We start from the raw sequence: 133,642 nt of genomic DNA, 5'->3' as shown, positions 1-133,642 counted from the left end.
GACTGCCTTAGTTCAAGCAGAGTCGAAAAATGGTACTTACCGCGGCATGCGAGCCTTGCTAGATCAGGGTTCGCAAGGATCTTTTATAACGAAAGAGATGGTTCAGCGCTTAGGGCTGAAAGAGAACCCTAACGAACACGCCGTGACAGGTGTAGGCGGGGATAATAGTTTATCCACAAAGTCCACTGTGACTTTAAACATAAAGTCAAGGTTGGACGCAAGTTTCAGTATGCAGGTAAACGCGTTCGTCTTGAAATCGATAACATCTATCCTTCCATCAGTATTGGCACGTCCAGTAGATACTATCTACTTGTTACCGGAGGACCTTGCCGATCCTGAGTATCACAAACCTCACAAGATTGACGTCTTGTTAGGCGCTGAGGTATACAGCCAGGTCACACGAGCAGGTATAAAACATAGTGCAGATAGGCGTGTATTAGCTCAGGATACGACGTTAGGTTGGATATTTTCAGGCGTCGTAGATACAAACTGTCCACCTAAAACAGCGTCATTTTCAAACATTGCGGTAATGCATTTGCATGCAAGGAGTAAAACACTTACCTCAATGTGTAAGCGGCAATACTGTTTTTGTAAACCTTGTAAATAATTTTAAAAATGTATTCGGTTAACCTATTGTGTTTGTTAAAATTGATAACTTTTTCTATGTGTTATAAAGTATGTATGTAAATATTTGTAGTATACTTACTACAATGCCTCGCAGTAGGCAAGGATGGTTCTTTTCTGTTAAACTTTATAATGTATAGTTTAATGTGTTACCTCTAAGGAAGAGATTTTTTGTTGTTTCTTGTTTTCTAAAATAACTAAAGGACATTCTGCTATAATGTCCTTTGGCGGGCGGAATGTACAGGTCTGTCTAATGACGGCCTAGGAAAAAATGGTAGAGGTCGCAAATGTGTGACCAAACTCCTTGGCCGCGCGCCTGGCCGGCGAGAAACTTCTTTTTACTATTTATGTTTTTTATCGATTGTCACTTTTTTCTCTTCTCTTGACTTTTCTACTCTGAACTAAAACATGTAACTTGATATTTTATTTTACAATATAATTTTATTTTACACCAAAAAGCCTTTCAATTAATCTCTCGTAGTGTCGGTGACGTATTTCGTTCATATAGATTTTTTTTTCTTCCAATTACTTATTGTAAAGAAAACGTAATAACTTTTAAACTAAGCGGTATATCCTGATAAAATCAAAACAGTTATAATTCTAAATAACAGGCAATACTAAAAAAATACATTAAATACACAAAAAAGGCCAACAAATAACAAAAAATGATAATTTTTGAAAAAAATCTGCTTAAAAATTCGTGTTTTTTTGGTTATTTGATAAATTTCTCCAAAAAATGCCTCTATAACTGGTGGTTTTTATTACTTTGTATTATTCTCTATCGTATTACCTTCGTAAAACCAAAAATCGCATGTCTCTATCCCTATCACAACGTTTGCAATGATCGTTTGAACAACGAACGTGACTCACACTGTATATAAAATACCCCTGCCATATTGATATACCCAAATCCTAATATCAATAATCACCCAGTGCAATAGCACACTTACATAAACGATTATTTCACATAAATCAGCCTGAAACTTGCGGAAAAGTTAACATAACTGTGCCGGAGGGACTTTAAGATAAATTCTACTATCAGACTTCGTCTAGAATTTCAGTCCCTCAGGGCTCTTTTATTGATTGCTGTAATCTGAACCCCATCCCAACTAATATTATAAATGCGAAAGTAACTCTGTCTGTCTGTCTGTCTGTCTGTCTGTCTGTTACGCTTTCCCGCTTAAACCTCGCAACCGATTTTGATGAAATTTGGCATAGAGATAGTTTGAGTCCCGGGAAAGAACATAGGATAGTTTTTATCCCGGTTTTTGAAACAGGGACGCGCGCGATAAAGTTTTTCTGTGACAGACAAAATTCCACGCGGGCGAAGCCGCGGGCGGAAAGCTAGTTATATATAACGAGGTTGAAGTTTCTAGGCTTTACTCTGCAAAACTTACATATTTTCTTATCGATCTGTCTCTTTCATTTGTTACACGAGTGAAAGAGACATAAAAGCCTAAAATCTGAAATCGTTCCGAAGAATAGGGCCTCTACTCACATGTTACCTAGTAGCAAAGTTACGTAACAGGCGTTTAGGCGTTTTGCCAAACGTAATGGGTAACGCCATGGGAGTTGTTACGTTAAAAGGTTCCGGCCACTCGCTTTAATAAAATAAACGGATTAAAACTCTCACGTAGATTTTATTATCGCAAGAGCAAAGTTTCAGTGCAATTAGTTGATGACATCTAATTGTTGGTTGTAAAAACTGGGTTTGATCGTGAAAATTGAACACATTTAATACGACGTTCATTACAAACACTCAATGCACTAACTTTGTTTATAGTATAGTGTAGTTTTATTATATACTTTTTTCATTTCAACTGCAAGAACATGACTCTATAATTTACCAAAGTCAAAATGGAAAATTTTGCCAGCACTCCCTACGCTCATTCACAAGTTTATTTTCAATTTTAAATCTCAGCAACGTAAACTTCAATGAAGCCTCACCCTCTGACTCAAATTAATACATTTTCCGATTCAATTAGTCGGTCTTTTCAAGTGTATATTTTCGGCGAATAGAACTAGAAGCCTTCCAAAGTTTTCCAATTAAACCCGGGAAAGCAAATATTTGTGAATTTGATACAACCAGTGCAAACCAGCCGTATTTAGGGTTAAATAACATCTTGATTACTTTCGTCCTACGCCGGCTAAGTAAATAAAATTAAGTTGATGGAGTAATAGTAAGTAAAGGCAACGTTCTAAGCCAGAATAAACTAAGGACACTGATAAATGTACTCTATTTTAATTGAAAAACACTAACCTTTTCGTCTGTAGAAATGTTTTTCATTTCGTACGAAATAAAAAGAAAAGTTAAGTTATTTTTGTACCATTTATTATCTAACGAAACCTACGAAACGAAAGCATCGTTTTCATCGAAAATGTTCTTAACACTAATGGGCTAATGTCAAATCGTACTTAGAATGAGCTACATACACTGTTAATGGACATCTATCAGCAATGGAACCTAAGTGCTGATCTGTGTTAGCCGATACACACTTAGGCCTTGGGACAAACCGCCCTATTAAGTTAAGTATACCTAACATAAAGTTTGTGATGACGGGCGGATGGATGTCTGTCTCTATTACACGTAAAAACGATTTTTATGGATGTTTTCTTTGAGTTTATGTAGGACCTATATCACAAAAACGTTTATGAGTTCATCTGACAACATTGTCCTGAAACAACCGTGAAGTTAAATTATTAAAATTTTATTGAGACGTAAAAAAGCCAACTTTGAGAATACACTATTTTTATGTTTAGTTCAAGTTAAAAAGAGAAAACTATCGGCGAGCGAGGGCGGAATGCAGAATCTAATCTTTCCACGAGTTAAGAAAGTAGTTGAATAGCTTCCTAACCTAACTTTATCTTTAAGAATAAATAAAATTGAAGTGTCTGTTTGTAATGTCAAAACATTATCTTTTTGAACTTATTTAACAACTTACATTTTTTGTCTGTTTATCGCAACTAATGTCTGAAACGGTTTAGATTTTTAATACTAATATAGTAATTACGGTTACTCTCTATAAGAAAAAGGAAAATAGAGTTTGGCGCAAAAAAATAAGACACATGACATTTTGGACATACTCTGAGACAGGCTGAAATTCACACAAGCGAGACCGCGGTACAGAAGCTAGTAAGTAATATAAATCATCTCGACTCTTGGGGGGTTTCGACACTTCGCTCTGCAAACAGCCGGGAAGAGCTAGGAACTAGTTAGCTTCACTGGAGCTAGACGGGGAAACTTGATACCAACGCAATAAAATTTCTATACGGCGATATTAAAATTTAACATAAAGCTTTAAAATTAATGGAACAGTAGTAGAACACCGCGGTGACTTGGAAAAATAATAAATAAGTTTTAAATAATAAGTACCTAAGTTTTTAAATATTAAGTTCAGTAGCACATTCAATTAAAAATATTTCAATTGAAATATGCGTTGTCAAAGCGTGTAGTGTAGAGTTGCCTTGTTTTTCGCGCTTTTCGTTTGTTTTCAGGTTTATAAACGTCACGATATGATTGTATCAAATACAATATTTGTCTCGTCTTCTTTTGTTTTTATATTAAATCATGCGAAACGAACTGGCTGAAAGTTCAACGACCTCTCGGTATGCCCCGAAAAAACAAAAAGGGGGACAAAATACGACGGAATGATCGTTACGATTTGATTCGATGCCAAAAATCACGGCCTTAATATTGTAAGAATGAGATTTTATTGATACGATCGAATAAAGAACACCTATTTTTACCCGACTACGGCAAAGCAAAAGGAGGGTTATGATTTTGATTACCCGACTACGGCAAAGCAAAAGGAGGGTTATGATTTTGACAGGCTATGTATGTATGTATGTATGTATGTATGTATGTATGTTCATCTGTTCTCTCGTAACTTCTAAACTACTTATCAGAATTCGACAAATGACATATCATTAGAAGCGTCTTAATTGTCCGCTGGTTATAGGCTATATGGGGTTTCACAAAATCTAATATGGTGCCCTCTAGCGGACAAAACATACAGAGTAAAAAAATAAAGTTAAGATAAATATGCCGTGTTTGGTATCATTTGAAAGCGCTTTACTTGTACATTTTGAATATATTTATATTACTAGCATTTGCTTGTGACTTTACCTGTATTCATGAGCTGATTGCATAATATGATTCACATCTTTTCGTTCATAGCTTCTTTACTACTTATTAGTTCATCAATTTAATTTTTGTTAATATTATGCGCCACAAATACACTTTAAAACACCAAAATAGTACAAATAATAAATAAAAAGTAAAAAAACTAAAACCCAACTACGACAAAAAACGACGCTGAAAAAGTATAAAACAAAATTTTCAGAATACTGAACTGATAAAGTTGCTAATGTAGTTGCATAGTAATTTTCATGTTTGGAAAGGCGTAGTCACACGCTACATATACCTTACCCTACCGTAGCACTTTGACAACGTGTGACTGCGGTTTTCCAAACATGAAAATTACTATGCAACTACATTAGCAACTTTATCAGTTCAGTATTCTGAAAATCTTGTTTTATACTTTTTCAGCGTCGTTTTTTGTCGTAGTTGGGTTTTTGAAACACGAGTTCGGCTGAGGAATGCCCCTCTGAAACGACAACTAAATCAGCAATAAAGTTGATTAAATTCTTCCCTTTTCCCAACATCAAAGTGAGGCGAGTTCTGTCTGTGTGAGATAGCATGCATAAGTATGTAATTAAAAACGTATTATATCACATGGAAATTTTCTCCCTGAACTTAAGACTGACTGATTCTAATAAATCTCATCAGCCCTCTGAAAAGAAGATGTAAGATTCTTTGTTTACTTCCAATAATATCGACTGCTTCCAATCTTGTTTATCTTAAATGGATCTGAATAGCGCCCACAGAATCAATCAAAAAACAATTTGTTACGTGCAGCGAGCTCTAGTATGTTTGACAGCGCATCCTTGTTATAATGAGCACTCAAATGGAGCTAATTGGCAGTATTCAGCAGTTGACCTTTGTCACGACACTACACCCACATTGTGAAAGCGAATGACAGAGATACATTAAAAATAAAAGCTCACAGTGACGTCATTTATATTTTATACAGTCCTTGATGACTAAAACAGAATTAGTGGTTCTTATCGCAAATAATTGGACAACGGTCGAACTTAATTTTGTTATAAGCTGAGACTAAATCAATATCCATGGAATTATTTCTCTTAAATAGAATTACGTAGGTTGCATTCGGAGAACATAGAGCGCTGGTTTGTTTTCTTTCAATAGACGTGATTACAGAAAAGTGCTATTAGACTAGGAGTAAGAAATACCACTAAGTTCGTAAACATTCAGCTGTTTTTAATGCTTATTAAAGGTTGATTTGTTCTGAAAAAAAGGGAAGGGTCTGCATAAGTGAAGGTAACTTTTGCAAACCTCTCGTTCTAAACACTGTCTCTCATGAATTAAAAGAAAGAAACAGACATTTATTATAATAGACGTCCCACGAAGACAGATTGGTAACATAATACCTACATAACAGTAGCACATAGACAATAAAAATAAAAAATAAAAACCAAGAGTGAACTGAGAAGTGTCACCTTCTCGCAATAACGATGCCCAATTGGTGGTGGCTCTAACGAACAGTCGACTATGAATCACCACGTAGGGACACTACTGTATAAACAGCTCCATTATGCTAGTGCTTCTGAATGACCTTTGAACCTAACACCCACATACGAGTGACGCATGGTCCGAAACCACGCAATTTCGTGTGATTGTCCTATCCAGCGCTAACTTAGCTGCACTGTGACGTCATCTGCGGTAATTTCGCCTCATTGAAATGATAGAGGTTTCCGATTTTTTAATTTGAGTCATTAACTTTGTCAGCGGCCGACTAATTTGCAAACGGGACTATTACGCAAGTTCTAACTGCGGGTGAAACAATTAGAATCCCGCGAGGCACAAACCATGGATATTTTTATGTGTCTTAAAAAACGTTCATGAATTCATTGTAGTATGCCTCCATTTGGAATGAGTACAATCGAAAGCACGTCTATTACACATTTTTATGACCTGCATGTTACACGAGCTGTCCCGGCGAACTTCAACCGCCACTAAAAAAATGACATATTAGATAAGTTTTGCTCATTTCTGCTTTTAGAATGTAGAGCATTATTATCTCAGACATTTTCCTAGTGCCGGTCCTATTTTCACAATAATCTCTGTTCACTTTAAAAATGTATTCAATCTGTCGCTTTCTTCTTAGAGCTCTTACTAAAATAGCCTACCTGTGTAGGCCTCATATTATTTCGAGCTTTCGTAGAATCAACAAGTTGCTTGTTGTGTTGAGACGATATTTTCTCTTTCAATCAGCATCATGTCACGTGGGTAGAATAAAGGGATTCTAGAGCTTTTCCGAAAATTTAATCATAGATTCTATATTATCTACTATCTACTTATACATTTAATCGTTCAACAAACACATGAAAATATTTTTTTCATCTAAACTGAATTAACAAAATGGCAAGTGGGTAGGATATTTTTTACAAAAACATAACATTATGTTGATTTGTGCTTTCCACAGTGCCTATAGAAAGTTTTAATGAATGCAGAATTAATTTACCAAATGGGAAAATTAATTTTAATACGTATCATTTCGTTCTGACAGATAGTTAAGTAATAAAGACCTGAAATGGCTTTAGAATTATCTATTGTTGGCAAAGGCTTTTAACTCGAAGCAATTTGAATAAATGTCGCTTAAAGCTGTGGCCAATAAAGCACTTTCCATGATTGTGCGCGATAATTTCATAAAGTGAGCTTAAAACAGAACTTTTGATTACGATTTTGATAAGATAGGTAGGTATATCAAGTAAAAATATCTATCTGAAATTCTTATCAAGGCGATTAAGCTTAAATCTCTGCTGAAGATTATAAGCCGAGATGATCCTCTGAAATTATAATCTGAAGTATTTTTTTATAATTATGTACGACGTATTAATTATGTGGACGTATGATCAAATGCAGGAGATTCCTTGAGGTGGCATGTGAATTCTTAATTTATTATGTACAAAATTAGATCAGTACCTACCTATAGGTATTTTATTCGTTGTTATTTCTATAGCCGGTGGCCAGTGGCCAGAGAGTATTTCAATGAAACCCGTCGGAAACCATTTGTATAACAGAAATAAATACAGCGTTCTCTCTACGCTAAATCTATTTAAATTACTTACATAAGTATAATTCTTCAGATTGTATTTTTTCACAATGAAATTTTATAGATGAGTTCATCATCTACTACCGTACCGGCTTCATTAGTTATGTTAAAATTGGTTGCCACAAGCACTGACTATCGCCCGTATTCACAAACATTACTATGAGTTCTCACAGTGCGCGTGGACGCACAGGGTGACACACGAAGCTATCATAGAGCTCTTTTCAACGCTGTGCGTTCGATTTGCTGCTTCATTTAAGCAAGCATCGTTTGTGAATAGGGTATGTATAGTACTAATTTAAGCGCTTCTGATATATCATTAATATGTAGCATAATCATTTTTGATATAGCAATGCTTGCTTTTCATAGTGTTTTCGTCTACTAATAGTACTACTTACTGCTTCTACCTTTCCTATGTTACTCGGATGTGGCTGATTGCCAATTAATATTACGCTACTTCCCACCGCGTATTTTTGGAAGCGTTTCAAACTGCACTATAGTGCTAACACACTTGTGATTTGAACTTTACGACAGGAATTACGTGTAAGTTCACTAATTAATGGCGTAAGCTCTCCACCGGGAGTCATTTACTTTCAAAACATGATTGTGAAAAGTATACAGGGTGGTGATGGATGATCAAACAAAAAGGATTAATTCTATTGGAGCAAATTCAAAAAATGTGATGTCCCCAATTGGGAATATAAAAAAGTTATTTAATATCAATTTGTATGTTGTTTCTTTAAGACTTTTGTTGCATTTGAGCTGTAGAATCATTCCGTTTTGTTTGATCTGATGACTAGCTTTCTTAGGTAGTACGAGTAATTATACGAGTAATTTTACAAGCAGTTTCAGTAGGTATATGTACTATAAGAGTTTCAGCGATAAATAAAAAGGTATCATACTTTTTGAACGTGTTTTCTCTAAAAACTTTGTAACGTCACGCCTCTTTCGAAGCTTCAAGGTTAATTACTCATATTTCAAAGCTAACGAACTTTACAAATAATGGAAACGAGCCAGTTTTGATGTCATTATTTTGTGCCATTGCCTTTTTAATAATACTTGTTAGAATCGTGTCGCGTACCCAATCTCAAGACGATCTGTTGAAAAAACAATGTAAGCACCTCTTGTTTGGCTTTATTTGTATTGTATAGACCCGGACAGGAAATTTTCCACTCAGTTACAGCAATGAAACCACTAAAAGGTTTTTCCTCAGATGAAAAAAAGATCCCGACCTTTTTGCGGGCCAGGGAAGGTTTACAGAGGAAAATGTACTTGTATAAGTACAAAGCAAATAACACGAACACAGAACAACAGTCTCGAAATTATGTTATTATTCGTAGAAGCTTTTGTATGTTATATTACAGCTTTCTCTGAATTCGCTATAACTCGTAAAAACACTATTACAAGTAGACGTTAAGACTTGGAAACTACTAAATGTATCCTAGATCGACTAAAAGTAATTACAGTAGTAGTATACAGGGTGTTAGGTAAATGGGTATATGAGCCGACACTAGCCATTGTTAACATGGTCATATAAATGGTATGGTGAAGTCAGGAAATTGATATCTCCAGTTTAATTATTTTTATTTTTCATACAAATCGGATTTTATAACATTTATTTTGTATGAAAATTTAAAAAAATAAAATGATGATATCAATTTTCTGACTTCACCATACCATTTATATGCCCATGTTAACATGGGCTAGTGTCGGCTCATATACCCATTTACCTAACACCCTGTATATTTCAGGATAGGTATGCTTTGTTATAAGGATACTTCCAAATTATTGATTAAATTATTGGAAGACCGTTTTTGTCTGGAATTCGCGAATAATAGAGTTATATTACGTTGATAAAGAATATTGAATTATAGAAGGACGATCTTTTTATAAAGGAGTAACTTTTCCACGTAAAAATGTAACATCATGCTCGATAATCACTGAAGCGGCAAGAAGCGTCTCCTTTCATGGCCCAGGTACACTCAGACCCGAACGTGTTCACTTGGAATCCTTTGATGTGTGTGCATTCCCCAATAAATATGTAGAGTACCTACAGATATGTATAAAAAGCAAATTTTAGTACAATTTAGAATCAATTGGTATGTCCTTCTGCAAGACGTTTACACTTTACAATTAGGTAATTGAAAGGTCATTATCAAAGGACAATTATTTTTGTTACATTGTTGGTCTAAGAATCAACAGTGTTGAAAAATTAAGTCTAGATTTGAAATGATACGACAGAGTTGAAAGAACAATGACTCCTCCTGACGGACACTTCCTAAGAACTTATTGATTTGCATTTTGCAATATTATATCATGTTTTGGGTTTCATAAACAACCTCTAAATCACTATGATTGTATGAATAGGTATGCTATTGAAAATACTTGAAATTAATCTTAGATAGCAAGCAAAAAATTATACATAATATATTAGGATGAACCGAAACTGTTAAAATGCATAACCAAAGTACGAGTAATGAGTATCCAAAATAATGAAGGTTCAATCATTAACTACAAGCTAACTCATTATAGGAAACAATTAACGTATAATGACTAACTAGTTTTGAACAACAATAGTGTTGCTGACGCAGGTTAAACATAGATAGCAGAATACAGTAATTATTTAATACAAATTACAAACATAACAAAATCCAAATAGGTACAATTACTCAATGCTTTTGATAAATTCATTAACCACAGGAATATTAGCGTGCGTAATTAGAAACATCCTTGTGTAAAATAATATTTAATTGAAGTTGATTGGTATTGGTACTTTGGCTTTGCTTTACATAGCAATATTTCTGCGAACAGTAGCTCTATGTATCCAAGCATACTGAAATGCGTCCATAGTATTTTTACCTAGGCCAAAACTTATGACCTTTTCAAATATTAGAGAAGTTTTTTAATGTTCTGTGAGAGCAATAAAACCCTAAATGCGCTCTCTTTAATCAATTTCTCCAGTTAATACATAGTTAATACGAAAACTGAAAATCGCAGACTTCTATAGGGCTATTTTTTTCAATCGTCAGATATCTTTTTCTAGGTTGTCAAAACCATTTCATTTTGATGTACGAGTCTGTATATCAAATACCTATAAATAATTTCATTTTAATGTGAGTCTGTAATCAAACTCATAAATAATATCTCAGTTTTTCCAATATTTGTTGTTTGGGGTGAGTAAGTTATCTTTTGTTATTACAGACAGATTTCCAATAAGCATCTGGTAACGAGTTCGCGAACCGAAAACAACATCGGCGATTCGGGAAAAACCACCTGTCGACAGCACGAAATCCGTTTATTTCGATATATCGGTGCACCATTACCAATGTCTGCAATGACGTTGCAGGTAATAAATATGTTGCTNTTAAGCTTAAATGACTGGACTACTACTAGAGGTACTGGTTACAACTAAATTATTACAAAAATGCTTTTAATTTTATGAAATTATTTTTTCTAATAGACAAATCTCGTAATTAATGTGAATAATAGAGAAAATGAACACAAAAATTGCAATATTTTGTTTCGAGTTAGGTAGGCGTGCCACCTAGTGGCGATATTTGGAACTATCGATAACCTTGGTTGCACAGCTATGGTACGTTTTAGTAACGGAAAATGCTGCTAGATGGCGCTTAGACAGATTGAAAATGCGTTTCAGTGCAAATGAAAATACTTACAAAATTATTTATTACCACGATTCGTAGTTTGGTCGATAGGCCTAATAGGTAGGTATATTTTAGCTACGAGGACAAATAATTAACATTGCTGTTTAAGGTGGCCTTATAGGCTTTTCCGCCTCAGGTAGAGACAATTTAATTTTAATTGAAATGCTTATTTTACTTCGAAATCTTTTATTTTTATTTGAAATCTAACTTGTTCTTATCAAAATTACAAATCCAGAGCGATTATTATAATGGTGCAGGCATTTTATTCTGATGTGCGATCTAATTAAAATATTTTTCTAATCTCGGACATTATTTTTAGTTATAAGTAATAATTATTAATTAGACTGTCTTAGATTTAAGATTTTTGAATATTATTATATAGTAGGTTGCTTATTCACTAACAACTTCAATATTAAAGTGAGTAAATTGACTTTTTTCATTCCCAATCACCGCTGGACTTTTTGGCAAAAAAAACCTCGTCATATTTATTACTATTAGGATTAATCATGCGTTTTTATGAAGGTAAAATATAATAATGTTAACCGTAAATTGACATAGCAAACGTGATTTCAAGCTATTAGATTACACATTAAGCAGTAATTGGCTAGCTAATTGCTTTAACTACAATTAAAACCTTCGAGCGTTATCGGTGGCGCCCTCTGGTAAAGGTCGCGGCACGCAAGACGGTAGCGCCACCTACAAGTTGGGGTAGGGATACCATATTTATTATTGTGTTAGCGGGATTTTATATTTGAATAAAGGATCTCATTTTTATTCATCAGGGCTTCCTCCTATTTTTTTAAAATATTAAGTTCAAACCCTTAAATTTTTTTGCTTATTAAATTTTTTTTAGGGAACGAGATTTTTTTAAATCCTACCGCTTCGGACAATACAGTATAGGTCAGTGCTAAGAAGAAGTGAATGAAAGAGTTAGTCACTTTCTTGTCGCCTTAATAAAATATCATGGGGGTTAGTCAGTCACCCTCACCACCACTCACCCTACAATGTTGACAGTTGAAAGTCATTGACAGTTTTTATTGAGCGAGAGAATACTTGACTTTGACTGTTCTACGGGACTACTTATTCCCACCTCTCACCTCATGCGTTCCCATTAGCAACTTCCTGCATACAGTTTTTTGCAAACACCCGTACCGCAAAAATTAAAATGTCGTAGTTACTTATCTGCAAAAAACTGGATTACCCTGAAAAAGGCCTTTTTCGTTGGCGAGACCAATTAAATTAAAAAAGTACGAAAAGTGCCTGAGGTATGGAATCAAGCGCGTTGCTTTGCTACCAGCGTATCAGCCATTTAAATGTTACGGAGCCCCTCCGGCTACAATGCTAGTGCCTAACGGAATTCTGCAAAAAAACGCCATTTCTCCGTGGGAAAGAGCCCATAAAACCATGGGGTTTGGTCACCCTACCATCTTGATAAGTCATTGACCCTCGTGCTGCGGCGTCGTAACTCACGGCACAATCATGACGGAGGCCTACTAGTACCACTGGGGGCATGTATTGATCAGCGTGACTGCCCGAATTATAGAGAAATATACTTAGGGTTACGACCTAGGATTCTTCACCTTAAAAGCAGAAAGAACCCTTAGAATTAGACTTCATAGTTTGGTCGGCTTCTGATTTGTATGAGGAATCGGCCGATACCAAATCGATGTATTGTGCGCACTTCCATACTCATGTTCGTAAGAGGTGTTTGAATAACCAATCCGATTTCATTATTTCGACATCATCTCTCCGCTCAGCTTCGATTATTCAAACACATCTCCTCTCTTCTCCGCTTTGGTGGAAACCAGGCTTTTATAAAAGAGTTTTTCTGCCAGTCAGTCAAGCAAGAACGACTCTTTTTTGAGGTTGAGTAGACATAACGGATACTCATCATCATCATTCTTAAGGCAGATCACAGAAGGGATCTCTTCTCTCCCTTCTATGATCTGAAGTTGGAAGTAACCAAAGAGCGTAATAATGCACGATCTTCCACTTTGTTCATCTACAGCCATTTATTTTATTTCTTAATAGGTATGTAAGTAGGCCCCTTTTCAGAGCATGATTGTTTGATTTTGTCTCAAATACTTAGCTTACCCTACACCGCCAGCAGGGCAACATATCGGCTGGTGCTCGAAGTGGCTGAAGAAACTCAGTCGCCTTTGGTATGGTTGCATGCTTTAGCATGTTACTGTTTTGTCACCCCATAAGGATCAAAAGCAATTAAAAATCAAATTCATTTAACTATTTTTTATTGGCGGTCAAGCTGTAGATTCTGCAGGCTAATTCTGGCTACACAGGGGTTGCAGCGGTGGGAACGAGAGGTGGGAATAGTCCCGTAACTATTTTTTGCAAGTAGTCTCCTAAAGAACACTTTTACACGTCCCAACCCTGCCACTGCTTCGGGACAATAATAATTATGGGCCAATGTTGAGAAGAAGCAGCGCAAGAAACTCGTCACTCGAAGTATAATTTTAATTAAGTTCAAATCTAGATTTCAATCAATACGATAGCAAAGATTTGTATCAAGTTTCACGGAATAGACCGTAGATTTTATTTATAGAATGATGAATCTATATGCAAATTTCTAAATGCGTACGCGTCGCAATATATCGCAAATAAGTAACGTCGCTTCTGTCCTGGTGGAACGTGGTCGAACCAAGCAAACTTGGCGGCGCACTGCAGACGAGGCGAAGAAGATCGGCAAGACTTGAAGCGAGATCAAACGCGAAGCTCAAGACCGAACGCGATGGAGGACTGTTGTGGACGCCCTCTGCCCCATCTAGGGGACATAGGACCTTAAGTCAAGCTTCTGTCCTGCCTTCATACTGCATACTAATCTACGGATAAATAAAGCTAGTCTACGGATAAATAAAGGACGTAACACGTAAGCACACTTAACAACCTGGAAAGGGATCGTAACCGTATCAACTTGAGGCTGTCAGTATTCTTTGTATGAAACTCCATACTGCAACGCACACTCCATGGCGGCGCAACCAGTCGCCGGCTACCAACAACGACTCTATAGAGAGTTACTCACCTGGTGTCCGTTTGGTTGCGCCTGCATACATTTTGTTGGTAGCGGCGACTGGTTGCGCAGCCATGTTGTCCCGGTGAAATATAGCCCTAATGGTGCTCGCGCGGCAAACTCAACATCCTGCTCACTCAAGAGCAGAGCGAGCAGGATGACCAGCGTGCCGCGCGAGCAAATTCGCCCAGTCTGGACGCACCATAATGTAAACGCCTCGCCTCGCGGTTGACAGCGCGCAAAAGGCGAGACGGTGTTGATCCCTTTCCGAGTTGATAAATCTGCTATGATCTTTATTCCTTCTTCATTCTTTAGCTAGGAGACACGTCCACTGCTGGACAAAGGCCTCCCCAAGGATTTCCATAACGAGCGGTCCTGCGCTGCTCGCATTTAACGCTTCCCGCAATGAGGGCTATCGTTTTAGCGCTCACCAGTTAGCGCCACTGTAGAGTAAGGTCCTGTCACTTGCTCGTAGCGAAGACAGTGGCACCAACTGGTGAGCGCGAAAGTGGTAGGAGGACTATCGCATTTGCACTCAACAAGATGGCGCCACTGTAGAGTAAGGTCCTGTCAATCGCCAGGGGTGCCAACTGTTAAGTATAAAAACGATAGCCCTCATTGCCACAAAAGCCACGATAGCCGAACGGTGAAGGGGTCGGACTGGCCGACTCGTGATCCGGAGAACGCGGGTTCGGTCCCCGCCGCCGCTCGGCGGCTATTGTGGTGAGCTCACTCGTGATACAGGGTGGCCCAGAAGAAAGTTCACTTTTGAAAATTCAAGGAAACGAAAACTGTACGTTTTTATAGAACTTTAACTATTGCAATTCAAAGGAAATTTAATGCAATTTATTTTTAAATTTACCTTTATTAAATTACATCGCCCAGAAGATTTCCTTGACGCTTACAACATTCGATCAACATACATCAAAATCTTGAAATGCGTTCGTTAGAATTACCTCGAAACCTATTTTCATTTTTTTGCCGAATGCTCAGCTTTAGTTGCTGCATGGTTGTTCGATTATAAAAGTATACTCTATTCTTAATATATCACCACAAAAAAGAATTTTCTGGAGTGAGATCAGGGCTTCCTGGTGGCCAGAAGATGTCACCTCTGCCTGAAAAAATTTTTTTGTGGGAACATGTCTCTGACCTTCTAAATGCTCTCATTTGAAGTGTGACACGTAGCCCCATCTTGATGAAACCAAGTGCTCCGGCATAGCCTTGCGAATCTTGCAGCTTTGATATCATAAAGCTTTTCAGCCTACCAGTATAGCGCTCTCAAAAATTAATCATCCTTTCAATGCAACAAACCAAAATCTCACTGCCTCTAAGAAGCGCTAATCTCATTCCAGCAGACTTCTCTTTGTGGGGTTACCTTATGAGCAGAGTGTACTCTCATAATCCAAAAACTCTGCAGCATTCATTCATCTTGAATCCATTTCGAGGCAACTCTAACGAAAGTTTTCCAAAATTTTTATGTATGTTGACCGAACGTTGTAAACGTCAAGGGAATCACATGTACAATAAAATTTATAAAAGAAAGTAAATTAAAAAAAAATTGCACAAAATTTCCTTTAAATTGCAATAGTTAAAGTTCTACAAAAATTTACAGTTTTCGTTTCCTTGAATTTTCAAAAGTGAATTTTCTTCTGGGCCACCCTGTACAAGCATATTAAGCTTAGTACGAGGGGCTAACGGGAGTATTAGTAATTTGTGTAATGACAAATTACTAATAAATCTTTAAAACAAAAAAAATCTATCAGTTGAATCATTTATTTATTCTCCACTGCAGGAGCATGACCCTCTCTAATATACCAGAGGCAAATGGACTTGGCCTACACTACACTCCCCACGCTGGCCAGACGGGTTGGGGAGGCCTGATGTTAACAGTGTGGTTCTGGCAGACTTTACGAGCCTTCTACATGTGCTTTCATTACTCACGTGATAAGTGTTCTTTCTAGCCGCGACACGCACCTTTGACGTACGTTTGTGACGTCACCGTTGCCTAGCAACTGTGACGATACTTTAGATTCTTCGAACGGTAAATAAAGGGTGGTTGGTTGCATTTTCAAGCAAATTGTAAAAGTTCATTCCTGTCTATGGACTGACAACCACATAAAAGTAGCAGGAAGGCGCTGGATGCAGGCCGCTACCAACCGGGTGATGTGGAAATCATTGGGGGATGCCTATGTTCAGCAGTGGACATCCCATCCTATCTACGAGACAGATTGTAAAAATCCGTTCCTATCTATGAGGACTGACGACCTCATAAAGATAGCAGAAAGGCGCGGTAAGCGAACTAAAATCGCTGATATAGCCCGACGGATTAGCAAGCTGAAGTGGCAATAGGCAGGGCACATAGTACGCAGAACTGACGGCCGATGGGGCAGCAAGGTTCTGGAGTGGAGGCCGCGTACCGGAAAGCTGATGATATATCATTATGTTCTGCGTAAAAAGACCTCATAAAGGTAGCAGGAAGGCGCTGGATGCAGGCCGCTACCAACCGGGCGATGTGGAAACCATTGGAGGAGGCCTATGTTCAGCAGTGGATATCCTACTATCCTCTCTATGAGTTCAACGCTTGATGATGGATGATGATATAGTTAAGTATCTTCAGCGTAAAAAAACCTCATAAAGGTAGCAGGAAGGCGCTGGATGCAGGCCGCTACTAACCGGGCGATATGGAAATCATTGGGGTAGGCCTATGTTCAGCAGTGGACGTCCTGTGGCTGAAATGATGATGATGAAACAGTCGCTACAACGTAAAGGCTTGACCCTTTACATTGTTTTCGTGTCATGTAACGACGTAGCTATAGAAATGTATTTGTCCTTGCCCTGGTTCCTTTAAGGTCGTTGGAAGGATATTTACGAGGTAAAACTTACGATGTAAAACTGAATAAACTAATTCACTTATTTTGTAAATAAAAACAAATTGATACCAAAAAACGATTTTAATTTTAACTTACATTAAAAATAACATTAAAAATAAATTAGATCTAACGTTAATGGTAAACCATTTGAATATTAAATTATTTATAAGGCACACGAATCTAATTTCTAGTCAGATATTTACCTACATCATTGAAAATCTCTGTGTAATTTAATTTTGTGCAACTCCATCACGCAAAAAATTTTCTGGACGAGTTTTGATGAAACTTTAACACACTAGCATTTTATATAGAGTTGCACAAAGTTGCTTATTATGCAACTTTTTATTGAAATTTATACGATAAGCTCGCGTCTCGCAGGCAAAAAGTAATTTATTATTCACGTTGGTTACGGAACCCTTTTTTCTATCAATTATGGTATAAAAAAAGTATCAATTGATTGGTACCCTACTTTTCTCTCCTGCCCTTTACATAAAAGAAACAAATTCATCATCTAACTAACGTTTATATCACAATTATAATTTCAAATTATTAAAAAATTCAACTGAAAATCATATAGGCTAAAGCTGTGACCAAAACGATGGAGCTTCCAAAGATAGAAGATGCTGATGATCCTGAAAATAAAAAAGAATATTAAAAAAGTGAATAAGAACTAAAGTCGCTGACATAGCCCGCCGGATTAGCAAGCTGAAGTGGCAATGGGCAGGGCACATAGTACGCAGAACTGACGGCCGATGGGGCAGCAAGGTTCTGGAGTGGAGGCCGCGTACCGGAAAACGCAACGTGGGACGTCCACCCACAAGGTGGACCGACGACATCATAAAGGTAGCAGGAAAGCGCTGGACGCAGGCCGCTACCAACCGAGTAACACGGAAAACATTGGGGGAGGCCTATGTTCAGCAGTGGACGTCCTATGGCTGAGATGTGATGATGATGATGAATAAGATCTAACTACTTTCACTATTCCTATCTCTTGTTTCCACCGCTGCAACTCCTGAGGAGCCAGGATCTACAGCTTGACCGCCAATAACCCAACCAGTGAAGGTCAAGTTTATCCCAGGGAAAGTTAAACTGTGATTGGTCCCGCAATGAAATTAATCAGAAGAACTAAAGGAGGACTTGAATGAGAGTCAGTTACGTCTATATTTATACGTGCTGGAAGACAGTGTGGGCAGGCCTCCTACTAGGTGGACGGACGATCGCGGGAAGCGCCTGGATGCGGGCAGCGCAGGACCGGTCTTTATGGAAATCCTTGACGGTTTTTTCTCAGTAGTGGACGTCATTTGGCTGAAATGAACGAACGCAAAAAATACTGTTTTACTTACTGCAAGTGCCCAGTTCTTCAGAGTAAGGGTAGTCGAAGGAACATTGGCAGAGACTGTTCCTGCACTGCACACGGTCTATTAGGTCTTCTAAAAAGCATTCGCTGCTTCGGGAACATGATTGGAAGAGACCTGGAAAGATAGATAGATAAGATAGATCATTATTATTAATAAGATATAGTAAAAGGCCTAATATTGATCCTTGAGGCACGCCCATAGTTAGAGGCGCTCCAGAAAACCTAGTTCAATTAACACAAACTTTTGGTTTTCTGGCTGTTTTTCCAAGATTCTTGAGTTCACGGGTTTTGATTTAGGTTTTCATTCCCTTACGAGTGTCCAAAATTTGTGGCTTAGTTCATCATCATCATCATTTTAGCCACAGGACGTCCACTAAAGAACTGCCGCCAATGATTTCCTCAATGGCCGGTTGATGGCGGTCTGCATCCAGCGCCTTCCCGCTACCTTTATGAGGTCGTCAATCCACCTTGTGGGTGACTTAGTTAGATTGTTTTTTTCCCAGCTCCATGGGACAGTAGACCCGAGTATTTGATATTCAAATTTCAGCTTTACACCTCCACGCGTTCATAAGGAAAAGGTAAGATTGATACAAAGTGATCCTGTAAGGCGAGGCTGCTCAACCTTTTGATAAGACGGGCCAAACGGTGGATTCAGTCGTGATTCACACCCGTATTCACAAACATTACTATGAGTTCTTCCAGTGCGCGCGGACGCACAGGGTGACACAGGAACCAAACACAGAGCTCTATTCAATGCTGTGCGTTCGATTTGCTGCTTCACTTAAGCAAGCATGGTTTATGAATACGGGCGTAAGAACTTGAAAAAATCGAGTTGACTAAGGTTTCCACCGAACCCAGCTAAGTAACTTAGAGATCAGAGCAGTGACCTGGCAAGTGAAGGGTCGTGGGTTCGAGTCCCACCTGAAGAAATTCGATTTTTTCAAGTTAATAGAATGTAATTTGAGATGTTACTAAAAATGTTTAAGAATCTTACCAGTCCTTGGCCAGCAGCCGCCGTCCCTAAAGTGGTGAGTGTCAGCGCACTGACAAGTGCCGTCCATGCAGGCTGAGCCCACCATCACGGCAGCGCACTGGGCTGACACGTTGCAAGGCGCGTCGAACCCCATGCCAGATGCTGAGAAAAAGATATTTTTAGAGTTGAAAGCTACGGGACTGAGAGAGAATTAGTGTGACATCAAATACCTATCGCAAAAGATAAAAGAATGCTAAAATTTTCGCAGTTTCTCGGACAGCATAGAGTTGTTGTTTAGTTGCAATCGCAAACTTTAAGGGGCTTAACATCATAGTCCAGTCATTTGGTAGTTTCACCTGGAAAGTTTTCCGAGACTTGGTATTTGTGTAGATTGTCAACTAATAATGGGTTATGTTAGAATAGATTCCACTGTGGGAGAAAAGGCTTTTGTGGCTCTACCACTTGCTTTGTCTGGAAACCCACAGTTTCCTCCCACTTATGGCGAGTGACAGAGCACCGGGGTCTTTTTAGTGGGTATGCCACGACTGGGTGAGCCCACATAACCTACCCTGTCCCCGTAGGGTAGGCATGCGATTCAACACATTTTCACCCCATAAAAAAGGTTAGTTTCACAATATTATGGTGACATGCTTCACTCGATTCACCACAGAACAATAGCCATTTCACCTCCAGCTGCCGTAACACAACAATTTTTCATGGCGACAGACGTAGGTATGAAAGATGGTGGTGCTACCACTAAGCAAGCTTTCTCCTAACCCGGGACTTATACAGGGTGTCCCGTAATGTAACGTCAAGCCGGAACTGGGTGTTGAGGCAAGTTGTGCTGGTTATCAGAAAAATATAAAAAAAAATCTATGTGGCATATTTTAAAAATAATAGGCATTTAAAAAAAATCCAAAAATTCTACTCCAGATGACGGTCCTTTTGCTCGTGTTGCCACAAATCTTCACTTTTTCCAAATTTTTTTTTTGTTATGTAACCCTGAATAATGCTTCTCTAAATTGTTATCAAAATTACAAAACCAGCTGCTCCAGCTTGGATGAAAAAAATACATTATTCCCAAAAAAATTTTCAAAATAAAAATTTTGCCTAGTTTAAACTGACTGTACTGAAAAAAAAATGTACTACGCGAGTGTGGCAAGTGACGTCATAATTTGGCGCATTTAGTAAGGATTCCAAAATGGTACAACACTTGGTAAATTTTTTCTGTAATTGTCGACAATTTTTGTTTTTTTTGGAAATAGTCCCGTTTTTAACTTTATCTACCTTGGTTAAAAATTATTATTCTAATGTGCCCAAAATTCAAGTTTCTGTGACTGACTACCGTACAGTCAGTCACAGAAACTTTTGTCACCATGACAGTAATTAGTAGTTGACATACTGTGACAAAAGTCACCCGTGCGCGCGCGCCTTTACTACCTGCTCTGCCTGCACTTGTACTTGGTAACAGGGATAATAAGGATATGAAGTTTCGGTTATGGATACGGTTACGGATATTAGAATAATATTATACCGGTTTCGGTTACGGTCACGGATATGAAATCATTTCAGATTATCCGAAAGTCTCGGATAATTTCGGTTACGGAATTATTAGAATTTCAAAAATGTAGGTATAATACAAATAGCAAGATGCTGCGTGAGCGTGACCCACATAGCTACTTTATGTACCAACTAAGACGACACCTATGTATGATAAAGGTAAAACAGGCTGGCATATTAGATGGTGCCAGCGAATGCCAGACAAGTTGGTAACAAATATTAAGATTTAAGGTACAATTCCAAGACGGGCCGCAGACCGCAAACTGCAACCGCAAACTGCAAAACTATGAAATCGGCAGCGCGGCATTGCAGCTGCGGCGTGTATACTGCAGATTTCATAGAGTTTTGCAGTTTGGCCTTTATCCGAAACTATCCGTAACTTTTGAATCAGTTTCGGTTACGGTTATGGACATTTTTTTATTTCGGATATCCGATAGTTTCGGTTACGGTTACGGATATCCATAACATCCCTGCTTGGTAAGATGGCCCTCTCCGTCCCGCTCATACCTTTTAAAATGGCTTCTCCACCTCACTTAAGGCAGAAACTTGAATTTTGGGCACATTAGAATAATATTTTTAACCAAGGTAGATAAAGTTAAAAACGGGACTATTTCCAAAAAAAAACAAAAATTGTCGACAATCACAGCAAAAATTTACCAAGTGTTGTACCATTTTGGAATCCTTACTAAATGCGCCAAATTATGACGTCACTTGCCACACTCGCGTAGTACAATTTTTTTTCAGTACAGTCAGTTTAAACTAGGCAAAATTTTTATTTTGATATTTTTTTTGGGAATAATGTATTTTTTTCATCCAAGTTTTAGCAGCTGGTTTTGTAATTTTAATAACAATTTAGAGAAGCATTATTCAGGGTTACATAACAAAAAAAAATTTTGGAAAAAGTGAAGATTTGTGGCAACACGAGTAAAAGGACCGTCACCTGGAGTAGATTTTTTTGATTTTTTTTAAATGCCTATTATTTTTAAAATATGTCACATATTTTTTTTTTATATTTTTCTGATAACCAGCACAACTTGCCTCAACACCCAGTTCCGGCTTGACGTTACATTACGGGACACCCTGTATAATGGTCTTATCACTAAACCAATAATTGAAAATAATAGGTACTTACTTGTCCAGCAAATGTCGTTGTATTCGACGAAGCCAGTGATGCATTGACAGGTGAAACTCGTGCATACTGTGTTATCAATAACGCAGTCTGAGTCCGAAGCACAGGTCCCACCGATAACTGTAGATAAATTTAATCTTCATTAGATCAGGCTGGTTGGGTTTTTATTGGCGGTCACGCTACTGATCCTGGCTACACAGGAGTTGTAGCGGTGGGAACGAGAGATGGAAATAGTCCCGTTTATTGATCCGACCGATTTTGGTGCTGAAAGAAGTTTCCCTCCCTTCATGACTTATCATCAGGTCATTTTAGTCTTCCGCAGGAGCACGACAGAGGGCCTCCTTTGCTCCTTTACAGAGGTAAAGGAGGAAAAGTAGGTTTCTCTTTCCTACTGGACACTGGGCACTTATCACTTGCCCAGGGCCTCTTTAAAAGATGTTAAACGTAATCTGTGATTTTGCAAACACCGTATTTCAAACTCCATACATCAAGAATCGGTTATCGTTATAGTTACGGTTAGAGTTAGGTGGTGCAAATTTTATTAGGCTTAAGGTGTGATTGTCCTTGTTCTGCATGTAAGAGAATAACGCCCGTATTCAGAAACGGTGAATCAGCAAATCGAACGGACAGCGTTGAATAGGGCTCTGTGATTGGTTCGTGTGTCACCCTGTGCGTCTAAATGCACTGTGAGACCTCACAGTAATGTTTGAGAATACGGGCGTAAGTGTAAAATGAAAAAAGGTGTTAAACTAACTTACCAGGAGCACAAATATCGCCAAACTGCTCGTATCCCACATCGCACGAGCACACACTGTTGGCACATATCGTGTTGGGGGTGCCGGTACACTCTGCAGTGATTTGGCAAGTCTGTCCGAGCTCTGTTGGAATAAATAACAATATTAATGTTATTGGCTGCATTTTTACTGGCGATATGAAGAATTGAAGATTACCGGATCAGTTACAAAAAAATACTGAAGTCCATTCATTAAACGCTGTGTTAAGCGCGCTCTACACTCGCGCGCGATTCTTGCTGTGAATTCACGCCGCGATTCGCGCCGTACACTTCGCGTTTATATGTGTCTCTCCACACTCGCGAAACCTCGTTACGGCCCGATCGCGAACCTTACGGCCCGATCGCGAACGTTTACGGCCCGATCGCGAACGTCGGTCTGCGACCGACGCGGACGAGCCTGGGCTTCGCGCGAAGCCCACACTCGGCCTCGTCGGCACGCGCACCGACGATCGCCAAACGGCTAGAGTACCTTCTGTACTCGCCACTCTGCCCGGTGAAGCTGGAAAAGCTCCTCAAGCTACCAGCGCGCGTCCCTTCAAAAAGCGCGCTCTACACTCGCGCGCGATTCTTGCTGTGAATTCACGCCGCGATTCGCGCCGTGCACTTCGCGTTTATATGTGTCTCTCCACACTCGCGAAACCTCGCAGTCTCGTTCGCGGCCTCAATGGATGACGACGTGATTGTTGCTGCGTTGACGCTCTGTGCTATATCGTATTACAATTACCTATGTATTAAAAATAAGACACAAATAAAAAATGTTTAATGGGTTTATACATATATTTCACTTGAGCTTGCTCCACTATGAGTGGAATCCTTAACTTTCTTTCTATAGGTTCTATAACTGGACTGGAATATTCAAAATGTCACTTATCCGCGTCCAGGCATAGTGGGTCTTATTTTTATGGTCCTTGTGTTTGGACTGTCAAAGTATTGGTTCGGATTGAAAACACTCGATAAATTTCAACTTAAGTTCATTATTCCATGCCTAGTACCTACTCATTTAAAAAAAAAGAACGTTAGTAAGTACGCAATAATGCACAACCATTTGCGACGGCGTCTTCTCAGCTATTGCGAAAAACTGCGAGTGTAGTTGCGTTCGCGATCGCGCGCCGTGAACCAAGCGCGAACCTTTGTCGCGGGACAAAAAACCGACAACGAACGGGGAACGGCGCGAAGCGTGAACGTGAACGCGCGAAAGTCCGCGAAACCATCTACACACGCGTTTCGCGGCTTTCGCGGCCTTTCGCGCCGCGAGTGTAGAGCGCGCTTTAAACGTGCCATCGACAATGTACAATGAACAAAAAAAAATTAATTACTTTGTTGTTTGGAAGCAAACTTGTTTTGACTGGAGTCAATACTTAGTCTTTTATTATCATTAACATCGGTCTAGCTACATATCTGGTACTGATAGATTAAAAGTAATTTCACTATCAAAAGAAGTAGTTTTCAATGCAAGAAACCATAACACAATTCTTTGTTGACTAACACAATAGCCTATTGAAAACCTGAAAAAAGCATTAGAAATTATTGAAACCTAATGTAAAACGCCTGAAAAACGCTGTGTAACATAGGTAAACCAATTTTGACCAAATTGGAATCTTAACGTTATTTATATGAATTTAAAAAAATCCATGAAAATGGTTTTCAGTCACCACTTTCCTATAAAATAACAATCCATTAAATGTAGTACGAATTTATTAACGATGACGAGTTGATATTACACTGTTGTTATCAATACTATCTTTTAATACTTTCGGTCTCGGATATGATTCAACAGTCATTGACGCAATTTTTTATGATAGTAAAGTCTTTTCATTATAGCCTAATATAGATCGTTTCATCCACGAAGACGCGCCCCACCATTCTTCCGCTAATGTTTGAGTATTATCGGTATACGCTAAGAATTTAGGCGCACACCGTTGATTTTTAGTTGTCCGATAGTTGTGCCCGATTTTAATTGGTATGAAGAATCGGCCAAATCGAATCGGCGTAGTGTGCGCACTCCCATACATGCCCATACTGATCAACTGATAGGGGGAGAATTGACTATGAGAAGGGACATGGATCAGATAAATTTGTAGGGAGTCAAGCAAAGCGCCCGGGGAAAAAAGCCCAGAGCAAGTACCCGCGCGCTCTCCCGAGATTCGGTTCGTACGCCGTGAGGCAGGAAGAACCATGGGTGGTGGTGATCAACTGCCCGACTAAACTATCGGCCGACGAATAATCAACGGTGTGTGCCCCATGACGCTCGGATTGCTCGGATCATACTCCCCGCGCCCGCAATTCCCTCGACCAAAAATTGGTGGGGCGCGTCTTCGTGGGTGAAAATTAAATAAACGATCTAACAAACAATGCTTTTTTGAAAGAATCGCTCGTTTCTTCTGCGGACAACGGATTTTTTTTGTCCTTTCCGGACAATCGGGTGCCACCTTTCAAAATTCATCACTTTCATCAGGTATTAGGTAAGATGGTGGTAGCTAGCCAGGCGGACTTAGAACAAGCCCTACCACCAACCAAACCGAACAGAAAAATCTGCCCCCACTGGGAATCGAACCCGAGACCTCTGCGTCTGAAGCAGGTGGTCTTACCACTAGACCACAGAGGCGGTTAAGACGACTGGTAGTGTCTGGCAGCAAGACTCTTTTCCTATGTCTGTTATGCATAAAAAAGTAGTAAAATAGGTCCACTCACCAAGTCCCAAAGTAAGGCAGAGTCCATCCTGGGCCACGAAACCTTCGGGGCAGTTGCAGAACCCTTCACCTTGTTCGTTCTTAACGCACTGGATCTCCAGCTCACCGGCCAGACAGTCGCTGTCTACCTCGCACAGTTCGCCGATACCTGGTGGGGGAAAGGGATGGACGATTAGCTCAGATTGTAAGTTAAGCTGGCGCTGTCTAGCTCGCACAGTCTCCGATACCTGGTGGAGGAAAGAGATGGACGGTTAGGTTCAGAGCGAAGCAGGAATCTAGCTAGGTAACCAAAGAACCTGGTATAATCTAGGACCCTGTCTAAGCTGCTTAGGTTAAATTGGTGGAGAATTTTTAGCCAGATACGAGGCTTACTGGTCAGAGAACGACGGCACCCTAAGCTTACAGGTACACTTAGCCCATTTTGGTAGCTAGTACGCCACTGTACCAAACTTTGCACTCTGTACAAATGGGGCTATTCTCTGATGTAGACATTTCCATTTGAGCGAAATGTTTAAGTGTATAGTCTAATTTTTTAGAAATCAGCAGAAATGTCATCAAATATGGCCAACTGACATAAAAATATTTTTAGTCTGTGAACTAGTGATGCGACAAAACCTCTCGTTAATCGCGAAGTGAAATGTTGTAGTACTTGCGTATCATCGCCGGGTGATCGTCAAAATACTAAAAATATGCAACAAAGTCGCAACATTGAATGTGAACTGATTATGAAATTTTCGAGAACAGGAAACAAACTGTATGCACAGATGTAATCAAAAAGCACACTGGACAGTAAAACAATCAATGATATCCGTAAAGTTATTAAACTTCTGTTGCCTGCTGTTGCTTGCTGCGTGATTGGTGGATTTTGACATATCTGTCAATGTCATGTCAAAAATAACCAATCATGCAGCATTTGGACCTCGCGTCTACGTATTGCCATCTGGCGGATTTTTCAATCGCGAAAACCCTCATTGAAAGAAGTTTTTTATTTTCTTAAAAATAAACAATGGAACAATACGTAAGCATATAATTGCATAAAAAAGTAAAATAATTTCGTTTAAATAAAACCGACTAAAAATTAAACTGACTCCGAAAAAGTAAACACTAAAAGTAGAAAAATAAATTTACGTTATCTCCAATATTGTCGAAGTTATCGCTGGAAAACTAAGCAAAGTATCGTATATTTTTTATTTAAAATTAATCAGTAATCGGAATAAGTGAATACTTAAAATAATATCGATTAAATTTACAGATTATTGTCTATGACTCACAGGTTACGGCACTGATGTGTCAGAGACAAGTCATAGACAATATGGAGATAACACATGATTTTAAACGTCAAGTCAATTTGACAATGTCACAAATTTTCATCGTCCACGTATTTTGCTAAAATAATTTGTTTCAAAGATTGATTTGAAACTTGTATAAACGTGAAAATAAAGTTGGTTTCATGGGCTTGTTAAATAGTGTGTATGATATTATGAACACGTAGTGATTATGGTGTAATTGTGTATGAAAGTGTTTGTTTACATCTCTGCTGGATTCTAAAAAATCAAGGGAGTTGGTAGGTACAGTCACGGAATGAAAAGGTTCGTCAGTTTTCAAATTGATTCCTTCAACGAATCGCGAGCACATATTACCTTTTGAAACTATGTTACAGAATAATCTCGAGTTAGAGAAAATAATCTTTAACTGTTCGTTAGTAAAGTTCAAAATTATTCAGATCAAAGTTGTTTGACGATTATCTTGTCAAGAAGATTATTATGATTGATAAACTAAAACCTTCTTGTTGGTTCAACCTGCCATTATTATTTCTATTAAATAAAAAAAACTATTGTCAATTGGTCAATGTCATCATTGCATTGCACTGATGAGATAGAAAAATAAACAAGCAAAACCTTATTCGTTAGCAAACGTCATATTTATTTAAATGTTAGCAGCACTGTTTCTTTTACTGTTATGTTGGCAGGTTTGATTCTTACCTAGTGCAAGCGAAAACCGACACTAAGGTGACGAACCTTTTCATTCCGCGACTGTACATAGTTAAGTTGAGATTACGATCCTCAATAATTTATTGCAAAACCTTGGTACTTCTGGATCCTATTGACTGTAGAATGATAGACATCAGAGGAGAAGAATTTTCAAATTATAGAGAAGTTAGTGAATCAAGTTACCTATATCTTATCAGCTTTGATGTGCTAGTAAAAATCGAGAATAACTTAGCTATTAGATAAATGAAATTCATAATGAGAACAGCCAGGGACTGAAATTCGCTGCCTGCTGTCTTTCCCTAACACTTAACTCGTGCCTTTTTAAGGCGAGAGTGAATAGGCACTTATTTAACACCACTTATTTAATTGGGGTCATAAAAAATGAAATTAGAATTGTTTCTTACCAGCGAACAATCTGCACATGCTTCTGCTAGCATCCCACACTGCATCCTCAGGTATGCACTCGCAGCTTCTCAAGCCCCACTGCTGAGGCGGCCCGCAGCGGGAGGCGGCGCCGAAGGTGTGGCAGGTGGCGTCGGTCATGCAGCCGTCCGTTATCATGCGGGCAGCTGGAGATAGACAGAATAACATCATTGCAGCTCCGAAAGGATGCCGATCACATCTCCAAGCAGGCTCTGGATTGGCCCAAGGAAAACGCAAACGTGGTCGCCCCAAGCAAACTTGGCGGCGCATTGTAGCAGAGATAGATAAAATAACATCATCATTATTGCAGCCACAGGACGTCCACTGCTGAACGTAAATTAGAGACGTGAAGAAGCGCTGTAATGGTGCCACTGTGGAGCTTGCCAAAGCGCTGTCGAAGTTACTGTATAACAGAGTTTAGCTTGATTATCGCTGACCATCAGGTGAGATGCAGGATTCAGCTTCTCTCTAGTGGAGCCCAGTATACCTACCATACAGAGATCCTAAAGGCGCCTTCAAATTAGAGGCGTGAGGAAGCGCTGCAGGTGCCACTGAGACGCTTGCCAAAGCGCAGTCGAAGCGACACTACCGTGAGCGTTTATCAGAGTTTGGCCTGATCATCGCTGACTATCAGGTGAGATGCAGGATTCAGCTTCTCTCTAGTGGAGCCCAGTATACCTACTATACAGAGATCCTAAAGGCGCCTCCAAGGCGCTTGAGGAAGTGCTGCAGTGGCGCCACTGGATTAGTCTACTAGAGAGAGGCTGAAAACTGCATCTGACCTATGATAAAATAATGCTGATAAGAAAGAATCGAGCTTTACTCGGAATCCTCAGTCACAGAGGATCTTGCTATCTAAACAAACTGCCGAAATACAACAATGCTGCTAACATTGTAGTGTTATTTTAACTAAAACAGTGCATCACAGTTTTTTCCAGTTTACTTTGATCCACAGGTCTATCTTGACAGTGACGGCATTATCTTTTCTCACAGGGCTTGAAGCGTGGCAGCCGCTGAAAATCGACGTCGAGACATTTGAACTGAACTGTCACCTTTTTTGGGACATGCTCACGACTTAGAAACAAATACTCTCTCAAGGAAAAACCCAAGGAGATTTTCAGATCTAGATCATAATTCCTAAAGGTCTGTAGTAAGTTTACCTTTAACGCAGGTCCTCATATCGTCATCGAAGTAGAAGTTGGCTTGACAGGAGCACACTCCATCCCGGATCTCGGTGAACACACCAACGCACTGCTCTGGTGTTGATGGTGACCCCAATTCTAAGGAATTACAGAGATTTTTGATGTAGGACCTCAGTGTACCTACCATGAGTTTACGTTAGGTGTGCTCGCTAGCGAAAACGTCAAAAATCTCTATGGAGATTTTGTTTCTTGAAAGTAGCCGCTAGGGGCGCTGCACAATATGTCATACAATTAATGTCATTTTTTTACGCAGTCGCTAGCGAGCACACGTAACGTAAACTCATGGTAAGCACACTGTACTTAGCGTAATCAAAGCAAGTGTCATTTCTTTAAATATTACTATAGTAACTTGTTCTTCATCATCATTATCAGATAAGTCATTATCAACATCGGGTCATTCAGTCTTCACTGCAGGAGCTCGACCCTCTCTAATACCAGAGGCAAATGGAGGATTTGTCCTACACTCCCCACGCTGGCCAGACGGGTTGGGGAGGCCTGATGTTTGCATATTTAATTTTCTCCCTTAGTCGCCTCTTACGATATCTATGAGAAAAGATCTGACCCAGTGGGGAGCTATCTTCCAACAGTGGAGACTCATTGACCTGATGATGATGAATTATGGATAAAATATAGGATCACAGATGATGTAGGGGGTCGTCCTCCCGAAGAAAATACTAAAATGATGACCAGCGCCTCGATTGCGCTAATTTGTAATGTCTCCAATTCACTCACGTTTCATCTCTAGTCCACACTCCAGTCACACTCCATTATCATTTCAGCCGAGGGGCAATTCGGTAGCGCGGTAAAGTTCACGCGCAAACAAAGACGAAACACAGGATTTATGCACTTTTCATTAAAGTTAATTTCTAAACTAAAATTACTAAAACACAGTAAATACTCGCGTTTGACAAAAAGTCGCTTTCTGTCAGCTTTTACTCAAAGGCGCAGTTGCATTCCGTTTACGTTACAGATTCATTTGCAGTAGCTGTCAAAATGACACTGCGATACGGATTTGTCAAAACAGCAGATGTTTGTTCGTAGGCCAGTCGCGTTGCAGTTGCAATTTTTTAGCGCAATCGGGGCCCGGATGATGATGAAATAAGGATAAAGTATTGAATAGTAACTCACCAGCCAAGCATAAGCTCTCGTCAGCATTAGGATAGTACCCCAAAGGGCACACACAGAAACCATATTGGGAGCACACCAATGGCGCATTACAGGGATCTGCAGCGTCACACGTCTGTCCATACAGGGTAATTGCTTCAGATGAAAAGGACCGGGTGTCTTCAGATGGATCGGTGTCGGTGCTATTTGTGGCTTTTGTCTCTGTTGGGAATGTTAGAATTTTTTTTTATTAAAATAAAATGGTTTATTTTCTCTCCACAACCACTATTACATGATACTACTAATACATCGGCATGGGGCACACTGAAAACCATCTTCGTGGCATTCCTCACCGGGGGTCACGACATATACATATATGCTGAGTGGGGTCCCATTGCGATGGGCATCGCTGCGCGACAGGGTGGCACTGCTCAATTTACTTTCTCTTCCATTGTATGTTTTATGTCTGTCTTATTTGATTTTTTTTTATTAACATCTTTTGTCTTTTGTGATGTCCATGGCAATAAATGTTTCTTTCTTTCTATTACATATTAGTTCAAAGATCTAGCGTCTGGTAAAAATAGATTATTGTGGGAGACTGATGCCTAAACTAAGCTAAAAGAAGCTTGTATTTCATAAGTAACACAAAGTAAAGTTTACATAAGAATTACATGTCTTGAATTATTCATTTGAAGCCACGATAGCCGAACGGTGAATGGCTTGCACTGCAGCACTGGCCGACTCGCGACCCGGGGAACGCGGGTTCGGTCCCCGCCGCCGCTCGACTATTGTGGTGAGCACACTCGTGACACCAGCATTTTAGTTTAGTACGAGGGGCTAACGGGACTTTTACTAATTTGTGCAATAGCGAATTACTAATAATCTTAAAAAATCCTGTATCCTATTAATTCACTACGAGGCTGACAAAGGTGACTGAATTTCTTCCGCCACTTCTTCTCACGCTAGTCCATATTATGTTGTTCCGAAGTGGTGATAGGACAAGCTATCCAGGGTGGAATTTTGTAATGCCACCTGGAGGGAAAATACTTTTAATACTGTAGATAGAAAATTTTACTCAAAGGAAACATTCCTTAATTTAGGATTTTAGGAAAAGAAAAAGAACTGCATTCAAAGGTTTCTAAAAAATTGCTTGCCACACCCGGGAATCAAACCAACTAAAATCTGTTAAAAATTACACCCTGTATTTTTATTGCATCGATCGTTAGGGTTAAGTATAAGGATGAAATCTCTCTTACAAACTTGATAAATCAAGTGAAAGGAAAACCATGAAATCTTAAATTATTTTAATTTTGTACAGGAAATTGTATGGTAAATGGTATTGGTATGGTAGAGAATTTTCGATTTTTTTTTGAAAATCTTTGAATACAGTTTTTTTACTTTTCAAAAATAAAGTAATGTTTTCTTTTAGTAGAATTTTCTATCTACAGTATTAAGAGTACTTTCCCTCCAGGTGGCATTACAAAATTCCACCCTGTATTTGGGACGTATACAAGTACCCTGGAAAGAGCCTAATGCCCGTTTTCACCTTCAATCCCTAATTTTTAAGTGATAACAGGAATTTTGTTTTCATAAGGGTCACTTAAAAATTAGGGATCAATGGTGAAAACGGGCATGACCCTACTATTTGGTTGAAAGAACACTATTTTTTTATCAAAATTATGGTTTCCAAAAGTAATATTATCAGCACTTACCAGCGTTTGTATCGAAGCACTCCAAGTTAGTCAGATGGCAGGCTCCACCTTCAAAGTGACAGTCTTGGTCTATCACACATCTGTCTCCAACCTCTGCAAAATTTAAATGTAACTTAGGCACAATAGTCCCAAAGTTTTCGGAAATATTGCAAGTTTATTGCATCTGTTCGGGATTCGTCTAGCATCATATAGCTTAAAATTGCTTTAATAGCCATTTATCCGGCTCGAAGGACCAATAAAATGTAAGACTCCAAATCAGTTTTTAATTAGTGAAACTTAAAGTGCAAAATAGCTTACCCAGTCCCATCCTTCTGCACTCCCCCCTCTGCCTAAAGTAGTACCCCTCAGCACATTCGCAGGTTCCACTGCAGGTCATGCTGAAGGGATCTCTGAGCACTCCCTGGCACTCCTCATCGCGGGTGCACTCTTCTCCTAGCCCAGAGGAGGGCCAACACCGCCCTCTGAAGTAGTGAAAGCCTTCTTGGCAGAAGCAGTTGCCTACTGGAAGGAGAAAATAATTTATTTGTAGGGTAGACCGGGGACAATAGTACCATTTTTTGGAAATTGTTCAATATTGAGAAATCTAATGAAATGTAACTTATTCTGTTAGGATGCTGTAAAAACTAGACTCTTAAGCTACAAATTTAAGCATGCAGAGTTGAACTATTATTTCGAATACTTAATGAAAAACGAATTTGAACTGTACGATGTCTCATGTTACAATTGACCCCTACAACGGGTCAATTGTACCAATAATATATGAGGCAGTAAAAGTAGTTATGTTTATCTAATCATCACCTTTATTGGTATTCTGTTCTCTTAATCTCCTACAATCATCAGTCTTTATTAATTGAGATCGAAAATATTTAGGAACAAGTATGAAAAATCAACACTTAAGTTTAAAAACTACACAATAACTTTTCTTCCATAAAAACGAAAAAACTAACTGTTTCTACATTATATGCCATCTATTTGGCTCGGATATTGCTTCTGAAACAACAATAAGCATAATAACAATGATAGAAATATCAAAACTGAAAAATCTATTTTTGTATGAGGGTACAATTGACCCCTGGTACAATTGACCCTGATTATTTATACCTACTACTGCTTCGACCTTTTAAGATTTTTTCATAAGCCTGTTCATAAAGGAATAGATCCGTTGATCCGCGATCCGTACTTTTGACTCTACGCCGAGGCATCTAAAACAAAATGTTCAAATACTTAGTTACTTACTGAATTAAGCTAAAATGTACATATTCAGAAGGGTTTTAGAAACCTATATTAAAACATTTTAAGTAGGCATTTAGGTACTTATATCACCTTTTTATCTACTTATTTAATAAAACACATTAAGTATGTATCTAATTAATGCTTAATGCATGCAACTATGAATGAGCCTAGACTATATTTTCAGTAGGTAGGTATGCCTGTAATTGTAAAAATATAATTGTAAAAATGTAAAATAACCACGTGAATGTTTTATAATAACTTATCTTATTATAAGTATAGGTACTTTAAAACCAATTTAAAATATTATGTAGTAAGTATAAAATAAGGTTCCGGGGGTTAATTGTACCACGGGGTTGATTGTACCGCTACAATTGACCCCATGGAGACTGGTACAATTGTTCCAAGTAGGTAGTCAAGAGAACTCACCTAAAATTCAGTCATTTTCACAGTGAATGCCAATAATTCGCTGTCGATACAAAGTTTAGAGCCTGGATAAACTATTGACAACAATACTTTGGTAACAAATAGCATATTAGGCAACTTATGGGCTCATATATTTGACATAAAAACTTACTGCGGCTGGGCAAAAAACAAAAATCCTTCCTGTACACCTTCGTTTCTCAGCACAAGCGCCGCCGACTGGTGAGCGGATGGAAACACAAAAAACGCATATTCTGACGCTATGCACACAATCTAACGTCGCTTGTATGAAGAAATATCGCCGATGGTACTATTGACCCGTGGTACTATTGTACCCGGTCTCCCCTACGTAACATCAGAATCTACCATATGGCTTTTTGGGCTTCAGCCCAGGGCCTCGTGGATTCGAGGGGCCCCCAGCTAAGTCAAGTCAAAGTCAAAAATAGACGATAGTGCCAAAGAGTATAATAGGTGGGCCCCTAAGTAGAATTTGGCCCCTAAACTCACGGTCCGGCCCTGCATACATGCCTGTTACAACACATACTTTAATAGAAGCTCTTGGGCGCGAGCTTCACCCGGAATCCTCAACCACGAAGGAACTGTTGTTATTGTTACTGAACATTGTTATTATGCTAGTATGCCACCCACAAGCTGGACCGACGACCTCATAAAAGTGGCATGAAGGCGCTGAATGCAGGTCGCTCGCTACCAATCGGTGAATATGGAAATCATTTCGGGATGCCTATGTTCAGCAGTGGACGTCCTGTGGCTGAAATGATGATGATGATAACGAAGGAAGGAATGACAGTAATATTAATGTCATTACTAATGACAGTGTCTGGAGGTTTTGGACATACCTTGTGAAGTAGAATTTGCAGGTCTTCGACACTGGAAGCCTGTGAACAGCCTGGAACACTGGAAGTCGTCCATGCAGGGAGACCAGTAGTATGGGGCCACTGGAAAGAGAAATAACAACTTACAAATTGATAAAAAACATTAACAAAACTGAAGACGAAAAAAATGGTGATTTCTCTATGCAGTACTGCTTAGTACTCATCTCACTTAACATATTATTGCAGTCAAATACCTGCTTAGGTATTTGACTGCAATAATAAATATGTTAAGTGAGATGCAGTCTAGGATGGTACGTACGTGCTTTGAATACACCCAGATTAAAATCTCGGGAAAGAAAATAAATATAGCAAAATTAATAGACAGATGAATTCAAGTTTAGCTTACAACTAGGCGGGGCTAACGGGACTATTAAAAAAAGTACCTATTACAAAATAGCAATTAGTAGTTATTCTCGAACGAAATCTGATTAGTTATTCAAAACACGTTCAAAACAGAGGGCTTAGTGTGAGTTTAGTGAACGTTTAAAAAATATATGAAAACTTTAGTTCTTAAAAGTTTCCGCTAGGGGCGCTGTACAATCCGTCATACATTTAATGTCATTTTTACGCGCTCACTAGTGAACGGTTTGATGTAAACTCACACTCATGGAAACCGGATCTAAGAGGTGTGAAATGCAATAAAGATTTGAGTATTGAGTATTGAGTCTGGATGTGGCACAGGTACTTATCAGCATAATCAGGTATGGTACTGGTACTTACGATCAGCACAGGCTGTGCCTCCCAGCACTGCCTGCTTTCCTGATGGACAGATGCACGCGCCGCTCACGCAAACGCTGTCAACCATGCTGGAACAGTCTGTGTCTTGGGAACACGACCAGATGGCCAGCACTGAGTGGCTGTGGAGGATGCATCCTGTAAAAACACCATGCTAGTTGTGAAAATGTAGGATACAGCACTTTTTATAATGGCTTCCCGCATACAAGTTAGTTCTACTTTTCGCTCATAGATGGCGTTATCCTTAATGGTATCGGATAAATGGTAAATTTTGTAGTCATCTATTTATGCTGGCGTCGCGTCTAAGGAAGTTAGTTCTACTTTTCGCTCATAGATAGCGTTATCCAGTATCCTGCATTGCAGTGACGATGTCGTCAGATTTGTTGTGGCTAAGTTAGTTGACATAAGTTTCTTATTGATAAGCATGTGAAAGGGATTCTATGTGAGTGTTACTTTTCTAGCCTAATTCATTGAATCAATTTCAAGCCAATATTTTTTCGTTTTAGTGGCTAATTTAATAAATTAGAAGAAGTGCAAAGGCTACATTAGTTGTGAAAAATGAAACTTGAAGGGTGGCCCTCTTAAAACAGACCAGAAAATAGTAAAAGGGCATCTTAAGGTTGTGCCATTAGCCTTGCAGGTCAAATCTCTCTACAGCAGGGGTCTCCAAACTACGGCCCGCGGGCGATATCCGGCCCGCCACTGCTACCAATCCGGCCCGCGACCGCTTTTAAGATTAAGCCTATGTCTATGACCTATGGCCCTTGCGACATACCGAATAAAATATATGGCCCCAAGGCTTCAAAGTTTGGAGACCCCTGCTCTACAGAATGAAATTTATTGGCATCCTTTAAAAAATATGACTCTACATTCCCCAAATAAGAGACAAATCCAATGAAGTCAAAGGATGGTTGTTTTAATTTTTATCCTGTACTAGCTTTTCGCCCGCGCGGCTTCGTGCGTGGTCTACATTTCTTTGCTATAAACCTCACGGAGCCCGAGACCTTTCCAACGAATGCAAAACCGTGGAAATCGGTTCGTGCGTTATTATGGAGTTATAGCGTCAGGGAGGAAAACCCGACTTATTTTTTATATAGTAGATATATGGCGTAAAAATAAACATAACACTCTATTACTTACCTAAAACCAGATGAATTAAAAATATGCCAATGATTTAAACATCCTGTATGACGTGGCTTAAAAATAAACAAAAAACAATAACTTACCTAAAACCAGTAATATTTTCTCGCCAACCATTTTTCTGAAGGACCACAGACCACCACCACAATCGGCCACACGTGTGATACAATAATCGAAAGAACGAAGGAATAATTATTGATAAGAGATAATTCCGTGATAAACTAATATAGCGGTATTATGAAGTTTTAGACTCGAATTGATAGGCTAAAAAGAAACCGATTCCGAAAAAATTCTGTTCGAAACTCATGCTCATAAAATAAAAACGACTAAGTTAAACTAAATGAAATTGTTTATGGGACCAAATGGCAAGTATCTACTATTGAACAAAAAAGAATCACTCAAATTGGACGAGAAATCTATAAGTAATCGGTGAACATCGATTACATAAATATACCTAGACGACGTAATTGTCACGAACAAAGTTTTCACGCGAGCGTGCTAAAAACTAAAAATGCTCATAAAATAAAAACTACTCAACCATATCAAATAAAATTTTTATGGGACCAAATGGCAACTATTTCGCATCAATGAAAACAAGAATCACGTAAATCGGCTCAGAAATCTCGGCGTAATCGTACATACATACATAGAAAAAAAATACCAATCGAATTGAGAACCTCCTTTTGTTGAAGTCGGTTAAAAATGGCGTACGAAGCCAAGAAGATGAAGATATTTGCATCTCTCGTTCATCATCATCATCATCATCATGATCATTTCAGCCATATGACGTCCACTGCTGAACATAGGCCTCCGCAATGATTTCCACAATGACCGGTTGGTGGCGGCCTGCATCCAGCGCCTTCCCTTCCTTTATGAGGTCGTCGGTCCACTTGGTGGGTGATGTAGACTAGAGGTTAGTCTAAATATGTACTATTATTTTTAATGTCAGCTCTATCCAATCATTCGCTCTACGCTATCATAATTTATCGGACAATATGCAGGTGTTCAGCAGACGATAAATGTTATATTATCACTATACTTAGTTGTGATCAGTATGATTTTAATAAATTTAATGACTTGTGTACTTTCAGATTCTCACGTCTAGAGAAGCTTAAAAAAAACTTCTACATTGGACCGCAAACTACTTAACTTCTGATTAATTTCGATGCGGGTCCAATGAATGACAGTTTAATTTTCCCCGGGAAAAACTTGACTTTCACTGGTTGGGTTATTGGCGGTCAAGCTGTAGATCCTGGCTACACAGGAGTTGCAGCGGTGGGAACGAGAGGTGGGAATAGTCCCGTTTGGACCGCAAAGAAAAAGGGCCGGTTAGAAAATTGTCTATACCAAACATAGCTTTTTATGGAGGTAAATTTGTTTAGGAAATGTCATAGGATAATTGACAAGCCGGATCATTGCGGTAAAAATCAAAATATTTATAAGTCGGCCCTTTTCAGGGCACTTATACACGTCCCTAATATAGCTTGCCCTACCACCACTTCGGGACAACATCGGCTGGTGCGGAGAAGAAGTGGCGGAAGAAACTCAGTCACCTTTGCCAGGCTCTTTTTGAATCAATAGATAATTTTAATCATAGGTCAAAGAAATTAGACTATCTAAAATAGATTTTTGCAATCGTCGGAGCAATTTTTAAGCCTTATGCAAGTACAAATGCCTCAGACTGATAACTCTCTGATATTATGCGAATGCAGTGCGTAATTATTATTAACGATAAATCCGAGATAATTAATTATGATTATTTGGGTAATTGCCTCAGTAACTACACTAATTGGCGTCAAAGAAATCGCTCCTCCCGCGACAATATAAATAAAGATTTTCTTCTGATACAATCTTGGTGGTACCAATTAAATATTGGTGGGAAGTGAGGATGCACTTTCAAAGTGCTGATCGCGGGACGTGCGATTTTTTGACGCCGAGTGTAGTTACCCATTTTTTCTAAAAACTCAATTATATTTGGGAGACTAGACTAATTTTTATTGATTTTTAGAGTCCATAGAAACAACGGCCAAAATTACGAAATGGTCATCAGGCATGCAGGTGTTGTGTTATCACTGATAATGTTATCAGTGTTACGAATCCGATTTATAAGAATTATGACTATAGACTGCGTGGATAATTAATTATGCTCATGTTTTTCAATTCTTGTCTCCAAAAAGGCTGAAAGGACTCTGTTGGCAACCATGATTTTATAACTTACTAGCTGACCCGGCGAACTTTGTTCCGCCTTAATGGCAATAAATAAGCAGACTTTTTTTTTAATTTCGAACGGGATAAAAAGTATCCTATGTCCTTCTCCTGGCTCTAAACTACCTCCCTGACAATTTTCAACTAAATCGGTTCAGCCGTTCTTGAGTTATAAGTGGAGTAACTAACACGACTTTCTTTTATATATATAGACTAGCTTTCCGCCCGCGGCTTCGCCCGCGTGGTTTGTTATTCCAAGTCTGATTCTTTTTTGTTATACCACGTTTTATAGTGACTGACGTTTCATGTCAAGTCACACGGGAATGCTGTCGAACGGGATAAAAAGTATCCTATGTCCTTCTCCTGGCTCTAAACTACCTCCCTGACAATTTTCAGCTAAATCGGTTCAGCAGTTCTTGAGTTATAAGTGGAGTAACTAACACGACTTTCTTTTATACAGGGTGTTTCTTGTAAGGTGTCAAGCCGAAGGCAGGTGATAGGTGAGGACTAGACCTATCGATTTCACCCCCATGTATGTTCTACGATTTTTCGTAGTTTAGAAGTTATCGTTAATTTTGTGATTTTTTCAAATTTCAGGACCTAGTGGCTTAATTTTTTTTAAATCTTTTTTTTGGGTTGACTTTTCTCAGATTTCTTTTTTTTGACAGATTGCCTATTAAGTGCAGATATTTGAAAAAAATAATCACCTTCCTATCTTTGATGCAAGATACAAATTTTTTGCTAGAAACATAAAAAATATGCTTTTAGCAGAACATTCTAAAATTTTCAATTGAAATGTATGAGAAAAAAAAAGAATTTCCATAGGTCCAAAATAATTTTAAAAACTGGGCAGTTTTCTAAACTTTCATAATAACACAAAAAAACATGTACTTAATAGGCCATTATTTTCTGTAATCGCTCCACTAAAGTGGAAAGTCGGAGATTCCGTTACATGTTTTTGACTTTCTTAGGACTAAGTAATATTTGCAATCCCCTAAGTTTACGTTATGTAGAACACATTTAGAGACAGTAACTGAAAAGATTTTTTTTATCCACAACGTGGAAGCTTTTGCTCTTCATGTGGTATACAAAAGGGAATATGAAAATTTTGATGATAAACCACATTAGAATGCAAGAAGCTTTTGTAAATTTACGAATGATTGTTTTGCGTCGTTGTCGAATGTGCATTCAGGTCAGCGACGGACATTTTGAACATTTACTTTAAATTAAATCATTACACCCTTTTTTGCTCTCTCTCTCTCTCTCTCGAGCGATTACAGAAAATAATGGCCTATTAAGTACATGTTTTTTTGTGTTATTATGAAAGTTTAGAAAACTGCGCAGTTTTTAAAATTATTTTGGACCTATGGAAATTCTTTTTTTTTCTCATACATTTCAGTTGAAAATTTTAGAATGTTCTGCTAAAAGCATATTTTTTATGTTTCTAGCAAAAATTTTGTATCTTGCATCAAAGATAGGAAGGTGATTATTTTTTTCAAATATCTGCAACTAATAGGGAATCTGGAAAAAAAAAGAAATCTGAGAAAAGTCAACCCAAAAAAAAGATAAAAAAAAATTAAGCCACTAGGTCATGAAATTTGAAAAAATCACAAAATTAACGATAACTTCTAAACTACGAAAAATCGTAGAACATACATGGGGGTGAAATCGATAGGTCTAGTCCTCACCTATCACCTGCCTTCGGCTTGACACCTTACAAGAAACACCCTGTATATATAGATATAGATATAGATATAGATTAGCTATGCCCGCGGCTTCGTACGCGTGAAAATAGTTTGAATATATTTCCCGTTTTTGCAACATTTTTCTTTACTGCTCCGCCCCTATTGGCTGTAGGGTGATGTAGCCTAAAGCCTTCCTCGATAAATGACCATACAAAAATATTTTTTTCAGATCGGACCAGTAGTTCCTGAGATTAGCGCATTCAAACAAACTTAAACTCTTCAGCGAAAAAGCGAAATCTCAGAAACTACAAGTGCTAGGAGTCTCAAATTTTGCATGGGGTTCCTTTTAGAACGTAGGTGCTCACTAAGACGGGATTTTGAAAAATTCAATCCTTGGGGGTAAAACGGGATCCACGCGTACGAAGTCGCGGGCGGCCGCTAGTATACGTAGATGTGCTGTATAATACAGATTATGAACCCTCGCGAGCAGTCTTACAGAAGGCATAGACAGTTTTTGTTGGAAAACCAACCCTATTACGACTACATAGGAGTTGCGTTTTACAGTTACATTTTAAATCCGCTCCCACTTTGAGTTTTTTACCAATAAAAAATATCATTTGAGAAATAAAAATAAATTAAAAATACCAACCATCCGCCTAAAATCTTCTTCAAGCACCTACAATATGGCCATAAAAATATAACAAATTGCCCGATCATTTATTAAAAGAAAATAATAATAGTATATTCATAACAGGACTAAAAGAGCGAAATGCTATTACACCATAAAAGAATATCTAGACGATAAAATTCATTAGCGATGTACCTAACTAAACTATAACTTTATCTATAAAAAAGAAGCCTACTCTCCTATAGATTTTAAGTTTGCAGCGCCCAACAGTCCTTTTAATGATCTCCAAATACATATAAAATATGTAACAAATAAATGTACTATAAAGGAAGCAATAAACATAATTATTGAGTATTGAGTATTGCTGCTATGGTTAGCATATCATGCTGTCCTGTAACCAAATTCTAACGAAATTTAACTAACCCTGGCTACAGCATTCTTGGGCATGTTCCTCAACCCTCACGCACGCTGAACGGTCTCCGATCCATATCGGTAGCACGCGATAGAGAACAAAAGGTTCTAGTGAAGGGACGATGTCGATAACATTTGTTATCGAGGTTCAGTCATCTTTGAATTTCAGGGTAACTTTGAACAGTAAACAATTCATGCACAAGGTACAGTTTCAGCCAAATGACGTCCACTGCTAGACAAAGGCCTCCCTCAAGGATTTCATTACAGTATGTACATTGTACAGTAAATTACCTACAGAAATTCTTACTTAACAGATGACTCAACAACTTTGAACCGTAAAAAAACAATGCACGCAGCTATAATGCGCTGATCATCCTGCTCACCCTGCTCTTGAGTGAGCAGGATGTCGAGTTTGCCGCGCGAGCCCGTTCGCACAGTGTGGACGCACCATATTAATAAGAAGAATCCTGAATCCAGTCAATTGATTGGTGGTGTCATCAACATGCGATGACATGCGAGTAAATCGAAGCATGAAACAAAAGAAAACATTAAACGACGCTTTATCGATAAGAAATCGTTTATGTGTCCCATCCCTACCGTATTGAAGATTAATAAATAGCTCTTTACATGAGCGGACGACCTTCAGAAGCGTGCGTGCTCGGGTTATAGCTTATAATACAAGTTAACCTACGAATACCAATTAAAGTGCTAGCTAGGAACGCGGGTTCGGCTGTAGGTACCACAGAACATAAAAAATATAGGTACGATGTAAATAACATAAAAAATACAGGCATGAAATCGATACTATTAGCTTACTTAGGCCCAGAACACACGGTGAAACGCAAATGCAACGAACGTCATATTGTGTGGTCTCTCAACGGACGCTATGGCAGAAACTTAGATGCAACTCAAAAGTAACTAGAAGTTGTAGTTTCGTTGCAATTGCGTTTCACCGTGTGTTCTGGGCCTTAGTAAGCAAGAGTATCATAGAATAAATCGTCAGTTTTGACATATTGTATATACTGAAACTGTCTATGTGTCAGTTATACCAGGAAAGATTGGTCGAATCGGGCCTAAACAAGATAACTACTTACAAAGTATAGAATAAGTACATACTGCTTTCTCTTCAGTATAAAGTAGTCTTAGATGCACTTATTCTTTATCAACAACGAGGCCGAGGGTAGAAGCGAGCTTCACCCGGAATCCTCAACGACAGAGGAACTGGCGTCTCACCTCCAAATGGCGACAGACTTAGGTAAGGTGGTGGTAGCTAGCTAGCCTGGTGGTGGATATAGAACGGGCCCTACCACCAACCAAATTGAACAGGAAAATCTGCCCCCACTGGGAATCGAACCCGGTACTTCTGGGTCTGAGTTTTAATATCATCATCAGGTCATTTAGTCTCCAATGCAGGAGCACGACCCCCTAACACCAGAGGCAAATGGAGGATTTGGCCTACACTCCCCACGATCCAGACGGGTTGGGGAGGCCTGATGTTCGTATTTTGTCCCTTAGTTGTAAAATGCTTGGTAAATTCCTGATGAAGTCATAATGAATACAGTCTATCTAGTTACTTATTCAAAAATATAAAAAATGGTTCTTTAATTTCGCAACAAAAAAAAAATGGTATCCAAGTGTCAGTTTCACTAATTTGGCGGGAAAAAAGCGCCTCGTTGCACAACAGATTAAAAAACTAAGTAACAAAATAGTTTTAATTCTGTTGTTCGTGTACTGGCCAGTGTTACTTTAGATTTACTCCCGAATTCTAATTTAACGAGAAAGGGTAAGCACGCACATGCCTGAAAACAAGGACGAAGATTAAAAAAACAAAACGCTTCCCCATGCTGATTTCCACCTTATGTATTTTAGAATAAGGTGGAAGTTGATTTGTTTAGCATTAACACTGGTTAAGGCGGAGCGAAACTTTCGACAGTGAAAAGTGGACTTTAATTGTTAGTAAATATGGTTGGGGATGGAAAATAGGTTGTAGGAAGAGTTTTATTTTTTTAAAAGGCGAAGGAAATGCTTTTCCGTGATAAGTCAAAGGTCAAAAACTTGAGTATGTATGCGGTTAGAATTTATGGACTGACGTATTGTAATGTAGTTACGAACAATAATTTGAATACAGGAGTTTTCTTTTCAAGCCAAATCTGTGATTGAAGACAGCTGTGCCATCTTTCTGTAAAATGAAGGGTATTAGAATCACAGCCACAGATATTTTTTTTTTTTGCAACGCACACGCAACGACAACGCGCCGAAAGGCGATACGGTGTTGTTCTCTTTCCGGGTTGATAACTGTGCTATGACCTTTATTGGCCTCATTCCTTTAATCCACGATCGTCCTTGACAGAACTCAATAAACTAAAAGTTCCCGCCGTTTGTTTATTTACTGACATCCGCCATTTTGCTTTCAACGCGATTGGAAGTTATTCTTGCACTTGTAGCTTGCAAATAAATGAATGAGACTTCGACATTGAAGGGTAGTTAGACATTTTGCCCGCGGTTTTGCTTGCAGATAGCCTGTTATTTAGCTCATTTTACTTCTAAATTAAAATAATTTTATTGCATTTCATAATTGTTATGAGAAATAGTTATTACTAGCTTTCCGCCCGCGGCTTCGCCCGCGTGGAATTTTGTCTGTCACAGAAAAACTTTATCGCGCGCGTCCCTGTTTCAAAAACCGGGATAAAAACTATCCTATGTTCTTTCCCGGGACTCAAACTATCTCTACTCAAACTATCTCTATGCCAAATTTCATCAAAATCGGTTGCGAGGTTTAAGCGGGAAAGCGTAACAGACAGACAGACAGACAGACAGAGTTACTTTCGCATTTATAATATTAGTTGGGACTAGTTGGGATTACCAACCGTGCGATGTGTAAGTCATTGGGGGAGGCCTATGTCCAGCAGTGGACGTCCTGTGGCTGAAATGATGATGATGAATTATTGAGTACTAGCGGCCGCCCGCGACTTCGTATGCGTTGATCCCGTTTGACTTTAACCCCCTTAGATGTGGAGTATCATAAAATCCATTTTTAATGAGCACTTACGTTCTAAAAGGAACCCCCATGCAAAATTTAAGACTCCTAGCACTTGTAGTTTAAATTTCGTGATAAGTGAGTGAGTCAGTCAATTATTCCACCTTCAGCCTGATCACTTTCCATGGTGAAATGCAGGACAAGATCTTCAGGGCACTCATACATGTCCGAAATATAGCTTGCGCTACCACCACTACGGGACAACACTATCGGATGGTGCTGAGAAGAAGTGGCGGAAGAAACTCAGTCACCTTTTAAAGATCTTTAAACTATTAAAGCTATGGACTCTAGGTATATGCCCCCGGGACAAAGTTGACCTTCACTGGTTGAGTTATTGGCGGTCAAGCTGTAGATCCTGGCTACACAGGAGTTGCAGCGGTGGGAACGAGAGGTGAGAATAGTCTTGTATTAAAGCTCTATTCTATACAAAACCTTGTAGTTAGCAACACGAATTTTTAAAGAAGCGCCCCACTGACCTTTACTGCCTCTGTCTTCGTCCACTGATAGGGTAATTACCCTTCCAATGTTGCATGCCGATAATGGCAACACTGGAGTGTGGGGGCGCAGAAATAGCGGATAGGTAGACGCTCTATTCATGGAATAAATCTGTATTTTGACAGACTTAACATTTCTGGTTTCAGGAGGTTCTAATTTAATTCGTAGGTTGTTCTATCGCTCAAAATCCGTTAGAGACAGATTTTTAAATATTTTTTTAATGAAAGAAAGAAAGAAAAGTATTGATTCGATGCAAGTACAAAATAAAATGATAAATGATATGGATAATTATTATGATCTTGGGTTGTTTCTTGATTCCATAAGATATGTAATATCGAAATTGGTTCTGTCATCATCATTTCAGCCACAGGACGTCCACTGCTGAATATAGGCCTCCCCCAATGATTTCCATATTGTCCGATAAGTAGCGGCATGCATCCAGCGCCTTCCTGCTACTTTTATGAGCTTGTCGGTGCACTAAAAATAGAAAAATATTGAGGCATTGATTTATTAGGATAAAAACCTTGGGACTTGGCAGTTTTTTTAATATTCCTGTGCCATTTTATAGAACTTTTGTCTACAAAAGACGTAGAGCCGTAAATGGACACTTTTCTACATTTCAGTTTGAAGTCCTCAGTGATTGAGGATTCCGGGTGAAGCTCGCTTCCTCCTTCGGCCTGATCGTCACTTTCCATCACGTGAGATGCAGTCCAAGAGCTTAACCAAAACAAAAACATAACCCTCCTGGCGCAGTAGGGTAAAAAATAGAATTTAAAGTCCCGCGTTCACTCAGGCCATACCACCTCGTAATAATATGCCTTATTACCTACATCAGAAGCACCTACTACATGCACCCAACACCTCCATGTTTGAGCCCGCGGAATTAGCATTTGTGAGTGCATACAAAAATGTTTATTAGGCCATTTGTACGCTGCGACTTGCAGCGCTTCTGAAATAATTCAATCAAGATCATCTAAATTACCTACTTATAGTAATTTTGTAGTTTTCCCTGGAAAGTTTTCCGGGAGTAATGAAATTGGTATTTATAATTTTGATGTGCTCTTTACGAATTTCAACTTTGCGACCTCCTATCGTCGCCGCGGGCTCCACCATATTGGAAATATGCTGCATAATAGCAGTTTCTTTTTTCAAATAATTCCTTTTCAACCGACTTCAAAAAAAGGAGGAGGTTCTCAATTCGACCCGTATGTTTTTTACTTATTAATGTCATAAATAAATTAGTATATGGGCCGAACGTATGCCAGTTTCTGCCAGTTAAACTTCGGGCTAAATAGAAAAAAAAAACATATTTGCTCACAGTTTTTATTATTAACTAGCCTTCCGCCTGCGGCTTCGCCCGTGGTTTTCCCGGAAATTAATCGAATTTTTCTCGCCGTAAAAACCATTCTTGGACTACAACGAACATTTAAAAAAAAAGAATTGGTAAAATTGATCCAGTCGTTGCGCTTACCAACACATTTTGCGATTCATTTTTTATTAATCACAGTTTTATAACCGGCCTTATTTTGTTTGCGGAATATGAATAAAATAAACATTATTGCTATTTGTTTCATGGAGTTTGGATTTTAAACCTGTCACAATTAAATTTTGAAGTGAAAATTGTGACAAGTTATCATTTGCAAGTGGAAATATTGCAGTACTTTTCAGGTATTTTTATTTGCTTAGCTAGTCGTAAATAATAGGTGTTTTATGTTTTAGATTTTCTAGACAAGTTTAGTGTTTTTTATTGTTAATTTGAAGTTAATTTTATGCAGTCACGTGTTTTTATTTAATTAATTGGTGTAGGCCTCTAATAGTTAAAAGTATTTAATTAAATTGCCTGGGATTTTCACTAGCCAATAAAACCCCAAGCTATTTTTATTGGCGGTCAAGCTGTAGATCCTGGCTACACAGGAGTTGCAGCGGTGGGAACGAGAGGTGGGAATAGTCCCGTTAATAAAAATTTGCTGGAGGAGTTAACGGGGTTATTATTTATTGTGGAATTTTTACAAATTACTAAATCATTTTATTACAATTACTAAATAGTGACAGAGTTTCTTGCGCTGCTTCTTCTCAGCACTGGCCCATTTATTGTCCCGAAGCAGTGGTAGGGTTAATACTGGGACGTGCAAAAGTGCTTTTTAAAAGCCTACTTGCAAAAATAAATGAGTTTTATTTAAAAAATGACGATTCTTTAAGACTTCTTCGCTGTATTCAACCTTAGTACATGTAAAACAAAAGTTATTGTACATACGAGCTATAAATAGTGACCCACCACCTTGCTTTGGGTATTATATGGGGGTGGTTCCCCCCTAATATTATACAGTCGTACAGGGTGTTCGAATAATTTATGTTTAGTACTGGACTATTTCCACCTCTCGTTTTCACCACTGCAACTCCTGTGTAGCCAGGATCTACAGCTTGACCGCCATAAAAACCCAACCAATAAAGGTCAAGTTTGTCCCGGGGGAAAGTTAAACTGTCATTGGACCCGCAACGAAATTAATCAGAAGAACATAGGAGGACTTTGAAATTTAGGTTTGACTTCCCTCCTCATTTATGTTTAGTAATATGCACCGTGTGACGTCCACCCACAGGTGGACCGATGACCTCATAAAGGTAGCAGGAAGGCGCTGGATGCAGGCCTACCAACCGGGCGATGTGGAAGTCATTGGGGGAGGCCTATGTTCAGCAGTGGACGTCCTATGGCTGAGATGATGATGATGATGATGAAATCCTCCATTTGCCTCTGGTAAATATAATTAGAGAGGCTCGTGCTTCTGCATGAGGAGTTTTCAGCTTAGTTTAGTAACTTAGGTACGCCCGTATTCACAAACGATGCTTGCTTAAGTGAAGCAGCAAATCGAACGCACAGCGTTGAATAGAGCTCTGTGATTGGTTCGTGTGTGACCCTGTGCCTCCACGCGCACTGCGAGACCTCATAGTAATGTTTGTGAATACGGACGTAAGGGTCCCATAATACCTGTATTCGAACCTGAGACTGCTGGAGGTGTCTGTTTACATAGCCACGAGGCTGAAACTAAAGTAGTCGAAAAAAGTTCAACAGTAAGGCCTGGAACGCACTATGCCAGCCGGAATGCGATCAGCCGTCCGGTTAAAAATGTGTGTTGAAGCAGCCGCAAGACAGTGCGCATAAAAACTAATTTTCAATAATATTTCACTGTGGTAACCAGACGGCTGACCGCACCCCGGCCAACCGTATAGTGCGGTCCTGGCCTAACACGTTTTGCATTAATTTCCATTATCTCTCTAAAAACTTACTGCATTACAAAGCTCTAACATAAAACGCCTTGGCCACATTTCACGCAGAAAAAAAAAGTTTACCACCCTGCATTTAAATAAAAAAGTTAACATCCTGTATACCAAGAAAACGGCCTTGCGACCGCAAACCTTGGTGCTTGGCCAGTCCCGCGATTACCTCCGTCCCAGCAACACGCATCAGAAACAGTAACTAAATTTAATGTACACTGGTGTGACTAAAAACTGAATTAAACATAAAATTAAAAACCATTGCAAGTCTGTGAAGGCTCTAAATGCGAAATTTAAAAATCGAACTAACGCGAACGCACTGCTTCTGCACTTTTATCTGTGGTTCTTTTTTTTAAAGCTACGCGTTGTTTTCTTTGTCTGGTAGGTATAGGTAGTGACGAAAGTTTTTAATCTGTGTCCATTTTTTATAGTGATTTCAAGTAAATCAAGCAAAGATATTAATACTTAGTTATTTTATTTGAAAGAAAACAACCAGTGGCGTAAACGTGATTATGTATTATAATTATTTTAGATATTTTATCAAGTCTTAAGTTATTTCTACTTGATTTTAATTTTTTTTTTTAGTTTTATTTTGTTTTTATATTGACGCATGCCGCCACGCTGCTTAAATATGCACTTAGCCATAACTGTTTTCCTTAAGCATTATTTTTTTATGCTTGTACAATAGTAAACTTGGCAGTTGTTCAAAATACGTCATCCAATTTGTGTTTACGTAATTTTAACATACAGAATTATGTGAATCAATATAATTTTTATCTGATTTTGATCCGTATTATCATCTCAATAAAGTTTGAAAGTATGATGGCAACGTTTCAGTAAGGGTTAACACTCGTTCTACGATCAAATACGAAAGTTCTATTCATGTATAAAAAAAAACTCCATGTAAAATTGAAAATTGGCATCAAAATATGTTTAGTATATTTTGCGTGAAGGATTTACAAACAATCATCCATTCATCCTCACTAACTTTCGCGTTTTCCATTAGAAAAAATCAGTAGCTTTTTAATTAAAAAATAAATTAAGCTTTGAAAATTTGTTTTTAGACGATTTTAGTTAACTCTTAAATATTACGTTAATAAATATTACCTGAAACTAAATTTACTCTGGATTAGATATAATTACTTTTATAATTTTGCATATTTATTGTAATGTTAACTAACGCAAAAAGGTTACTGGCAGAGAATGCCACACGGCATTAAGTTCGCCTTTTGTTCCGCAATTTTTGTGTGCAATAAAGATTTCAAGTAAAAAATAAATTAATAAAAACTGTTACCAAGTTCCAAAATCATACTTACTAAAACCATAAAGAAAACTACCAATAAATTAGGTGTTTCACACTCCTACAACTCATGGTAGGTAATTTACATAACAAATTTCATGGAGAATGCCATAGATTCTTGAAGAAAAATGGCTGACATGGCCAAAGGAATAGCTAAATAAGTTGCTGCTATAAATGTGGCATTTTTATAGCTTAATATCAAATAGGTTCATAAAGTAACATTCTAAGCTATTTTTGTGTGTGAGAACTGAACGTGTTAACACTAATCCTACTATCTAATATTATAAATGCGAAAGTTTGGATGTCTGGATATCTCGATGTTTGTTACTTGAACGGATTTTGTTGAAACTCAACAATTTTATTGTTTATATCCCATAATAACTGGGTATAATTTATGACGATATGTGACAAACTAAATTTCACGCGGGTGAAGCCGCGGGCAAAAGCTACTAAAACTATATTTGGACAGCTGTCAAAAAAATTGAAGGAAAGTCAGTAGAAAACTACTTATTTAGGAAAGAATGACGAAACTAGAACACACCAGAATTTTACATAAAATTAAATCATCTTTTCTTGACTCGTTTTTTTTTTAAGAAAAAATACTTACTTTCCTTCGATGACAACCCTAACAATATAAAATGCTTTTACCTACCTACTGAAATATCCTCTACTTGTAAATTATTTTAGAACGAAATCAAAATCTTTTATAGTAAGAAGTTTTTAAAAGTATCACTGTATCAAAAAAAAAATTACTAAAAACATACAAAAATTAAGTAAGCAGTCATTGTATTAAGATTTTGGTTTTTTTTTTGTAAAAATAACATAATTTTTTAATATTACAATTTCAATGCAAATTATTTTCAAATTAACTACTTGTCAATTTCTATCGATTCGATCACTTTCAAAACTTTTTATAGGAACGGAAATGAAATTTTATCAAAATAAACGTGGAATTAAAAAAATATGGTTATAATAATAGTATAATAATTATAGCCTTTGCCACAAGTGATAGTAATTTAATTCTTATTTGGCCCTAAAATCTATCTTTTAGTTAGGTACTGGCATAAAAGAAAGTAAACGAGCTACGAAAAAGTATCTAGTTACTTACAGCGACAGAGAAAATAAAATTTCATTTCCGCCGTTTGAATTTCAAAGTTTCCAAATCGCCGTTCGAAAAAACAAATTTGACAATTCACGGACGTAGTAGTACGTAACGATTGAATTTGCGTCTCGATTTTTATTAATATTTTTAAATAATTTTCACAAAACCCACAATCATGATAATTTTCTATCACCATTTTTCATATTCACAATATCATTAGAAATTGTATTTCGTATTTACGTGGTTTTTTTTTTGTTTCATTACGATCACATATTATAAAAGATTGCTCTAATGTAAAAATGGCGTGTTTTGAGATGTACCGCAAGGAAGCCGCCGCTTTGATCGTGCCGCTTCTGCTGGCCTGGCTGACTGGAGACTCCTCTGAGGCCCTGAGTACCTTCGGAGTCTCTAATACGAAGCCCCCGTCCGCTGTGCCCACGACGCCTCCTGGTAAAGATTTTTTAAATAATGGGACATTTCCACATAGAACGCACTACACACCTTGAGACACCTGAAATGACACTTCCGAATTCACATGGAATCTCACGAATAGTGTGCTATGCTCGAGAACATACTGGTCGGAAACATTTTAGTAGCTTTCCTCAATATTTCTCTCTATGGTAATATTATGGGAAAGCTACTGGAAATATTTCCGACGTAGGCAATGTTCCCGAAAACGGCATCTCTACTCACGAATGACAACACTTTCAATTTTCAGGTTCAAAATTTTGTCGATGGCTCTTTCGAAAATACTGTCCCATTATGTAAAAAATGTTTACTTACCGCTGTTTGCGTCTTGTAAATAATCACGTGTACATACTTTTTACATGCCGTATTGTTTAAACAACTTCTGATGCTTCGTAAAACAACATTTTCAGAGAAAGTATTGGAAAATATCGTCATGCTTGGAAAAACGACGCGTGTTCTACTTTACTTGATTTTGCCCGTGTCCCAATGCATGGGGGCATTTAGCCCAGCTTTCGGGGTCAGTAAGACTGATCCCCCCCTGAAACCAGCTGCTCCAACAGCCATGGCCGGTAAGGCTTTTATATAATGGGACGAGTATATTTCTTATAATCTTTTTGTTGTGATTGGCTATGAGATTTTTTTACTTTTCAATTGGCCTGTAAATTGTGCTTGTTTTTTTTTATCAAAATCTTATTCTTCACCAATACAGGTAACGTACGGATAAATATAATTTACCAAATACTAAACACACACAGAATACCTACTTTCGAGTAAAACTACATGCATTCTTGTTCCAATATATAAAAACCTTTGCAGAAGTAGCAGGATCATTGTGGCGTCTTTACAAAACAATTTCACTCAAATATCTTAAAAAATACACATAAATTACTTCAAGTTTTTCATTACCATTGCAAAAACACATTTACACAAAATTCGTCGCGAAAATACTTCAAAAGATAAGTACTAAGTCAAATAGCACTCTGCTATCTGTTAAATACAAAAAATATTTAATACAACACCACTAGTCCGTTGCTGTAGTCGTTGTCGATCAGTAAAAAGAAGAATAAGTCAAAATTAATAAAACTGAAAGAACTAAGGTTTTAAAAACGTTTTCCGTCCATTATGAAGCTCCGCCCTCCATCCAAGTTCTGACTAGTGCCACCAATAAAATGACCGGAAATTAGAGATTGTCTTTCTTTTGTCTTATTGGACAGGAGGCGGGAACCATAGACAGTACAATCACTTTTTACGACGTTTAATTAGAGCTTTCAATGTCCAAGCTTTTTGTGTCATAGTCAGGGAGTACATGTCACAAAATTTGGAAAGTAACGTTCTTGTCGATGGCGAGCGAAGCCATTGTTTTTTTTGTGTTTAAGTATTGTGCATTGAAACAATTAAAACCATTAGTAATTTTTATTAAATATTCCGGCTAATATCGCACATCTCGTGCGTCAGCGTATAATGGCAGTTTTGTTGGGTAATAAAAATTAATGTAAACATCCCATTTAGCTCTCGTATTAGCATAATTGGTTAGTTTGTTTCAATAGCTTCACAGAAATGTAATAAACATCCGGTGATAAAAAGAGATAAGTGCGAGTGCAGCAAAAAATAGCGGCAGGGGACCGAGGGTTACGGAAAGGTTATCTAAAAATAAACTGGATTTAAACTCAAATAAAAATCAAGTGCTTTATTTAGTTCAGATTTATAACCAGTCACAGCAACAGTACTTATCATAAGCACTTGAATTAACACAGAGTGCTACAAATACCTCCAAACCTTTAAGTTAGAAGTTTAAGGTTTCAAATTGAAGAATCTTGGTGAGATTTACTCGTGAGTATTAATTAAATAATTAAATAAAATTACTGATCGACTCCGACTTCGCACAATTTAGACCTAGACACAGTAAACTTCGCGTTTAGAGATAAAAAGATCAAAATGTGGTCGCGGAAAGCAAGAATACAATCCACCCTCCTTCTCTCGGTCTATTTAACGTGGATGTATGTACAGTCCGCCGAAGGGTTCGGTATCTCGTCGTTTGGGCGGGCCAACACGGAGCCACCGAAACCTGCGACGACTACTGTATCACCTGGTAAGATTTTTTATATAAGGGACGAGCTTGCGCTTCAGTTCATCTGATACCACGCCCATAGCAAAAGCAGTGACTCATGTACATTAAAAACATTTCAATATCTTCACAGCCGTGGAAAATCCAAAAATTTTGCCGTCTAATCTAAGGAAATTGCAATAAAATACTTTTAGGATGGTACAGGCTCTCTCTATCATCTCTACGAGAAATTACATTAGTGACTGCTGCGACTGATACTCTGAAATACATTAAAAACGTTAGAAAAGCCCTGCTGACTTCAAGCTGAAAGACATGATTTATTTCTGAAAAAATATTTGGCAATGACCGTTATTTCAGATGCTTAGCTTTCGTATAACCAAATAAAAAAATCAAAGGCAAATTGTGAACCAACACAAACTAAAAGTATAGGTGCGCTGGTTAACTACAATTTAATCAAAAGGTAAGAGACTTAAATTGTAAATGAGTTACTGCTTTGTACAACTGTGGCCATACACACTTACATACACGATCATACATTACATGCTACTCATACAGCATACTGTGGTCTCACGGCCATCAAAGAATGGCTTACACACTTGTCTATCGATGTTAATTTTTAAGCGGCCATTTTAGAAAATGCAATGACAATGACCCTGAAATGACACGCATAATTTCCATTTCAATGTGACAACTTTAGTGTACAGCTTTGAAGATGTTAATATTTCAGCTATGGGAACAACGTTTCGGTTTTGGTAAAACGAAACGTAGCAAAAGAAATTTCTTCAGGAACAGTTGACACTGTTCTGGATATTTAGATTGTTTATAAATCTACAGATATACCTAAATCATATACTAAAGATAGCGAGGAAACGAATTCTTTTTCGTAGTCTTGCATTAAAAAAAATATAGAAACAGTGAGTGACCACCAACGCTGCAAACACGTAAGTCTGTGTTACAAATAAATCAGAAAATTCAAAAGTCAAGTTCTCCTGCTATATAAAAAATCTTAGCTTTAATTAATAAAAATAAACGAGATACAACAAAAATAATCTTCTACACCACATCTTGATCCGACTTAAAAACTAAATCCAAACGTAACGCGTTACGTCCTATGTCAGATTTGAAATTTCGAAAAGGCGATTTGAATTTGTAGTTTATTAGTAATTTTATTACAATCCTATTCACAAATTAGTATCACTGCTAATTATTCAAAAAGAAAAATTGGTTTTAGAGCTCAATTTTTAGGGAAACAAGTGAAAATCGAGAAAGCAGTGAGTTGTTACCGCTTCTGTCAGTTAAACGTCAAAGTTTTCCCGCGGTTTTGCGGGGTCGAAAGAGTCTGTAGAAAAAAGGTTTTACACCATGCGTCTGTTTTGGAGGGTTGAGATGTGGTGCAGGAGGCAGGCTGCGGCTGCTATGCTGCCTTTTCTTCTGGTGGGCTGGCTGACCGGCGAGTCTTCTGAGGCTCTCACCACATTTGGGAAGAGTAACACACAACCGCCAAAGGAAGTCGTACCCACAGCGCCGCCTGGTGAGTGAATGCATGACTTTTAATGTTTTATTATCTGTGCACTGTTCTTTTACAGAACATAATATTTTAACAATCTGTATATTATTATTTTAAAATTGTAAAAACTTAATTATACATTTATTTCCAGTGTGAAATTTTTTGACAAATTAAATTAACCCCTATTTTAAGTGACATTTACAAATTTCCGTTTTTTTCTCTCGCTCTCATCAAATGGCGATTCTGTGCGATAGAACGAGACGACACGACCGGAAATGGGTAGCTGGAAGACGTGTTGCCTATAGAATTTATTTATTTACTAAAAAAATGATTCAACTTCACAATGTTTTTAAGAAAACTAATAGGGAAACCAACCTAATATGAATTACTTGATAGATTTCGCAACATACTCTTTCAGAGTTCTAAAATATTAACTATTCTAAATATTTCTACTGAAATATATTTTTCATTCAAACTTCCCACTAGACCAGCAATTTCTTGAGGCCCCAGTAGAGTCAAAACACTTAACAAAGCTATATTGTCCTTATTTTGAAGGGCGTAACTATAGTGTAATTTTAAATCAATTTATCATCCAAGTAACTCATTATATTTGACATTTTGATTTATAACATTATTATAGATGACCCACGCTGAACTGTCCCACCAAACTCAATGACAGGGGGGCGCTACCATAGTTCAACTATACAGGGTGGAAACGATAAGTGATCTCACTAGATTATTTCTAAACTATACAAGATATCACAAAACTAGTTTCTGATCCTGAAAGTACTTCATGAGCTCTATCAAACGGTAATAATAATAGGTTACATAATAAACTGAATCTATCCGAAAATTCAATGTTTTCAGCTCCTATACATTTGGTAAAGTCACATTATTTTAAAAACTACACATGATATCGTAAAACAGATTACTGTGTGCCTACCATGAGTTTACGTTAGGTGTGCTCGCTAGCGACTACGTAAAAAAATGACATTTAAATGTATGACATATTGTGCAGCGCCCCTAGCGGCTACTTTCAAGAAATAAAATCTTCTTGGATTTTTTTGACGTTCGCTAGCGAGCTCACCTAACGTAAACTCATGGTAGGCACACTGATTCTAAAAGTGCTTCACTAGCTCTATCCAATGGTATCAATAATAGGTTACAGAATAAACTGGATCTATCCAAAAATTAAATGTTTCCTTCTTCCATACATTTAGTACTACCACAGTCATGTCACTCATCTCTTGACAATATTATAGAAAGTAAAGCCTAAAACCAATGTTTTCCATGAATTTATTTTAAATAAGAATACAATTTACGATTTTATTTTAAGAGTTTATTGTTAAAAAAAATTACACTTCTAATAATTGTGTGTCTGGCATACATTTAGTATGGAAGCTGGAAACATTGAATTTTCAGATAGATCCAGTTTATTCTGTAACCTAATATTGGTACCGTTTGAAAGAGCTCATGAAGCACTTTCAGGATCAGTAACCAGTTTTTCAATATCTTGTATAGTTTAGAAATAATCGAGTGAGATCACTTAACGTTTCCACCCTGTATGGTTTCCAACATGGCAAATTCGGAACCAGCGATCCGGTATAGACGGTGGCGCCCCGCTGTCAATGTCATGGACAGGACATTCAGTATTTTGGAACTATACTAGTGTTGCCACAAGTCCCGACTTTACTGGTCCCAGTTTTCGGAGGGTGGTGGTTACGGTCTTTTCCACTTTGATCACCTGGATTTGATCACCTACGTCAGTGTTTTTCAACCTTTTTCATGACACGACCCCCTAGTATGAAAAAAAAAATTTTGCGGGGTCCCCGACCGTCCGGTTTTTTTTTTCATGCATTTTATAATGTTACAAAGATGTTGTAGGGACCGAATACTTTAATCCATACAACATTTATGCATTTGCATATAAAATTTACTGTTTTTTTACTGAGGTGGTTTTAACGACCTCTCGCGACCTATAGAGGCTTCCTAATAGTGGCCCATTAAGTAGGATTTTTTTATTTAAACTTTTAAGTTGTAAATTTGATAGTGTTCTGCTAAAAGCATATTTTTTATATTTCTAGCAAAAATGTTGTGTCTTGCATCAAAGATAGGAAGGTGATTATTTTTTTCAAACATCTACAATTAATAACAAATCTGTAAAAAAAAAATCTGAGAAAAGTCAACCCAAAAAAAAGATAAATGTCATCAAATTTTAAAATATCACAAAATTAACTCTACGAGTATCTTCTAAATTAAGCAAAATCGTATAACATACATAGGGGTGATTTAGATACACCTTGATGTAAGGAATCTAAATTTTTCTTTTAAACCTCACTGTTTTGGCCACCCTGTATAGCTTGCCCTACCATCACTTCGAGACAACATTGGGCTGGTGCTGAGAAGAAGTGGCGGTAGAAACTCGGTCACCTTTGTCGAAAATTACGCGAGTGAGCGGAGTCGCAGGCAAAAGCATAATCTATACTTATAATAAATCTGTAGAGAGGTCAATTCTGTACATGAAATATAATATTTTTAAAATAACTATCAGGGGGTGATTAGTGATCGATACTGATGCCAAAAATGCAATCAGTAAAATTGTTGTTTTGTCTGTCTGTCTGTATGTTCCTTATAGAAACAAAAACTACTCGACGGATTTTAACGAAACTTGGTACAATTATTCTTCATACTTCTGGGCAGGTTATAATATACTTAGGAATTCCCACGGGAACGGGAATTAGCTGGAAAATCTTTTTGAATGAAAAATCTAAACCGCTTAAGTTAGACGCTTGAAATTTGGCATGCAGGTATCTTAGTAAACTTAAAGCTTAGTTACAACAGGATATTGCAAAATTCCCACGGGAACGGGAGTTAGCGGGAAAAAACATTTGTATGAAAAAATCTAAACCGCTTAAGTTAGACGCTTGAAATTTGGCATGCAGGTATCTTATTAAACTTAAAGCTTAGTTACAACAGGATATTGCAAAATTCCCACGGGAACGGGAGTTAGCGGGGAAAAACATTTGTATGAAAAAATCTAAACCGCTTAAGTTAGACGCTTGAAATTTGGCATGCAGGTATCTTATTAAACTTAAAGCTTAGTTACAACAGGATATTGCAAAATTCCCACGGGAACGGGAGTTAGCGGGAAAAAACATTTGTACGAAGTCGCGGGCGGCCGCTAGTATTAACTTAAAGCTGTAGCAAAGTTCAAGTCAACTACGACCGCTGAACCGACGCTCGGTCGATATTTTTAGTTTTGGGGTTACTTGTTTTGTTATTCAAATGTATTTTACAATTAGTGATGTGCTCGTGCTGGAAATACGAACCCTACTCGTACCTACAGCTACGGATACAGTCTGTTTTTTAAAAGTCTCATGCCGAATTTTATTATAAACTAGCTTTCCGCCCGCGGCTTCGCCCGTGTGAAAAAAGTACTGTTTTTAGGCTTTTCCCGGAAATGTCCGAATTTTTCTCGCCGTAAAAACCATCCTTGGACTTCAACGAACATTTAAAAAAGAATTGGTAAAACTGGTCCAGGCGTTGTTGAGTTAAGCGGTTACCAACACAGTCATTTTTATTCTAAGTAGACTTGAAAAAATCGCACTGCCTAATAGTAGGGAATAGTGCAANAATAGTTTCCAAGCAAAACCTCGGACAGACAGACAGCCAGACATATCGAAACTATTAAGGGTTCCGTGTCAGGACTAAAAAATGATATTTTTATGATGATAATGTATTATACATTATCATCATAAAAATATCATTTTTCATATTAAATATAAAATATCATTTTTTATAATATTCAATATCAATAAAATGATTTTATTCTATACAGTCTAAACAAATACAACTAAAAATGCTTCCGTCTGCATGTGTGAATACTAAAATGCAGAATAAATGACGAAATTAAGAAAATTATAAAACAAGTTCTTTTTTTATCAAAATCGATTTTGCTAGATTATTAGTGATTTTGTAGAAAGGAACAATTAGACTAGGTACTTCTGTAAAAAAACAATGTGACCCTAGTACTAACCGCTGTCACTACACGTGAATTTCTGGATCTATTCGTAATCAGTGGGCTTAGTGCAACTTTATATCGATCGTCATCCGCTAGCGACTGCGTAAAAAATGGCATACATTAAATGTATGATGATTGTACAGCGTCCCTAGCAGATACTTTCAAGAACTAAAATCTTAAACTTTATAGATCTTTTTGATGCACTCGTTAGCAACAACGTTAAAGCACACAAAAAAAATGTTAAATATTACTCCAAAACTATTAAAGGACAGTGCCAATCCATGTATGGAAGTTGGACCAAGTGCTGCCCAGAATGAAACTATAGTGCATTTTGTTCCTCAGGCCAATACTAATTTGTAAACCGGAGCGCACTGAAATCTATCCCTGGAGTTAAGAGAAAAAAAGAGTTTTGTTTGGAATTATTTACATACAAAATATCATCGATGTATACCTACTACGCATAAGATTTCGCGATTTTGGCATTAAATAACACTCGCTATGTTGAACTTAACCATACTGCATCCGTACACATTACTTTAGTACGACTTCGACATTATTTATAAGCGATCAAGCGCTGTTGCAGTAGTTTGGTTAGTTGACCGAAATTAATTATTTCCAAAATAGAGCAAGAAGTTTTAGCTTACAATAACTTCAATAATCGGTTGTAATACACCAATAAAGTGATTTTTCGCAAGGATAGAGAACTAAAACTTCTTGATTCGTTTTGGAAATAATGATTTCTGTCAAGTAACCAAACTATTGCAACAGCGCTAGATCGCTTATAAAGAATGTCTAAGTCGCACTAAAGTAAGGTGTACGGATGCAGTATGGTTAAGTTCAACTTAGCGAGTGTTATTTAATGCCAAAATCACGAAATCATATGCGTAGTACGTATACATCGATGATATTTTGTATGAAAATATTTCAAAACATAACTCTTTTTTTCTCTTAACTCCAGGGATAGATTGCAGTGCGCTTCGGTTAACACATTAGTATTGGTCTGAGGAACAAAATGCACTATGGGTTGATTCTGGGCAGCACTTGGTCCAGACCCTGGCACTATCCTTTCGGATTTTTTTTAATATCACGTGAGATTTGGGGGTGGGGGAGGGGGTCAGGCAAAATCTCACCAAATCTCACCAAGGGTGGCGGGGGGGTTGAAAAATAGCCAAAATTGTCTCACGTCATTTAGCAACAGTCACAGAACCCCTCAAACAACTGCTACGCAAAAGAACCGGAAGAAACACGGACATTCAAGAGGACTGGGGAGACGCCCAAAAGAAAGCATTTAATGATTTGAAAGCGGCGCTAATGAAGGTACCAAAATTAGGTTATTACAACCCAAATGATAAGACTGTGGTGATTGCAGATGCAAGCCCAGTGGGTCTGGGTGCAGTACTGGTGCAGATCAATAAGAACGGACCGAGAATTATTGCATTTGGCAATAAAACCCTCAGCAGCTGCGAGCGTCGTTACTGCCAAACAGAAAAAGAGGCCTTAGCCCTAGTTTGGGCAGTCGAACATTTCAACATGTTCCTGTATGGCAAGATGTTCGATCTAGTAACGGACCATAAGCCTTTGGAGGTAATATTTGGTCCAAAGGCAAAACCGTGCGCTCGCATTGAAAGGTGGGTGTTAAGACTACAATCCTACAACTTCAAGGTGAAATATAGCCCGGGGAAGACCAATATAGCCGATCCACTATCGAGACTCTGTGAAGTGGCAACAAACCCGACGGCTATATTTGGAGACTATGTTCAGGCGGTTACCGAATCTGCGCGACCAGTAGCCATCCCATTGCAAGATATTACTGAAAGTTCCCTTGGAGATGCAGAGATACAGAAGGTCAAAGAGGGCCTTTACGATGGAAACTGGGATGAAACAGTTAAAGCCTATAAACTTTTCCAGAACGAATTATGCTTCCATGGCGATATCCTCCTCAGGGGGACGAAAATTGTAATCCCAACCAAATTACGCAGAAGAGTTCTGGAAGCTGCGCATGAAGGCCACCCAGGGATAGTCGCGATGAAGGGCAGATTGAGGACCAAGGTATGGTGGCCTAAGTGCGACAAAGATGCTGAGAACATATGCAAAGCCTGTAAAGGATGCATCTTGGTCTCTGCACCCAGCGCCCCAAATCCATTAAAAAGGAGAGACTTACCTTCCGAACCGTGGGTTGACATAGCAATTGACCTCATGGGCCCCTTGCCTAGTGGAGATTATATCCTGGTTGTTGTGGATTATTACACCCGATATAAAGAGGTAAAAACATGCAGGACCATAACAAGCTCTGAAATAATCGGAATGCTTAAAGATATTTTTAGCAGGCTTGGCAATCCGGTCTCCCTTACAGCAGACAACGGGAGACAATTTTCCAGCGAAGACTTTAAGAGGTTCTGTGCAGAGAGGAACATACGGCTTTATAATACCATTCCCTACTGGCCACAACAGAATGGAGAGGTGGAGCGCCAGAATAGGGACATTCTCAAACGCCTCAAAATTTCTCAAGTGGAAAAAAAGAACTGGAAGGAGGCTCTTCTTGAGTACATGGCGATGTACAACAGTACACCTCACACAGTTACAGGAAAAACACCTGCGGAACTGTTCTTTAGACGACAATTTAGAGACAAGCTGCCTATGATTCAAGACATGACGCATTCCTCGGCGGACCTTGAAATGAGGGATAGAGATAAAGAACTAAAAGAAAAAGGGAAGGAATATGCGGACATGAAGAGGAGAGCTACTGGTTGTGAATTGGAAGTTGGAGATAAGGTTTATGTCAAAAATATGACTAAACAAAACAAGTTGAGCTTGAACTACGAACCCGAGACACATACCGTCGAAGAGAACAAAGGAGGAGACGTAAGTCTCCGGAACGATGAAACTGGTCAGCGGATCAGACGAAACGTCGTACACCTAAAACGTGTGGAAGGACAATGGAAGGTGTTAGATGAGGAGAATAATGCCAGTGATGCTCAGACAAATGATAGTGGCGATGTAAATCAATCACAACTCGGGTGGATAAACTGAGTGATGATAATGAGGAATAATTGGAGATTAAATATAATTGGAATAAGGACTTTCTGATTGTACTTGGTAATGATGATGATGCATAGATACTTATGGAAAATGAAAATGTTCATCTAATGACAATATAGTTTGGTGATTATTATGAATGTATTTCATTTGTACATTACCTTATCCCTGGCCCTTAACTTGTCATTTTCATTAGGTATAATTATTTTATGAAAAACAATAACAAGGGAGGGATGTAGTGTATAGACATTTATAGTTGTGAATAAGTATGCTATGACCTTAACTCTGTCGTCTCGAGAAGCACGCGCGCGGGGTCGCGGGGCGGGAGGGAGCTGTCAGGCAGACCTACCGACCGCCGTAAGGGAAGACGCGTTGTTGCTTGCTGCGAGCCGATATCCGTGTTATCAGTGTTGCTTGGTGTTATTGGTTCGACTTACCAATTCAACATAACATACAATAGTGTACACTACAATCCCTTTCCGGGTTGATAAATGTGCGACGTCCTTTAATCGTTGCTATTAAATTAGTGTTTTTTTGCAACAAAAAAATACCTACTTAACTCTAAGGTGACCTACAGGACTTTTTTGTCCTTCGGATATACCTACTTACGGATACAAACCGGCTCATCATTACTTAAAATAATTATTTTTCCGTTAGTAATTAAAGACTACGTACTTATGTTACCTTTGTAGGGTTCTAATTTAGGTAGGTAATTATTTTTTAATTACCTACCCGAAACTGCACCAAAAGGAGGGTTATTTGAGTTCATACGAAGTACGACCGCTCCAGTGTTCATCGATTTACCTTTTGGTTTAGTGTTATTAATTTAAATATATTTTATAAAAGCGAAAGGTCACTGAGTCACTCACTCACTCATCATGAAATCGCAGAAACTACAAGTGCTAGGAGTCTCAAATTTTGCATGGGGTTCCTTTTAGAACGTAGGTGCTCATTAAGAACGGATTTTACGAAACTCCACCCCTGAGAGGATAAACGGGATCCACGCGTACGAAGTTGCGGGCGGACTCTAAATTCAATCACTAAATAAAAATACTATCTTGTTTAAAAGAAAGACGATCGAAAGCATTTGAATTAAGCTGGAGGTTCCTGAAAAGTATTAGAAAATCCACCAAATAAAAAATCCAAAAAGCAATAAATAAAGCATACTTACCGAAGGCTTTATCTTTCAAATCAAATATGGTATCTATCAGATATCTAGGTAGGTACTTCTAATTTTAGTAGGTACCTATTTATCATGCAAACGCGAAAAAACCTAGAAATCAAGGTAAGTAAGACAATAATTTCGTGACCCACAAAAATCTTTTTTATGATATTGCCACATGAGTAAAGAATATGGCTGGGTATTGCTAGAGTTATGTCATTGATGATATCTGTTGAAACAGAGGCTTTTTATTTTACTTTGTGTTCAGTTCTTTACGATCTTTTTTATCTAAGAAATGTCAGCTATTTTCCTTTATAGTAGGTACAGTCGAGTTCATAAAATTGGCAAAGCCAATATTTTGAAACAATGAAACAATGAAACAATTTGAATTTGAATTTGAATTTACAAAAGATTGTAGCGCAGTAGCGCAGACAATAGGCTAGTTGCCTAAAAAAATTTTTTTAGTCCGTAATGTTTAATATCAAAAAATATTGGACACATATATTTTTATTTGTCAATCTAACAAATAATTACATAATTATGGTGCGTTGAAGTTGCGCACGACGTCACAACGTGCGGCATTTTTAAGCAAGCGTTGACGTCACGGGCCTCTTCTTATGAACTTCAATTTGGGGCGCTTTATCTCTTTAAATTTTTATTAGTTTGAAAAAGTGAAAAATACGTGTTGAGTATTTTTTGATAAGTTAACTGACGGACTAATTAAAACTCTTGCTTTTTGACCCAGGCAACATCCCCATACCGCAACATATTTATGAACAGCATATGATTACATTTGATTGGTGTTTGAATTTGTATTAAAATGTATGATCGTTGCAGCGCTTACAATTTTTAAACATTGGTACCTACTGCCAATATATTTATGTACCTGGGTAGGGGAGACCGAGGAGATTTGTAACAGGGGAGAGTTGTGAACTTGTGACATTGTCGATTTTTGGAAGCCTATTTATTTACTACACTCAACATCAAATAAACCGCAACTTCCGCGACGCGAACTTTATAGATTTTCTTCTGACACAATCATGGTACCCCAACAATATTGGTGTTATTTGAAAGCCCAATAAATATCCTTAAAGAAAAATACATTTTATTTCTAAATAAATGATTAACATATACCATAAAAGTGACTTGAAAATAGACCTCACTTTGGGCTCACCTCTGGGATCAATTAGACCAATTTTTATGGTTATAAAACCAAATAAAGATCTCACGTGTCCTCTTTAACAGATGGATAGCGATTAATTCCAACTTATTTATATAGTTTTATAGTCATAAAAAATGGCTATAGCGTAACTACCTATTTTTTGAAGAAGTGACTCTGGATCCTTGTAAAGACACATTTTTGGGGTAAAAACCTTTCTTTTAATGAAATGAAGTTTAGAACTAGGCTTTCAAATGGTACCAATGTTGGTGGGAAGTGGGGATGCATACGTTTGATAAGTGCTTGTCGCGGGAGGTGCGATTTATTTGATACCGAGTGTATTAGCGAGCTCGCAACAGCGCGTATTTTTTAGCTCGAGTCTTGAGGGCTTGAGGGCTTAGTGTGAGTTTACGTAAAATGTCGTCACTAGTGAGCGCGTAAAAAAATTATATGTATGACGCATTTATTATCAGCTCTATTGAGCGCCCCTAGCGGAAACTTTCAAGAACTAAAATTTTCATACTTTATTTTTTTAACGCGCTCACTAGTGAGGACGTTTGATGTAGACAAAGACAAAGACAAAGACATTTATTTGCAAAGAATAGGTTGATACTAGAGATGAAACGGATATCCGGTAACTATCCGGTAGGCCGGATATCCGGCCTAAATTTACTATCCGGCCGGATACCGGATAGTAACTCACTATCCGGCCGGATACCGGATATTAAAAAACTACGAAAATTTCCTATTAATAAAATGAAATACATTAAATCTTTGGGGTAAATATCAATAAAATGACTTATAATAATGACGGCTTTTATTTAAAGTCCAAAAAGTTACAAAAAAGCCATATTAAAAGGCCTTTCAAAAAACTAATTTCTTTTTCTGAGCTATTCTCTCTAATGACGAATACATAAATGGTAAATATCTGTTAATTTCAAAATATTGCCAAATAAATTTTCGCTATTCAATCACACACTCACGATGGCAACCAAAATCGCCCGAATTAATGTGCCCCCTAGACAGGTGGCAAAATCTGACATTCTATTCGGATGAATTCGATTTTCGAAAAGTGTGACTAGTCTAGTCTACTAATAGACCCACTGATCGCGTTCGAAACACCTGTGCGGCGCTAAACTCGTCACGACATGCAACGAGACAATGGGCCAACTATCCGGCCGCCGGATATCCGGCTATCCGGCCTAGCAGCTGGCCGGATATCCGGTATCCGGTATCCGGCCAAACAACTATCCGTTTCATCACTAGTTGATACAGATAGTGTTGTAAATACAAAGTGCTCTATTCTGCTAAAATACATTAACATGCAAATTTTTGTCCAGAAATTCCTGAACACTGTAAAAGCAGGAAGTGGTTAGCCATTCCCTAAGCTTTCTGGTCATTACTTTTGCAGGACCTATTTTAAATCTTTCAGGAATTTGTAAACTCACACTATGCCCTTTGAACTAAAATACGCGCACTGTTATGAACTCGCTGTAGTTGATAAGTTTAAAAAAAAACTATGTCACTCTCCCCTGTTACAACGATTCACCTTGGTCTCCCCTATGTAGGTAATTAGTATAGTAGGTGTTGCTACCTAGGTACATACTTATTTTACGAACTTAGGTTACGAAATTAATAATTCCATTTTTTGCCAAACAAAGTGCGCACTTCGTTTCGGTATAGTAGGAATTATGAGCTTCAAGCTAGGTATCTATACTAGCTATACTAATATTATAAATGCGAAAGTAACTCTGTCTGTCAGGTGTCAGTCTGTCTGTCTGTCTGTCTGTCTGTCTGTCTGTCTGTCTGTCTTGCTACCACGCCTAAACCACTGAAGTGATTTTGATGAAATTTGGCATAGAGATAGTTTGAGTCCCGAGAAAGGACATAGGATAGTTTTTATCACGGTTTTTGAAACAGGGACGCGCGCGATAAAGTTTTTCTGGGACAGACAAAATTCCACGCAGGCGAAGCCGCGGGCGGAAAGCTAGTAAAAAATAAGTTAAATAAATACCTACCATGGTAGACGGTGGCTTTTGACTTTTATTTTTCAAGCAAAATTATTCGTATTATCAATTTGCATACTCAAACTGCGGAATCGCATTTAAAAAAGTTTTTTATTTTTCACATGTCATTCATTTCTTTGGTATGCTATTTTGTGAGCGTCGGAATATAATTTCTCAAATGCTACTTTTTGTAGTGTGTAAGCACGAATTATACTATTTGAAATAATATGCTATGTTCCTTTCTTTTAGAAGTTTTACGCCGGTATTCACAAACATTATGAAGTCACACAGTGCGCGTGGACGCACAGGGTGACACACGAACCAATCACAGAGCTCTATTCAACGCTGTGCGTTCGATTTGCTGCTTCACTTGAGCCAGCATCGTTTGTGAATGGGCGTTAGACACCCCGTAGACAAACTTTTAAGCTAAGCATCCACTTGTCGTATCGTACGCAACGGACGCATCGTACAAAACACATTGTATCGGATGTGCGATGCGTACGATGCGGACAGGTGGACGCACTTATGTGAGTTTCTATATAAATAATACTACGATCCGTAGCGTGCGATAAGGTAAACGGCTACTAGTTCGTGATAGTACGTAAGTTCGTAAGTTTTTTTTCTAGCTCAAATAATAAGCAAATGGAATATAATTTATAAAAATTCTTCATTACTACAAAAACTCTATTATTTAAGCTATCTAAAAAACCAAGTACCAACATTGTGGCGCCAAAAATGAGAGCAATACGAAGCTTCAAACTCTCAGAGAGCCAAAAACATCTTTGCGGCTTGTAAAGGTTGCTCTCACCGTAAGGTTAGCGCTCCAACTTCTTAAGCTTATAAAAAGGCGAAGGAACGTCCATTTAAATAAAACTTGTAATGGTGGTTTCATGTGTTCCTTGACAATTGATTTGGCTTAGAAAAAAGTTATATGAAAACGTAGAATTCCTTTAAAATTGCGATTAATTGACTCACGAAATAGCGTACATATTATTTTTCGGGTGTCCCCTATTTCGTGACACTACCGATTCAAGGATATTATGGATAACATTTTGATGCTTGGTTTTTAAATAATTATTTATGATAATTTAAATGTAAGTTATGAAACAAATAATGCATTTATTTAAGTTTCTCATGACCTAAATTCGGTATATGTTTCGTTCACTAGAATTTATATGACACGAGTTTGAAGTTCACATAAATGACCAATTTTAAGATGAATTAGCATAAGTAGTACCAGCATAATTTTGGTTTTATTTCGATTTGTTTTATTTATCTTTTATCGTTTTTAAATTTATTAAACCCTTAATCATTATTAAAATATCCTAACTGGATGCATAAAACCTTATCCCGAAATAGGGGACATGAGTTCACGAACTTAGAAACAGAGCAAAATTTTGTCACGAAACAGGATCCAAACAAGAGGTCCGCAGAACAATTAATATAAAAAAAAGTTCAAACTGTATAACTATAAATTATGTATTAACTTACTGTCAAAAGACCAAAGTTTAGCATACAAAAGCTTTCATACTGATATCATGCTTGGTTATTTTTAAATAAAATGTTAAAGTCGTAAGAGCCTTAATATACCGAAGTAGGGGGCACTTACCTTACGTCCGATGCGTACGATACCGACATGTGGACGCTAGCCTTTAGTCGGCCGATAGTTTTGATTTGGGCTGCTTGTTATCAAATGACATTAAATTTGTACAGCGCCCCTAGCGAAAACTTTCAAGAACTAAATTAGGGATTGATGGGGAAAGCGGGCATTAAAATTGAAGAAAGCCGTGCGATTCCAAGCTTTATGGTTTTGATTTCTTCGCCTGTTAATGATTAAAAAACAAACAGGGCTGTCAGCTCGCTAAGCCGTGTATTCAATCGCCAGCTTACCGGAAGTGGGGCGATAAAATCTGAAATTCAGTTTGATTGCTGTAAACTCGACCAAATGGCATGCTAGGAGCGACTTTTATTGCTTTTGTGTAGGGCTGCTAGTTTCCTTAAGATTGTTACAATCTTCGTTGAAAATGCCGTCCACTGCTGGACAAAGGCCAGCACACTTCCCTTACTAATAAAAATGACATTCTCGTTGAACAGTGTTTTAAAGTAACGTTTAATATGGAAATGCATGTTAGAAAACCTTTGTATTTTTTTGGAAATCGCTTTGTTTTTGGAGATTCGATAATGAACTATGCTGTTGACTATGTAGTCCTTCAGCAGCCACTGCTGCACTGTCTCTATCCTTTGGGTTAAACAACTAGTGACATAAAAGCCAACATTAGAATCAATATCACTCATTCTAAATATTAATCCTACGGCTGGACGAAAGGTTCTAAGTTTTTGATTTTTAAGGTGCATCTCAAAAATTCTTTTTTTTTTCATAGAAGTTTTACGGCTTTGGATAAATATGTCAATTAGTGGAAGATAATGGAACATAATATAAATAACTTCTATAAATTTTTTTTGACGCTAAATCTTGGTCAAAATTTTATAAAGACACTAGCTTTCCGCCCGCGGCTTCGCCCGCGTGGAATTTTCAAGTCTGTCACAGAAAATCTTTATCGCGCGCGTCCCTGTTTTAAAAGCCTATAAAAACTATCCTATGTCCTTTCCCGGGACTCAAACTATCTCTATGCCATATTTAATCAAAATCGGTTAAGTGGTTTAAGCGTGAAAGTGAGACATACAGACAGACAGACAGAGTTACTTTCACATTTATAATATTAGTATTATAAATTTAATTTAATTTAATTTATGATAAATCAAGAGTTGACAGCCCTAGCGCCAAATTGAAAGCTTCAATTACATCGAAATAACTCGTGCCCGGTAGAAGCAGAATTCTGAAATATTTTGTGTTTTATTGCGGCTTGGTTGTTATTATTTCTATTATTTTTACGATTAAACATGGCTAACAACAAAATAATTGTACTTGCCGGTTTACTGTGAACTTATGAAGGTCTTACTACGAAGTTATTAGCAAAAAGTAGTCCCAAGTACTGACTAAGTTAGGTGTAGGTACTGCAATTAGGGGAGACTGGGTACGGTTGTCACAGGGTACGGTTGTAACAGGGTACTGTTGTAACAGGGTACAGTTGTAACAACTCGACAGCTGCTTGGTAGGTGAGGGGTACAAAGGGAAGGGTATACGGGCGACAAGACAATAATAAAGTTGTATGGACTAGTCACCCGTATGCTCTTCTCCATAAATACCCCTCACCTACCGAGCATTGTTCGATAACATTCGAGTTGCTACAACCGTACCCAGTCGCACTTTGCCCTGAATAAAAAAATGGGAATTGAAGAGATATTTTTAAATCCTCCATTGATGGCGAGTCAGAATATTGAAAAAATCCACATTTTTACCCGACTACGCCAGAAGGAGGGTTATGTTTTTCATGGTTAATTTTTCAAAAGCAATGAGTGTGAAGTTTATTTTTTTAAATAAACGCCTAATGAGACGATAAAAAAGCAATATCTCTTATCTATCCATCTGTAAATCCTTGCTGTCCCACCAAACTCAATGACAGGGGGGCGCCACCATCGTTCAACTTTAAAGTTTCCAACGTGGCAAAAATTGGAACCAGAGATCCGGTATTGACGGTGGCGCCCCTTTGTCAATGTCACGGGTGGCACAGTTCGTTGTAGTTCATTTAAACTCTGTTACTCATGTGGAAGATTGTATCTATCCATCTCTAAAAATGACAATAAAATGTATGACGGATTGTACAGCGCTCCTACCGGAAACGTTTAAGAACTAAAATTTTCATCCATTTTAAACGCGCTAACTTTGATGTAAATCACACTTAGCCCACTCTTCTTGAAGCAAGTGCGTAGGTACTGTTAAAAACCTTTGCATGTAAACTTAACCTTCTTACTACCTCTTAACCTACTTCGCTAGATGGCGCTGTCTGATTACTTTCGGAAGCATAGATTTACACCCCACGATTAACAGTCTCTCTTGGTCTCTCGTAACACGGTAATTTAAACGAGTAAGGATCCAAGATACGCTGGTTGAACTAGCTTCCGATGGCGTGCGGCCACTGTGGAGTTATCTTAGAATTTAAAGTGGGAATTTTCAAGAACCTTGGCTGTATGATGTCGATGTCTTTGCATTATAATGTCTGACAACTTTGTTGAGTATTCGTGGAAATTTTATTTTTGTAATTTAGGTAATAATGTTACTTACTTATTGATTTTAGTTGCTAAATGAATGTTTTTTGTGTGGTTTTTGGTTCAATTCGTAAATGGGACATTCATAGTGCTTAGAATATTTTTCAAATCTCTATGATCTAGGCTAGGTGACTGAATTGAACAGAAATTGAAGTAAAAACTTGATTTACCTGAGGCATTTGGTAAAGTAAACGTATGCTTTAGTATTTGTTAAAATAGCATTTAGTTAGAGATAGTACTTTTTACCCAAATTATTGTGCTATTGGACAATATAACTCTGGTAACGTCAAGTATTCCTATAGGGTGCATCTCAAGGGTTGATACTGGGACCATTACTTTATCTTTAATACAATTTAATTTTGCCCTTCTTCCGTTTGTAATTTATTTCCAATTAACTTTAATTTATTCTACCCTTTTCAAGCTTGTCGAAACGACTCAAGGCGTGCCGCAAGGGTCAGTCCTAGGACCTTTACTATTATACCTTGATGATTCCTCTGCCTTCATTGGCAATTCAGTAGGTATTATACCTTCGTTTCCCATTAGCGTACGTAATTTCCCATGCCCTTTTCAAACGTCGTAACTGTAACTTCCAGAACATACGCAGTACAAAAATAAATGGTTTTTACTACCCCTTGTAAGTAACCTTTGGGTATTATCAGTATTATAGTCATTTATTTAGTTGGGGCGTACTGATTAACATACGACAGCACGCGAAGGCAGAATGGCAATGAAAAGTAACCATGGTTATACTACGGTATGTTTTTTAGCTACAATATAATAAATGCGAAGTGTTGCTAAAGGTCAGTGCGAGAATTTAATTGTTATAAAACGGGACTATTCCCACCTCTCGTTTCCACTGCTACTCCTGTGTAGCCAGGATCTACAGCTTGACCGCCAACCCAACCAGTGAAGGTCAAGTTTGTTCATAGAGATATAGAGAGATAACAATTGACAACTAATGCGTTGAGTTCTAAACTCAGTATTGCATTAGAAATTCATGCACACAAATAAATACTCAACGTTCGAATAATCTTTGGTACTACGCAAGCAATGTAAGCTGTTTATATGACGTCGCTGCTGTCATCATTGCTTTCACGAGCAATGTGTTCTGTTTTTGGGCATATTGCTGTGACACCGGCCCCGCCCCCTTGTCACATCTCCCTTTAGTTTCTGTAATCTGTTGTGAGTTTGTTCTGAGGGAAAGTAAAACTGTCATTTATGTACCCTTTTTTTGTCGCGGAGGAAATGCTTTGCGCACCGTCACCACTGCCCGGGGGACAGAATGGTGTGTGGGACTCCCGGCGCCCTAAAAAGGGCGCTGCTCCGTCCTGAAAAGGTTGAGGTATACTCACTAAAACCTCCGCGGAGTTCCGTCATCGCCCGAGTGGGAGTGTCGCGAGTATCCGGCCGTAGCTTTAAACTTCCGCGACACCATTGGGTCATTTATATAACCTAACCATCTTCTTTCTTCCAGCTCGAGCGTGCGGGAAGCCGTCTGACTGCGCTGGCATCAGTAGCAGCTCCTGTGTCAGAACCCACTACGACTCCACCACCAGATGCCTCTGTGGGGACAACTCACCGCCGGTCAACGGGCAGTGCGAAGCGCAAACTAAATGTAAGTTATTAATCATCATCGTCATCATCAATCCCTCTAGACAAGTGACGCTACACTTCTTCTCGCTCTGAAAATCTAATCTCATCATAACAGAGCCATACGGAAAAACGTCGGTGCGATGGCATTTCTCTCTTGGCTATACACTCTTGTCTAGAGGTCAGAGGGCTGGGTGTGAGTTTTCATCAAACGTGCTCACAGTAAGCGCGTCAAAAAATGACATTTAATGTATGACGGATTGTACAGCGCCCCTAGCGGAAAACGTTCAAAAACTCGTGAGCGCGTTTGATGTAAATTCACACTCAGCCCACAGGTCATTTACGCCCGTATTCACAAACATTACTATGAGGTCTCACTGTGCACGTGGACGTTGTAAAGTTCTCGAATAGCGACCATGAACTGAAAGATGGTGTTTACTAGGTGGACCGACGATCTGGTGAAAGTCGCAGGAAGCATCTACTTAGACTAGATCTAGATGCGGGCAGTGCAAGACTGGTCGTTGTGGAAATCCTTGAAGTCCTTTGACCAGCAGTGGACGTCATTTGGCTGAAACGAACGAACTGAAAACACTGTGCTTCATATCAAATTGGGACACATTAACTTTAGTTTTGACAGCTCATTATTTTTCCCCAACAATTAAGGCTATGGTAGCGTGAAAACTTATACTAAGAGTAAATACCATACTCAGCATAAAAAGCTTAACACTGTGGCGTCTTATTTCGTCGCATTAAAGGCGATTTTCCAACAAAAATGTACGTCTTGATGTGCTCTCGAAAGTACCTACTTTGTACAATTAAACCAAGAACACAATGGTTCGTGCTTTATACAAATTAACTTACATTTCAAAGGTTTTTCTGTTATCAGTGCTAGTTATTATAGGGCTTAGGCACGTAGCCTTAATTTGGTGGGCTAAAGTTTGATTATGAATTTAATTTAGGTGTATGGATATACTTCTAGCACGAAAAACTCTCGACTTCGAATCGTTTGCGTATTCGAATCGCCATCGAAAGATGAAAACTTCAATAGCGCCCCTGTGCTGTGAACGTCACGTGAAGTTAGAATGGGAGAGCACAAAATCAATTTTCACAATCGAATGCGTTAAAATTAGTTTCGAGCTACTGCTACATTTCTACAAACGATTCGAAAACGAAAGGTTTTCATGTTCACCTAAAATGCATACTTAAGGTCGAAGCACACTTATCAACCCGGAAACGGATCGTTACCGTGTCAACTCGTGGTAGTCAGTATTCTTTAAATGAAATTCAGGACTGCAACGCACACTTATCCGCACCGAAACGTAAACGCCTCGCCTCGAAGTTGACATCGCGGCGAAAAGCGATACGGTGTTGATCCCTTTCCGGATTGATAAGTGTGCTATCACCTTTAGGGCCCTCGCCCACGGCGACTTTTTGTAGCGATGCAGTCGCGCAGATGTAGCGCGTTAGTAGCGCCTTGGCATCACTTCTGCTGTAGTGCGTTGCAAATGCGACTAACGCGCGTTAGTAGCGATGCTGTCGCTCGTTTACGAAACGCGTGACAAAAAGTCGCCTTGGGTGAGGGCCCTTATGAACTCGAAAGATTTATTTAATAAGTATGTTCTCTCTTACAGCTCTCTACCACATCTGTAGCAACAGCGACGAATGCAACGATGGGTTAGTCTGCGCGACTCCAAACATCACGGGCACCCCTCCGCCGCACCTCCGAATGTATCTGACGACCGAGCGACACACGATCTGTCAGTGTGACGCAGAAAACGGGTTCAGGGAGCACGAACACTCTTGCAGTGGTTAGTACCTTGCTTTCGATAACAGATGGCGCTATTAATTATAGATGTATCTGCGTAAAATAGCGAATCGCTAACATTCTTGCAGTGGTTAGTGCGGGGTTTTTGATAAGAGATGGCGCTAGTTGTAATGGAAAACAACTTCTTACAAATGAAATAGCCGTCATACCTACCAGTGAGTGGCTCGTGCGGGGATTTTGATAATAGATGGCGCTAGTGAATATGAAGGGTACAGGGGCAAAACAAGAAATGTCACAAAAACAAAAAAATATGTATTGAACATTTAAATTTTTTAAAGTTTAAACCATTCTTATGTGACACTTAAAATTATAAACTAGTAATAGGAAGGAATACATATTATTATGACTACTTGTTTTTACGCTTTTTGTATAATCTATACTTATAANTTTTGAGAAATACTCATTATGAAGCTGAAGAGTTTGTTTGTTTGTTTGTTTGTTTACTTGAACGCACTAATCTCAGGAACTACCAGTCCGATTTGAAAAATTCTTTCAGTGTTAGATAGCCCATTTATTGAGGAAGGCTATAGGCTATATACCATCACGCTACAATAGATGCAGAGAAAAAATGAAAAATGTGGCGAAAACGAGTTTTAAAACGAGAAAAAGGTAACGAATAACACACTTTTATAATTCCAAGTTACTTTACGTTACATTATGAATGTAGGTAATAGCACAGATAATAGTTTAATAGTATGATGCATTAAAAATATTAATAAAATAAAACTAATACCTAATTAATGTTTGTGTTATATTTTTATTACATTTTTTCAGCTTTCTCGTAACAAAGCACTCAGCTGTTTAGCCGAGAGCATTCTTAAGTACAACCCCCAACCCCGACAGAAGGCCAGAGGGTATCGCCCCGGGCGCGCCACCACCGCCCCCTCCGGTGCCCCCGCTGCCCCCGTTCCCTCCACCACCCCCGCCGCCTCCGCCGCTTCCATTGCATTTGCCCTTCTTGTCGCATTTGCCACCGTTGTTGCCATTATTGCCGCCGTTATTGCAGTTACCACCGTTGTTACCGTTGTTTCCGCCGTTATTTCCCCCGTTGTTTCCGTTGTTTCCTCCATTATTACCTCCGTTATTTCCGCCATTGTTCCCTCCGTTGTTTCCGCCATTATTTCCCCCGTTATTTCCGTTGTTCCCACCATTATTGCCTCCATTGTTGCCCCCGTTGTTACCTCCGTTATTTCCTCCATTGTTACCTCCATTATTTCCATTATTGCCTCCGTTGTTACCGCCATTATTGCCACAGTTACCACCATTATCGCCACCATTGTTCCCACCGCCGTTATTCCCACCTCCATTATTACCTCCGTTGTTTCCGCCTCCGTTATTCCCACCACCGTTGTTTCCTCCGTTATTACCCCCATTGTTTCCTCCGTTATTCCCTCCTCCGTTGTTTCCACCTCCATTATTCCCTCCTCCATTGTTTCCACCTCCATTATTCCCTCCTCCGTTATTGCCACCGTTGTTACCGCCTCCGTTATTGCCACCGTTGTTTCCGCCTCCATTATCGCCTCCGTTGTCCCCACCTCCGTTATTCCCCCCTCCGTTGTTGCAGTCATTGCAGTCATCGTCGTCATCGTCACATGTTGGCTTCGAGAAGCTGGTGCTTATCTACAACGAGAGAAAAGGACTTAGCTGTGGTTGAAATATTGTTTAATTTCTTATTCTTTATTAAATGTTAGAAGTAGGTAAAAGTAAATAGGCCTTTTACCGTAAAAAGCCCTTTTGAGACTATAAAAAGTTAAAAAGCACACGCCCCAAATTACAATGGTCAATTGTCATACTTTTTTGGAGAAAAGCCGATGACGTCAGTTTTTTTCGAGTCAATTGACTGTCTATCTACTATATAAAAATAAGTCCGGTTTTCCTCCCTGACGCTATAACTCCAGAACGCACGAACCGATTTCCACGGTTTTGCATTCGTTGGAAAGGTCTCGGGCTCCGTGAGGTTTATAGCAAAGAAAATTCGGGAAAATGGGGTAAAACGGGATCCACGCGTACGATGTCGCGGGCGGCCGCTAGTTTACCAATATAAATGTAACTAAATATTAATTTTTTTATAATTTATGCAAAACTAGCTTAAAAACAAAAAAAAATCATGAAAAACTGATTAAAGTTTTTATCAGCTGTTAAAACTTAACGCTCTCTTAAATATTTAACGCGAAGAGTAAATTACAAAAAAACAATACAAATAAATACTTACCAAACAGAGCAGTAAAAGTATTAGCAATTTATTTCTGGCCATTTTTTCTTGTCTCAAGAAAAGTAGTACCAGTTGATAAAAGTAATAAAACTGAATGAATATCCGTTATTTATATCCATTTATATACGCGAGCTAGGTCTATGACATAGTGCAGTTATTATTCATTAAAACAATAGCTATACAATTTTTCAGATTACCTATTTACTCAAATGATCATACTTTTATGTTTTACATAAAACAAGACAGTGTTTATTTACTTATTTATTGACTTGACAAAGATCTACCAACAAGTGTTGATTCTTTCTTTAGTCATAAAAATAAGATTAGCAATATGAAATTAACACTTAACTCTACGAAAATAAAGCATGTGTAAACTTACTTATAAAACACTTTATTTTAGAGGAGTCTTGCGGTCCATCTTCTTCTTGCTAATTTGTCTGGCTATGTCAGCGACTTTAGTTCGTTTAGGATCTCCTCATTTCTGATTCGATCTCGTAAAGAAACGCCGAGCATAGCCCTTTCCGTAGCACGCTGTGCAACTTTGAGCTTCTGTATAATAATCACTGGCAACACACATTGGTTGTAGGTAGACTTTCGTCTTCAGGCACTGAGGTATTTTGGACGAAAAGATACATTGAAAAATGGTAACTTGAAATGGTCATCAATCAATGATGAATTTAATTATGAGAGCGACAGAAAACGGAAATGGGTAGCTGGAACTGTGGCCCATTTGTACCTGTAGATCTGTCGTCTTGTACCCATAGGTCTTCTTCTTCTTCGTCGCTAGTCGCTACACTCTTGCCATCGTCGTGTCGTCACACCCGGTTCGGTGGCAAGCCTCACAATCCGTCGCCATTCCTCCCGCACTGCAGCCTTTCTTGGTCAGTCCAGCGCACGGGCGACCTGCCGCGCGCTCTTGTGCCCTCAACCTTCCACTGCACGACAAGTCGTTCATCAGAAGCGACGTCTCCATGTAGGTATAATATGGCCAAAGAAAGTGAGAATACGACTTTGGACGATGAAAAAAGACGCTGTTAGCATCAAGTTCTTGGATGATCGAGTCTCGAGACATTGGTTCGGAACTGTGTCCGGGTTATGCCAAGCATTCTTCTTCAGCACCACATCTCTAGAACGTCTCTTCTTTTTCTCACTTTCTCTCAGAGTCCACGTCTTAGCACCGTAAAGAAATATAGGTCATATGACCCATAGGCTGTGCCATAGGTCAGGACAGCCAAAAGTACCTATTGTTGCTTAGTTTGGGACTAGATGGCGCTTTATAAAATATCTGTTTACATTTTTTCACTACACAAAAGGGCTTTCACACCAAGAATTTCTTTGCAGGGTCGATGTGATTTACCAATCATTGTCTATGAATATCCAATTGTATAGCTAACTTTGACGTAAATGCGAACAATGTAACTAAATCGGCTATAAAGCAAAACACAATATTTGTAAACAAAGAAACATATTGTGCTTCTTTAAAAACCAGATTGTACAAGTGGCCGCTTATTATTTTTATTATTTATTTAATTAATAAAATATCAAAGACTTATTACTAGTATTTAAAGGAACAAAGTTTGAATATCAATCAATTAGCTTCCTTCCCTCATATTTAAAACTAGTTTTATTGAAAAAAAAAAAAACAAAATGAAAAATAATACAATAATAATTTTATTCGTTGTCGGTTTGGTAAGTAGGCCTACCTACTTAATTCTTTAGAAATAGTATTAGAAAGGTTTATTTCGGACTAAACGCATTATCCGGATTGTGATTATTTTTTTCACAGATAAGCTCCTGCCTGGCATCGCCTGATCCCGGCTGCCCCGGTGGCAGTCCCAGCGGCTGCCCCGGCAGCTGTCCCGGCGGTAGTCCCGGGGGCAGTCCCGGGACACCCGGGATACCCGGGACTCCTGCCAGTCCCGCCGGAGGAACAGCCATACCAACTGGTCTGTTGAGCGGATTAACTGCTGTGCTGCAGAATGTACTCTAAGAACAGAGATGTACTTATCATTTTTTTTAAATATTGTTATTGTTTTAATTAAAGAAGCTACGATAACCGAACGGTGAAGGGCTCGGACTGGCCGACTCGTGATCCGGGGAACGCGGGTTTGGTCCCCGCCGGCTCGACTATTGTGGTGTGAGCTCATGATACAAGCATATTATTTTCACTGCAGACCCACGATACCCCTGGTGGTATCGTGGGTCTCGTTAAAGAACTACACTTCAGACCCACGACACCCCTGGGAGTAAAGTTGACAAACAAGGACCGGCGCGGGCGCGCGGCGTGCTTGGAGGGGACGCACAGTGCTCACGGCTAGTGCACAGTGTTGTGGAATACCTCTATGAACTCTAAATTGATTTCATTGAACATGTAATAAAATTTATATCGTTAAAAATAAAAATAAAGTACATAACAATTCATACAATTCATTATGTTTACCCAAAATTGTGCAAATAAATATTTGATTTTGAATTTTGAATACCTACATACTCGTTTATTGAATAACTAGCTTTCCGCCCGCGGCTTCGCCCGCGTGGAATTTTGTCTGTCACAGAAAAACTTTATCGCGCGCGTCCCTGTTTCAAAAACCGGGATAAAAACTATCCTATGTTCTTTCCCGGGACTCAAACTATCTCTATGCCAAATTTCATCAAAATCGGTTGCGAGGTTTAAGCGGGAAAGCGTAACAGACAGACAGACAGACAGAGTTACTTTCGCATTTATAATATTATTTGGTATAAGTATCAGGTAAAGTACCAGGCAACATAACCATAAAGGAGCTATTTTGTGATACATATTAATTTCTCGGGTCAACCAAGAAGAATTTGATAATAGCTCCTATAAGGGTGTTACCCTGGTACCTTTTATTCACCGTAGTAATTAAAATTCCTTTTTTCCCCACTGCTCAACTGCGCAACTGTTCTACTGGTTATATTTCCCATACAAACTGCTCTACTGGAGAAGGTTTGTAATGTTGAAAAAAACTTTATTTTGATTTCATAAAATTAATATTATAGCCTAAAATTAATATTATGTGAATAAAAAATACATAAATTATTGATAAGATCTCTTTTTTTCCCCAAGGGCAAACTACTCATTTAAATCATTGTCACACACAACGTGGTAGATGAAATTACCTTTTTAGGGTTCCGTAGTCCTGACAAGGAACCCTTATAGTTTCGACTAGCTGACCCGGCGAACTTTGTTCCGCCTTAATGGCAATAAATAAGCAGACTTTTTTTTTAATTTCGAACGGGATAAAAAGTATCCTATGTCCTTCTCCTGGCTCTAAACTACCTCCCTGACAATTTTCAGCTAGATCGGTTCAGCCGTTCTTGAGTTATAAGTGGAGTAACTAACACGACTTTCTTTTATATATATATAGATATGTCTGGCTGTCTGTCTGTCCGAGGTTTTGCTTAGAAACTACTGGCACTAGAGAGCTGTAATTTTGTAGAGGTATGTATATTATTCACGCCCACAAAACGGTAGAATAAAATTTAAAAAAAACTTTTTTTAGGGTGTACGTAAGTAAGTGGGGATGATTTTTTTTATCTTCTACCCCATCGTGTGGGGTATCGTTGGATAGGCCTTTTAAAATGGTTTAAGGGTTTCTAAGACTATTTTTCGATTTAGGGACCTGTTTGCAAATTATTAAAGTTTAAAGTGCCAATTTTTGTTCGAGTAGGGCGTCCCCCCCCTCTCCTCTAAAAACTAAACTGTTGGCTTGAAAAACCTGGAATAATTCGTAATAATACTGCTTTTCATGAACTTTCAAGGAAAACTATAACGGTTAAGATAGACCACTTAGTTTAAGAGTAATAGTCATTTGACTCATCTATATATATAAAAATGAAACCCGTTTCGCGTTGTCACGGCATCACGTGTGAACGGCTGAACCGATTTCGATAATTCTTTTTTTTAAATGTTTGTGGAAGTCCAAGGATGGTTCTTACGGAAAAAAATATTAAGAAAATCTCTACGCTAAGGCGGTACGAAGTTCGCCGGGTCAGCTAGTGTATTATAAATTTTTTAACCAAAAAAATTCCTTAGAAGAAAATATGAAAAGTGACTTTAGATGAAGTAATTGCTTGCTTCTGAAATATATTGTTGTAACGACGGACAACTACGGAACCCTACACTGCGCGTCACACCAAGTGTGTGCACGACACACACTTGGTCAATTTATATCGTACATACATAATTCCACAAAATTACAGCTCTCTAGTGCCAATAGTTTCCAAGCAAAACCTCGGACGGACAGACAGACAGACCGACATGACGAAACTATAAGGCGACGACTTGTCATGACGACGCAACTCTAAAAAATTTATGTTGATATGATATGAAGTTTGGAGATGTATGAAGCACATTACACCGATTTGGTATCAGCCGATTCTTCATACTTTAGAATCGGGCATTCGGGTCCAATTATTGGCCAACTAAAAGTCGGTGGTCTGCGTCTAGGCTAAGTAGATTCATAATTGGAACATAATGAAGAGGTTTGAAACAAAAAATCGTTAAAACAATTTTATTTGGTACGTTTAATTATTGCTAAAGGTTCGGACAAACCAACGCGTGCAGCGATGGCAATGGCGATGGNTATCAGGGGGTGATTAGTGATCGATACTGATGCCAAAAATGCAATCAGTAAAATTTTTGTCTGTCTGTCTGTCTGTCTGTCTGTCTGTCTGTCTGTCTGTCTGTCTGTCTGTATGTTCCTTATAGAAACTAAAACTACTCGACGGATTTTAACGAAACTTGGTACAATTATTCTTCATACTCCTGGGCAGGTTATAGGATACTTAAGAATTCCCACGGGAACGGGAATTAGCGGGAAAATCCTTTTGTATGAAAAATCTAAACCGCTTAAGTTAGTCTCTTGAAATTTGGCATGCAGGTACCTTAGTAAACTAAAAGCTTAGTTACAACAGGATATTGCAAAATTCCCACGGGAACGGGAGTTAGCGGGAAAAAACATTTGTATGAAAAAATCTAAACCACGTAATATAGACCCCTGAAATTTGGCATGCAGGTACCTTAGTAAACTTAAAGCTTAGTTACAACAGGATATTGCAAAATTCCCACGGGAACGGGAGTTAGCGGGAAAAAAATTGTATGAAAAAATCTAAACCGCGTAAAATAGATGAAGGGGGTAAAACGGGATCCACGCGTACGAAGTCGCGGGCGGCCGCTAGTTTCAAATAAAAATACGCGGGAAATCGAAAATATTGCCATCAAAAATATACTTTTGAATTTTAGGGATATTCCTTGTTTTGCCCCTGTACCCTTCATATGTAATTAAATAAGCAATATTCTATTTTCTTTAAATAAAGTCCGGATTCAGGGAGCGCGACCATTCTTGTAGTGGTTAGTACTGTGATTTTGATAAGAGATGACGCTAGTTGTAATGAAAAGCTTCTTACATTAATTTGTCTTAATACGCTTAGCGTCAGTAGTATACTCTATCATTTTTTTCTTTAGGACACAGCGAGCGAATAATAAATACTGCGCATCGGATAAAATATTTATTTTACACATGAATTCATACTACTTTGGTCCTTAGACAAGTATGTTTATATCCGTTTTCTAATATACAAACTTTGCTTAGTTTGTGACTAGAGAGAGGTGCAGTGTAAATGTCTAAGGATATTTATTTATTTTTTATTTACCTGTTTTAGATGCTATCTTAAAGCTGAATAAACTCAGAAGACATAACAGGGCGACCCTGATGGATCCAAAACATACAGCGGTCGAAGGCGATGAGAGAGCCGACAGTCTAGCGAAACAAGAGTCAGAAGCGACACCTATTCGGCCTGACTCGATAGTACCGATAGTACACATGGCCACGAGGCAATACGTATCCAAGACGCAGAAGCAATGGGAAAGCAAAAACGGTACGAGACACTCCAATCATTCCTAGAGGGAAATACAGGGTCATGAAGAAAACTCAGATTCAGTGGAAATAATAGGCCAGCCCTAGAAATTACGGATGCGCTAATTAGGCATTATGCAACGAACCACATGCTCCACAAAATGGGCCTAACAACAGAACTCCGCTGTCTAACATGTGGAAAATATGCGGAGTCCATGGTAACACTTACTGTACCAATGCGACGCGCTAGAAAAAAAGTACATACCGTAGCAGTTTGTTGTGCCAGCGACTACATAAATTCTAAAATAATACAAATACTCACTTGCTTAACGATCAAAAAATAGTATTCATGGGTAAAATAAATATTTGCTTCCGATGAACAACCAATGTTATGTCCTGTAAAAATGTTTGAAATTGTATTTCTGTCTGTGTTGTACCTATAAATAAATAGAATAAAATTATTACCTAAACTTTCACATTCTTTCTAAAGAAAGGTCATAGATGGCGCTCTTTTAACATAATCATAATACTCTTTCTTGTTAATTTTTTATGAAAGTTAATAACAGATGGCGCTATCTTATCAGTACTCTGTGTTTGTTTTATTTATGAAAGTGAAAAACAGATGGCGCTATTTAAAAGCATCGTTGTCACTCTGTATGTTAGTTTTATGGAAGTAAATAATAGAGGGCGTTGAAGAACAAAAGAGCTAAAGAATACAAAGTAATTTTAATGATTTTAATCTATTTTTTGTTTTATTTCAGATGCTGACATACTGAAAACTTCAGTTTTCGCCGTGATCATCGTGTCCTGCATAAGAAAAATCCTCGTTTACTAAGTTTTGTAATTTTTACTCAAAATCATTAAATATTTAGTTTCAATTGAAATAAAAAAAGTTATAATTTCTTAGGTTGTTGTGCATTTTAGCAGTGTGATATTTAGTAAAAAAAAAGCTTGATTCTGAAAGAGATTTAATTAATTAGTTCTTGTTATTAATTAACAAACATTAAAATCGATACAAAGTTTAAAACTAGTTGAGCAATTTGTCATAGAATTTATAAATTGTTAGTGTTTCATAGTTTTTGCAAGTTGTAGTACCTACTTACATTTTAGTGTATTAAGATCAAGTACAATTTAAAATCATTCCTAATCAATTCATATTGTGATAGCTTTTAGTAGATTTAAAACACTGGAGCGAGTGATTAAGCTTTAAAATGATATTTTTCATTTTTATTATAATGCATCTTTAAACATTTTAAGCTTTGTTATGTAATCTTTTTAATTAGACCAAAAATTAAAACATTAAAAGGTTTTCAAATGCTATTTCCGTATTTTATGTAAATTAGATATAGTACCTACTAAATCAATAAGATATTTCTATGTAATAATTTAATATAAGTAAACTAAATATAAAAAATAGTTTAGAACCATTTCGAACACGCTATAAAATAGCATTTTGCACGATTTTAATCATTTTAATGACAAAAAAATAAAGATGGCGTTGTCATAGGCTTTTCAATAACTTGTCGATTGTTTTTTACGATAACAAAATTATAGAAATCTACTTTAAGGAATTAATTGTTAAAAAGTACGTAAAATGTGTTTTATTGATAGTGTAGGTATGTAGTAGACACGCAATTTTGGTATAAAAAGTAAATAATATACTTAAGAAGTTGCTAGAACTACGTCCTTAGAAAATCGAACACCATTTATGTGCCTGCAATGTGTAACAGATTTCGTCCACTAATGTAATTAAATGTAAATATTTTGAATAATAGAGCACCTTTCCAAATAAATAAATACTAAAAATTTTTTTTAGTTTTACTGTCTTGCTAATCAGTAAATATTGTGAATCCTACACAAACATCCGAGTCAATTTCAAATACACACTTACGAATAAGCTACTACTACTATAATAAGTTAATACGTTTTTAGTAGGTGGGTTTTCCCTTCTGGTAGCAGTCCCACATAACATACCCACCTAACTGCCCCCACGGCTGGATGCAATATTTGCATTTTCCTGACGATCATAAATTAAAACCTACTACCGCCAATTCTATACCATGAAATAGCCACCGCCACTAGAGTAGTTTAATTAAAAAAAGGTGTAGGAGGTTTTAATCGTTTAGTGTAAGGGATCTTTTTTCCGAATTTCCAACGAATGGATGTCAAATTGAGGATAACACAGGAACACAATTACACGATGAAACGTCAACTACATACAACTGTCATTAGTGTCAAAAAATTTACGCACCACATTCCACCGCACATGTTTTCGCACTTTCTTTGAGATATTTTCCCAAAACATAAATAATGGATAAAGATCCGCTCAGCGAAATAGTGGAGTTCCTCAAACCAGACTCTCGGATAGACTTGAAACACATTTCTATTGACCATTTAGTCGGATTGTCTGCGACGGAAGAAGGTGTATCGACGTTGTTAAAAAATGAGCAAGTTATTCTCAGTATCATTGAATTAACCAGCGATAAAGTGGACGAAATATCCAAGAATGCTTTGCTCGTGCTTGTGAACGTGTCTGCAAGCGTCACAGGCGCTACAGAACTGTTAAAATACAGGCCGAGTAACCACAAAAACATTCTCGAACTACTTGTCAGCTACGTTTTAGACCCTCAAAAGAAGGACGCAGACGCTGCTTGCATGATCTTATCCAACATAACCAGGCTGGAGGATGAGTTAGAAGTGTGCCTAGACTCATTTATACCGCATTTGAACGATATAATGAACGCTTTCGTAAATATTGATTACAATAAAAAAGGATGTAACTTACATTACCTTGCTCCTATGTTTAGCAATTTGAGTTGCAGTTACAGAATACGCAAATGGCTGACCGAAGAAAACCCACACATACCACTGCTCAAATTACTACCGTTTTGCAATTACGAGCTGTCGAACATCCGTAGGGGTGGTGCTATTGGCACGATAAGAAACCTCTCATTCGACACAGAACATCACGACTTTCTTTTAAACTCGGATTTAGATCTGCTCACGTACCTTTTAAACCCGTTGATGGGAAACGAAGATTATCCCGACCACGAAATGGACAAGTTACCGATAGCGCTGCAATATTTCCCCAAAGAGAAACGCAGAGAAAGAGATCCGGATATACGAAAGATGGTGTTAGAAACTCTAAATAAGTTATGTACTAAGAGAACAGGCCGAGAAATGCTAAGAGAAAACGGTGTATATTACGTTTTAAGGGAATATCATAAGTGGGAAAAAGACCCACATGCGTTGCTAGCGTGTGAAAATGTTGTCGATATATTAATTCAGAAGGAAGACGAGGTTGGCGCGGACGATTTATCTGCAGTAGAAGTCCCGGACGATATGAAAGAAAAGTTTGAGAAAATGGACAAAGAATACATAAATAATGTATAAATTTATTTACTACAAATATATTATTGTAGCTTACGTTTTTGTATTTATTCTTTACTTTTTGATTCAAGAGATGTCTAGTGACTGAGATAAATCAAATCAAATCAAAGGATTAAAAGTAAAAGGTTAATGTTATTATATTCACATTTATTTCAGAATAATATTCCTTAGTCAAAACACTTAAGCTTATGCTTAACTTAATTTAAATGTAATATAATTTTATCGACAAGTATTATTATGTTGCCATAATAGTACGAATATTTTATAGTTTACAACATTGCAAATATTCTAAGACATCTATAGTCCGGTCGCCGAGCACGTAGAATTTCGTCCAATGACCCCAAGCTACTCATCCTTATCGCTCGCGCGTTACATTGCTGGTATAGCTTGGGGTCATTGGACGAAATTCTACGTGCTCGGCGACCGGACTTTGAGATTATTAATAAATAATACATCAGTATGCATTACCTGTAAATGCGAAATTAAATGCTAATAAAATTATCATCGTTGAAAAAAATACAAAAATAATGCGAAGCTTGTTTTCCATTATCTTTTTTATATGGCTCTTAGTTTTTCAATCATTTAGTAAGTTTATAAGCAATAATAAAGAATATAAATTGTACCCACAAGTCTAATTTTAGAGCTTACGAAATATACAGGACGTTCCAAAAATAGTGTTTTTTAGAGATATGGCACTTGTAATATACATAATGTAATACAATTAGTAAGTACCTTATGTAAAATAATTTTGGATTTTAAAGATAGTTGGACTTTGGTAGACATGCCCGTTTTCATCATCAATCCCTAATTTTAAGTGACCCCTATGGTAACCCATAACAAGAATTTGGTTTTCATAGGGATCACTTAAAAATTAGGGATTGATGGTAAAAACGGGCATTAATTACTCAAAACTTACGAAAATGAATGCTTTAAAAATTAAAAGCATACAAGGTGACCCTATAGGTACATCTATAAAAATTCTTAACAATTTCACAGAAATCCTACATTGCACAAACATACAAAGCATTATAACTATAATAATGTCAAAAACCTGTATTTCCCTCGGATGACTACTATCTTTTTTTAGTTAAAAATCAACCTTAATTTGATATACTTTTAGCAACAAATTGACAACTGTCAAATTAATTTTGAAACTTACAAAAAGTAGGTTCATTTTATGATAGGTTGCTATATCTTCTGAAGCGATTTTTAACTTATAACCTAATGAAATAAATCTATTGAGAATATAAGTCATATCCTGCTGCACACCAAGCCAAACGAAATGCATCTTACATCGTTGAAATAGGTTGTCTTTTGCAACTTAAAAGTAATGTTGACTGTACACTATAAGGAAGAGAAATGGTGCTAAAATAGTACCTAGGATAGCACCATAGAACCATTTTATTTTGAAAGAATTTCCCAAACAATTCAAAACAAAAAAAATACGTCGCAGCTAAGTTCAATCAGCCAGTTGAATAATCAAGTCATTAGTGCTTACGAGTTGGCGCCTTTAACACTGGCGCCAATTGGCAAATGAGCAATAGGCCAGGACTGCTAACTGGCGCCAATATGAGAAATGGAACAGTGGCGTCAACTGGCAAAAGAGATGCGAAGATGTCAGCTCTCTTACATAATAAGCCCTCACGAGATAGCGCCTCGATAGTGGCGCCAAGCATTCGCAAGTGGCCAAACAAGTGCGAAAATGTTAGGTTTCTTACATAATTATTGCTCGCGAGTTGGCGCCTTCAACGAAAAACTCGATAGTGGCGCCAACTGGATTTTATCGACTGATTGAACCCGCTGCGACATTTTTCACCGGATAGCCAAGTCAGCAGAGCATTAAGTACGTCAAAATTGAATGATATTTTATAATATCTACTGTAATTCAATTAATTAAAAATACATGGGAAATTCTTCCAATAATTATTGTAAAAATTATAATGTAACAAAACTTAGTGGTAACTAAAGAACAGTCGAGCTTCTTATGTAATATTAAATTATATTATCACAACATTGTTCATTTAGTACAACAACCTAAAAACGGCTAAAAGTGAAACAAACATACAATCAAACACATAAAGAACAGTATACTGAGTAAAAATGTGAATGGAAGAAAATTTAACAGAAGAAACAAAATATAAGTTCAAATTCAACTCGGGGAATCCTTCGGCTTGACTATTTTTCTGATTTGCGAATATTATAAGACTACCAGAGATTGGAATACTTATTACACATAATAGAACATCAATATTTTAACACCTACACACCAATAATTTGAATTGAATCTAAACATCACTGTAGTAAAGCCCGATTACCAAGCACGTAGAATTTCGTCCAATGACCCCAAGCTACCCTCTCGCACACTCACGCGGCCGTCCATCGCACAGTCGCGACAGCAATATAATTACGCGTGAGCGATAAGGATGGGTAGCTTGGGGTCATTGGACGAGATTCTACGTGCTCGGCGACTATAGTCCCGAAATTATGGTAGGATAGACACCCAATAGAACATCAATATTATTGTAATTAAACATTAACACCATGCCCTAAAATGGCCTACACACCAATATTTTGAATTGAATCTAAACATTAAGATGACAGAAATATGTACAGATGTAGCGCATACATAAGTAAGTGCCTCAGGTATGGGATAGGGAGGGTTTTTGTGACGTCAATCGTCAGCGAGACTTCAGAACGCACCTCACCGCTAATCCACGCTAAATTTTGTCAGTGTGTGCGTGCGCGCCGCATACCTATTGGCGCGCTCACATACAAACCGCGCTCGGGCGTTTCTATGAAGATGACCTACTCATTTGTATTTACTCTGCTATCACCCCTCCGCTCCCATACCCGTAACGTCCGTTAATTCCCGTAACTCAATTATGTACTACACCTGTAATAAATATGTTGCATTGACCAAACGTAGCTTGTTTCACTTTTAGCCGTCGATTTGTAACCTAACCGTTACATTTACTGATCTTCCGGAGGCTTGTAGTTCTTAACTCCTTCCATACGGGCTTTCCTGCGTTCGGAGGGCGTAGCGCCTTTGATCTTAGTGATGATGTGAGCACCCTTCTTGGACGGATCGGGCTTGTAGCCGGTTGTGACCTCCTGGAGAAATAATTTTAAAGGGTTGGATTAATATTGGAGCAAAATTGTCACTGGCATTACGTACGCAGAACTGACGGCCGATGGGGCAGCAAGGTTCTGGAGTGGAGGCCACGTACCGGAAAACGCAGCGTGGGACGTCCACCCACAAGGTGGACCGACGACCTCATAAAGGTAGCGGGAAGGCGCTGGATGCAGGCCGCCACCAACCGGCCATTGTGGAAATCATTGGGGGAGGCCTATGTTCAGCAGTGGACGTCCAGTGGCTGAAATGATGATGATGATGAAAATTGTCACTGAAAAGCCACATACTCAGCATTGGTCTTACGTAGGCGCCTCGAGTAACAAGGAGGCTTACTACTGCATTAACTTTTTTAGAAGGGGCTTGGCTCTGACCATTATGGGGTGGTCACGATTTTAGCAGGAGGAAGAACCAGGATGCGGGCAGCGCAGGATCGTTCATTATGGAAAGCAAGGATGTTATGGATATGAAGTTTCGGTAATGGATACGGTTACGGATATTAGCATAATATTATACCTGTTTACGGTTACGGATAGTAAATCATTTCGGACTATCCGAAAGTTTCGGATAATTTCGGTAACGGATATTAGAATTTAAAAGGGTAAAATTCAAATAGCAAGGTTGCGCGACCCACATAACCACTTTATGGTCGCCACTCAAGAATTTTCCTGCCCCAACGGTCATCGCATGAGGTATGTGCCCCGTCCGCTGCTGCTCGATTTTAGCAGCGGGAAGAACTTGGATGCGGACAGGGCCGTTCATTATGGAAAGCCTTGGGGGAGGTCTTTGTCCAGCAGTGGACGTCATTTGGCTGAAACGAACGATGAACCACAGAATAATAATAAGTACAGAAGTTTTACTTCGCGAAGGTATTTAAAAAAATGTATGCTCAATGTCATTAACAATATGGTGTAATTTAGCCTGCCTCAAGAGTCAAGCACCATTTTGTTGACAAACGTCAGTGATCGGCACTGCGCCGAAGCTATAGGGCTGACTTCGGTAATATGATGTGACGTGAGGTGCCAAACTGCGGAAAATGGCGGAGGAAATACATGATTTAGCATGAATTATCATGAATAATATTAACTACTTATTTACCTCTCAGTGTCTTGAGGCAACTTAAAAAAGTACATTCTGTGTTTTTATTATTATTTAGGCAGTTAAATACTGCACAGTATTTAGTACACCATTTTCTTTATTTTCTTCCATCATATACAAGAATACGCGTGCGTGAGTCAATGTTCGCTCGTATGTGAGGCCTTGTCGAATAGTATCCTGTAGGTGGGCCATCGTGCGTGTTTTGTTTTCGATGTAAACTCGCGGAGATGAACAGGCCTGGTAATACAGACAATACTCACATCGTCCCAGTTCTCTTCTTCAGCGGAAGTGGACGGCAGCGAAGTCTGGACCTCCACGGCCGGCTTGGCGTCGTCATCGGTCACATATAGCTGTGCGTCCAGCAGGATGCGCTTCGGGCACGAGGATATGTGGAACTGAAGATAATGATAATAAATAAATATTAGATCATCGGTCCACCTAGTGGGAGGCCTGCCCAGGGTGCGTCTTTCGGCTCGTGGTCGCCATTCAAGAACTTTCCTGTCCCAGCGGCCATCAGCTATTAGTTTGATAGCCGGCCGGGAATCAAACCCGGGACCTCTCGGCATAGTAGGCCGTTTTACGATAAATGGCCGACAAATAAATTCGTAAAAATAATTATTTCCCAAATTCACGTGTAAACTCGAAAATGATTGAACCAATTGGTTATTATGGGCCATAGAACGAAGTTCACGCGGACATAGCCGCAGGCACAGCTAGTATATTATAATTCTTTATTTCTGTACCCATTTTCATACTAATATAAAATTCAGAGCAGTCGCCTGGCAAGCAAAAGGATGTGGGTTCAATTCCCATCTAAGAACCTAATTTCCAGCTTTATATTAGTTAAATTCGCATTTATTTAACATTCGCATGGCATCCAACTAATGTTATTGTATAAATTGAGTAATACTTAATAATAAATACAAATTAATGTCAATGCTACAAGAAATACTGATCAAACATTTCGTAACTATTATAAGCCTGCTTGAAAAAGGTAGCGTCACAAGTTGGAAAGCTGACCTCATAAAGGAGCCAGTGGTCGACATGTAGCTGAAATGAAGATGAAGAACAAGCGTGCTTGCTTTTAATTTGAATTTAAATAAGCTCAATGTTGATAAAGGTAGCAGGAAGGCGCTGAATGCAGGCCGCTACCAACCGGGCGATGTGGAAATCATTGGGGGAGGCCTATGTTCAGCAGTGGACGTCCTGTGGCTGAAATGATGACGATAATGAAGTGTGCATACCAACCTAACAACCTAAGGGTTGTCCTTAATAAGGCTGATGAAGAAATGCTTAGAAACGAAGTTCAGCTAAATGACATCTACTGCTGGACATAGGTCTCATCCCAAGGCTTTTCATAACGACCGGTCCTGCGCTGCCAGCATCCAGGTTCTTCCCGCGATCTTCACCAGATCGTCGGTCCACCTAGTAGGAGGCCTGCCCTACGTCTTTCGGCCCGTGGTAGCCACTCGAGAACTTTTCTACTCCAACGGCCATCATCTCTATGACTTAGGGGGCGTCCATAAATTACGTGAGGCTTTTAGGGGGGGGAGGGGGTCAAGGAATTTCCGAAATTCTTACGGGAACGGGAAATAGCGGGAAAATCCTTTTGTATGAAAAATCTAAACCGCTTAACTTAGACGCTTAAAATTTGGCATACCTTAGTAAACTTAAAGCTTAGTTACAACAGGATATTGAAAAATTCCCACGGGAACGAGAGTTAGCGGGAAAAAACATTTGTATGAAAAAATCTAAACCGCGTAAGATAGATGAAGGGGGTAAAACGGGATCCACGCGTACGAAGTTGCGGGCGGCCGCTAGTTATAATATAAGTAGAACATTGATACGTACATCCAACTCCACGTCGTTGACCACGTGCGTGGAATCGAACGGGCAGATGACCTTATTGCAGTTGGGGTGCTGCTTCCTACACTTCTGGAGGTGGATGTGCATCCGATAGTGCTCGACCTGGTGAGCCTTGTTGTATGGACAGGTGATCATCTGGTTGGGGGACGGGGCCGCCATGCTGTTGGGAAAATAATTCAAATTAAATCTTTTATTAATTACTTAAGCTCTATATCTCAATTTATATTAGGAGAAATCCTGAGATTTCAGGAATTTTAGACTCTTCTAAGGATTGCGGCCGAAAATCTCAGGATATTTGGAATTTGTAATGAAATAGGTTTAACTTTCTCCCTAATTGAGGTATTTTTTTACAATAATTAAAATCAACACTTATTTATTCCCATTAGGATTTTAAGCAGTGTATAAAAAAAAACAATAAAAATGCGACTTTTTGAAATTGCTCAGTACGTTTTAGAGAAAATTCTCAAACTGCAACAAAATCTCAGGGTTTTGTATTTTTCATCCAGGGTAACCCTATTTCCAGGATACTTGACCACGTCTCAAATATAGCTTGTCTACCACCACTTTGGGACAAGATTGCTGGTGCTAAGAAGAAGTGGTAGAAGAAACTCAAACTAATTATTAACACAATTCACAAAAGGTGGGTAGTTGACACAACTAATCAATAGACACACCTTTAGAGTAGGCGCACACCGTTGATTTTTCGTCAGACGATAGTTTAGTCGGGCAGTTGATCAGTATGGGAGTGCCCACACTACGCCGATTCGATTTGGCCGATTCTTCATACAAATTAAAATCGGGCCCAACTATCGACCGACGAAAAATCAACGGTGTGCGCCTACTCTTAGTCTATAATATAGACTAGTCAATAATATAGACTACCTACTTAAAGTCTACCTATCAAAACTAATATTATAAAGCTGAAGAGTTTGTTTGAATACGCTAATCTCAGGAATTACTGGTCCGATTTGGAAAATGCTTTGTGTTGGATACCCCATTTATCAAGGAAGGCTTTAGGCTATAAACAACACCCTACAGCCAATAGGGGCGGGGCAGTAAAGAAAAATGATACAAAAACGGCAATATTTAAACTATTTTTTTATGTTTGAAGTTACAGGCTCAGCTAGTTTTCAAGAAATGTAAAACTAAGGTAGATTTCAAGGTAAAATGAAACTATTTCAAAGAATTATTGGGCAAACATAGCAAAAATCAAAATTTATAAAAACGGGCGTTGGCTACGATATATCATACGAGACAGGAATAAAAAGCTATAAATAATATTACTATATGTACACATGTAGATTTTAAAAACATGTAGGTTTTAAACACTATTAAAACAATTTATTTGAATTGATAGACTACCTTAAAATTTTATTTGAAAACACCCTATAGTTTTTTTTTTTCAAAGAACCTTTAATGTTTGTTCAATTCAAATATCCAAGTAATTAAAACTTGTTACTGTAAGAAAACACAAATGTGGAAAAACTAGCGTTGATTATCGAGTAGAAAGCCGCCTTATGGCAAATAACTGACTTGGCGGGTACATTTTCGTTACACAAATTTTGCAGTAAAAAAGGTAAAATCAAAGTTGTAACTCTGCCAAAATGATACATTATGGCAGTAAGAAACGCAGTATATCCATAAAATCTGCATTTTCTTGGTGGAAAAATCAGAAATATCTACAAAACGTGTTCATAGAACTGCTGGAATTTAAAAGATGAGATGAAGCTGAAATCGGTGTAAGAAGTGTTAAAAACTCAAACGGTACTTACATTAGATATTTTAGTTTCAACTCCGGTGATGTAGATTGATTTTATTGGCAATAATTCTGTGCAGCAAACGCAAAATTCAAGTTTGCAAAGTCAAAAAGAGAGGAATGAAAGAATGAAAAACTTTGACGTGATTTGCGATTTGCGACTTTTTTTATACGAATTTATCAAAGGAATACAAAAATATACAGCATTTTATTTCAAAATTTCTGCGAATGAAGGTGTTGTTTTACGTTTTCACTTAATTAGACTCATTTTAATCAAGCAAATTAAAAAATACCCTTTAGAAAATGAAAGATTTCGAGATTTATGAGAATTCCTGTATTATTTTTGGTAGTGGCGATGAGTTACAAAATGTTGTAAGTACTATACTATTAAATTTCTTTGCCATTTAAGAAATCAATTTGTCAGTTAGCTTATTTCCTGTTGTCACTGTCATTGTCATCAAACTAAAGTTTTCGCTTTTTCGTGGCTTTTTCTTCAGCTTTTTGCTGTGTCTGTAAAATTTTTATTGGTTTGAAAACGTGTTAGGTTAATAATTCTAGGAAATATTTGACTTTCGCTATACAAAAATGGATGAAGTATTCCAAGATCCTGTTCATTTTTCTAAAGGAATAAACCTAAGGTAAATAAAGAAAATGTTAAAAGTTGAAATACTCTTCAAAGTTCTTTGGCCAGTTTAAAAATCATAAAAATATTAATAACTATCTACTTAGGTGTAAATGTGCTAGACTATTTGGTTCTGTAATTCCATGCATGATACAATAAATTTGATTTTAGGCCATCAGTCAGGCTTAACTCTTGAAAACAATGATAATTTCAAAGAATTTATTAACAGCTAACCTCTGCCTGCTGGCCTGCGTAAATTTCAGTTTTTTTACAGAAAGACCAACTTACTTGGAACTTGTTTTAATTTATTTTAAATGCAGGCACGGATCTAGGGGGCTAACTGGGGCCCCTGAACTGACCTGGGCGGCAGCCTAAGTGGGGCGCTAATAGAAAGGAGGCCCCCTTCATCAAGTTTTTTAATTTTTTTAGGCATCTCATACACTAGAAGGGCCATAATATTTTTTTGCCACAGTCAGAAAAAAACCATTCATACATATTTAATTTATACATACATTACTGTAGAAATTATATCTACATTATTGTGATGATTATAATATTTTTGTTTGTATTATTGTCATTCCACCAGCTCGCACTAAGCGTTTCGATAACTCTTTTATAATGCGAACAGCTAGGGAATGGAATTCGCTGCCTGCTGCTGTCTTTCCTGAACACTATAATCCGGGCCTTTTCAAGGCGAAACTGAATAGGCACATACAGGGCAGATATGTACCATCCTGGACTGCATCTCACTTAACACCAGATGCAATTGCGGTCAAATACCTGCCTTGTCATGCATAAAAAAAACATAAACAAAACCTTATGATTGTTACAGTGAACTCATGACGTCAGCGACAGAGTTCCATATCGATATGGACTTCAAAAAGAAGCACGATGAGTTGACCGATGATCTTTGTCCTAACTTTGATGATGACGATGATGATGATGGGTGAGTAATAACTAGATAACTAGCTTTTGCTTATTTTATACTTCCTTATGAACTAAAGTGTGTTGAACAGTAGTCGGAATGATGTTTAGTGTGGAAATATGATGTGTCTTTTTTTTAGTAAGAGGGTTAGTACATAGATAATTAGATATCATTGGGTAAATCTTAGCTATGACTAATCATGCATATATGAAAACAAAGCAACATTCGCAATCAGAATTTTTTATGAAACAATATGACAAATGTATGTACTGTATATTATGTAAATTTACTGTTGATAATTATCCGATAATTATCGAATAATTATCATGAAGCGTAATTATTAGAGATGAAACGGATAGTTTTTTGGCCGGATACCAGATATCCGGTGAGCTGCTAGGCCGGATAACCGGATATCCGGCGGCCAGATAGTTGGCCCGTTGTCTCATTGCATGTCGTGTCGAGTTTAGCGCCGCACAGCAGGTGCTTCGAACTCGATCAGTGGGTCTAGTAGACTAGAGAAGTCGAAAATCGAATCCGTCCGAAAGAATGTCAGATTTTGCCACTTGTCTAGGGGGCAGATCAATTCGGGCGATTTCGGTTGCCAACGTGAGTGTGTGATTGAATAGCGAAAATTAAATTATTTTTACTTGCTGCGTAATCTGACTGAACTGCATCATGTTATCAGACTATCAGTGAAAGAAAGATCGCCAATTTTAATTAGCAATATTTCGACATTTCGTGAATAGCCCAGAAAAAGAAAATTTTGTTTTTTGAAAGGCCTTAATATGGCTTTTTTTGTAACTTTTTGGACTTTAAATAAAAGCCGTCATTATTATAAGCCATTTTATTGATATTTACCTCAAAGATTAATGTATTTCATTTTATTATAGGAAATTGTCGTAGTTTTTTAATATCCGGTATCCGGCCGGATAGTGAGTTACTATCCGGTATCCGGCCGCATAGTAAATTAAGGCCGGATATTCGGCCTACCGGATAGTTACCGGATATCCGTTTCATCTCTAGTAATTATCTTGATATATCAAACCCATTGACATTATAACCAGCTTTTCGTGCAGGGATAACATAGAAGAAGTGTTAAAGAACATAGAAGAGTCGACGGACAAACTCATGCTGTCGTCTCCGGAGTATTTGTCCTTCAAGGAACTCTCTGCCAAGATGATTGATTGCATTCCCAGTGGGGAAGTGAAGATTCTAATCATTGAAGAAGGTATGTGGGTTCACTTACTTGACTTATGCCCGTTTTCACCATCAATCCCTAATTTTTAAGTGACCCCTATGGTAACAAATAATAGGAATTTTGTTTACATAGGGGTCACTTAAAAATTAGGGATCGATGGTGAAAACGGGAATTAATGTCCTATGTCCCCTAGGTGGGGCAGAGGGCGTCCACAACAGTCCTCCATCGCGTTCGGTATTAAGATACAGGGCGAAAGGCGAGTATTGCCGAAAACAGAATCCCGTCACTAGGGAGGATACCCGGAAAAAACCGAGCGAGTCCAGAAACTCTGAGCTGGTAGCTCCACCACCAGACTAGGGTACAGCAGGTTAATCACCCATTTGCCCGAAAATACTCGATTAACGAAACGTACATGTGGCTAATAAAGGGTAAATTAAATCTTTAGGACGCTAACTACTAGGTGTACTAAGTATGTACTGTCAAAGCTTAATTACATGTGACATTGGGGGAATCTTGGATTCCAAAACTTAAATTATTACCATTTAAAATAGAAGAGTATTGGACATTTCATAAGTTAAAGGCATACTATCCAGTGCCCTCTTAGGGTGTCTTCACGCGAGCGATTTCGAGGCGCCATCGTTTGATAGCAGCGCACGATTCTTTAGCGCGTACCTATTAGTGTCCGACCGAATATGGATTTTCAGCCGAAAACGGAAACGAAAACGAAGCTTCGGCTGCAGTCTCATTTTCGGCCGAAAACGAAAACGAAAACGAAAACGAAAATGACCTTCAACTCTCAAATTTCAATCTGCAATTATGTAAAAACTTTGAAAACCGTTAATGTTTTGACCAAAAACATAATGATGTTTGACAGTTGTTTTTGATAAGGATTGATTAAAGAAAACTGGCATTAAAACAAAAAGTTGAATTTTATGAGTTCTTAATAGAATATTATTTCCGGTGTATATTGAAATATTGGGAAGTGAAGAAGAAATAAAGGGTGCCCAGTGGGAATTTTTCAACTTCAAAAATGATTCATACAAATAAATTAATGATCTTTTATTATTTATTACTAATGCAAACTGGAGTTTAACAATGCGGATTTTTTTTTATAGGCAATGTCTTTTAAATGATGCCCGTTTTACTATAGGTACTCTCACAGCTGGACCCTTACATTCGCAATGCTAATGCGAATGCGAGAGCAAATCGCGCTAATAATTTTCCTGCAACTTCACGGCGGATATTTTCTTACAGAACCTGAATTATTTAAGGATTGTTTTGCTGTAAACTTTTGACTTGAGATATCCCCACACGAAAAATTCGCATGGTGTGAGATCAGATGACAGAGGCGGCTAGAAAAAATAGTCCTCAGTGTCTCCATCGAGGTACTCTCCGTGTGTGGTGAGACACCTTCTTGCTGTGAAAACTCTTTGGTTTTATTTGTATTCAATTTTGAACTTGGAAAATTTACAATGTAACCTCACTTCAAAACTTCACAAGATTTTGACAATACCGCGTCCGTTAAAGTCTGATTGGAACCATGAGTGCATCAGATTCACTCCCGAAGATATCGGAACGATAAACGTCACCATCTTATTCACGTATTTCTGATATTCGGTTTGGCCGAAGCTTCGGCTGGTTTTTGGCCGAAAACGAAAATATGGCCGAATGTCCATTTTTTGGCCGAAAATGGCCGAAAACGAAAACGAATATTCGGTCGGTCACTAGTACCTATTTTCTGCGACGTGCACGCTGCGATTCAAACTGCGCACAGTGATTCGAGTAGAACAAGCTAGCTGGACAATATTATTTTTTACTTTAATGTGTTTAATACACGCATTACTTACTTTATTGTGCAATTTAAGATTAATTAGGCTTGTTATTATAATTATTATAGGTAGGTCTGAAAAAAAATTTTTTTTTGGTAATAAAATATTTATTTCCTAAAATCAAGAGAAACAGACTAAAAAGGAAAGAAGAAACTAACTTTACAGTATAATAATAATTGGTCTTATGGAGAATTTAATGAAAATCAATTTTTCGATATAAACATTTTTGCGATTTATATGGAACAAAGAATCTCAGTTTTTTTTAATTTAGTGGGTAGATTGGGACAACATTAATGACTTGTCAAGTTGCTGTGGCCAGCAGACATTTGCGCTGCAGCTTCAGCAGCCAATATCAGTTCTCAAGTACTTCTTGAGGAAATGAGGTCTAAAAGTCTTCTTCTTTTCGTCTTTTTGCTGGACTCGTCGAACTCCTTGAGTGGTCGTCCAGGTGTAGAATCTTTCGACGTGGAAGACTGAACTTTATGAACAGAAACATGTAACACTATGGCTCCGGGAATCCACTCAGTTTTGTTTTTCATGAAGCGTTCCCTGTTTTGCCGTATTTCGTCCATTGAAATGAAATTGAAATGCGACTGATGGTATTCTTCAACTCTCTCAGCGAATTTTCGTGATCCCAATACATCACATTTTGAGAATATAAATTAAAAATCATGCTATTCTGGACACTTTTTCAATGTTTTAATCATTAATCAAAAAACTTGATTTTTTATTAATCTGAAAAAATAAAATTGTTGTGCAAAAGTGTGCAAACTGAAACTGGTATATTATTTGAATACTAGAGAGTTACAGCTACAATATAATATAAATTCCAGACTGGGGTCAAGTGGGGGCATACAACTTCTAGTCTTCCAAACATAAAATTTTGAGAAAAATATAAAGGTCAACATTTCGCCATACTTTTTAAAACTATGTGCATTATTATGCACCTTATTGTACAGAAAAACCCTTATCTTCAAAATCCATCACACAAATATTTGGTCACCATAGTAAAAAATAATGTCAGGTGTTGTCGAAAGTCGAGCAAAATTAGGAATTAAAAATTACACTATCCTCATATCCTCACTTACCATGTTAATTGCTCACGACTAGGTAATTAACAAAGTCAAAAAATGTGGAATTCTTAATGTCTGGGATGTTGTTTATCGTTTTTTATAAACGATAATCAGAAATTCAACAATGACTTTTGTCCAGCTAGCTTGTTCTACACGAATCACAGTGCTGCGTCGCGAGCCGGCAGCAAGCACGCCTAGGAAATAATTCGCTCGTGTGTGCGCCCTTATGTGCTCATCAATAGTTTAGATTAATCTATTGTCTTCAGGTACGGGTCCCTTAGTGCCAGTAGACGCCCAAGTGACGATCCATTACGCAGCTTACTGGGAGAAGACCAAGATTCCCTTCGACTCAACACTCACTATGAACTCTGGTGCACCGTTGGTAAGTGTAGTTATAGGCCGATGGTGGAAGCGAGCTTTATCAGAAATCCTCAATCACGGAGGAACTGGCTATCCTAACCTCTAACTGCCGTAACACAACAATGCTGTTAACATTGTTGTTATGGCGACAGACTTAGGTAAGATGGTGGTAGCTAGCCGGGCGGACTTAGAACAAGCCCTACCACCAACCAAACCGAACAGAAAATCTGCCCCCACTGGGAATCGAACCCGGGACCTCTGCGTCTGAAGCAGGTGGTCTTACCACTAGACCACAGAGGCGGTTAAACCTCGCTGGAATGTGACTCTCCCTCGCACTCACCCGCACACCTCCCCGCGCTCGCTCTGTCCTTAACAGAGCGGCGATGTGACGTCACGGCCGCCAGATGCGTAGTTTACTCGGTCGGTTTGTATACTTTTATGTGACATGTACATATTTATGAAAATTCTTTTGCTTTGAATAGTTCACTTATCGAGGAAGGCATAGGTTTGACGTGAATGACGTTCACTGCTGGACAAAGCCCTCCCCTAAGTTTTTCCACAACCACCGGTCCTGCGACCTGTATCAAGGCACCTCTCACAACCCACACCTGTGTGCTTACCATAGGTGTGCTCGCTAGCGACTGCGTAAAAAATTGGCATTAAATGTATGACATATTGTGCAGCGTCCCTAGCGGCTACTTTCAAGAAATAAAATCTTCATAGATTTTTTGACGTACTCGTTTTTACTCATGGTAAGCACACAGATCGTCGGTCTACCTACACTACGCCCACACTACGTCTTCCGAGGGCACCTAGTCTATACCTACAAACCAATATTTTTTTGACTCTGACTTTTATTCCAGAAAATCCGCCTCGGCTCTGGCCGCTGCCTCCCAGGCCTCGAAATAGGCTTAACAACAGTGCGGGGCCCCACCGCCCGCTTCCACTTGCTAGTGGAGCCGCGTTTAGCTTGGGGCCCGCGGGGCGCGCTGCCCCGCATCCGCCCTGAGCCGGCCCTGTTCGTCATCTCGTTGTACGCTGTGAGGGACGTGCACGCTGCTGCGAGGTTAGTTCTTAAGATTACTGTGTATTTAGGACCAGAACTCATGTTTTTAAGTTTTTTAACACTCAGAATTACATAAAAGGTATGTGTACACATTGTAGATAGGCTAGAGATATCATCATCAACAACAGGTCATATTTTAGTCTATCCCATTGGGAAGAATGGGTGAGGTCCTCCGTTTTTACGACTTCCATGGGTAGAATGGGAGTTTCTAGCGACACGGGAAGAGTGGGAGTCTGTTAGAACGCCATGGCCTTGTGCTACGAGCGACTCTCTCGATTCGGATGTTCTAAGTATTCTTAGATGAGATCTTACACTATGAAGACTATGTCGTCAAGAAATAGACGTACACGCTGCTGCGAGGTCAGTTCATAATGGATATTTATTAGGTCTTAAGGTAAGTGGATCCATTGTACATAGGCAAGACGTCATCATCAGGTCATTTAGTCTCCATTTTAGAGGCAAATGGCGGATACACCTATATTTCCCACGCTGCGCTGGCTAGACGGGTTGACAGTTGTAATTACGAAACCTCTTTGCTCCAGCTTTAGTTACTTCTCTCCGCGACCTGACCACTTTTGTTTAGGGGTTTTGACTGCTGATGTTTCTTCATTAGATGCTTCTTACAACATCTATGGTAAGAGTAGGAGTCTTTAACTATAAGAACACCATGGTATTGTATCACAAGCGAGACTCTCGACTCGGAGACTAGGTAGAATTCTCACATTGCAGCACACATTGTGTGAAGTCTGTGGTGGATCGCCCCTGGTGCCATCCTATGCTACGCCGCTACTGGTGTACCGATAACACTCAAACATTAGCGGAAGAATGATGGGGCGCGTCTTTGTGTATGAAACGATCGATATGTGGATCAATTCTATCTAGATGTCATCACCATTATCAAACGAGCCTAATCCCACCTCTTTCCCACCACTGAAACTCCTGTATTAGTCACGATCTAGGAGGCTTCATCTACACCTTGGCCTCCAATGAAACTCAACTAGTGATTGTTGAGTCGTCCCAAGAGTAAGCTTCATCATCATAACTTCAGCTATAGGACGTCCACTGCTGAACATAGGTCTTCCCCAATGATTTCCACAATGATCGGTCGGTAGCGGCCTGCATCCAGCGCCTTCCTGTTACCTTTATGACGTCGTCGGTCCACTGGGTGGACGTTCTACGCTGCGCTTTTCGGTCCACTCCAGAACCTTACTGCCCCATCGGCAGTCAGTTCTGCGTGCTATGTGACCTGCCCATTGCGACTTCAGGCTATGTCAGGTCAGGTATTTATACTTACTTTTTTTGGTTTTTGTTGCAGATTCAACGACCTACCAATGGAAGAACAGAAAAAATTCGAAGTGACCGCCAAAACAGTGTCCTCCCTCCATGCTCAAGCTAAAGAGTTATTCGCGAAGAAAAGGTACAAAGAAGCGATCAAAAACTATCAGCAATCCATGTCTGTACTGAGGCTTTCTAGGCCAAAAGACGAAAATGAAGAGGCAGAGATTAAACAGTTCAAAATCAGCGTATACACCAACCTATGTGTGTGTTACTGCAAGATTAAGAAGCCAAAATACGTTTTCATAATGTGTGACAATTTAGATAGAATAAGTAACCTTGATAATCATTGCAAGGCTTTATTTTATTGCGGTCGTGCACATGAGCTGCTAAATAAACACGAATTAGCCATCAAATATTACAAAAAGGCCCTAAAATTAGAGCCGAAGAACAAAGAAATAGGGAAAGCACTGGCCGCTATTGATGACTACGTAAAAAAATCGGCCGAAAAAGAAAAAGAGCTCTGGCAAAACGCCTTCAGGGCGGCGCCGAAAAAAGAAAAAGTCACGTTTGACGTCGATGAGGACTTCCAAAATGGCGTCCGCGAGATGTGTCAAGATTTGGCGGGAAGGACGGAATATGCTAAGTTTGATCTACCCACGGGTTTGACGAAGAATGAAATTGATTGCATTCAAAGCTTAGCTAGTGATTTTGAAAGTCTGTTGGTTCAAATCGACGGAGAAGGCAAGAAAAACAAGGTTTCTATTATCAAGAAACAGTTTTAAGGTTGTTTTTATTATGAATTGTACAGTTAACGTTAAAAACGCTTATTCTATTAGGTATTTTTAGTGTCTATCGCTATAAACGGATTTACATAACTATTAAGTACATTAGAATATGTATTTCTTATAAATAAATGTACTAGTAGTAAATGGTCAATTAGATTAGCCAACAAATGGAGCGATACGAGGCTATTGGTTGTATTTAATACTTTAATTAGCAATATTAGTACAAAGTCCGATCGCCGAGCACGTATAATTTCGTTCAATGACCCCAAGCTACCCATCCTTATCACTCGCACGTAATTATAATATTGTGTCACGACTGTGCGACGGGCGACCGCAGTGAGTGTGCGAGCGCGACAGCAATATAATTATGCACGAGCGATAAGGATGGGTAGCTTGGGGTCATTGGACGCAATTTTCCGTGCTCGGCGACCGGACTAGTAGTGAAAATCTATAAAAACAAATGTGTTTTAAGTTTTATATGTAAGTTTTACACTATCTTAAATAAGTAGTTAGAAATGTGCTTACAACCCGGTTGAGTTAACAGGTGCGCTGGCTGCCGTGACGTCACATCGACGCTGTGGTACGGACAGAGGAAGAAGCATTCCAGCGAGTCTCTCGATCGGGTTGTAAAATAGTGATATTACTTTGTTATGAAAATTGTACTTATTTTTTACTGTTTTATAGTTTTTATAATGACGAAACGTCCTTATTTTTACTCAAGTGCCATACTTTTTTATGGGACAATATTATTTGATCCTCTAAAAACTAATTGATCTTTTTTGTATGTGCACTTTTAAAAATAAATGATGTATTTTATTATATTTTATCTTTATATTAATTATTGGGTCTATATTAGTTGATCTACTGATAAACTATGAATGATCTTCATTTAAGGTAACATAATATTTATGTTTAACATACTCTTTTAATATTTGGTAAACAAAAATAATATTTGATCCTCTTTTTTAGTTATTGATCTTTAATTTTGTTAATTTGATGATATTTATATCAAGTTTGCCTTTTAATATTGATCACCTAATAAATACATTTCGATCTATGTATAACTTAACTTTAAAATATATTTGATCTAACTAAAAATATTATTGGTTAATATTTTTAATTAAAAAATATCTTTTAATTTACGCGGTACTTTGTGGTTGAGTGACAATCGTCCGTCATTGGTATATAGACAAAAAATAATTTATACAAATCGAATTATTTAAAAAAGTATCACAATATTGAATATTTGGTGCTCATTTCTTTTATTTTTGAGGACCAACAAGTAACGATCAGATATAATTTTTACATCTCAATAATTTTTTGCGTAGTTCAAAAGAGATTAAAATATCGATCGATTTCATTTATTTTGTGTCTCAAAGAAAGAGGATCAATCATTAAAATAGATGACCATTTAGATTTTTTTAATTGCCGTTTTTGCTAATTTAAAAAGATCATTTAAATACATGCCCTTTTTTATTCCACTATGTAAGTTAACTTACGAATAAATAAAACGCTTTTGATTACTTGTTTGGTTTCATTTTAGTTACCTAGAAACCTAGATTCAATGATCCTAGAATTAGAACGTAGTAAGTAGTACATTCTGGTTGAAGAATTATAGAAAGATAATTTCTAGCCTTCTACAAATTAAGTTAAAAACGTTTTAGACAAAAAATATGGTGTGTGTTTATCCAAAACGTGGATAGGTGTTCAATATTAGTTATTTTATTTCTTTCAATATTTTAACCCTTATTCAAATGCGAGCTGGTATGCATTTTTTTTACAAAGTTGGAGTGGATTTTGGGTAATTGTGGGTCACTTATTTCATATTTTTGATCAAAATTAATAAAAAAATAGGGGAAGGGGTAGTTTTTTGGGTGGTAAATAATTTACCATTATCCATTCATGACTACCAATTATTAAAGGCATGTATTTAAATGATCTTTTTAAATTAGCAAAAACGGCAAATAAAAAAATCTAAATGGTCATCTATTTTAATGATTGATCCTCTTTCTTTGAGACATAAAATAAATGAAATCGATCGATATTTTAACCTCTTTTGAACTACGCAAAAAAAAATTGAGATGTAAAAATTATATCTGATCGTTACTTGTTGGTCCTCAAAAATATAAGAAATGAGCACCAAAATATTCAATATTGTGATACTTTTTTAAATAATTTGATTTGTGTAAATTATTTTTTATCTATATCAAATAATCTTCATAATAATTATGTTATGGTACTTATTTTTATTAATTTGTAGTCAAAGGATGGAAACTATTTAAAGGCACTTGATGTTTAAAGATTTTTTTTTATTAAAAAAGCATACTTAACACGTTCACACTGCGTTATTGGGTCAAATTGACCTTAGGTGCTGGATGCGTTGGTGCGGGATGATATATTCGGTCTTTTCAGTAGTACGAAAGATAAATATTGTTTTGCAATTGTTTCGTCAAACACAGTAAATATTTGGAAAAAAAAACTTATCAGGGCCTTACGACCCGATGTCGCACTAAAAGTAAACAAATATCGTTTAGTGTTTTTATCGGGTCTAATCGACCCATTGACAGATGACTTTATGGTCACTGATCACGGTCGAGATCGGTATACTAAGAGAAAATCAACCTTGCGATTTGAAAAAAAATAAAAAGGTAAAAATTATGATGTCGGGTTCAGGGATGTCAGAAGTAAGAAATTATTTTACATCGCGCCTCTAGTCCCTAACTAAGCAAAGCTTGTAATTGAAAACATGGTAATGTACCATTCTGCTTGCTTATTGGCCGCTAAGCCCTTGGCCAACTCAGTAACCAATGACGGACGATTGTCACTCAACCACAAAGTACCGCGTAAATTAAAAGATATTTTTTAATTAAAAATATTAACCAATAATATTTTTTGTTAGATCAAATATATTTTAAAGTTAAGTTATACGTAGATCGAAATGTATTTATTAGGTGATCAATATTAAAAGGCAAATTTGATATAAAAATCAACAAATTAACAAAATTAAAGATCAATAACTAGAAAGAAAGAAAGAAAGAAAGAAAGAAACATTTATTGCCATGGACATCACAGAAGACAAAAGATGTAAATAATAGAAAAAAAAAAGTAAATAAGACATAGGTGACATAAAATAAAACATACAATGAAAGTGAAAGTAAAACTGAGCAGTGCCACCCTGTCGCACAGCGATGTCCATCGCAATGGGACCCCACTCAGCATATGCCATGGCCCCCGGTGAGGGAGGCCACGACGCTGGTTTTCAGTGTGCCCCATGCCGAGTGGGAGTCACGGACACTAACCTATACTGACTAAAAAAGAGGATCAAATATTATTTTTGTTTACCAAATATTAAAAGAGTATATTAAACATGAATATTATGTTACCTTTAATGAAGATCATTCATAATTTATCCGTAGATCAACTAATATAGACCCAATAATTAATATACAGATAAAATAAAATAAAAAACATCATTTATTTTTAAAAGTGCACATACAAAAAAGATCAATTAGTTTTTAGAGGATCAAATAATATTGTCCCATTATTAAATGTTGGTGGTAAAATAGTTACCATTGTCCATCTTGGTTTGTTTTTGGTTCTTGACTAGTGACTTCCTCTTGGCTCTACCTATATTTTATTAAATATTTTGGGAATGAAAAATTTTTATTGTTTTTATAAAAAATATATTTGTTAATATTAGTTATTATGCTTACAATTATTATTCTTACCTTGAGTCTGAAACTAACAATTCACTAATTACGTAACGTCAAAACGTTAATATAAAAAAACTTAAAATTTCTCCAAATATTTATTTAGTTTTATTTGTGCACATACAAAAAACAACAGTTTTTTTTATATATCATCAAACTTTCATCATGACGGGATCGGACAGTGGTAAACTATTTACCACTTCTTTAAAATGTCTAAATTATATGAATAAATCAATTGCAGACGCTGCCTATAAGTGAGATTATACAATAAATGTTATAGTTTAAGAATTTGAATCGAAAAAACACTTATCAGAATTTTCGTTAAACAAAGTTTCAAAAATACCAAAAACGCGCGCTAAAAACTTGAATTTTTTCACAACAAAACCGTTTGGTTGACTTTGACATTACCTGACAGTGACAAATGACGTTGAAAAGTTGTAAAATGTAAAAAAAAATATTTAAAAATATAAATAAGTGACCACAATATCTTTAAGTATTACCATATCGAATATTAGGATCCTTTTTTAAAAGTAAACGAAGTGGTAATATATCTACCTTTATTTGAATAAGGGTTAAAGTTTATTGTGATGATTGTGAGCTGTGTGTAGCTGTGATTGTGACCATTCAACACAACCAAATTTTTTGAGAGTGCGAGAAACGGAACGTTATTTTCGTTTCATTTTTCATAGACTTAAAAAAATATGTATCATATCAAAAACTATAAGAGTAATTATAATTTAAATTGAATTAATTTTAACGTGTATTATGTAAATTATTAAGTTAAAATATTTTCGAAAAGAAATTAAATAACATTTGACAGCTTACACGTGGCATACACTTTCGTTGTGAAAACGAAACGTTGCTGTCAACGTCAAATTCTTCTGACGTGTTTCTTTAGCACTGCTTTTCGAAATCGTAAGCGAAATAAATCGCTCTAATATTATTATCAATACAGATAGACGATAAGCTAACACACAAGACCACGTATTTGACTTACATTCGCAGGTAATAATCGATTTTCCACACTTTTCCATACTATTGAGTGAATAAAAGTAAAGTTGTTTAAAAGTGACTGTAATAACTTTTCCACGGTAAATTTGCATGTAAAAGCAGTTTTTAATAAGTCTTTCAATCATAGCCGACGTGTCCAAAGCGTGTTTGTGTTATATGAAGTTGGTTAATCCGTGCTTTCAGGTGAAAATGTTACGTCTTATTTTTCTTACTGCTGTGCTACAATGCGCTATAGCGCAGCAATATCAACAGAAAGTGGCCCCTGGAGTGCCTCCACAGAACTATCAGGTACCTATCCCTATTTTATTCTACTTAAAATCCCCATTTTCGTACTAAAACTTTACCAAAATTGCCAAAATTTGTAACAAGTTTCACTTCACCGTCTGGAATCTGTTTTAATCAGCTTTCTGCTAATTCCTGAAGTTACTTAATTAATCATCTTATGTAGTCTTCATATGTGTTTATTTCAAAATATTGGAAGTTCAAGGCCAAAATATGGTAATTTATTTCAATACTAGTTTCATATCTTGTTGACTTCCGAACTAAGTTTGTCTCTTTTTCAGAACTATCAACAGCCACCACCACCTCCTCCCCCTCAACAAGTAAGTTTTTGAACAAATTCTATTAATTTCTTTATTTATTAATTTGACAAAGTTTCTGTATGGGTTTTATTTTTAAGCCCTGATGAAAAAACTACGGAATGTTATTAAATTTCTTTTTAACTTCCTCATTTTTATAACATAATTATATTGCTATTTATACATATAAAAAGTATTGCTATTATTTAATTAAGTATATTTTTTATTTTACTTCATAATGCTCTGTTTTTATGTTATTTTTGTGCAACCAACATCATTAGTCAACTACTATTAAGTTAAATTATAAATCATTAAAATTTGTTGTAATTTGCGAAATAATAGTTATCATTAGCTAAATGAAGTTGTGAAACAATACATGAATGGTATTAATTACTACATTGCACAAAAATTTGATAAAAACTTGCTAAAAGTTCTAATAAAATGTATGGAACAGCTGAGATTTTTCATGCTATTCATATCATTTTGTATCTTGTCTCTATCTATGTATATTAAGAATGTATTTACAAAAACATAGGTACAGTGTGTTTTTTTATAATGGATAAAAAATTAATCCTACTGCTCAAATTAAAAAGTAGTATTACTTAAGTAGTATACCTTGATTTTTTAGAATCCAGCAGAGATGTAAACAAACATTTTCATACACAATTACACCATAATCACTTACGTGTTCATAATATCATACACATTATTTAACAAGCCCATGAAACCAACTTTATTTTCACGTTTATACAAGTTTGAAATCAATATTTGAAACAAATTATTTTAGCAAAATACGTGGACGATGAAAATTTGTGAGACTTGTCAAATTGACTTGACGTTTAAAATCATGTGTTATCTCCATATTGTCTATGACTTGTCTCTGACACATCAGTGCTGTTACCTGTGAGTCATAGACAATAATCTGTAAATTTAATCGATATTATTTTAAGCATTCACTTATTCCGATTACTGATTAATTTTAAATAAAAAATGTACGATACTTTGTTTAGTTTTCCAGCGATATTTTGACAATATTGGAGATAACGTAAAATTATTTTTCTACTTTTAGTGTTTACTTTTTCGGAGTCAGTTAAATTTTTAGTCGGTTTTATTTAAACGAAACAACGTAGCAACACTGTCAAACAGTACTTTTTGCAACTATTTGAAGTTAAATAACTTTACGGATATCATTGATTGTTTTACTGTCCAGTGTGTTTTTTGATTACATCTGTGCATATAGTTTGTTTCCTGTAGGTCTAGACAAAGTGCAAATTATAATCGCAAACCAGTCGATAAGTGGTCGAAAAGCCCCTTTTTTGTATGGAGTTTTGACGGATTCGATTTTCGATTCGATCAAAAAGTGCGTTTTGTCTAGGGGGGCTGTTCTCGAAAATTTCATAATCAGTTCACATTCAATGTTGCGACTTTGTTGCATATTTTTAGTATTTTGACGATCACCCGGCGATGATACGCAAGTACTACAATAATTTCACTTCGCGATTAACGAGAAGTTTTGTCGCATCACTAGTTCACAGACTAAAAATATTTTTATGTCAGTTGGCCATTTTTGATGACATTTCTGCTGATTTCTAAAAAATTAGACTGTAGAATCCTCACTTTTTTTTCATCAACCACAAAAAGAAACACCCAATATTTATTATCTGGTGCACACAGTACAAGCTTTGCTAAGTTTGGGCCTAGATGTTGCAATGTTAAGTGTCCAAGGATAAAAAGACTAAAGGGCGTAGCACACTTATCAACCCAGAAAGGGATCGTAACCGTATCAACTGGAGGCGGTCAGTATTCTTTGTATGAAACTATACTGCAACACAAACCGCACCGTAACGTAAACGCCTCGTCTCGCAGTTGACAGCGCGCGTAAGGCGATGACAGCGCGCGAAAGGCGATACGGTGTTGATCCCTTTCCGAGTTGATAAGTCTGCTATGACATTAACTTCCTGCTTCTTCTCCAGAACCAGCAATTCCAACAACAACAGCAGTACCAACAACAACAATACCAGCCGCCACCGCCGCCGCCACAACAACAAGTGCCGGTTCAACAAGTGCCGATTCAACAACAACAACAGCAGCCGCCGCAACAAGCTTCTCATGGCCATGCTCACCACGGTGGTAAGTTATTGACTATTCCCACCTCTCTGGAGCTCTTTCCCACCTCCCGTTCCCACCTCTAGTTCCGACCTCTCTTTTCCCACTTGTAGTTCCCACCTCTGGTAAGTTATACGCGACTATTCCCACTTCTTTTACCCATCTCAAGTAACACGGAACTATTCTTACCCGTCGTTCCCACATTTCGTTCCTAGCTCTCGTTCCCACTTCTCTTTCCCACTTGTAGTTCCCACCTCTCATTCTCACTTATAGCACAGAATAATAATAAGTACTACGTACAGAAGGTTTACTTCGCGAAGGTATTTAAAAAAATGTATGCTCAATGTCATTAACAATATGGTGTAATTTAGCTTGTCTCAAGAGTCAAGCACCATTTTGTTGACACACGTCAGTGATCGGTACTGCTCCGAAGCCATATTATGGCTTACTTCGGTAAAATGATGTCTGAAGTGAGGTGCCAAACTGCAGAAAATGGCGGAGGAAATACATGATTAAGCATGAATTATCATGAATAATATTAACCACTTATTTACCTCTCAGTGTCTTCAGGCAACTTAAAAAAGTACATTCTGTGTTTTTATTATAATTTAGGCAGTTAAATACTGCACAGTATTTAGTACACCATTATCTTTATTTTTTTCCATCATACACAAGAATACGCGTGCGTGAGTCAATGCTCGCTCGTATGTGAGGCCTTGTCGAATTTTAATCCTGTAGGGTGCCATCGTGCTTGTTTTGTTTTCTATGTAGGTAAACTCGCGGAGATGAACAGGCCTGCTTATAGTTCCCACATCTCAACCTCACCTCTCGTTCTCACCACTTGTTCCCATTTCTCTTTTCCACCTCTCACACCCACCTCTCTTTCCCACTTCTCATTCCTACTTCTCATTCCCACCTCTGCCGTGTCGTTTTTCATAGAATAATCTTGACACTTATTGTCGACATTTGGTCCTTCGAGCCGGATATTAATTACTAAGAACTCTTGTTACAACTAGTGCTATGTAATATCGTGTTGAAGTAATGTTTTTTTTTTCGTTTATTTTCAGATCCTCAGCTATTAAACCCCGCCAACATAGCTCACGAAAGAGAGTAAGTTCATTTATTGGATAATATATTGTTATATTATTTAATTAGAACTGACAATCGATTTTCTATCTATGTTATAGTCCGTCCGACTAATGAAGCGAAATACCTACTTCTACAATGTTATTTGAACATCTTTTCTACAAAGTACAATTTAATTCCCTCCCATCCACAAGGTGGACCGACGACCTCATAAAGGTAGCAGGAAGGCGCTGGAGGCCCGCTACCAACCGGGCGATATGGAAATCATTGGGGGAGGCCTATGTTCAGCAGTGGACGTCCTGTGGCTGAAATCATGATGATAATTTATCAATATCAATTGCAACCGCATTTTCCCTCACTACAAATTTTTTTTTTTTTTTTTCTTCTGTGCTTCATCTGCAATCAGTCTCCCGACTATGAGCGGATGAGTTGTAGTGTCCTTTGCATGATAAGTGTCTTCTCCACTGAGAAGACTACTTCTTTATGTATTTCTACACTCTCCAGTGCAGACTCAGGATGTCATGCCTCTTGAGGCGTTTGCTATAGCTTTTTTGGAGCAGTTCCGAAGCCAGCTCATTGGGGTGCAGGGCCAGCCGTTCTTGGTAGCTTTCTGCAGTGGATCGTATTTCCTCCAACACTGTGTTCATCTGCAGGGCCTCGTGGATCTCGGTGTTTGTAACTAACCATGGGGCACATGATATGGTACGCAGAATTATATTCTGAAGCCTCTGTATCATGGAGAGGTTTGAGTTGCATGCACTACCCCACAGCTGTATTCCGTACATCCAGATGGGTTTCAGTATGGATTTGTAGATTAGCAACTTGTTGTCTGTGGAGAGTTTACTGTTGCGTCCGAGAAGCCAGAGCAGCGACTTGTATTTAATATTGAGTTCTTCTCTCTTTGCCTTAATATGGTATTTCCATGTCAATCTGCGATCGAGGTGCATACCGAGATATCTTACTCGGTCGGTGTGAGGCAGAGTATTATCCCCAAGATGAACCGGTGGACAATCCCCTCTTTTGAGGGTGAATGTTATGTGCATGGATTTAGCTGCACTTGCCTTTATTTGCCATTTGTTTAGCCAGGTGTTGATCTCATTCAGTCCCCTCTGTAAGTCCTGTGATGCAGCCGTTTGATCTTTATTGCAGGCGATTATCGCAGTATCATCTGCGTATGTAGCTATGGTAACCCCCTCCACATCCGGTAGATCCGCAGTGAATAGCGTATACAGTAATGATTTTATTCTTGAGATAAAAGTTAATAAATAAAATAAATAATAAATAAATATCCTTAGACATTTTACACTGCGCTTCTAGTCCCAAACTAAGCAAAGCTTGTACTATGGGTACTAGACAACGGATATAAACATACTTAAATACTTTTTTTTTGTAAATACATACTTATTATACATAGAAAACACCCAGTCCAATACAAACAAATATGTTCATGCACACCAATGTTTGTACTGTGCGGGAATCGAACCCGCTACCTCCGGAAAAGTAGTCCGTTTAGAACCACTACACCAAACGGGCGACAATACAAACCTAGCATTTAAAGTCTCGCTTTAATGTATTTAATGCACGTTGAACTTTCTTCTCTCACTCTCTCTCATTTTAATTAAATTAAAATATAGTTCCATATTTTACTGAATTTTACTAAATCAATATCAACTAAACACACTCTAGTCAAGTGTAAGTGATGTAGTAGAAACTAATCGAGTATAGTTTGGAAATGACTTTTTTTACTAAGCTCTTCCAAACTATACACGATCAGTACGCAAAATTCGTGTATAGTTTGGAGTCACAGATTTACAAACAGGCACTACAAAATATACACGAGCAGTTTCCTATGGGTGCGTTCTGGCCATGTATAGAACGGAAAGACGCTACGAGAGCCCCAATTAGTATGCTTAGAGTTCCAGTCTCCCCCAGCTATGAAACGACACCCCAACGTACTGAAGAATTGCGTGAACATAGCGTCGGTAATTTTGTGCTTTGGCGGGCAGTACACTGCTGATACGTTGAAACTGCCAGAGTTGTCCTCTATGGCCACTGTGGTTGCTTGGATGGGCTCTGTTGCATACTCTTCTAGAAGACAGTGTTTGATGCTATTGCGAACTACAACGGCAGTTCCCGCATGTCCCGTTCCATCCGGGTGGTTTGTGCTGTACGTGCAATATCCCTTAATACTCACTTTTGAGGAGCTTGTGCAGTGAGCTTCAGAGCACAGTAAGACGTCAATTTTGTGTAGATTCAGGAATATTTCTACGTCATCTTTGTTGGGAGCTAGGCCGTTTATGTTCCATGTAGCCATTCTAAGTGTAGCCATTAGGCTAGCTTACTGACAAGTGTTGTTATGAGACTCAGCAAAGTACTCATTTGTTGTAGGATTGCTTCAAATTTTTGTGTTTGGGCTGCAAGTATTTTTTCTATTGTATAATTTTCAGAGTCCGATTCTGTTTTTTTTCCTGTGTTCTGATTGTCATTACTGTGTGGTTTATGTGTGTTTTCTCTATTTTCCAATTTACAGTTTTGTCGCGGGGGTAGTTTCGGCCATGCCTCCGTTTTTGCTGGATTAACTATAGCTGCGTCCTTGTTGACAGAGTTCACCTCGTTTTTCCTCCGTATCATGTGAGAGGGGGCTGACTTCCTTGAAAGAATTTCTTGGTACACTTCGCAGCCCTTATAGTTTGCTGGATGTGCGCCATGACACAGTGCGCATTTAGCCGGAGTGTTTCTGTCATGTTTAGGGCATTCGGATGTTTTATGTGGTTTGGCACATTTGACACAGCGGTATGGTCGCATACAGAAGTTTTTTGTGTGCCCATATTGTTGGCATCTTTGGCACTGTACCACGGTTTTTTTTCTTTTTGGGTCCTCTATTATGACTGTTTGGTGATATATGTATTTAATATCTTTTACGGCTTTGTTGTTCGGTCCAGGTTCAATATTCACAAAGAAAGTTGAAGTTGGTTTTTTATCAGGTCCATACCTTGCATTTATTATTTCGCCTGCTATTTTATTTCCAGTATCCTCTACAGCTTCTGAAATGTTAGGACTTAATATCAGAAATATATTTTCATATAAATAACTACCAAAAACTCCCGGGTTTGCTTGGAAATTGACATAATGTGTAATAGTAATAGGTGCTTTATTGCGCAAACAAAAAATATTATTAATTAATATACCTACTTATCTCCTTACATTTTAAATACATTAAGTTATTTATCCATTATTATGTCCAACAGTTCAAGAGTGGGGTCAACAAATGGTATATTTAAACCATGTTCTACATTATAAGCGTAGGACCATACCTAGGTACCATTTAGAGAAAGGACATGAACACAGTCATGTTTCAAGGGGATTTCTACCAGTTAAGTAGTAGTGTCGCATAATCGATCACGGATCGATTATTAATCGATATTGCCAAATATCGATGTATCGATTAACAATTCGATTAATCGATTTTATTGATTACCATCATTACTATCATTTGATTGTTATTTCAATTCCTTATTTTCAGCAATATAATCGATTATTGCAATCGAATAATCGATTATGATTTATTCGGTATACATACCTACTTACTAAATCGATATAATATAGTCGATAGTAACATATGATACAATACTCGCAATATGATCGATAAAAGCAATCTAATTGACCTAATATACTATTTTTATTACCCTAATGTGATGTGAAATACTATGGAAACATTGCATATTCAACGACCTCTATCTCCGTATCCCCGCGTATTTCAGGATTGTCGTCATACTATGAAATGAAGTACTAGTATTAAGCTTTAATTTAGTATACTTTTTGTTTCTGTTGGTTTAACGCCCAATATGCCCATCATCCTTTTTGCTTGTGTTGATGGCCTCAACTCTCGTTACGCGACCTATAATGATAATGAATATTAAACGAAAAATTCTCATTTCAGGGTAAATAATATACAAAAATGGCAAAGTTATATAAAGCCATGTTTAATTCAATGCGCTTATATTCTAGTAATATTGGAAAAGTTAAATCTCAAAAATATGTCCTAACCAAATACTTTCAAGGAGAACCTAAAAAATCTGACTTCAAAATAATAGAAGAAGAACTTCCGGAGCTGCAAGATGGTGGTAAGTAAACTAAGACAAGGTGTTAATACTATTTATTGTACAAGTTTTGGCCTCCATTATGCAATCCACTCAACATTTTTTCTTAATTGATTTTCAGAAATACTGACTGAGGCTGAATATTTAAGCGTTGATCCTTACATGCGTGCTTATATGATTGGTTATAAATTACCAACGGATATGATAGGCGGACAAGTTGCTAAGTAATTTTTGCAATAACTAGTACCATTATTATTATGATATTAATTGACTTCACGCGTATTTAACCTTTTTATACNCGTCAATTTTGTGTAGATTCAGGAATATTTCTACGTCATCTTTGTTGGGAGCTAGGCCGTTTATGTTCCATGTAGCCATTCTAAGTGTAGCCATTAGGCTAGCTTACTGACAAGTGTTGTTATGAGACTCAGCAAAGTACTCATTTGTTGTAGGATTGCTTCAAATTTTTGTGTTTGGGCTGCAAGTATTTTTTCTATTGTATAATTTTCAGAGTCCGACTCTGATTTTTTTCCTGTGTTCTGATTGTCATTACTGTGTGGTTTATGTGTGTTTTCTCTATTTTCCAATTTACAGTTTTGTCGCGGGAGTAGTTTCGGCCATGCCTCCGTTTTTTCTGGATTAACTATAGCTGCGTCCTTGTTAACAGAGTTCACCTCGTTTTTCCTCCGTATCATGTGAGAGGGGGCTGACTTCCTTGAAAGAATTTCTTGGTACACTTCGCAGCCCTTATAGTTTGCTGGATGTGCGCCATGACACAGTGCGCATTTAGCCGGAGTGTTTCTGTCATGTTTAGGGCATTCGGATGTTTTATGTGGTTTGGCACATTTGACACAGCGGTATGGTCGCATACAGAAGTTTTTTGTGTGCCCATATTGTTGGCATCTTTGGCACTGTACCACGGTTTTTTTTCTTTTTGGGTCCTCTATTATGACTGTTTGGTGATAAATGTATTTAATATCTTTTACGGCTTTGTTGTTCGGTCCAGGTTCAATATTCACAAAGAAGGTTGAGGTTGGTTTTTTATCAGGTCCATACCTTACATTTATTATTTCGCCTGCTACTTTATTTCCAGTATCCTCTACAGCTTCTGAAATTGCTGTGTGCGGAGTTGAGTGGTGTAGATTACGAATAACAATTCTGTAGAGTTTTTGGTCCTTTCTGTTGAATGTATGGCCTATAATTCCCTTTTCACGAATAAGTGTAATGAGTTTTTTGTATACATCCAGTTCTTGGCAACTGATTCTCAATTGGTTTTGGTTGACAATCTTATAAGTGAATTGGTTTCTTTCAGCAACTGTTTCAAGCAGTTCTGTCAGCTTTCTAACATCCTCCACTCCATATAGTACAATTGGTGGGGGCTTGCTGGGCTTGTGAATCTTTGGAACCACATCATCCTCAGTGAGATCAACTGGTAAGTTGCTGAACCTGTTTGAGGTCTTGACCGCCTCAGGAGAGGGGCTTTGTGCTATTTTCTTCCTCTTACGGTTACTCTCTTTAGGAACTTTTTGCCATTCTGGTGGACACGGAGTGTTTGATCCTGTAGGGAGACTATGCATTTCATTTGAATCTGCTTTTGTTGGTTGTAGGTAGGATCTACCAGGTATGGGAGAGTTTCCAACTGACGAGCTTCTTGGCCGATTGTGAAATAAGCTCGGGTGGAATGCCTGCTGGACAAATTTTCTTGTGTTACCAGTAGTAGTAACTGACACAGAAGCCTGGTTACCCACTTCTATGCAGTCTTCGGTAACCAATTTCACACTCTCCGGCCCGGGTACCAGAGAGCGCCGGGGGTCAGCCGGGGCGCATGACAAATCGCATTCGTTTATCAGACCTTCCATATTTAAAAAAAGAGATGGGAGAGATCTCATGGTACTTTCCCAAGGTCCCATTGCCACACTTTGAGAAGTTATTTAGTTCTTCAGGGCCTGTGGTGGCCATTGACAGGTTAATTAACCGCCGCCCGTTGCTCGGCGTTGTTGTTCGTTTGGCGCCACCCGGGGGACACGTGTAGGGTAACAGAGGGCAATCTTCCTACGGACGCGAACAACTCCAACCCCCCGAAAACTCACTACAAATTAAAAACCTTATTTTTCCATAGACACATCCAAGAGCACATGGACGTGCCCATAGACACTTCAAAGATGTCAGAGCAAGAGCTCCAGTTCCATTACTTCAAGATGCACGATGCTGACAACAACAATAAACTCGACGGATGCGAGCTCATCAAGTCTTTGATACACTGGCACGGTGAGTTTGACATCTTTTGACCTGTTTTGACCCAATTGATCAGGGATTTTACCTAATAGAGCAGTGTTTTAACCCAATTGATCTTTGACTTGGTTTGACCCAATTGATCAGGGGTTCGACCCCATTGATCATATTTTTTACCTAATGAATTAGTATTTTGGCCTAATTGATCACCGTTTTGACTGTGTTGATCAGTGGAATTGTGAATTTTGACTGTATATTTCATTTAGTTGGGTTGATTTACTATTATTAAGATTAGACCAATTTGATCTCATTATTAAAATAATGTTTATTAGTAATTATAACCAGTTGAGAAGTGTTTTGATCAATTTGAATACATAATGACATTATTACACCGTGTTGAATTGCAAATTGAATTATTCAGATATTTATAATCTCAGAATGCAATTATTATGATTGTTTTTCATTGCAAAGGTTGATTTTATGCTTGGTTTGTTCGTTTATTGAATTTATGTAAATACAACCATTGGGGAATTTTATTGTATGTACTATGCAAATTACATATTGGGGCATTGTTTTATTGCAATGGTTTTTTACACTTGAATCCACTTTTACATAAAATAAGTAACTAAATATCAGTTTTACATATTTTTTTACACTTTAATTTTTATTTAATTTTCGTAATTAAGTATTAATTCGATTAATTGTCATTATAGTTAGTTTGCACATTTATTAATAAGTAAATAAACAAATGAAAAGTGATTTCAAGTGTAAAGCTGGATTTACATTAGTGGAGCGTGTCGTGTGTGACTTGTGAAGCTTTAGTGACGCATTATCTTTACATTTCTATTTAATCATGATGCTTTTATTACGTGTAATAAATATTTTTAATTGTATTTTATCGAGAACAATGTTTTTTTTCTAGTCTGTCTCGCTGAAAATCGAACTATGTTGTACCTATATAAAACTGTGTGCACTTCTGACAGTCACATACTAGTTTATTGCTCACATATTTATTATGCAAAATACAATAAAGAGTAGCTAACTAGCTGTACCTACGATTACAATTAAATCAGACTATTAAGAATTGTATAAGTTCCACAAAAACATTTTTTTTGTTCACAACACGACGCGCTCATCTCCAAAACTGGGTTTCTATGTCCGCTATTATCACTGACCTCTATACACACTAGACTGGCTGCTGTCATAATATTTGAGTGCCTATTTGATGGTCGCCATTTTGGCGCTGTAAGCCATACTGTAGGCAGATACGAGTGTCCATGGAACTAATATTAGTGATTTTATTTCTCGCTTACTCTTATAGTTACTCCATATTTTATGATGTACGTCAAAATTAGTTCTCGGGTCACTCGTAGTGGCGCCAAATTGGCACATAAAATTAGCTGTCATTTGTATGCGACAGCCTTTCCAGTGCGTATAGAGGTCAATGCTGCTATTACATGTATGTCTTTTTCTATGTCCGCTTAGAGCAAGGTCATAAGCAGCAACCACCGCAGCCCGGCACCCCTCCAGTAGAAGAAAAAATATTCAACGACGACGAACTTATTAAACTAATAGACCCCATACTTAATATGGATGACCATAATCGCGATGGGTACATAGACTACCCAGAGTTCGTTAATGCGCAACAAAAAAGCAAACGAAACGATTAGTTATTCATTATGTTGAGGTAGATGTTCTGGGTAAACATTTCGCTCAAAATCTAAAGTCCGGTCGCCGAGCAGATAGAATTTCGTGCAATGACCCCAAGCTACCCATCCTTATCGCTCGCGTGTAATCATATTGCTGTCTCGCACACTCACTGCGGCCGCCCGTCGCACAGTCGCGAAATAAATGATTAGGATGAGCTTGGGGTCATTGGACGAAATTCTATCTACTCGGCGAACGGACTTAAGATTTTATTGAGCGAAATATTTACCCAAGAAATATCTAAACACAGTTAAAAGCTACCCATTTTCTACGAAATATTTAGGTATTCAGACTTGTAGTATACTGTGGCAACCGTTTTAGTTACGCCACGACATGTCGTATAAGTCTGAATCCACCTTTATCACTCGACCACGACATTCGGCTTAACGAGTATTCTTCAAGCGTATTGCAGTACATTTTAAATAAATACAGACTTAAGCTGGGTTACACGTTAACTTTAACAAACGTCAAGTCTGCCAAACTCCATACAAAACCACCGGTTATGGTTATAGTTACGGTTAAAGTTAGGTGGTGCAACTCAGCCTTAATAGATCTATAATCCCCACGATTATGTCAATTTCTGAATTATATTTATGTTTTTATAGAACAAATAAATTACTTGACTTTTAAGCCTATTTTCAGCTTAATAAAAGATTTATTTTGACGTAGGCCAATTTGTGCTCTATAAATTTTTGAATAGAGCTCCATTTGGCGTGTGTTTAATTTTAAATTGAGCCAGTTTCCTGAACCGAAGTGTTTGTGGTCGAGGTCCAATGCCTTTAAAATAAATATAGTCCAGCAGATAACCTACACAAAATATCTAATTTCAAAAATAATTTTGAATTTTATTATTTTGACAATAAGGTTCAATATCAATTGACAAAATGAGGTTTTGTGTAAGTTGATTTGCACGACCGTACAGTCAATTTGTTGTTAAAAACGGACTGAGTAACTCCACTATTATTAGTAAGTTGTATTTCATAATGCATTCCTAATAATTTTTTAACCAGGTTTACAAAAAAATTTTTTCATCAGTTTTCAACCGCATTTTCATTGCTTAGAGTTCAAATTGATGTCAACCGGTTAAGGTAAAATCGCGGACAGACAAATAATAATATCTACTTAATACTCTTAACTTTCATCTTTTTGAGATTTTTTATTGACTTGAAAAAAATCTGTGGTTTTGGCGCGACACGACATGCGCTTCAAATATGACTCTGGTTTTTGTAAAAAAAATACTTTATTTTTAAATAAAGTAAATACTTAATGACTGCAGATAGGTGCTTTTTTGGTCTTCCATTTTTTTATTGGATTTTTTCTTGATCTGTATAATTTATTATAAATTGATTTTTGATTAAAAAAGTATCAGAATCAAAAACTTTAACCATTTAAAATTTATTTTAGAAACAAAAGTAGACGTTTTATACATCCTTTTGGAGATTTTTTTCTAAATTTTACAGCAGTTAAAAACAAATTTTAAACAAAATAGTTTTTAGTTCCTGATCTTAGATTTTAGCATTTACATATTGCCATCTTCCTTGTATTATTTAATTTGGTCACAATATTCTTCTTGTTTTTTTATCAATCGATATTGGGAATTATGTACATACAGTGTTGTTGTGTTTTTATTTTTGTGGAAAAGATTATTGCCTTCATAATACTTTTTAATTGTTAATTCTTAATTAATTAAAGAGCGCTGACATGACAGCTTAAATACATAATATTGATAATAGTAAACGGTATCATTTTTATGTAATAAAAATATCAATAACATAGTAATCTTTTAATGACAGAAGATAAAACCTAATTAAATATTTAATTTCGTAGATAAAAATTTGGGGATTCCTACTTTACTGGGTTTTTCATATCTATACTTTTGTTTGTCACCTGTCATCCGCTTTGCAACGGAGGGAAGTCGAACCTTAACTTCGAACTCCTATGTTCTTCTGATTAATTTCGTTGCGGGTCCAATGACAGTCTAACTTTCCCCCGGGACAAACTTGACCTTCACTGGTTGGGTTATTGGCGGTCAAGCTGTAGATCCTGGCTACACAGGAGTTTCAGTGGGAATGAGAGGTGGGGATAGTTCCGTTATTAATTTTATTTTTTTCATCATGTTTTTTGAAGGCAATATTTTTTCCGTAATAAAGCAGAATAAACTCGAATATGCGTGCCAGCTTGAATTTGTCTGTATATTTTGTTCGTTTTTGGCATTTTTATATATTTAAATTGTATATAACTACAACCACAAAGAAGCAACATTAGTTTTTATTGTATACTCATTTTTTTGTCACAGTAAAATCAACATAGATTTTTTAAAATCATAAAACTAAATGTTGCTTTTTGTGGTATTGCATTTTTGTGTTTGTATTATTAGTGGTTGTGTAAGTATTTTAAACTCGGAGGTAAGAGTGACTGTGAATATGAATAAATTTATATTGATATAAATGTTTTGTTATTTTTAAAAAATGGGGACTTTAAAGGCAGACTTATCAACCCAGAAAAGAATCGACACCGTAATAATCGCCTTTCGCGCGCTGGCAATCGCGAGGCGAGGCGTTTACGTTACGGTGCGGATAAGTGTGCGTTGCAGTATGGAGTTTCATTCAAAGACTAAATACGGTTATGATCCGTTTCCGGGTTGATAAAGTATGCTTCTTCCATAAGTAGGTAGCAAAAAGGCAAATCTATAACTAATATTATAAATGCGAAAGTAACTCTGTCTGTCTGTGTCTCTCTTTCACGTCTAAACCACTGAACCGATTTTGATGAAATTTGGCATAGAGATAGTTTGAGTCCCGGGAAAGGACATATGATAGTTTTTATCCCGGTCAGACAAAATTCCACGCGGGCGAAGCCGCGGGCGGAAAGCTAGTAAAGAATAATTGGGGGAGGCCTATGTTCAGCAGTAGACGGTTGGTCCTGTGGTTGAAATATGATGACGAATTAGTAAGTTTCTAGAACCAATAGTAGAAAATAATTAACTTATCTTTGAACAAATGCATACATTTCAGCTGGCTCCGAAGAGCAGGTCAGTACAGTAACCGAGACCGAAGCTTCAACGGTAGTAGACATATTTCTGAACCGTACTGATTCTGATAATGATGGTTTTATAACCTACTCGGAGTATAAAATGAAATTAGATCCGAATTCTGTTATGAAAGTCAAGATGTCGGACGGATCGGTGGCTTATGTTTGAATATTCGATTTTAAGATGATTGAATTTTTAATAAAATTAAAAAAATGTATGAAAGAAATCCTATTAACATTGTAAGAACTAGTTCTTAATTTGACTAAGAGATGGCGCTATTTTACACAAGAAAGTTCCCTCCTATCATTGTAAGAGCTAGTTCTGGATTTGACCAAGAGGTGGCGCTGTTTCATTTTAAACAAGAAAGTCTAACCTATTGCTTGTAAGAGATATTATTCTGGATTTGACCAAGAGATGACGCTGTTCCGGCTTACACAAGAAAGTTCCTTAACCTAGCGTTGTAAGAGTTAGTTCTAGATTTTATTAAGAGATGTCGCTGGTTCAACTTATGGAGTTTTTTAACATAGCATCGTGACAGTTAGTTCTAGATTTGACCAAGAGATAGCGCAGTTCCGTATGCAAAATACATCGTAAGATGCATAATTCCTGACTATGAATTGTGCATCTTATGGCTTTGGCATTCGGCCCATATTCACTTATAGCCACATCGTCTGCTACTTCATGTTTGTGCTGTTTTGGTTATGGTGCGGGCGCATATTCTTTTGCTGGGATGATGTGAGTATTTTACAGATGTGAGTATCGTAAGTATTAAATAGACAAGACCCATAATCTTGAAAAACTTTCTACATTCAATTAAAGTAAATAAACAAATATTTCATTTTAATATTCTATGTCTACGTTGGCGCCATAATATTATGTATCATGTCTACAAAAAAACTAGTGAATTGTGATTACGAAATTAATTACATTACAATTAAACATTGGTTTAAAAAAGTATACGGAATACATGTAAACAGTTTGAGCCATGCTTGTTTACAGTTATGGCTGAAGCAAAAAAATAATTAAAATTTTATTAAGATAGGACCTAAGCGTAGCGATTTATTTTTTGATTGCATGATTTTTCGTTTGTGAAGTTAAAATAAAACCCTACTTTATGTGTGTAGGAGAACAAACCGTAACTGACTGCGGATATTATGTTGTGTTTTTTGTGGCTGAATCTTATAAGACATCTTTTATGACGATGGGGTAAGTGTTTGTAAGTTATGTGTTTTTTTACATTATGGCACAAGTATGACAAGTACCAATAAAATAAAACACACCAATTTTAAAACTTTAATTAAACTTGTTGATGACCTTCTAAAGAACGCTTAAAACTAAAAAAATAATCAAAAAATATAATGGAAAAACTATACTTACCTACCTACCAACTTAATGGCCATGTGAGATTACTTACCTACGTCCTTATGCTTGCCAAATCTTATTTTTTATCACCTGGCTTGTCTGTGAACTTGACAGTCAACTGCAGCTGTTGAAGGTTCGATGCCTTTTTTTTTTCAAAAATGTAACAGACTGTATCTCTTATCGGCAGTTTCCAGGTTTTCTACTATTAGAATAGTTATAGTGCAACTTGTTTTTTAAATAGATAAAATCCTAAAGCATGCCGTAAAATCACCGACCGCACAAATAAAATTATTTCAGCATCTAGTTCCTACAGAACCTACTTTAGTGTAGTTTAGTCTACATTACTCTAGTTAAACAGCTTTTTAACTGTTTTTCAGGACAAGTCGACAAGAATTACCAGGCCTACACGGACGCCCAGATCGAACAGGTCATGGAACATGCTCTGACTCACACCGATCTGAACAAGGATGGGTACATTGACTACTTGGAGTATAGGATCAATCATTATAAGGCTAAAAAGGCACAAGCTGACGCCGTGGAAAGCATGGCTCGTTGAGGATTTAAAAGGCATAAAATGTATAAAAGTCATAGTCTAGTAAAAGGCATAAAACGTATAAAATACAAAATTAAATAAACGTCCTAAAAGTCGTAAAAATACACAAAAGTATTTTTGCACGTCCCCATATTTTTTTTTAAATTCGGAGATTTATTTCTTTTTATAGTTAGCTTGATTTTCTATGACTAATCTAGGTGTGGTACTTCATGTGTTTTTTAGTTGAAATAATAAACTTTTTCTAAATTAGGCACAGTTATTATTTTTCTCAACATTTACAGGTTTTTCAGCGAAACAAGGTAAATACATAGTACATAATTATTTTGATATCCTACAATTTCTTCTTGCTTCAAAAATATTAGTGTTTTTCTTTTCCAGAGAAAATGTGAGTCAAATTATTTGAAATCAGAAAAGCAACAAATTAATAAGTTTTTAATTAAAGTTACAACAACTAAATTGTTAGATTAGTTTCAAAAATTGGTTTTAGTTACTTTGTATTGTTTTTTCCTTTCTTTCTTCACAGAAGCCTTTTGAAAATCTTCAACTAGGGCTGGGTTGCAGATCTTACTTTAACTTTGACAAACGTCATAAATCTGTCAATCTCTATACAAAAAACACCGGTTATCTATAAGTAATAAGGATAATCAAAGTTAGGTGGTGCAACTCAGCCTTAGTAGATATTTTAGTTTTTTAACAAACTTATTTATTTTCACAGATGAAGACGGAGTGAAAAGGGAGGTAGACGTCAAATACACTGACAGGTCCTTGGAGGAGATCGTGGAGGGCTCCCTGGCGCAGGTAGACACCAACAACGACGGGTACATCGATTACGCTGAGTTTAGAGCTGTCACTATGGGATAAATAAATAAATAAAGATACTTACTATAGTCTGGTCCGTGAGCACGTAGAATTTTGTCCAACGACCCCTAGCTACCCATCCTTATCGCTCGCGCGTAATTATGTTGCTATTGCGCTCGCACACTCACTGCGGGTGCCAGTCGCACAGTCACGACAGCAATATAATTACGCGCGAGCGATAAGGATGGGTCATGAAGCTACAGATAAAAATGGAGGGCAAAGTTGGGAACAAAACTTGAGTCAAATACCTACTTATATCTATCTCGCTCTCTGTGGCCCTACCTCTCTTTTTAGTGTGAACTGTAGTATTGCTATCTTCTTATTTAAATCTCCTTGTAAATTCTTCGAAATAGCCAATTCACTAACCAAATAAGAAGTTAAATAAATAAATAATTAATATTTGAAACTTAGATTACCTAGTTAAATAAAAAATCACAAAATTGTCGGCCATTTAGGCTTAATGTGTTGGCGAATCAGGGAATTACAATCCCAATTTCTGAGGTATCGGTAATGTGGCAACATCGGCCGAATCCGGCCCATCATGGCGGTTGTTTACTATGCAGTTGATTTCGTTTGAGATTTTTCAAGGGACCTTATCATTGTTTTGTCTGAAGAAATGGTGCAAAATTGTATAGTGCGTGGTTGCGGTAGTTCGTGTTGTCCTGGAAGTGATATAAAATTCCACGCGTAAGTGTTTATTTCGTGATTTCTGACAGTGGATCATTGTTAACATATTTCTTTGTATTTGAGAAAGGCAGAAGACGTAATTTTGCAGTTTGGGGAGGACGCCATGTTCTACCTTAACCTATTGAAAAAATTCGATGATTTTTCGCACCCAAACGAAATGTAATCTATGAGAGATTCAAATTCAACGCCAGGGTGCAGCTACAAGGCGAAAGGGTCGACGAATTTGTCACTGAAATACACCGACTTGCCGAGCACTGTGAATACGGCGTTCTGAAGACTGATCTTATCAGAGATAGATTGTCGTTGGTATTGCAGATAAAAGTCTAAGCGACAGGATGCTACTCAAACCAGATCTTACATTAGAAGAAGCCGTACAAATGGGAAGACTATCTGAAATACAGCAGGAAGAATAATATTATTCCATAACACTCAGTGTTGCCACTTCAGAAAAAGGGGAGGTTCCAATTAATTTGTTTATGCAAAGCTTGGCACAGATGTCGCTGTGTACTTCAGAGCCATAATAAAAAAGACGCATAAAAGTTATCAATAAACTTTTAGCATTGTTCGAGTTTTACTCGTCGTTTTACATTTATTTTATAGTCTAGTAGTAAACAAATACTACTAAAGGATTTTTGAAAGTTTTTATGCGACAGGACGATACCTAATATGTTATGATCATTAGTGACTGGTGAAATCTTAGTTTTGAATAACAATTGAACTTTAAGTGCCACGTGATTACTGTAGGTAAATAAGTATTTAGTTTTTATAATATAATGTATAGAACATGGAATGTAGAGGTCTTAAAAGCTAAATTAAGAGAACGGGGTGCATCTTTGAAGGGCAGAAAAGCAGACCTAATTGAAAGGTAAACATCACCTCAATGTCATGTTATAAATTTTATTCATCGTATAATATTAGCCTAGACGTCTTAATGTTCTAGGTGACATCAAAATGTAATGTACTTCGCGGCTTTAATAAGTGAATGTTTATTTTACATACTTGAGGCATATGACAGGAATCAGAATTTTGATGCTGTTCAAGCGGAAGAAAATGATGATCCAAAAATGGTTTTACCAGAAAATGATGCTTATCGGGACATCAACAGCAGTATGAAGCTACCACCAATTACAAAGGAACATAACCCTTTATTTCTTACAGTAAGTTCATTCTTTTAAGTACAGTTCTTACTAATTCTGATACAAAAACCTAAATCATTTAACAATGATATGTACCTAAATAAATACATTTTTTTTACATTCAGATATCATAGAACCCAAATGATGGTAAATCATGGAANGGTTGTGCTTCAAGTAGGTATTCTAAGTCTGGCCTCCATTTTTATCTTTAGCTTCATGGGATGGGTGTTGTCCAGCTGTCGAAAAGTTGTTGATATTTTATGTGAGCAATATATCAGTCGTACACAACTTTTCACTTGTCTCTACTTAAGTAGATCCTAACATAAACCTGCATTTATGATTTTTTTATAAAAGTTTACATTTTTATAAAATTTAAATCATTATTTATAAAAGTTTACATTATTTAAATCATTATTGTAAATTATTGTGATTGTTTTTTTAAAGACTCAATAAACCTTTTATTTATAATAATTAGGCATTATTATTTTACCCAAATAAGTAGGTAGGTATACAAGTTGGTACCTATGAATGAATTTTTGAAATAGTAACGTAGGTACTTACCTACCTCCACGCTCCACGTATCTGTAATTCTTATGGACGTAGCACATTAATATCAACCCGGAAAGGGATCGTAACCGTATCAACTCGAGGCGGTTAGTATTCTTTGTATGAAACTTCATACTGCAACGCACACTTATCCGCACCGTAATGTAAACGCCTCAACACGCGGTTGACAGCGCACGTAATCACGTAAGGCGATGACAGCTCGCGAAAGGCGACGGTGTTGATCCCTTTCTGAGTCGATAAGTCTGCTATGACCTTTAGGCAGCTTACCATAAGACGTGTGTTCGTTAATTTCAGCCAAATGACGTGCACTGCTGGTTAAAGGCCTTTTTTCAAGATTTCTACAACGATCAGTCATGCGTTGCCGGCATTCAGAGAGCTTAGTGTGAGTTTTACATCAAACGTCCTCACAAAAATATTAGTCATTGAAAGAGTCCGCTAGGGGCGCTGTACAATCCATCATACATTTAATGCAATTTTTACGCGCTCACTAGCGACGACGTTAGATGTAAACTCACACTAAGCCTACAGGTGCTTCCTGCGACCTTTCCTGGATCCTTTCGCTTTAAGTTTGCCGCTGGCAATATGACGTCACTCGAAATGAAGCGTCTTTAACTATAACAAACTATATTTAAAATATTTTTTATTTATTATTATTGATGATAAATGTGTACTTGCATAAAATAAGACACATTAATTGCGTTTAATCACTAACTAATTGCGTTTAATCGCAGTTGGGAGAGGGGACGCGCATTCCACGGACCGGCAAACTTAGCGCGAACGGGTAGTAGTCTCTTCCACACTTTCTTGTATGAAATACTAAATAATTATTTAATATTTTCTCTCCTTGTATGACTGTTTCCACAGACGATAAAGGCGTCAAAAGGGAGCTAAATATCAATTACCAAGACAAAGATCTGGAGGAGATCGTGGAAGGCGCGCTGAAGCAGGCAGACACCAACAGAGATGGTTATATCGATTATACAGAGTATAGATCAGTCAATGTATAGCTTAAATTATGGTAAAACTAGCGAAAAACCCCTGCTTCGCGCAGGTACAATGTGTTATACTTAAAAACCTTCCTCTTGAATCGTTCTTGAATGAAATGTTGCGTAGTTTTAAAGATTTAAACATACATAGGGACAGCGAAGCGACTTTATAATAATTATTATTGATTTAATATGTAGTGATAAGAAAATACGACCTTCAAGGCTTTAAAAATATTAGGGTCAAGTCACCAGTTGGCGTCCACCTGTCTATTCGCGTCCAAACGGATCACACTTTACACTTTATTGTACACCAAAAATAAAAGAAAAAGAAAGTATACAAAAGATACGACATTCAGTTTTATTAGTGTGTCGAATGGTTCTTTTCCACTGTTTTAATTAAAGTCTTACTTCCAAATAGTAATGACCAAATTATTAACTTAAATAAAAGTTATTTTATGTTCTGGTTTAGCTTATAATTTGGTCTACCTAGTCATTTGTGTTATAAATGAAATAAAACTTATTATATTTATTAAAACTGTTTTATTTCTCTCCTACAAAATTTTATCCACTAGTTCTTAAAAATATCTAACTAAAACTCCGATATTAATGTGGAAATTGGGTTTCTACTTAAAATCTAGGTCATAAGCTTAGAACTACTTTAAAAATACTTAAATTAAGTTTTTGCAACGTTTGATGTCTTTCATTTGTGTTTTTCATTCTTTTATTTTATTAATAAAAATATTTAAGTACAAGTTCAATAAGATAAATTATAAAATACATAACACCTATAAATGATATTCATAAAAATATACAAATATTAAAAAAAAGATAATCATTTAGTTTAAAATGAGCCATTTGTGTAAACTTTGGTCAACTGACAGCAGATTTTAAAAGACAATAATGTTTTTTTGATCAATTTCGTTACGGGTTTAATGACAGTTTAATTTTCCCCCGGGACAAACTTGACCTTCACTGGTTGGGTTATTGGCGGTCAAGCTGTAGATCCTGGCTACACAGGAGTTGCAGCGGTGGGAACGAGAAGTGGGAATAAGTAGTCCCGTAATAATTACATTTAGGTAAACAGTGAAAATTGCCTTAACCCTTCATTTGGCAAGACATAAACTGTTTGATTTTTTCAATAAAATCTATTTAAACCTAATTGTTACTATCAAATAAAGTTAAGAAAAATAATAAAAAAAATATTTGGTTGGTATTTTCGCGAAAAACGACTGTTGCTTATAGACCACATTGCCAAATAGGGGTACTTAAATAAAATATTGAGATATATTATAGAATTAATTTGTTAATATGAAAATCATAAAAAANTAAATGGTATGGTGAAGTCAGAAAATTGATATCTTCATTTTAATTATTTTAATTTTCATACAAATCTGATTTTTTTAAAAATATTTTGTATGAAAATTAAAAAAATTAAAATGATGGTATCAAATTTCTGACTTCACCATACCATTTATATGCCCATGTTAACATGGGCTAGTGTCGGCTCATATACCCATTTACCTAACACCCTGTATAAAAAAAAGAATGAATATTCAAGAATATACCCAAAAAGTGAGGAATATTATTCTTAACTGCAAATCCCAAATGCCATATTATATGCCATATGAAAGAAACCAGTAAAAATGGTTATGCCATGCAAATACTAGAAATAGAAAATATTTTATCAAGAGCTATTATGCATGGTATAATTAATGAAAAAGTTGCATTAAAACAGTATATTGATTTATACAAGTTAGATGTGACAGAAAGTGGAGTGCATATTTCAGAAGAAAGGCCCTATTTGGCTGCTTCGCCTGATGGTATTTTAATTAAAGAAACATTAATTGAAATAAAGTGTCCTTATGCACAGTGGACACAGTGCTGAGCGGAATCAGCGGATGATTTAGTTTCAACGGGACACAANCACCCTGTATAGTCTGCTTCAAGGCCACATTTACAGATTATCAAAAAACAAGATGGCGGCTGAGCCGTCGGCCATTTTGTTGCGATCAAAAAAATCACAAACTTTGGTAGCAATTTTCTGGCAGATGGCGACACCGGAATGGGGTACAATGTTCCGGGCGATTGTTGGTTTGTTATTCGAGTGTTTCCATGAATCGGAAAAAACTACCATTTTGGAAGAAAATTTTCCACCACGGCCCCGGATAGTAGAAAATGGAAATTTCCAAAAATTCCATAAACTTGGAATGCAGTCTGGTGACGTTTGGGGACCCAAATGACATTTCACCATTTTTATGAAAAAAGACTGGCAACCGAAGGAGGACCGAAACTGGAGACCGAAGGCCGAACGATAGTTCAAAGCCCGAAAATCGCCATTAATTTTAATATTTAAGACAGGACTGCAGCCCAGTGTTAAGTAGAGAAGGAGAAAAACACAAAAATATATTATGTACTTACTTATCCAGAGACGAAAAACCGTTCAAGTGAAAATCGGATTCGTGCACCGAGAGTTACGTAGTAACTTGTAAATATTGTCTACTAACAACTGCAAATAAGTTTGTAGGTAATCACTCTTTTTTAGGGTTCGTAGTCCTGACAAGGAACCCTTATTTCGAATGGAAAATGTTCACATGAAATTAAATTTTATGCCTATTGTAATGAAAAATGAAATCGATTTCTTAAAAAATTATAGGAGGTATTGCTACTTCACCGTTGGTATGTATTTATTTCACGTCGGCAAAGTAATAAAATAAAATTTTGAAAAATATTTCTTTTGTGTAGTTTCCCTATGTAAAGTGGGGATTTTTTTTTAAATCTTCTACCCCATCTGTAGGGTATCGTTGTATATAAGTCTTTTATAATGGCTTGGGAGTTTCTAAGACTATTTTTTTATTTAAACGGATTCAGTTTGCAAAATATTAAAGTAGCACTTTAAGCCAATTTTTGTTCGAGTACTTAAGTAAGGCGTCCCCCCATTAAAAGTGACTTAAGATGAAGTAATTGCTTGCTTCTGAAATATATTGTGGTAACGACGGGCAACTACGAAACCCTACACTGCGCGTGGCACGACACGCACTTCACTTGGTTAACTGGTTTATTTCTATAGAGTAGAGGGCAGTGCGTTTAATTACACTAAGGGTAGTTTCACAGGACGGCTCCGGAGTAGGGTTGCCAGGCGTCCGACTTCAGCCGGACATGTTTGGCTTTTTAGGGACTTGTCCGGCCTAGGTACCAGTGGCGAGTGATGGAGGCTGTCTAGGCATAGTGACTGCGACATCGGGTAGCATGGTCATTTGCCAACCGGATGACACAAGCATTGACGGGCTACGGGCGTTTTGGGGTTTAGATGCCAGGTAGCATCATTGCAGATATAGTTAATACCGCTCCAGAAGTCCACTTAGGTAAGCAACGACCATTTTCTGCCGGCTGTAGTCCTCGACATGACCAATGGACTTCTTCATCTCCTGCCTTTTTAATAGGCCTCGGACAGTGGCCACCAGCACAATATATCATTCATGCCGCACACTGAAAGCCGAAGGCGTAATGACGTTTTCCTTGTTTGAAACCGAATAGGGACCGTTGACGAATGTTTGAGGCACACGCCGATACTTGGTAATGTCCCGCGTTCACAACTCATATGGTTGTCGCAGTCGGATTGTATAATCCGCCGTTTTACATTACCACTAGGCATTTTACATTACAGCTCTGTTTTGTAATACGGCGGTTCAACGTTTAGGCGGATTGTCATTGCGATATGTTCTTCAATACGGCGGCCCACGTTTAGCCGCATCGTACTTCTATAGATTGTAGGGTGACCATACTTACAAAATAAAACAATGTTTAATGAAAATAAATTTTAATAAGACAGATTTTAAGAATTACTGTATACTAAATAATATATTTAGCTTCAGTATTTTTTTTTACTTATTTATAAATCACAAGGGATAGCCATCATGATCAAAGGGAACAGGTAACTCAAAACAATAAAGTTTTAGTCATTTTTTCTGGGTTATTTTTCTTTAAGATAAAATTATCTTCACCGGCCACTGCCATGATTTCATATTTTTACACTAATAATATTGTGTAGGATTCCGCCGAACACCAGAATCCATAGCCACTTTGTCCGGCAGCGCCACGGTATTGAAAATAGGAACTAAAAACTGACAAAGCGGCGGGTAATGACACGCTGTTTTACATTACGGCTAGCCGTATTGAAGAACGTTTGGCGCCGAATACATTCCGGCGGATTTTCATTCAGCCGTATTCAATCCGGCTAAACGTTAATCCGCCGTATTACAAAACAGAGCTGTAATGCAAAATGCCTAGCTGTAATGTAAAACGGCGGATTATACAATCTGACTGCGACAGTAATTAAACGTTACAATAGGAATAAATACTCAATTTACCAACGTAAACAATATTAAATTGCACATACAATATCAAACGTACGAAAACAAACCACGTTAATAATCGTATGTATTACATACGACAAAAAATAAATTGAATTGACAACGTTTATCATGGTATGTAAAACATACGATACTTTGTTAGCTTAAAAAAGGAACGTAAATAATCGTATGTGTTAATTACTATAGTTTTGAATAGCTAGTAACAAAATATAAGGCAATTTTAAACACCAAAAGGAAAACTGTAATTACTACTTACCTAATAGTATGCGCTCGCTAGCGGTGAACCAAACTGCTTCTCCCATGTAGACGATCGCACAGGACATTACGATAGTATACGTTGCGAGCGTGGATTACATACGATTGAATACGTGTGAAAAATCTTTTATTTTAAATGATATTGCAATTTTTGTTCGCGGGTTCGATAATACGTATTTTAGTAATTATAAAATGCTTATAAAATCAAAATTGATATTTTGTGGCTTACGATTATTTACTTAGGAGGCATCGAGGGTGGAATTTTGTAATGCTACCTAGAGGGAAAGTAAGTACTCATAATACTGTAGATAGAAAATTTTACTGAAAGAAAACATTCCTTTGTTTTTGAAAAGAAAGAGAACTGCATTGAAAGATTTCATGGTTTTCATTTTATTTGATTTATCAAGTTTGTTAGAGAGATTTCATCCTTATACATATGTAACCCTAACGATTGATGCAATAAAAATACAGATTGTAATTTTTAATAGGTTTCAGTTGGTTTGATTATGGGTAATATATTTTAATATATTTTATTAAAATATAAAGAACAGGACTTACTAAAGTACCTACTCGTACCTATATTATTATGACAAATGTTGAGACTAAATGTGATAAGTATTGCCTTCTTACTAATAAATAAAGTTAGTGTTATAGTACTTCATTACACAAAGAAAACTAATAATCTCTAAGAAAAAATCTGGATATGAAAAACCTACACACAGCAAAATTATAACAGTAAGAAAAATAAAAGTATTTACTTAATAATTTATTTGATGCATTTAGCTGCATACCATGCCTGTAAAAGTAAGATTTTATGCACAAGAGCCAAAAGTTTAGTGTATTTAAAAGATTTTATTTATCTATTTTTATTTATGAAAATAGCCTTGTCTCCGTCTGTATCATTACCATCAAAATATTACTATTATCTTGAACTCCATTAACATTGATGATTGATTGATACTTTATTATATTTAC

The 133,642-nt window shown here is 37.5% G+C and overlaps 8 protein-coding genes across 19 annotated transcripts; 5 read left to right on the top strand and 3 right to left on the bottom strand.

Moving 5' to 3' along the window:
- Positions 1-17,496: 17,496 nt before the first annotated feature.
- Positions 17,497-36,897, bottom strand: LOC114365004 (multiple epidermal growth factor-like domains protein 6). The gene is made up of 14 exons (XM_028321413.1): positions 36,816-36,897; positions 35,575-35,727; positions 34,819-34,917; positions 32,606-32,809; positions 32,309-32,401; positions 30,621-30,818; positions 29,451-29,570; positions 28,272-28,436; positions 25,878-26,024; positions 23,152-23,271; positions 22,397-22,513; positions 19,726-19,866; positions 18,718-18,846; positions 17,497-18,006 (listed from the first exon to the last, which is right to left on the bottom strand). Exons 1-14 carry the CDS (start codon positions 36,844-36,846, stop codon positions 17,933-17,935), a joined length of 1,791 nt encoding a protein of 596 aa, XP_028177214.1. The 5' UTR covers positions 36,847-36,897; the 3' UTR covers positions 17,497-17,932.
- An 11,734-nt stretch (positions 36,898-48,631) lies between these two features.
- On the top strand, positions 48,632-83,721 carry sosie (oogenesis-related protein sosie). Of its 8 annotated transcripts, none has more exons than XM_028321405.1 (6): positions 48,647-48,673; positions 53,222-53,419; positions 71,928-72,068; positions 73,675-73,851; positions 81,763-81,978; positions 82,718-83,721. In XM_028321405.1, the coding sequence occupies exons 2-6, from the start codon at positions 53,266-53,268 to the stop codon at positions 82,789-82,791; spliced, it is 762 nt and encodes a 253-aa protein (XP_028177206.1). In that variant the 5' UTR covers positions 48,647-48,673; positions 53,222-53,265; the 3' UTR covers positions 82,792-83,721. The 8 variants fall into 8 exon arrangements, with proteins under 8 accessions (XP_028177213.1, XP_028177206.1, XP_028177212.1 ...); XM_028321408.1 differs by lacking the exons at positions 48,647-48,673; positions 53,222-53,419 and adding exons at positions 53,026-53,160; positions 54,775-54,926; XM_028321404.1 differs by lacking the exons at positions 48,647-48,673; positions 53,222-53,419 and adding exons at positions 53,026-53,160; positions 54,627-54,926.
- LOC114365002 (circumsporozoite protein-like) lies at positions 74,641-76,156 on the bottom strand. The gene is made up of 2 exons (XM_028321403.1): positions 76,081-76,156; positions 74,641-75,488 (listed from the first exon to the last, which is right to left on the bottom strand). The coding sequence occupies exons 1-2, from the start codon at positions 76,120-76,122 to the stop codon at positions 74,670-74,672; spliced, it is 861 nt and encodes a 286-aa protein (XP_028177204.1). The 5' UTR covers positions 76,123-76,156; the 3' UTR covers positions 74,641-74,669.
- Positions 83,722-84,192: 471 nt separating the features above from the next.
- On the top strand, positions 84,193-85,382 carry LOC114364997 (protein HGH1 homolog). The gene has a single exon (XM_028321395.1). It carries the CDS (start codon positions 84,267-84,269, stop codon positions 85,347-85,349), a length of 1,083 nt encoding a protein of 360 aa, XP_028177196.1. The 5' UTR covers positions 84,193-84,266; the 3' UTR covers positions 85,350-85,382.
- Positions 85,383-85,620: 238 nt separating this feature from the next.
- Gtsf1 (gametocyte-specific factor 1) lies at positions 85,621-93,349 on the bottom strand. Its single transcript, XM_028321396.1, has 4 exons — positions 93,213-93,349; positions 91,426-91,600; positions 89,835-89,969; positions 85,621-88,457 (listed from the first exon to the last, which is right to left on the bottom strand). Exons 2-4 carry the CDS (start codon positions 91,597-91,599, stop codon positions 88,317-88,319), a joined length of 450 nt encoding a protein of 149 aa, XP_028177197.1. The 5' UTR covers position 91,600; positions 93,213-93,349; the 3' UTR covers positions 85,621-88,316.
- A 342-nt stretch (positions 93,350-93,691) lies between these two features.
- Positions 93,692-102,667, top strand: LOC114364996 (inactive peptidyl-prolyl cis-trans isomerase shutdown). The gene is made up of 6 exons (XM_028321393.1): positions 93,692-93,834; positions 94,651-94,764; positions 95,820-95,971; positions 99,110-99,225; positions 100,067-100,269; positions 101,585-102,667. The coding sequence occupies exons 1-6, from the start codon at positions 93,782-93,784 to the stop codon at positions 102,327-102,329; spliced, it is 1,383 nt and encodes a 460-aa protein (XP_028177194.1). The 5' UTR covers positions 93,692-93,781; the 3' UTR covers positions 102,330-102,667.
- A 4,244-nt stretch (positions 102,668-106,911) lies between these two features.
- On the top strand, positions 106,912-128,495 carry LOC114364999 (multiple coagulation factor deficiency protein 2 homolog). Of its 5 annotated transcripts, none has more exons than XM_028321401.1 (7): positions 106,912-107,047; positions 107,237-107,341; positions 107,617-107,655; positions 109,605-109,761; positions 110,805-110,847; positions 117,043-117,191; positions 127,921-128,495. In XM_028321401.1, the coding sequence occupies exons 2-7, from the start codon at positions 107,243-107,245 to the stop codon at positions 128,061-128,063; spliced, it is 630 nt and encodes a 209-aa protein (XP_028177202.1). In that variant the 5' UTR covers positions 106,912-107,047; positions 107,237-107,242; the 3' UTR covers positions 128,064-128,495. The 5 variants fall into 5 exon arrangements, with proteins under 5 accessions (XP_028177202.1, XP_028177201.1, XP_028177200.1 ...); XM_028321400.1 differs by lacking the exon at positions 127,921-128,495 and adding an exon at positions 124,524-124,738; XM_028321399.1 differs by lacking the exon at positions 127,921-128,495 and adding an exon at positions 123,633-123,845.
- Positions 114,736-115,195, top strand: LOC114365000 (prostaglandin reductase 1-like). Its single transcript, XM_028321402.1, has 2 exons — positions 114,736-114,947; positions 115,045-115,195. Exons 1-2 carry the CDS (start codon positions 114,782-114,784, stop codon positions 115,149-115,151), a joined length of 273 nt encoding a protein of 90 aa, XP_028177203.1. The 5' UTR covers positions 114,736-114,781; the 3' UTR covers positions 115,152-115,195.
- Positions 128,496-133,642: the final 5,147 nt, after the last annotated feature.

This window comes from Ostrinia furnacalis, unplaced genomic scaffold, assembly GCF_004193835.3.
Source record: "Ostrinia furnacalis isolate ACB-3 unplaced genomic scaffold, ASM419383v2 OfSCF7528, whole genome shotgun sequence".
In the NCBI taxonomy this organism is placed as follows: Eukaryota; Metazoa; Arthropoda; class Insecta; order Lepidoptera; family Crambidae; genus Ostrinia; species Ostrinia furnacalis.
This window is presented reverse-complemented; position numbering and strand designations above follow the sequence as displayed.

Coding starts and splice junctions, on each gene's coding strand:
- LOC114365004 (XM_028321413.1), bottom strand. CDS start 36,846: ATGGTTGGCGAGAAAATATTACTGGTTTTAG. Junction 19,867..22,396: donor CAACGACATTTGCTGGACAA/GTAAGTACCTAT, acceptor TCTTTTTCTCAG/CATCTGGCATGGGGTTCGAC. Junction 18,007..18,717: donor TGAAGAACTGGGCACTTGCA/GTAAGTAAAACA, acceptor TTTTATTTTCAG/GATCATCAGCATCTTCTATC.
- sosie (XM_028321404.1), top strand. CDS start 54,758: ATGCGTCTGTTTTGGAGGGTTGAGATGTGGTGCAGGAGGCAGGCTGCG. Junction 54,927..71,927: donor CGTACCCACAGCGCCGCCTG/GTGAGTGAATGC, acceptor TCTTTCTTCCAG/CTCGAGCGTGCGGGAAGCCG. Junction 72,069..73,674: donor GTGCGAAGCGCAAACTAAAT/GTAAGTTATTAA, acceptor TCTCTCTTACAG/CTCTCTACCACATCTGTAGC.
- LOC114365002 (XM_028321403.1), bottom strand. CDS start 76,122: ATGGCCAGAAATAAATTGCTAATACTTTTACTGCTCTGTTTG. Junction 75,489..76,080: donor TACTTTTACTGCTCTGTTTG/GTAAGTATTTAT, acceptor CTCTCGTTGTAG/ATAAGCACCAGCTTCTCGAA.
- LOC114364997 (XM_028321395.1), top strand. CDS start 84,267: ATGGATAAAGATCCGCTCAGCGAAATAGTGGAGTTCCTCAAACCAGAC.
- Gtsf1 (XM_028321396.1), bottom strand. CDS start 91,599: ATGGCGGCCCCGTCCCCCAACCAGATGATCACCTGTCCATACAACAAG. Junction 89,970..91,425: donor TCAACGACGTGGAGTTGGAT/GTACGTATCAAT, acceptor CATTATCTTCAG/TTCCACATATCCTCGTGCCC. Junction 88,458..89,834: donor AAGAAGAGAACTGGGACGAT/GTGAGTATTGTC, acceptor TTATTTCTCCAG/GAGGTCACAACCGGCTACAA.
- LOC114364996 (XM_028321393.1), top strand. CDS start 93,782: ATGGATGAAGTATTCCAAGATCCTGTTCATTTTTCTAAAGGAATAAAC. Junction 95,972..99,109: donor GATTCTAATCATTGAAGAAG/GTATGTGGGTTC, acceptor TATTGTCTTCAG/GTACGGGTCCCTTAGTGCCA. Junction 99,226..100,066: donor TGAACTCTGGTGCACCGTTG/GTAAGTGTAGTT, acceptor CTTTTATTCCAG/AAAATCCGCCTCGGCTCTGG.
- LOC114364999 (XM_028321398.1), top strand. CDS start 107,243: ATGTTACGTCTTATTTTTCTTACTGCTGTGCTACAATGCGCTATAGCG. Junction 107,342..107,616: donor TGCCTCCACAGAACTATCAG/GTACCTATCCCT, acceptor TCTCTTTTTCAG/AACTATCAACAGCCACCACC. Junction 117,192..118,640: donor GTCTTTGATACACTGGCACG/GTGAGTTTGACA, acceptor ATGTCCGCTTAG/AGCAAGGTCATAAGCAGCAA.
- LOC114365000 (XM_028321402.1), top strand. CDS start 114,782: ATGGCAAAGTTATATAAAGCCATGTTTAATTCAATGCGCTTATATTCT. Junction 114,948..115,044: donor TCCGGAGCTGCAAGATGGTG/GTAAGTAAACTA, acceptor ATTGATTTTCAG/AAATACTGACTGAGGCTGAA.